Below are 126,798 nucleotides of genomic sequence, written 5' to 3'. Positions count from 1 at the left end.
GTGATGTAAGTAAAGTAAACGGAAACAGTAAAACCATTTAAGCATAGAAGGATCTGGCAAAGAGGTGAAAAGACTGACTGGCTTTTAAATACAGGGAAGGTGGTTAACAACCAGGAGAAAGCAGTGTAGCTGCATAAGAAAGAAAACAAAGGAATAAACTGAATTAGCTATTTCTTGCTTGAAAGTTAGTTGTAAGTTAGTTTTGTCTTATTTCAAGTTTACTGCAATATTTGCTCTCCAAACTAGACAAAACACTTGGTAAGATTTTGTGCTTTTTACAGACTTGTGGAAGTTTTTTTAGTATTTGAGGCTGAAATAAAAACAAAATAGAGCTTTGTGAGGGACCAGACTCAAACGAGGACAAAAAAGTGTTCAAAGTAGAAAAAGTTCAATTCAATTCTTCCAAAAATAGTGAACAAAGCAAAGATTTAATGCAAGAATAAGTCAAAGGATAAATAACAAATTTGGGCCCAATTCAACTGAACTCTAACTGAACACAAAGTGGAGTAACCTAACGCTACCACAAGAGGGAGACACAACATAACAAAAGAACAAATAAATACAAAATTAACTAAACCATCCTATGAAACAAATAAAGCAAAACTAACTTTTACTTAGCAGAAACAATAATAAGTGAATATTTAAGTGACAAAATTAACTAATTAAGATCAACTTGAAGCAAGTCTCCCCCCTTCAGTCTTTCAGAAAAACTATTTTTTGTTCCAGGTTTCCTCCTCCAGCTGGTTTGTAATTGCAGCACCTCAAACAAAAGAACACGTGTAAGTAAACCATTCAGACTGACATTAACTAAAGTGTGCACCCATTAGAAAATATATGTCTAAATGAATAATTAACTTAAACAGACTATAAGCTATAACTAATATAAAAACAAAATAAATACATCTATAAGCTTGTGGCATCCACCAGTAGGAACATAAACCTTACAAAGCTGCATTAGCAAACAGCCATTAGCTCAACAGTCTCAATAAATATTTAGTTTTCTGAATTTACGATGTCATAATCCAAAACTTGTCTGCAGAAGGTTGCAGTAAAAGGACGTTCACTTGTCTAAATCAAACATCTAATCTGTTTGAGTCTTTGAAGATTCATTGGGGAACAGAAAGTCAAGTGGTTACAGGTGCCTTCTTGGCACGTGAAGCAGATTCTGTGAAATCTTAGTGTTTCTTCAAATACCATGTCTGGAAATTTTCATTCTGGTTCACATCTGACAGGGCAAATGAAAAAAAACCCACCTGGTTTTGGTTTTCCATATGTTAGTATTTTCCCACCGTTTAGCCTTTTTTTCCTGCTTTGCATGATCTGTAGCACATATCTAAAGTTAAAAACATGCACACAAACAACAGGAGACGGAAAAACTCCCAGCGGTTTTCCAGCTAACGTTATTTACAACATAAATGTTGTATATTTAATAATTTGGCAACTTTTCACAAACTAAATAAAATGTAAAAAACCAAATGGATTTGGATCATCCAAGTTTTATCAAGTTTTGAAACTGAAAAACCAAATACTTATAATGTCTATTTTGCATATTTGAGGAGAAATCTCCAGAATCTTTTTAGGCTTTAACTTAACTTGGCATTAATGGAAAATAAAAATTTCAGAAAAATCAAGAATGCTTTTCATGACAATACATTTGATCAAAAAATAAATAAAATGTGTAATATATTACCTTTAGAAGGGCATTTTTGTGCCTTATGCAATCAAAAGGGACCTGAAATTCAGGGACCCACAAATATTTATAAGAATAAATAAATAAAATGAAGAGATAAAACATTGAAATAAATTCCAAATGCATATCCAGGGATTAAGTAACAAGAAACCAAATAAAATATGCATGGTTTGAATTAAAAGTTAATGTTTCAGTTCTTATTTAAGTGAAAACTCAGCACAGAAGCTGCTCAGCAGAGAGAAAACACTTTCAGTCAGAGGGCGGATATTTTTAGGACGTTTCAAGTGTTGACAGAGGGCATCTGTGAAGCAACAGTTTAATGATACGCCTCCTATTTCTGTGTTTTTTTTTGGAGCTAGAAGGATTTAGTGTTGTTAGTTTTATGGTGGCTGTTTCCTCTTCATTAATCACATTACATCTTGAATGAGTTCTTCCCTCTGATCCTGTTCATCATCCCCCCACAGACTCACAATCACTCAGGCTTTACAGCAGACCTGTCTGCCTGGCTGCTACAAACTGAGTTTAAGTCGGGTGAAACCGCACATCTTATGTAAAACATTAGTTAATCATGAGGTTTTTGACATGTTTTGATGTTTTAAAGTATTGCACTCACCGTCGAGTTGAACCAAGTTGTTTTTATTTATTTTGCTTTTGCCAACATAGATTTTTACCTCTGTTTTGATACTGCTTCTGCTTTTTGTGCTTTTCTCTGTTTTTACTTTAGCTACAGATTTGGTCAAAGGTTTACATTCACTCATCAGAGGCACGAACGTCAAACTAACTTGATCTTCCTTTTTCCAGAACTAAATGATGAAAGAGAGAGAAAATTTTTTAAACAAACAAAAAAAAAAAACTGTGTGCTTCAGTTTGAATTTATTGTAGATTTTCTCTAAACCAATCAGGGTCAGAATTATACATACAGGCTCAAATAAACACACATTTTTGTCTAGCAGTTGGGGGTTGTAAAGTGTTTTTAAAATCTTTTTTAACTATTTGTTTTTAGCATAACATACCAAAATATTCCCCATAACACTACAGACTTTGCCTCAATTATTCTGTTCCTCTCCTGCTTTATCATACTGTCACTTGTTGACCAAACCTAAAGATACTTTGGATCATGGGAGTCAAACTCATTTTTATTTTGGGCCATATCAATAATCTGGACGTTCTTAAAGGGGCAGTTGTACCAAAATGTATTGATAAAACCCATTAAAATGTTAAAAATATTAATAAATAGCTGTTTGTTTTATCATTCAATAAGTGTTTCTTAAAATTAAATAAAATTGAACATCTTTTCACAGATCCAGGAGGGATCAGTCCTTCCTGGATTTTGATTGTTTTTGTGTAGTTTTGCATTTAGAATCACAGATTTTGTGGTGCTGATTTAGAAATTTAATTTAGAAATTAAATTGCAAGGAATTTTTTACGATATTTGTGTTAATGTATGATGTTAAATGTGACTTTTTAATCACCTGCCGTATCAATCACAGACTATAATTTAACATCAAGTAAGGCTGAGGCAGCAGTGATTTAAATCCAATGTTTCTAACCAATTTTGAGAAAAATTTGCAGTAAAATCAGAAAAAATGTGGGGCTCTTTTTATTTTGTGTGAAATTTGCGTGAATTTTGCAAATTGGTGAAAAACTCGAGGGGCTTATTGATGTAATTTGGCCACATAAGAAGCTACGGTGGGCCAGATTTGTCCCCCGGGCCTCGAGTTTGACACATGTGGTTTAGATCCTCTGTTTCAGGGAGAAAATAATAAACTTTTTGTTTTTACCACAGTTTTTCATTGCATAATCACTCCTCTCTGAAAATAGAAGGCTTGTTGAAAACGTTTTATGCTGATAATGACTAACCTCTGATTATGTTACAGTTACCTCTTGTGATTTTGAGTCGTTGTGCTACTGGACTTTCACATACAACAACACTCACAGTGACTGGTCAGTGGTTTCACCTCAGCAGCTCAAAGGCACTAGGGCCAGGACGACGCCTGAAATTGATCACTCTCTGGGTCGATCTGATGGTGAGACTCACTGATGGATTATCGATTTGCATTTCACTCATTTTAGTTTGATCAAATGCGAGATCTAAGATATTTTAAAGGTGGCCTATGTTAGGATAGGACTAACATGTTTATTACATTTGTGTACATAATTATTCTTAGATAATTATATTTTAGTCTCAATTTGAGCTCATTTCATAATGAGCTGTTTTAGGGCCTCTTGTCACTTTAAATCTTGGGTTGCTAGGTAACAGGGCAGAGTTCCGCTGTGGTTGCTAGGTAATGGGCTGGGCCTGCTGATTTGTGCCATTATATTTGGAAGGTTTTTGAAGCATTTTCCAGATGTCAAAAAAGCATGAAATTAATGCCAAAAAACCAGCTGTGTGCGTTTATTTAAGCTGTTTTAAGTAGCACACAAGTGTTCAATTTCAAGCCATTCAGTAAAACCAGAAAAGACTGAGAAAACATGCAGCAGAAGGTTCAGCCTCCATAACACAGCCATTGAAATGTAAAATTTTATTTCTATTGATTAAAACACAAAATATTACTGTTAGGTAAATTGTATTAGTAATTATCAAATATTTGTTGTATCATGTAGCCTTGTAGTTACATTTAGATAATGTTTCTGTGTGTTAAATAACTTTGATTCTATCCTGAGACTTCCTTGGGAAATAGGGGTGACAGCTACTCTCAGCAGATGTTGCCCTGCAGGACTTCCTACAAGACAGAGGTGTTAATTGCTCCCAGCAGAGTTTTACATGCCTGACAATAAACTCTGCTCTGTGCTTTTTTGTGATACAAAGCCGTTGCTTTGAAGCTATGCAAACGGGTCTTATTCAACGCTGTGCCTGGAGAAAGAAAGATTTAGAGTATAGATAACATGTGTCTAGATTAGTGAATGTTATTTAGCGCTGCAACCATGTTTTGACTCCACCCTTTTAGAGTTGCAGCGCCCCGTGTGGCAGGGTTTCCTAAAGATCAATAAAAGAGAGGAACAGACAGATGTGTGGCAGAGCGGTCGGCGGTTTGTAACTGTAAACACATCTCTGTCTGCTCTCCTCGCGAGAAACAAAGAATCTAACTCTCTTGTCTTTCCTGTATTTGTTTAAATTGTCTCTAATAGGTATTTAGACCTGACAATTACCAAATAGTTTTGGCCTAGTTTCTAGAGCAAATATCTTAGTACATTTGAAATAAGACAAAACTAACTTATAAATAAATTTTCAGCAAGACATAGGGTCTTATTTTAAGTAAACAATTCCTTAGCATTGATGAAAAAGTGCTAGTTCCATTGCCAGATTATTTATGTTATAGGAAAAATGTCTTGTTATAAGTGAAATAATAATAAGCTAAAACTTTTTCATCAATATTAAAGAATTAGCTCCTTTAACTTGCTGAATAGTTAAGTTCAGTCTTATTTCAAGTATGCTAAATATTTGAACTAATCAAGACCAAAATTACTTGGTAAGATTTTATGTTTTTTCAGTGTAGTTACTCTAAATTAGCTGATACTCAAACATCAAAATTAAAATCTCTTTTTTTACTTTGAGTGTTTCATAAATATTAAGGAATTATTTATCTAAAACAAGCTTCCATATCTTGCTGAGAAGTTTTGTAGTTTTGTCTTATTTCAAGAGCACTAGAAACTAGACCATAATGCTTGGTAAAAGTTTGTATTTTTGCAACGTAGAAATCCAAATGGAAGTACAAATACATGCAAAGTTTTTCATAATAGTGCTTCTTCTTTGTTTTGTCCCTTCAGGGCATTTTCTTCTTCTGAGTCCATCTGATGCAGAGAAATGTGAGCACCAAATAATAAGTCCGGTCTTGCCTGGGAGCAACAGACAATGCATTCTGCAGGTTGCTCTCTATGAATCCGGTCCGACTTTGGGCAACCTGACAGTCTCGATCAAACCTCTTCTGTCAGATTTGATCGTTCACTCTGAGGTTCTCAACCAGAGGAGACCAGACACCCACAGGTAGCCATGAACAAGTCTGTCTTTGTCTCAGTAATGTTGTTCTGAGCTCATTAGTTTGTTTTGTGCTTCTCTAGTAAAATAAAAGTAAACAACGCCCAGATTCAGACAATGAAAGGTGACATTCCTCCAGAGAGAGCAAGGTCAACAGATGCTAGCAGAGCTAAGAAAATGAAGATTTAATTTGAGGCAGAACTGCGTATTGTGGAACAACAGACAGACCCTTGAGTATTGTTTGGAAACCATGGGCAGGTATTTCCTATTGATGTGATGCTGTAGTGCAGCCATTTTTAGACCAGCTAAAAGCATTTATGTCTCTGGATGTGGGCCGGAGATTTATTTAGATGTAATTGGTGAGGACAGAAGAGAGGATGGATGGGCATGTACAGTAAGTCGGTACGCTGGCTTTATTAATATCTCTGCGGTAATGGACTTTGCAATTTCATTATGAAGCACACACACACACCCCCACACACAGCGTTTCCATTTATTCAGCTCGTCATTCATGTCGTACAGAAGTGAGCAGACGTCGCTTACTGAAACTTTTTAAACGTATGTTATTTCACAGAATTTGAGGTAAATGGAAAAATGTAAGGAAATCAGGCAAAATCTCAATTTCCAGAAACCTGAAGGTGCCTCTTTCATTTGCTCAAATAGGTCAATATTTCCAGACATCATATTGTTCATGAATGAAATGAACAAAATAAAAAGACACTGACATGGGCTGAAATGGCACTCAAAGAGGAAGAAGCTGTCACTCAAAAAGCAACATTAAAAACCAGTTTACAATTTAAAAATGCACTCAGGGTCAAAAATCTTGAAGTTTTTGCTCATGGTAATCAGTGTTGCATTTGGTGGAAAAAGCTTCACACAAGGTACAGTGGTGACAGCATCATGTTGTGGATGTTTTGATCTTGTTGATTTAATCTTTTCCTTGTATTAGACCATTTGTAATTATCATTTTTTGAGTTTTAAAATTATTTCCTTTGAGTAACTTTTCTTTTTTTCCTGTTTGTTAGTTTCAGGGTTTTCCTTTTGTTTATATTTCCTCCGTTCCTCAGCGCAGCTGCTGCTCATCTCCTAATTTCCCTCTGCCAGCTCTCTTCCCCAGGTGCCTCCACTCACCTGTGATTAGCTCTTCTGGTTCCCATGTCATTCTCCACTTCTTCCATTCTCTAACTGTTAAAACACAATTTTACCAAATTTTTCTGGTCTAGTTTTTGTGCAAATACACTTGAAATAAGAGAAAACTAACTTACAAGTAACTTTTCAACAAGACACAAGCTTGTTTTAAGTCAATAACTCTTTAATATTTATGAAAAAGTACTGGTTATATTGGCAGATTATTTCAATTGTAACATGGGAAAATTGTCTTGTTATAAGTGAAAACAATCTGCCAGTTCAAGAAGAACATTTTTATAAATATTAAAGATTTATTTAAGCTCCTATATCTTGCTGAGAAGTAACTTGTAAGTTGATTTTGTCTTATTGAAAGTTTCTTAAGATATTTGCACTAGAAACTAGACAATACTTGGTAATATTTTGTTTTTTTGCAGTGTAGCTTCCTTTTTGCATTGTTCTCTACGGGTTTTTTTTTTAGCATTATTCTGACAGTTTCCCAGTTCTTGCTCCATGTCTGTTTATTAAAGACTCCAGCAAACTATTGAGAAAACCTCTAAGAAAGGTTACTCTTCTGTCATTTGTCTGTCATTATTCTGTCACGTAATAAATGTGACAGAATTATTTATTATAATAATTTCATTTATTATAAATTACAAACATTTATAATAAATGTTCGTAATCCAAACTGATTGAAAACAGGACAATAAAAAAATCTTAGGTGTATTTTTATGTTTTCAACTTTAAGTACAGAAGTTTCCAGAAATGAATGACTAAAAAGCTTTCATTGTTATCCTTTGACCAGGAATGAATGGCAGGTTTATAAAGCTGTGATTGGTCAGATGGATGAACCGATTCAAGTGACCCTGCTCTACACTTCCTGTTTGGGTGAAGGTGAAGTCACTGTGGCTTTGGACTCTCTGGATTTCATCGACTGTGGCTCAGGTGAGTTGTGCTTATTCTGCAGCTCAGTTTTTTTTGTTGTTTTTTTTGTTCAAAATGTTTAATAATTTCATTATAGTTTTCTTTTTCCAGCTTATTTAAACCCCCAGTTTAGATCTGGCAAAATACTTGCCACATTCTCTAAAAACAGTTATAGCAGCTTAATTTAATGGTTCAAACTGCAAATATACATTATTATGCATCAATTAATTATTTATTTATTATTATATATCAATTATTTTCACTGTTTAAAGGCCGGGAAATGTACATCTATAGAAGAAAAAACGAAGAGCCCACTGCCCCCATTGAAAACCTCATAGTTATTCCACCAAATATTGATTTCTGAACTCTTCCTGAGTTAAAACATTTGTATTGTTGTTTCTAAATGAATATAAACTTGTTTTCTTTGCACTGATGTCTGAAAGCACTGCATCTTTTTTGTTATTTTGACCATTTCTCATTTTCTGCAAATAAATACTAAATTTTTGCTTTGAATTTCGGAGACATTTTGTCAGTAGTTCATAGAATAAAAGAACAATGTTCATTTCACTCAAACATAAGCCGATAAAAAGTAAAATCAGAGAAACTGATCATTTTAAGTGGTCTCTTAATTTTTTCCAGACCTGTAACTGGAAATATTGGTTATTGGCTCAAATTTTCAAATAATTGTGTCCCTACAAACAAGATTTCTGAAATTTCTTCTTCAACATAAATTTTTGCTAAATCTTTTTGCTTTTTTTGTCTCTCTACACTGCAAAAACAGAATCTTACCAACTGCTTTTGGTCTAGTTTCTATTGCAAATATGTTTGCAATAGAAACTACAGCCGTAAATGCTAATGCATAGCATTTAAGTTGTTTTTCCACTGTTAGCACATTGAGCATGATACAGGAAGGTGATTAACAGCACTAAGTCCCGCCTCCTGGCTCTGATTGGTTGTTTTTGACTGGAAGTTGTGCATTTTTGCAGACCGCAATATTAGCACTGGGATTATTTGCCTCATACCATACTGTCACAACATGGTGACAGTCTTAATAAATATATATAAAAAACATTTTTAAATAAAAGTTACATGATGTAGCTTTAAGTCTATTCATCTAGTGTGAAGAACTAACACCTCATGCAACCCTTTGACCTATGCAAACACTCATCGGCTCTTTTCCAGCTTAAAATTTAATAAAATATGGTCAAATATAATCTTAGTGGTGAGTTTTAGCGCTTGTATTTTAGATCACATTTACCGACTGAAAGTTTTCCTTGTTTGTCCTGAAAGTTGAGTAATCATGGAGTTGTTGTGTGACTGCAGGTGATGAGGCCATGGACCAGAATCTCATGTGTGGAAAATCTTTCCACTGCGTAAACTCGGACGTTTGCATCAATCAGAGCCAAGTGTGTAACTTCCACACCGACTGTCCACTAGGAGAAGACGAGGGGTTGATCTGTGGTGAGCGCCACTTTCTGACTCTCTATGCCTCAACAGCTTTTGCAAGACTTATCCTGAGAGTTTCCAAACAAAACAAAGATTTTCATTTAAATCAGGGGTGTCCAAACTGCGGGCCGGGGGCCATATGTGGCCCCTGAACTGATTCTTTTGTTGCCGCCAACTACAATTCAAAGATTACAGAGATTCAGCCTGCCAAGCAAAGCTGTTTGACACCAATTAATTGTTTTTATTAGTGTAAAATTATTGCAAACAAATTCAAATCTTGTTTTTTTTTTTTTTTGTAACCCCTCCAGGGGGTCTTTTTGTGGGCTCTAGTGTCCCTTTTCATGAAGTAGGCTGACAGGAAAGGGGGAGGGAGAAGGGGGAAGACATGCGGTAAATGTCGCCGGGTCCGGGAGTCGAACCCGCGACAGCCGCGTCGAGGACTTGAGGCCTCCAAATGTGGGTCGCGCTAACCCCTACGCCACCACGGCACGCCCTCAAATCTTGTTTTGTTAGAAAAATTTTGTTGAAATACAAAGTATTTATATTTTAATAACCTTTCCCTATAAATTCATTGCAAGTAGTAACTAATTTATTTAGTGACTATTACTCAAAAGCAAACTTTGGTCCACCCAAATCTGCTTTTAATTAATTAAATCTGACTAAATACACCAAACATAATCCAAAAAGTGACCCAAATCCTGCTCTTATGGCTGAATTTCTTTTTCTTTTTGTTTTCTTCCCCCAGATTTTGTTGGCATCCAACAAAATCTGCAAATTGGTTGCCTATGTTTTAATAAGACAAACATGTAAAATCCTTTTTTAAAATTTTGGCTATACACAATAATATGACAGATGTACACACTTCATTCTTTAAAAAACATCTACCGTATTTTCCGCACTATAAGGCGCACCTAAAAACCTTCAATTTTCTCAAAAGCCGACAGTGCGCCTTATAATCCGGTGCGCCTTATATATGGACCAATATTGAGCCACAACAGGTCTCGCAACTACGGTAAGCAGACGCCGACTTCATTTTCCCCGTAGAAGAAGAAACGGGGGAAAAGCAGATGCCGACTTCATTTCCCCCGTAGAAGAAGAAGCGCGCGGTGCACGCTGGGTTTTCTGTAAAGACCCCAAAATGGCTCCTTATTAAGAGACACGCTTACGACGCAGAGTTTAAGCTCAAGGCGATCAGTCACGCAGTAGAACACGGGAATAGAGCAGCAGCCAGAGAATTTAACATGAACGAATCAATGGTGCGGAAGTGGATATATATTGTGATTGCACTAACGTTTGATTTACCGTAACATTATCAGACCTTGCTGTTGTTAAAAGATAAACTGTGTCACGAAAATACCACGTCACTGACTTTACCTCGGGGAAAATAATAAAACAGCTGTTTATTCATTTTGGGAATGAACGGAGACCGGGGTTCAATTCCCCGACGGGGAGTGAAGTTTGTTTCAGGTCCCTCTTGAAAATTAGATCTAGATCTCAACGGGGTTTACCTGATTAAATAAAGGAATGTTGCTGAAATGTGCTACACAGATCAATTTGATTGATTGGTACATAAGTTATTTGTGATTTTCAATTGTTTTAGAAATTAGATTTCCACCATGTGACAGGAAGTTTGAACACCAGATTTAAACGGATCCTAAGTCTTGAAATACTGCATACAGCTTCTTTCTTACAAAATCACAAAAAGTATTTTATGTGTAGTTCTAGTGCATATACCTTGGTAGACTAGAAATAAGAGAAAACTAACTTATAGTCAACAAAAAATAGGAGCTCATTTTATGTCAATAATTCCTTAATATTGGTGAAAAATACTATTAAGGAGATTATTTTATTTAAAGGACATTTTTCCCTTGTCAGTGAAATAATCTGCCAATGGAACAAGTACTTTTTCATCAATTTTAAAAAATGTACTTTAAACAACCTGCTGCATCTTGCTGAAAAGCTACTTGTAAGTTAACTTTACCTTATTTCAATTATACTAAGATATTTGCACTAGAAACTAGGCTAAAACACTCAACACATAAATTTTTCTCTATACATATTTATATTTATATTTATACACAATATCTATATCTCTTTGCTATAACCCCTTATAGTCCATACATACATAGTCTTGTACATCTGTAAATAAATATTTATATCTCGTAGAGCACTTCTGGATAGATGCAAACTACATCTCATTGCTTGTACTTGTGACAGTGCAATGACAATAAAGTTGAATTCTATTCTAAATGTCTTCTTAAGTTAAAGTCCTTGTTTGTGCATACAATCTTGGCAAATAAAGCTAATTATGATTAGTTAGCATTCCCTAATATTAAGATATTGAACTCCTAGTAAATAAAGGAAGAGTTTCAAAACAACTTTCCTAAAGATTCATTGCTACTTTTTACGTCCTGCTCAGAAATATACCAAGTCTTAAATCTGAAAACATCAATCATGACGTGCAAAGAAACCTCTTTACCCTGCTGCGACTCAAAAGACAGCAATGAAGTCAAAGCACTCAGAGCTACTTGAGTTGTTTGTCCCAGAGGGAAGGAGCTGGGTCACAGTGCTGTGGCAAGCCTTTCACAGGGCCCACAAATTTATTTTACTTCCTGCTTTTCATTACTGACTCTATGCCACCTTTTCCAGGTGAAATGGGAAGTAAAGGGTTTGTTTTGTTGATTTTATTTTAAGGTAAATCAAAAGAGAATATTTTTTCCTCATAGTAAGAAAAGTAAATCCTCAAGATTCAGCAGGCAACAGAAAGATAAGATGTTGAGTAGCTAATTTCGTACCAAATATTTTTCTATTTTTTTCTATTATTTAACATTGATATGTTTTCTGTTTAAAATATTTGCTAATTTGATTATTTCTATAGCCGAGGGTTGCACCAATTTATCAGTTCCGATTTCCTTAATTTGGGTAGATCGGTGATTGGCCGATGTTTACATGTGAAGCTGATCTTACCCACCAATTTTATCTACCTTGACAAAGCTCTAAAAATCAACCACTGTCTTCTTTTGCTCTCCTGTCAAAAAGGTTTGACTGATAGACCGGCCAACCAGGTTAATTATAATATATATATATATATATATATTTATTTTTTTTTTTTATTATTATTTCTTGTTATATTGAGCAACATTTCAAACAGAAAAAAAAATCGGTATTGGCCAAAATCTGAATCAGCAGGTCAGGCTTTTTAAAAGATCTGTAATCAGCTGGAAAACTGCAATCGATGCACCCCTACTATACCCTAAGCTTGTTGAATATCCCATCTATACCCACACCTGCAGAGGTCAAAGGGTACGCAAGAATAAATTAGAAATAACCTTTATTATTCCTCAAGGAGAAATTCAAGTGTGTCAGCAGCAAAGTGAAGGAAATGCCAAAGCATGTGGATTCACACAAATGTAAAAATATAAAAATACTCTGTGAAAAGACAGTAAAGGCAAATTAACAGCATAAAAATGACATTGTGATGTTCATAAAAATATCATACTGAGATTCAAGAAAATGTCCAGCCGAGAAGAGAATACATTAGAACAATTGACAGCGTGAGCATGAATATTAAGAGTATAAAAACTTGATTTAAAATTTTAAGTGAGTTAATTACAGGGTTTGTAATTCTTAATCAAAATTAATTGCATTAACTGAAAACCATTTCTTGACAAAATAAGCATTTATAATTTAAAACCCCTTTTTGCTTCTGAAATACTGAATAGACACATGAGCTGAGCAACAAATATAATTGTTTTTAACCTGTTTAAGTTAATAAAATTTTAACAGAACACCATATATTTGAATCAAAAAAGCTTTTTACTGCAAAATTATTGAATGAATAGACATGTGAGCTCAACAACAAATATAGTTTCAGATTGGTGCAAAGTTTTCAGTTTTTGAATGTTGACAATCCATTTTAACTTCATTTAAAATTATTTATTTAGAAATGTGGATTAATGTGTGAACACTGTTGTCATTAGCGCTGGACGTTTGCGCTGCTACAACATGGTTAGCATTGGGATGCTATTTTAGGCTTAAATAGCTTCGCTAATATGCTAGCTCCTTTTAGCAAAACATGAACACAACAATAGTCTTTTCCAGCGTCCCTTCAGATTGTTTTTGAAGCAATAATTAACCCGAGTGGCCCAAAAAAAGGCTTTTTCATCCACGGCTTTGCGGACGTAGCTTGTCCGTCAGATTTACTGGCGTACCAGAAACACGCAACAAAGGTTCCAGCTTTGGAAAAGACAACAATTAACTACTTCTAAAATTGAAATCTATGTAATTAATCTGCTGATATTAATCCCACCCATATTTACAAGATTACTGGACTCACTTCTCTGTTTTGATTGTGGACCAAACGCCCCTGATGTTTCTGATGAGCAAAGATCAGCATTACTCCTTTAGGTTGTGCACCGATAATAATATAATGATCCCAGATGGCTGATGCAAATGCTTTGGTCTCCATTTAAAATGGAAACTCCCTCTACTTCCTTATCTCTCCCAGAGTTATACCCATACATGTCTCACATAAAACTTTATTTTAAGTGACCATAATTTGGGAAAAGTACAGATTGTGCCTGTGAATTCATTTCAGGTGAAATTTCAAGCAACAGGGTTCCTTTCAAACAAGATTCAGGGCAAATTAAATTTAATTTTTATAAAATGGAAAGTGTTATTTGTTTGTTTAAAATGGACTATGCTGTTTAAGATGAGCGCTTCAGTCTGTTTTACTAAATTCAGCTGCAGCTCTTGACAAGTTGCTGCTGAAAAACAAGATTAAAACATGAATCACATGATTGTTAAGTTACAAAACCCTGAAAAATAATGCAATGTCATGTACCCCTTATGTGAATTTAAGTTCTTTCTTTGTATGTGTTTGTTTTTTTAGATTGAATGCTTATTTTATTACAGTTACCCTTTGTTTTAGCCTGCACCATCTGGCAAACAAACAATGGCAGCCAGCCTTGTCTGTAATTGTGTCATTCAAATCGTTCATCAATGCAGTGTCGTTTTTCTGCAAAAAACAATAAATGAAATAATGACAAAACATGCAAGACAGAAAATTAAAAACACATGGTGAATATGCAGCAGTTGCTAATCTACATGTAATCACTGGTTTCATTATTTATCAATAATCGTTTTATTAATTTAGCTGCCTGTTACATTTAATTACTGTATGTGAGGTCTGGCAGTTTCCTATATTTAATTTTTTTTTCATGACTTGCAAGTTGAAAATAAAGCCAAAAACTTGTAAATATTTCACCTGCCCAACAGCAAACTAAGTTTACCATATTTCAATTAAACAAAAATAGTCAAACTGTTTTGTAGGAAAGGGTTTTTTTAACTCATCATAGAGCCAAAACTTAAAAAATGTATTTTTTTTTTTTTTTATTGAAAGAAAGGCCTTTGGCTTGATAAAAACTGTTTTGCCTTGTTACAAAAATAAAGTTTGTTTTCAGCACTAATTACAAGATTTAGGTTACTCTTTCTTCAGAAATTCTGGCTGTGATTAACCAAGTTTCATTAATCAAGTGCACAAAATTTGTAGGATTCTTTAATTGCTGTCAGGAGCCTCAAAACTCAATAAAGGAGCTGAAAACAGCCATGTGGCTGTACTTTGGACAGCCCTGTAATGAAATACTAAATGTGTTTTTTGCTTATTAATAAGACAACAAAAATTTAACAATTTTTTCTCTAGAGCTGACTTGAGTGCATCCATCCATTTAAAAAAACACCTTTCCATTCTGTTCTTGTTGACAAAAAAATGTGATACATAACATTTCAGAAAATTTTACAATAAAATAAAAGTTTGTCAATATTCTACTAACGTCAAAACATTTCACAATTGTGGTGTTTCCATTAAATAAAAAATGCAATTAAATTCAAGCGTGGATCAGTTTATTCGCCCGATAAGTCATTAAAAACCAGACGACTTCCTGTCATCATCTTCTTCGTGGGTTTTGCCAGTGGCAACATCCGGTTGTTGATCATGTGACTCGTGTGATGTGAATAAAGTATTTCTGTTGCAGTTTTGCAAAATAAACCAATTTCGAAACCATTATCCGAGCCCTAAAACGTTTTGCCCTGTTTTCATTAAGCAAATGTATTTTCAAAATGTTAAATTGTGCAAATATAAGGAATTATATGGTCAATGGAAATGCAACTACAGCTCTGGAAAAAACTAAGAGACCACTTAAAATTATCAGTTTCTCTGATTTTGCTCTTTATAGGTTTATGTTTTAGTAAAATGAACATTATTTTTTTATTCTATGAACTACTGACAGCATGTCTCTGAAATTCAAAACAGAAATTTAGTATTTATTTGCAGAAAATGAAAAATGGTCAAAATAACAAAAAATATGCAGTGTTTACAGACCTCAAATAATGCAAAGAAAACAAGTTAATATTCATTTAGAAACAACAATACTAATGTTTTAACCCAGGCAGAGTTCAGAAATCAATATTTCATGGAATAACCAGGAGGGTTCAGTGCAGTGGGCTCTTAGTTTTTTCCAGAGATGTGTTGTTTATTTTCTTTAATAAGGCAAACATTCAAGATTTTTTTATATCTTGGATTTGCAGCTATTAATAAATGACTCTTCTACAGAAAAATATTCCATGGTTTATTGTCAAGCAGGTAAAAATAAGAATATTATCCAATTAAAATGTTTTCGTGTTTAATTAGTTGCTGCAATACTTCATCTTGATTATTTAGTTTTGCCTGTCTGGCAAAAAGTCCTACTTAGATTTAGTTGCTTTAGTATAACTGTATCTTGTGCTGTAGATGTTCTGTGCAGATGTGTTCAGCGTCTCGGTGAAATATAATAACCTGCTTCCCTGGCAGACGCTCTTCCCTTTGGCTCGTACTGCTCGTTTGAGTCGGATTCATGCGGTTGGTCCGGGTCCAGTCAGCACTCGGGATGGAGGAGAGTCGCTGGAGATGAACTTCTGCAGAAACAAGACATGCAGGGCGTCACTCTCCAGCGCACACCAGGTGTGTGTGTGTGTGTGTGTGTGTTCTGCGTATGTGATATACAGCCTGATTTTAGGAGTACTCCTCTGGTGCCTCTGCTATTAAAATGAATCATTGCACTGAGGAAATCAGTCAAAAATGACCCAATTTTCTCTGCACCGTTCATTCCTCTTTTTGTCAGAAGACAATACATTTCTTTGACAAGTTTTAACTATTTTTAAGGATTTATCTAACGCTTAACTCAAGCTGCAAGGTACAGGTTTACTAAAAGAGGACAAACTTTTTTTTTTGCATTTCATATTCATGTCTATTTAGAAGCATTAATATACCTGTTAAAAATAATAACAGCAATAATTAAATAAGTAATTCATTCTGGGTAACCCTTGACTCTTACTTTTTTTGGTGATTGTTTATTGTCAACACTGCAAAAGCACAAAATCTTAACCAAGTATTTTTTTGGTCTAATTTCTAGTGCAAATATCTTAATACACTTGAAATAAGACAAACTAACTTAAAAGTAACTTTTCAGCAAGATATAGAGGCTTGTCTTAAGTAAATAATTCCTTATTATTGAAGAAAAAGTGCTTGTTCCACTGGCAGACAAGTTAACTTATAACATGGGAAGTTGTAAGTGATATAATCTGCCAATAGAACAAGTACATTTTCATCAAAAATAAGGAATTATTTTCTTAAAACAAGCCTCTATATCTTGCTTAAAACTACTTTTAAGTTAGTTTGTCTTATTTCAAGATATTTGCACTATAAATTAGTCCAAAAATACTTGGCAAGATGTTGTGTTTTTGCAGTGTTTGTATTTTCTGATTGAACTGTGCAGCACTTTCGTTGCCTTTTGCTTTTAAATAATTTAAGCAAATGAATGAATAAATGGTAACAATTCCACATTGTGACATTTTGTTGTATGTCTGCAGGACACTTCTTGTACCTGCAGGTTAGAGAGAGTAGTTCCTTTAAAGAAGCGTCCTTTCAGAGCTCCTTCTTCCCTCCGCCGATCTCTACTTCTGCATGCCAGGTCAGCACATCCAAACACTTGTAAAGTCATCCATTTACAGACATTTATTTTCTGTTTCTTTTGTTATTGTAAGTCATTTCTGAAACACCTTCTGGTTGTGGTTGTGCAGATGCGTTTCTCTCTCTACTTGTACGGATCGTTTAACGGCTCGTTGCAAGTTGCCAATGAGGAAAACGGGACCGGTTATACGCCTCTTATCTGGGAGAGACAAGGCCAGTCAACGGATGACTGGGAAGCAGTTGCACTGGAAGTGACTGACCTCAATCATGGGTATGTAGAAAAATAACAAAGTATTTAGTCACTCACCAAATCATTAAATTCAGGTGTTCAAGTCCCGCCATCCGTCTTGATGCTAAATTTAAATTCTTTTTTGCTAAAATCCAATTATGATTTTTTTTGTGTTCTATGTCTGAAATAACCTGCATTTTCAGCAGGTTAACAGTGCACTGTTTATGGAAGTAATGATGGATGGAGACATTTATGTATCCAGGGTTTCCCACAGAAAACTTGCTAAGCCCGGTACTTGGGACATTAGGACAGTTATCCAGCCGGCTGCCATGTTTTTGAGTTAAAAATGTTTAAAGTTGACAGAAAATGTTAAAATATTACTTGGTAGTTATGCATTTTTGGAAGATTAATACCTAAGAACCAACTATAAAGTCTTTAAAAAAGACAATAATTTAATAAAACCTAAGATAAATGAACAATGCCAAGCCTGGCTTATAATACACTGAAGAAGACCCTGGTATTAATAATTAATATTTATTCAGTCGATTGAGAGCCTACTGTATCGCCGCCACAAGATCATAACAAGAAGAAGAAAGCTAATAGAAATAAATCACATCTAATAGAAATGTTGGATTTTTTTTGTGGATTATTGACTGAAATTCTGTCTGGAATTCTGTTTTGTTCTGTTTTCAGAGCATCAAAGGGACATATTATGCCAAATTCACATTTTATATGTTTTTATACTTTCATTTGGGTCTCGACTGCTTCTAAAAACGGTTCTAAAAAAGTGTTTAAAAACACCCAACCAGATGTTTGTTTTTTTTTACTTTTTGATAAGCCGTTTCATAAACCTCCCAATTATTAAGTCATATTCGATGGACACTGCCCGTTACCCAGCAAATCTAGCTGAGCCCAGAACCGTTACCTAGCAACCCAAGCCAACCTCCAATATGTTTGGTCAGCTGGTTTACAGCTGTATGTGCTGTACAATGGCTGCTGGAAAAAAAGTGTTTTGTTGTTGACCTACCATTCAGAAACTACTTTCTTCATTCTCGTCTGTTGTGCAGGAGGCTCCACTTGTGCTTTTCAAAGATGTGAGGTTGTATGACCTCACATCTTTGTGAGGTCATACAAAGACCTCACAAGGGCTGCTGGGCCCTTTTCTTGTGCCCAGCAGCTTATTTGTATAAGTAAAGTGACATGAGGCCCTAAAACAACTGTGAAGTACTAAAGTCTCATTATCTAAGAATAATTTTGTGTAAAAAATGTAAAGAAAATGTTTTGTATCGCCCATAGACTTATCCTAACCTGTTCAAGGAAGCATTAAAGGTCAACTTTAAGCTTTTTTGCATAAAAAACAGAGAAAAACTTTAATCTTTTGATGCTCAAAGCTTGTAGAGACAACGTCTCTGGTAGTTGTTTTTTTTTCAACCTGTATAAAAAGAACCACAGACAACGTTACTTAGTTTTCAACCAAACTCTTGCAAGAGGGAAGGCACAGAGAATCAACTCCTACGAGCCGATCACCGTACGTTCTGCCATCCTGCTGCAGGAGCTTGTCTTTTATTAGCAGGGAAGGGAGTGAATGGAATGTGGGAGAGGGATCTTAACAGGGGGAGGAATATCCTGATAACAAGGAGGGGGGAACACAGAAACTAAATTCTACACAGACAGTTTTACAAGTAAGGAGTATCTCAGGAAGATCTCCTAAAGAAGATTAAGACACCACCTGCAAAAACATGCTCGAAGTTAAAGGAAAGGTTAGTTATGTCTTACACACAGTTTATCAAGTTCCTTTTCTCTAGGGTTAGAACACTAAACCTTTCAATTAAAAACAGCCTAGTAATATAAACTACTAATGTAAGAATGATAACACAATATAATCATTCTAACAGTCTCATTTTCCCACCACTTGTCAGCCGCAGACACTGTTCTGAACTGTCACACAATCATAATAAAACAAAGCAAAGTACTAGGGATCTGACAAATGTCATCTGTTTCTGTTTTCTGGTCTGTCATTGCTCATGTTACAATTATTCCTTTGTAAGAGCTTCTATTGTTTTCTGATTTCTGCTTTCCTTCAGGTTCCACATCCACATCAAAGCCGCGTGGGGACGAAACTCCAACGCTGACCTCGCGTTTGATAACATCGCCATCGGCGCGGCCTGCTTCAAAACAGGTAGGCGTAAACACGCCGCCGTTGTCATGACAGGGTTGTGCAAAGCATAAACTTTCAGAAATGATAAATGTGCTTCATAAAGTCAATGTGATGTGTTAAGTCTCCAGTTTGACGCCTTGTTTTAATGATTGACTGTGACACCAGCGCTAAAATGATTTTCTACGAATCGTTCACCACATTATGACAACAGTGTGTGCTAGCATTCCTCGCTCTGAGTTTTTGCACTCTGGGTTTAAATTCCCACACTTACAAAACCTTTTTATGCTCAGCTGTGAAGGGGCTGCTGTTGCTTATGCATAATTTAAGAGAACTGCAGATAAAAACCTTTAAAAAGGGACAACTGTATATATGACACCAGAAAATAAAAGTCATTATTTTCCTCAGTAAGCATTTGCAGAGTTGGGTAATAACATTAACTTAGTTACATTTACTTGAGTAATTTTTTAGGGGAAAAATTACTATTTTTACTACACTGTACTTTTTATTTTACTTGAGTAATTTTATTTTTGAAGTTTTGCTACTCTCCCCTGAGTAAAATTTCTGCATTATCTGTTAAAGTTTAATAAGTTTCACATTGAAAGAAACTCATTTGGAAAGATTTGTTAATTCGTAACTGTTATTTATATGAATTACTTTCTCTAAAATGACTAAATTTACACTTAACTTTATATTTTGGTCTTTCTGATGTAATTTTTAAATATTAAATGATTGTTTTGATCAGTTATTCAGTACTTGAGTAGACTTTTTACTTTTACTTGAGTAAAAATATGTTGAAGTAGTGCTACTCTTACTCAAATTCAGATTTTGGGAACTCTACCACCTCTGAGTAAATCTGAATATTGCTAAATTGAACATTTTTGCTGCTCTGTGCTTGACAACACTGTGTTTTTGTATCTGAAGCCCTTGTTTTCCTAATCGAATTTAAAAACACACAAACATTCCCACTACTAAGTGGGCAGATTTCTAAGCCGGCATGCAAAAGCAGACCGGAGGACAATTAAACACCCATCCATGTTGTTTTCCTGCTCAGAAAGACTCAGAAAATATCTCTTCTTCATCTTTCATCAGATCTCAACTCGCTGCAGCAAATTGACTTTGATTTCCTGAGTCCGCTTCCTGAGCCGTCGGTCACAGGTATGTACAGGAAAGACCTGGGTCAGGTGTGTCGTACTCATTTTCGTTTTGGGCCAAATCAAGAACATGAATGCTCTTAAAGGGCCGGTGATGCCAGAATGTGGTGATAAAACCTGTTCACAAACTGTTAATATGTCAGTGAATTCTTAAAATTAAATAATATTATTGAACATCTTTTCAGTCCCTCCAGGATTTTGTGGTACTAATAATAAATGCTACTTTTTATTTACTCGCATATAAATCATGGATTATAACCTGACATCAATTAAAGCTGAGGCAGCTTTTTAGTACAAGTAAGAAAGTTTTTCACAATTTCTGTGAAAAGTCTGCAATAAACTCCCAATAATGTATTAGCACAAAAAAATGCAGGCATTTGGGTGATTTTGCGTGGATTTCCACAATAATTCTCAAGAAACTGGAGGGATTGATTGATATAATTTGGCAGTAAACAGATAAAAACTGCATTGATTTGAATGATAACATGATATTTAATCACACTTGGTGTTTAGTCTAGACTCTAAAGGGCCACATTAAAAGCTAGGATGAACCGGATTTGGCCCCCGGGCCTTAAGTTTGACACATGTGACCTGGAGAATTCACAAAATCTAACATTTTAGCTTGAATATTGAATAACACATACAGAACTCACATTTCAGATAATACGACTTAAAGCTGCATTATGTAACTTTTATTAAAAATATGTTTTCTACATGTTTGTTAAAAGAGTACAAGACAAATGAAAAGATCGATTTCTTCCTCCTCCTCCCTTACATGCTGTGAAATGCATCGCTCCCAAACAAAAACAACCAATCATATCCAGGAGGAGGTTGATTAATGCTGTCAATCAACCTCATAAAAGTGTTGCTAAATGTGCTGTGATGGAGAAACAACATAATATTACAAGAAAACTATTTATCTGCCGTCATTTTTCGCCAAGCTGAATAGCCTGAGCATTCATGTCAGGCTCTGCTATCTGGAAGAAGCTGCAGCGTAGCAGAGAGAAAAGGAGGGAATGAGCAGCGCCACATTCCCGCCTGATTGACAACGCGAAGACCGGCCTCCTGGCTCTGATTGGTTGTTTCTAGATAGCACGGAGCAAAGGCAATCAGCTGAATTATTTTCATAGATTATCTGCCTCAAGCTATACTGTCATGACATTTTGGACAAATTTGTAAAAAAAAATCTATATTTTTTATGAAAGTTACATGCTGCAACTTTAATTTTTTTTTATTTTTTAAAGATTTTTGGTCAACATTTAAACTTCTTAGGGTTGGCCAGTCTAGACTCAGGGTGGTTCAGAATAAATAATTAGTATTTTTATTTTCGAGTGGTTGCCATGTCCCCCTCTGTTCCCCCTTTTGGGGGCGCCACTGCGTTCTCTCTGAAGACCTTACCGAAGTCTCCCACAGTTTTTTTCACATTATGTCCTTAATATTCCAGCTGATTCCAGCTGTTCATTTTCTCCATATTGACAGAAGTCTCTCTGATGACGTGGTGGTTTAACTCATGCGGTGCCAGCGGCCCCCACGGCCCGACCCAAGCCCAGTGCGACAGCACCTACAGGAACAAAAACGTCAGCGTCACTGTGGGGAAGGAGGGCCCCCTGAAAGGAGTCCAAATGTGGAAGGTTCCTGCTACCAACCGATACCAGTGAGTGAAAATGAAGAACAAACATTTATCTTTTTATTAGACACAAAAACACTTTGTTCCTATTATTGGAAACACATCACATACTTTATTTAAATCTGAGGTCCAACAGCAAACCCATTTACCTTTTTTAGAATAATGTACATAACAAAATTAGCCTAAATTAAGGCTAAGAGTTAATTTGTGGCAAAGTTTGAGTCACTTTGGGTTTATTTCAGGTGATGCCAGGAAAGAAAAAATCCAAAGACGTGACATAATTATGTTTTTTTTTTTTTACATGTTTTTGTGCTTTTAGAAAGATAAAAGAAAGAAAAAACATCACCGGTTTCATGTTGTGTAGATATATGAGAGTGTGAAGGATTTTCCACTTTTCTCCAACTGGATGCTCTCAAATCCTGAAATTCAATCTCGAAAATATAAATTAAAGAGATTATGAATACTCTTTTTTTTCGTTCAATCAGTCAAAAAAATAGAAAAAAATACTTTAATAAGAATCAGTGCTGCAACTAAATCCCTATTAATTATGTGTATATTTTATAACCCATTTTACCCATGATTTTTTTATTTTTTCATGAGATTTTCAAACAAATAATTGGTAGTATTAATAAGTGAATATATATATGTCAGGCCTAACTATACTACACATTTTACCCCCAGATTTACTGCTATTAGTTACCAAAAAGTTCACAAACTTCTGTTCTCCATTTATATGGAAGACTGATGTTAGTAAAAGTATGATTTCTACTCTGTTGTTACCATTTATATTTGTTTTTAATGACCTAAAGGTAAAAAACTGTGATCCTATTAGTCATACTCAAAATAATTAGCTAGTTTTCCACTAAATCTAATTTGTCATTAAAGACTTATCTTCATGAGAGAAAGCATGAGGTAAGAACAAAAATTAAAGGAGAACAGAAAAGGTTTGTAGGTTAAATTACACAATCCCCATGCTCTGTATTTGTAGGTAAAAAGGTTAAGACAATCTTCAGGGTAAAATATTCTTTATTTTGTGTCTGTGACAGAAATCGTCTGCACAGCTGTTTGCTAGGTTTGAGCCAAAGTGTAATTTCTTTCTGAGTTTAATCCCTTTGTGTCTGCGATCTCCCTCAGTATCTCAGCGTACGGCGCTGCAGGCGGAAAAGGAGCCAAAAACCACAACAAACGCAACCACGGGGTGTTTATCTCCGCCATATTTCCCCTGGAAAAAGGAGAAATACTTCACATTTTGGTGGGACACCAGGGAGAGGACGCCTGCCCCGGGGTGAGTGGAAAAGCTGACATGCGTCCGTTCAGAGGACAGACTGCAGGCTGACCCAGATACAGCGCCTTCTCCTTCTCCTTAAGTCTAATTCTCATCTTCCTACGGCAGAGAAATCCACTTACACAGAAAATATGTCTGGGAGAGTCGTCTGTGATCGAAGACAACCGCAGATCTGAGACCAGCACGGAGCGTGCAGGTGGAGGCGGCGGCGGTGGAGGAGCCACCTACATCTTCAAGGTGGCACAAATCATTTTACTCTCTCATGTTGTGATTGTTTGTATGTGGTGGACTTCTAAATTACTTTCTGCGTCAAAGTATTATTTTGTAAATAATGACACTTTAATGCAAAGTTGGCACTTTTAATGGACTTTTAATGCAAATTTTAGAGCAACTTTGCATTAAAAGTGTCATTATGTACTGAATGACACTTCATGTCACCAGTCATAAATATTCATAAAGACTCGTTCATGTTCATGACAGTGTCATGTCAGTCTTATGCCCACCCGTCAAATAAAGTGTTACCAATCAACCTAACAGGTTCCACTTTTAAAAACAAATAATATAAAACTTTCACACATTTTATGTTGATCATGCAGGCAAATAAATGGAAGTCCGTTACATTGATTTGACTTTTGTGTTTTATTAAGGCAAATGTCTATTTTAATGTCCTGTTCTCACTAAATGTTTTTGAGCAGAATTCACTGTGATGTTTAATAAAATTCGTGAAATTTTGTTAATGGAATTTGAAACATAAGTTTTAATTATTTTAAAGTAAAATAAGTCATTATCTTTACTTGATTTTATGAGTGAAAACAATGGAGAAATGTGTGCTCTTTAAATAGATGAGATTTTTTCCTGTATATTATGAAATAATTATTTGGTCTAAGTTAAAACTCACAAATCAAGATTAATGAACTCAAAAAACAATTTTTAGACAAGTTGTTTCTTCTTGTTGTTAAATCAACTTCATGAACTTCCATTTCTGAGTTAAAACCAAAACAGTTTTCTTGTTGACTTAAAACTTTATTTTACAGGCAGTAGGTGGAATTTAATTTTCAAGTTAAACCACCTTGAAATGTTTTGCAGTGCAGAATAGATGTAGACTTACTGGTTTGTTGTTCCAGATGGAGGGTGGTGAGCTGGTTCCTTTGCTGATTGCAGCTGGTGGGGGAGGAAACGCCTACCTGGAGGACCCGGAGTCCAGTCTGGACCAGATGCCTCCAGAGCAGTTTGAGAACAGCACCGCAGCCCGCGGTACCAACGGTCAGACTGGAGCAGCAGGTAGACCGCCAATTAATCTGAATTTTATACCTTTAAAAATATTTAACGTTATGAAAAATGAAAAAAGGGAAAAGCCACAGTCATAACAAACCTGGGTCAGTGCATTGGGTCAAAATCAACCATTTACTGCATTTATTCTGAGTGTTTTTGATGATCCACACCTGAACTGTAAACAACCAAGATCTTATATTGAGCAAAGAAGAGAGCAACCACTTCCTTCCTACATTTCTTTTCAGCACAACATAAAAATGTTTTATTACAATCTCTGAACTTTATCAATTCATCTTCATGTTGTGTGTTTTTCTCAAGTCTGTGCAGCTGTTTGGTCTCATTATCCTGGGCTATCATTGCATCATGCATGACTGAATGCTCCTACATAAATTATTAAATATTGCTCCTGCTGAGGTATACTGACACACAGCGCTGAGCCATGCATGGGAAATACTAAAGCAACTGAAGAGCAAACAGAGTTGGGCTGAAAAGGCCTCTCCTGTTTGCATCAGCCTTGCTCTATTGTCCTATGCAGTAAAAGTAAAAACGAGTAAAAGAGCAGACGGGTCCCACATGCACCCATCTCTGCTCACATTCTCTCAGAATCTGCTGATTTTTGACATATTTCACTGATCTCAAGTTTCCTGCTGTTTTATCTTTTGATTCCAATCTTCCTTTCTAGGGTTTTATCAAACCAAACAAACAGTTTTAATCCACTTCAGTAGTTTAAACAACTTGTTTTCTTGATGTAAACTGGTAGTTAGCAGAAAACACAAAGGGGAAACAATTTTTTTTTGCCTAACCTAGTGGATATTTCTTAAAACTGCTGCAGCTCCAGTAAGTTTTTACAATTTATTAAAAAGGCTACAGTTAAACACTTTTTCTTTAAGTATATCGGCTAAATAAAGTTTTTGGTTTCTTGTTAGAAAATAGTGACTGATGCTTTTTTGTCATCACACCGACAAACAAACAAAAAAAGAAAAAAATTAAAGCTCCGGCTCTGTAACTTGTGGTCACATCTTGCTGAAATATATTCAAAAAAGATGATTGCTTCTTTTATATCAATATAAAATGTAATTTTCTCTTATGACACATTTATTCAACCAAAGCACAAAGAAGCTGATTCCTCAGTGAAAGAAAAACTCTCACTCTCTGATTGCCTCCATTGCTGATTTGGTAAACATTCACTAACCAGGAGTAGAAACAGACAAAGAGGCGAATTTTGCAAACCTTCAGAGTTGGGTAGGAACTAGTTACATTTACTCAGTTACTTCTACTTGAGTATTTATTTTTTTTGAAAAACTGTAATTTTTTTTTTTTTTTTTACCTTGCTGTATTTTTTACTCTTACTTGAGTAAAGTTTCTGGATTCTCTACTTCACTGTGAGTAACTTCACTGAATGAACAACAATATTTTTTATTTGTTTTTTATTGTTGTTTTGCAGATTTTTTAAAGTATTAGATATTTAAAAATCTAATTTTTGAATATTGAGTTTTTGTTGATCAACAACAAAAATATTACTGTTGTATAAAAAGAAAAAGTATTAGCAATTTTTTTACTCGAGTAATTTTACCATGATTTATCGCTACACTTACTTGAGTTCAATTACTGTGAGTAACTTCACTGAATGAATAAATCTGATATTTTAAACAAAAATTCACCAGACAGACACCTGTAGTTTTTGTTAAAGTTTCCTACATTGAAAGAAACTGATTTGGAAAATTTATTTCATAGCTGTTATTTATGTAAATAATTTTTCTAAAATACCAAAATTTTCACATTTTGCTTTGTTTGATGTAATCCTTTACCATTAATTGACATGTTTTGATTAGTTATTTAATACCTGATTTGCCTTTTTACTAAATTATTTTTTACTCTTGGCAATTTTTTACTTTTGTTTACTTGAGTAAAAATATATTGAAGTACTGTTACTCTTACTTGAGTAAATGTTTTGGGTGTACTCGTTGAGTCATGAAGGGTTTTTGTTTCCTGAAAGGTGGAGGAGGTGGTTGGAAGGACATCCTCAGTCTTCATCAGAGCGCCGGCAGATCACTGGTGGAAGGAGCAGTGGGCGGGACTTCCTGTCCGCTGGCTCTGTCAAAGCTCAGCTGGTCAACGTATGGCGGGTTTGGAGGAGGAGGAGGAGCCTGCACAGCAGGAGGTGGTGGCGGCGGATACAGAGGTGAGCAGAGCCTCTATTTGAGTATTTTTTTTGTTTTGTGCGTTTTTCATCCGGATGAATAAAAACATCTCAAATCCCTAGCTATTGACTGGCAGTCGATGGCTTTTGGTGTCTGATAAATGAGTCATTCCAAAAACCTCCCAGTTGTTGTCGTTGCCTAGCAACCTAAGCAGAGTAGCAACCCAACCTGAGCACCAGGACTTTTAGTCAGCTGGTTTCTCTATACGCTGTACAATGGCTGCTGGAAAAGAGAAGTGTTTTGTTGTTAACTTACCATCCAGAAACCACTTGCTGCGTTTTTGTTGGTTGTGCAGGGGGCTCTACTAATGCTTTTCAAAGATGTACAGTTGTATAATAGCGCATCTGTTTGCAGCTATTTTCATGTAAAAGTGTAAACATTGATTTTGGGGGGGCGTGGTCAGCTGCATCTTATTTGGATTTAAAGCAACAATATGCGCTAAAACAGCTCAAAATGCAGAACGAAGCAGATAAAAATTTTATCTAAGAATGATTTTGAGCAAAAAAATGCAATGAACATGTTTTGCATAGGCCATAGACCACAGAAGCATAATAGATCACCTTTAAACTGTCCTTCCATGTCACAATTAAACATTAAAGTTACTGATTGCATCATCATAAAACTTGGAAAAGTTTAAGGAGTGCAAAAAAAATTCAGCAAAGGAATAAAACAGATGGAAGCGGAGAACTGAGAATTATTAATCTGAATGATTAATGTACCAAGAGGTCAGAGGTGGAAAATGTTTGCGGTTGTAAGAAAATGAGACGGGCAGGGGGACAATTAAAAAAACAAAAGCTGGTTGTGAAATGGAAACTGGACGTTTAATTATTACGACAGCTTCTGTACTGAAGCTTACATTTTAAATCTAATAGTCTCACACCATCTGAACTTTCTTCTTCACAGGAGGCGACGCTGCACTGACAGATGACATCACCGCCGACGGCCAGAACGGCGTTTCCTTCATTCATCCGTTGGGAGAGATTTTCTTACAACCTTTGGCAGGTGAGACACAAACTGACATCCTGCAACTTTCTAAGAATAATAATAATAATAATTAGTATTCATTTTTATTTATTTCTTTATTATGTTCTTTTTGTCTGTCCTAAAATGAAACTGAAGAGTCAGAATCATAAAAAGCGATAAAGTCAATGCATATCTAAATATTAACAACGAAACCTTGCAGAGATAAGTTGATATTGAGTGCATTTATTCACCAGAGTTTCCTGGAAACACTTAAATTGCAAATATTAGTAAGTGGAAACAGAGGCAAAGCTGGCATAAAAGGCAGCAGGTTAAAGAATGTCACAAAGCTGGGAAATAAACTAAAAATTGTGTGGCACTGCGGGCGACCGTAGGTCCCCGTCTTCTGTGATTACAGCTGTAATTATGCCAACGTTCCCTGATAAGTGCAGAGCTACAGATAAGTTCAGTCCGAAATGCTGGGAGATAATAAAAAAGTGGTCATAACTGTACAGAGAGATAGAAGAACGTATTTTAAGTCAATAATTCTTGAATATTAAATAATAATTCCACTAGTTCTACTGGCAGATTTTTTCATTTAAACAAGAAAAATGTCTTGTTAAAATCTGCCGATGGAACTAGTGCAATTTTGATTTAATATTCAAGAATTATTGACTTAAAACACGTTTTTCTATCTCTCAGAAAAGTTACTTTTGCCTTATATCAAGTGTATTAAGAACGAGTAAAAAAAAAGATAATATTTAGTGTTTTTGCAGTGTAGCGACTACAGAAATTGAGCGGGTAAAACTGGAAGTTTTTACAAAAATATTTACGTATATTTTTTCACATTTTTTCTTTAAAAAAATAAATCACAGTTGTATATCCTCTCCTGGAAAACCACCAATCTGAGTGCATATTTCAGAGAAACCCAAATAAATTCCATTCATACTGACGGTTTGTAAATAAAAACTCTTTGTAGAATATGGAAAGACTATTCCAGCATATATTTTAAAGAACTTTCTTGTTAAATTAGGATTAAAAACCAGTCCTGTGAACCATTGGGAATTCTTTTACACTAAAACATTTGAAGGTGGTTTAAATTGAAAATAAAATTTAAGTCAACAAGAAATTGTTTTGGTTTTAACTCAGAAATTAAAGTTCATGAAGTTGATTTAACAAGAAGAAACAAGTTGTCTAAACATTGTTTTTTAAGTTCGTTAATCTTGAATTGTGAGTTTAAACTTAAACCAAATAATTATTTCACAATATGCGAGAAAACAACTGCCTTCACCAAGTTAGAGCACAAATTTCTCTATTATTTTTACTCACAATATGAAGTTAAGATAACGACTCATTTTACTTTAGAATAATTTAAATTCTTGTTTCAAATTGCATAAACAAAATTTCTGATCTGACAATGAATTTTCTGAAACGTCACAATGAATTCTGCTCAAAAACATTTTGAGTGAGCAGGACATTAAAATAAACATTTGCCTTAATAACAAGCAAGAGTCAGATCAATGTAATGGACTTCCCTCTCAGGATACAGTAAATATGCCGCTAAGCATTCTGGGAAATAGTTCCCACTCCTGTCTTTTTCTTCTGTCAGTTTTTTAAGTGCTAACCTAAAATCTAATTTATTGAAACTAAAATTAATAAAAAGTTCACACTACTTACTGCTGTAAGTTTATCTTTCACAAACTCACACATTCAGATTAAAAATCTAAAACTTGTTGAATTTATTTGACTTAAAAGAGTAGAAGATAGTAGACGCAACTAAATGCGGCTCACATGTTTTACAGTGTAGACAAATGTTTTGGTTAGATTTTGTGTTTTTGCAGTGTGCAGCTTAAACTTGATGTTTGAGGGGTAAAATAAAAAAATATTATGTAAACTGAATAAAGTTTAATTTTTATTAACAGTTTATTGGTTAATAAGAAGTCCAAGGCATTTTAGAGCCTAGAATAAGGAGTTATAGCACTTTAAGTTTCTCTATAAGGGGTAAGACTAGAAAAAGGAAGACAAATTTAATTAACTGAGCCAACTTTGATCCCTTCTGTAACATCAGAACCTAAAAGTACTTTTTGCAGTGTATGTGTGCCTGTTCGTCTGTGTTCATTTAGGTTCAAAATCTAAAACTCGCTAAATTTATTTGACTTGGAGTGAATGATTGACTTGGAGAAGATGGCAGACACAACTAAATGCGGCTCAAATGCTTTACACTGTATGTCCCAATATGTGAAAATAAACTTTGTATATGAAGTTTATCCTTGCAGAAGATTTTCCTGTGAAAGTAAACTCATTTTATCAGTAAAATCTGAAGCACGCAGCAGCGTGAATGTATGTCGAATGTTTTTATGTTGAGAACGGTGGCCATCTGATTCTCATTAAGTCCGGCTGAGGAACAGGAAAGCGGTCGGCTAATTCGCGGCCTCGTGCAGCCGGTTGCCCCCGGCGCCGGCAGACGGACGTCCTTCCTCCCCTGAAAGACGTTGTTGTTCTGCTGAGCGCTGCAACCAAACACAACGACTGGATCAGCAACATAAAACGCCTCATATGAAAAAAAGCGGGTCGTTATCATGATAATTCAATTTGAAAACCAATATGTTTATCTGTCATGTGGTCCAGTTGTCCTCTTGTCTGTAATTTAGGGTGAAGTTTATAATACGACACAAGACACAAGCTTATTTCCCCCTCTGTTGGTGGAGAAACAATGAAGCTCTGTTTTGTTGTAATTTTAGATTTAAAACGTCTATGAATGCATGTCACTGGGGATGAATGGCAAATAAAGGCAACACAAACAATTAGTAGTTTAACCTTCAGAGGAAATTTATTTTTAAAGAAATGACTAGTTATAAAATGCAGCAAGAGGTGAAATATATTCAGAAACGCTTTAAATATTTATATAACATATATTCATTTTATGCGTCCATTTATTTCGTAAAGTAAATGGACACATGGGTATTTGATTTCAATTATAATAGACTTTTAGAAATTATTATAATTATTAATTCACAGATTAGCGCATACAAAAAACATTACTAACAAACAGAAGTATGTAAAATTAGAGAAAAGAACAAAAACATTTAAATAAAATAATAACAGTACATAATAAGTTTTATTTGTAGCCACCTTTCTCGACACTCAACGTCACTTTACATAATTTAACATAAAAACAAACATAAAATTAAAATACATAGTAAGATTAGGTACAAAATAAGATTTAAAAAGACAATGCAATTGCAATCAAAGGGTGTCGGCTATTTGAAACAGATAAAAACAAATGAAATTTAAACATTTTAAGACAGATTTTTTGACATTTTTTGTAAATTAGGACACATCCACATTTATTCACATTAGAATTGTAAAAAAATCTTACAGTTTTCCATCTGGAGAATAAGAGAGCTGATTGGAGCCTTCAGAAAGGAGATTGCAGCAGTTTACAACTGTGCAGAAAATAGTCTAGAAGTAAAAAATATTTTTTTTACATCTCAAACATGACCCTGAAGACAAATTTACCCCAACAGCAGACCGAAAGATGCTAAATGAACGCTCCAAAAACCCTGAAATAAGTAAGAACACGGTTTAAAAATGTTTTTTTTAAAGTTTCTTATCTACGCTAAAATACCTGCGTCTGTGATTGCCAGAATTTGATCATATCTATACGGATTTTACCGTATATGCCCATATTTTACAGTAAATTAGAGGGTTTTTTTTACAGTGTATAGCTTACATGAAAAGAAATTCACTGATAAGTTCAGTTAAATATCTAAAAGATAAAAATTAATTCATTCTAACTTAAGCAAAATAATTTTTGTTGGCAGAGGTAAAAAATATTAACCATTAATATGCAACCATTTGTTTATAAAATATAATAAGATCTGTGCTTTTATATGACAACACAACTATATTATTATATATAAACCAGTCAGTAAAATAAAATAACAAATCATTTCCACTTAAATAACTTTAATCCCACATTAAGCAGTAAGATTTCAATATGTTCTTCAAATTAAAGTATAATTTTTTTTTATGTGCACAGAATTATATTTAAAGTAAGTCAAAAATGATTTTCTCAAGAATTTTGTAAATATGTACTAAGAATTTATTTAAAAAAAACAAACCCCAAAGGTAACAGCAAAGTTATGAATGCTACAATTTACACATTAAAAGGGTCAAAGTAAATTTTTAATGAATTAGAAAACAAAATAAATTGTTATCTAAGCTGTTTGATATCCTTGTATATAATAACTATTAATCCCCACTTGAAGCAGGCTGTCATGGTGGATTTCAAATATTCTGCAACCTGATCGCTGCAGCTCCCACAAACCATGTTCACCACTCATTTATTTATCTTTTTTACTATTTTTCTTTGGACTGTTTTCATTTTTTGAGCTAGCTGTGGAGTGGAAAAACCTCATACAGGAACTCCAAACCACTGGACCTCAGAGCATCTGTCGTCATGTTTAGGAAACAATCGGAGAAACGGGCAACATCTCAGATAAAAATGTAAAACCAGAAGAGAAACAATGAAAACAACATGCAGCTGAAACCACCAAGCATATTCTGGAGAAAGAGACACATAAACACAGTTTCTCTCTGTCCGTCATTAAATCAGACTTCAGATTCCAAGGATAGTTAAGATTAACAAATTAACATCCATCTTTATCCCTAATTTCTACTCACTTTACACCCAGTTTAGCTCATAATAACGTCACAGCTTGTTAATACACAGCAGACTTTCTCCAAGCTGCTTTTGCTTTGGTACAGGTCTGGTGTTTATGACGGACTATTAGGGGCAGGCTAAGAAAAAAAGATTTAAAAAATAAAATAATGTTTTAAAATTATGAAAATAAAGTTGTAATAATATGAGAACAAAGTCAATATTTCAAGAATAAAGTCATAATATTTTCAGAATAAAGTTGTAGAAGTAATACAAGAATAAAGTCAAAATAATATGAGAATAAAGTTGTAATAGTATGATAACAAAGTCATATTACAAGAATAATAATGTAATATTTCCAGAAAAAGGTTGTATGAGAATAAAGCCAAACTAAGTCTAGTATAAAGTCATAACAATAGGATAAATAAATTATAATATTTTCAGAATAATCGTAATATTAGCAGAATAAAGTTGTAGAAGTAATACAAGAATAAAGTCAAAATAATAGGAGAGCAAGGTCATAATATTACAGGAATAATAATATAATATTACCAGAATAAAGTTGTAGTAAACACATCAGTAAATACTTAAATCTGTTGTGTTTGCAGATTATGTATTTACTTATCTGTAAAACAAATACGATAGTTTAACTTCATAAGAGGCTCAACATTCTTCATTTTACTGGAATTGTTCGATATGCCAGAGTTCTCAAAATATTACAACTTTATTCTGGTAATATCATGACTTTATTCTCATATTTTCATTTTATTTTTCTTATCCCGGCCTTAATACTCCGTTGTAGGCTCTGGACTGTTTCAGGTTGTTTTATTCAGCGCTCTGGACACAAGCAGGTATTTAATCTGTGCCGTTTTTTCTCAGGTATTTAATCTGTGCTGTTTTTTCTCAGGTATTTAATCTGTGCTGTTTTTTCTCAGGTATTTAATCTGTGTTGTTTTTTCTCAGGTATTTAATCTGTGTTGTTTTTGCTCAGGTATTTAATCTGTGCCGTTTTTGCTGCTTCCAGCCATGGAGGGTCACGGTGAGTGTGAGATCAAGGTGGAGCTGAACTGCAGCCACTGTCGGACGCAGAGCTGCAAACGGGAAGAAGACACTCATCTCGTCCTCTGCCTCTGTGACGACGATGAATTCCTGGCCAATGACAACGTAACGTGTGTCAGTGCTGCGGGTGAGATTTTACGGCACAAGCACACAAAAAAAATTCTACTGCAAACATCTTAGTACACTTAAAATAAAAAAAACTAACAGACAAGTAAGTTTCCAGCAAGATATAAGAGCAAGATTTAGCGCAGCTCCATCTAATGCAGGGGTCTCAAACTCCAGTCCTCGAGGGCCGCAGTCCTGCAACTTTTTTTTTTTTTTTTTCGCCCCGCAAGGGGTCTTTTTGTGGGCTCTAGTGTCCCTTTTTCAAAGTAGGCTGACAGGAAAGGGGGAAGAAGAGGGGAGAGACATGCGGTAAACGTCGTCGGGTCCAGGAGTCGATCCCGCGACAGCCGCGTCGAGGCCACGTTGCCTCTGAATGTGGGTCGCGCTAACCCCTCCGCCACCACGGCACGCCCCAGTCCTGCAACTTTTAGATGTGCCTCTGCTGCACCACACTTGAATAGAATAATTAGGTCATTAAGGCTCTGGAGAACTGATCTACACAAGGAGGAGGTAATTAAGCCATTTCATTCCAGTGTTTTGTACCTGTGGCACATCTAAAAACTGTAGGTCTGCGGCCCTCGAGGACTGGAGTTTGAGACCCCTGATCTAATGGATGCATAACGTAACCCCAGCTTCTACTGTAGCGTCTATTCTATGCGCCTTATAATGCGGTGCGCCTTATATATGAAAAAAGTTTTAAAATATGTCATTCATTGAAGATGCGCCTTATAATGTGGTGCGCCTTATAGTGCGGAAAATACGGTATTATTTGTTTGTTACTTTTTATTGTATTTGGCTCAAAATAAACCTATAAACTAACAAGCAAAACCTTTTTATTTCAGTTTCTCCAGCCCCGCCAAGCCCTGTTCCTCCAGGCCAGCTGTCCACGTCGCTGATCCTGGCTGTCGTCGCCTCCATCATCGTCAGCGGCGTTGCTCTGGTCTGCGCCGGCGTCATCCTCAGTAAGAGACTCCTGCAGCTCTGCGCTCAGGCGGTTCCCTCCTCCTTCCACCGGCTGTGAGCGCGTGAGCTTTCAGACGTTACTAACAACTGGAAGGGCTGAGAAACTTTGAAAACAACCCTTTCAGTGGCCAGAAGATTAAAGGAGCGGAAAGCTTTTGCTCTGAGTTAAAGGATGCCAACAGTCTGAACCTTTTTATTACAGCATGTCAATCTGCTGATGCTCTCTTTTATGTTGACTCAATGTAAATACAATCCAAAGAGAATTGAGGAGTAAACAGCAGATTAAAGGGTGATGATTAAAAACCAAAGTCTTTAGTGCCTGTAGTTTAGCGATTGTTCTGATGAAAGCATGACATGCTATAAATGTCTTTAAAGCAGAAAGCTTTGACATTTAACTGCGAAGAGTTTCCTGGTTACGTACAACCTGAAAATAAACAGCAGTAAATGTCATATGTGGAAAAAATAATCATGATTATCAGGACGTAAAGATTAGAACCAAAGAGTAAAGGCTGACTTCTCACTTGTTTTGGAACAAGGAAAATGAAACTGAAACCTGAAAATGTGTTACAGAATAGCACTAATTGCACATTGTGATGTAGTGTTTAGGAGAGGGAGTGGCAGAATATTAAAAATATATATTTTTATGTTGGGGGTTATATCTGGTCAGGTTAGACAGTATATTATATTAAAAAATTGCATAAAATTGTTTTTACCATAACAGGAATCTGACTTTCAGCAAATATTTTCTTGTATTTTGAACTTTTTCATATAACTAGAAATTTGTTAGATTTTGGGGGGATTTTATGTGATTAAGCCAACAAATGGAAGTACATAAAATCCAAAAAATATGACATGGATCTATATCCAGCATCATACACTGCAAAAACACAAAATATTACAAAGTAATTCTGTTTAGCACACTTCAAATAAGACAAAACTAGCTCACAAGTTACATTGAATTTCGTTTTACATTTGTTGTTCTTGTACTTTTAAAAACTTTTTTACACAATTTTCTGTTCTACAGTAAAATAAGATTCATCCTGTTTTAGCTAAGTATTCAGTTTGTCTTTATTTTAAGTCCTAAAAGCACAAAAAGTGATAGATCTTTAAAAATAACACATTTCCTATAGTAGATATATCTTAAAAACTGTAAGTTGTCTGTTTTATTTATTTATTTTTTTAAGTTTTGACCTTTGCGGCTCAAAACGAGTTTTATTTGGCCGACCTGGGAGTAAAAATGATTATTTAGAGTGTAGAAATTGCGGACTCCTGTTCTAACAGGACAACAACCTGAAACATGGATCAACATATGTCCTAGTCAAAGCCTTGAAATAAAAAGTTCATAAACATTCTCCATCCAATCTGAGCATTTCCAAAGAAAAATTAGAAAATCATGTGGATGAAAAAGCAAAACCTGTCAAAGCTGAAGCGAAAGGTGGTTCTTAAATACTGAAATGCATGACATGCGTTCCAGATTTTTATTTATAAAAGATTGTTTTTTCTTTCGCCTTATAATTAAACATTACTTTGTGTTGGTCTATCACACAAAATCCATTCAAAATATAATTCTTTTTACAGCTGGAATGTAGCAAAATGTGCCAAAGCTCAAAGGATATGAATACATTTGCATCGCACTGTAAATATTCGTCATGACACGGACTTATAAAACTCTGATTTCACAAGCTGCTACGCAGTAGAGACTTTTATGAAGTGCAGATTCAGCTGTGCACAGAACTCCATGTGCAGTAAAATAGGACAGTGGGGGATTATTGGGAAAATAAGACCAACTTTCTGACAGCTGCAACATGAAACTGGGAAGGGAGAGCCTGAAGTTTGACTCGTCTGATTCTCAGAGGAGTGATTTTCAGGTTGCATGAAAAGCAGGCTCTCTCTCTTGTCCTACTAACAACCTGGGTGAATTTTAAGCAGCTCTGCTGGGGGAACGTCTTTCTGTCTGTTTTACTTAAACTTACAGCCTACACTGCAAAAACACACAAAGTATTTCTGACCTAGTTTTTAGTGCAAATACATTCACATAAAATATTATAAGAAAAGTTACATTTAAAACAAATAAAGACAACAGATTAAATACTTATAGACGTCTCGAAGCAAAACTGTGAAATTTAATCCAGATTATGTATATTTTTAATGGAGTTTAACCTAACAACTTGCAGCTGTTAATGGATTAAAATTGGCTTGAGGGGGAAAATCACATCACACTTTTCTGTTTTTATTTTGCAAAAAAACCCATCATGCACAACTACATTTTCTGTAAAACACACAGAGGTTTGCGTTTGTAACACGGCAAACTGAGAAGTACCAGACCAAGGTTGTTGTTTTTTTAATTAGTCTAATATGTTTATAAAAATCATTTTATGAATAAAAAGAAACTCATCCTTCATTTTGTTCAGCTAAAACTGGAACAATTGGAAATTAAAATTAAAAATGGGTTGAAGAGGGCTTCAGGAAGAGGTGTTTGATTGAAAACTGAGTGTTTGAGTGATGTTTTTAACCAGCTGCATTGTGGGTAAATCTGTGCGCCTGTAAGTAAATAAAGCAGGGAGTAAATGACAGATATTTCTTTAAAGTTTTGAGCCGTTTTATGAATCAGTAGCTGTTAAAAGCAGCAGGAAATCCTCACGTTCCCTTAAGCTTTATGGTGTCTCTCCACCTGAGCTCTCCCCCATGCAGGGAGGTAGTCTGTGCCCTGGGTGCTCCTCCTCCTCCTCCTCCTCCTCTTCCTCTTCCTCCCGTCCTGCCTTTTCCTCCTCATTTCACCTCCTTCCCGTCCTTACCTCCACCCCTCCTCCCGAGTCCCCAGCATCTGCACCGGGCGATGGCTCGACGGCTCCTCCTTCCCCGCACGCCACTCCCCCTCCCTGGCAGACTACCAACCTGCATCGGGGACGTGGGCTGCCCCTCCACGGCGGGTGAGTCCAACCTCACAGGGACAAAGGCGAGTAGGAGCGCTAACCGAGGAGAAACCATTCCACATCAGCAGCTCTAATGCTCTATACACTGAGAAAACACAAAATATTACCAAAATATTTGGTTTATTCTAGAGGAAATATCTAAACCATGTGGCCCTACAGATTCTAGACTAAACACTAAGTGTACTTAAATCTTAGTTTTTATGTGTTTACTGCCAAATTATATCAATCAGTTCCTCCAGCTTCTTGCGAATTATCATGGAACTGCATCACCAAATCCCTGCACTTTTTAGCGCTAATACATAATTGGGAGTTTATTGCAGATTTTTCTCAAAGGTGCCTCATCCTCAGATTATAGGCGCCTATTCAGCGAGTGATAAAAAGTCACATTTACTGTCATAAATAAGCACAAATATTTCCAAATTAGTACCACAAACACTTTGATTTTTATTACAAAAAATCATGAAATCCTGGAGGGACTGAAAAGATGTTTAATAATAATATTGCATTTTAAGAATTCATTGATATTTTTAACAGTTTGTGAACAGGTTTTATCAACACATCCTGGCACAACCGGCCGTTTAAGAGCCTTCATGATCTGGATTTGACCCAAAACGAAAATGAATTTGACACCCCTAATCTAAACTAACTTAAAAAGCTCCTATCTCTTGCTGAAAAGTTACTTGTAAGTTAGTTTTGCTTTTATTTCAAGTGTAATGAGGTATTTGGACTAAAATCTAACCAAAACAACTTGGTAGCATTTTGTGTTTTTGCAGTGTATTTGATGTTAAATTGGCTTGATACCCTCCTGTGTCTCTACGACGCGGCTTGATTTCTCCTTGCGTTAACGCTCCTACCCGGGCAGATCAGAGGCTGCCTCTGCAGCTCTGGGCTCCCAGAGAAAGTCCGGGCTTGGACTTTTCTAAAAGCTCCGAAGTAAAAGTAACAACGTTTATCGTCTGGTTCTGCTTCTGTCTGCAGTGTGGCACCGCAGGAAGAACGACCTGCATGCTGTAAGGCGGCGTCTGCAGAGCCCAGAGTACAAGCTGAGTAAGATCCGCTCCTCCACCATCATGACCGATTACAACCCCAACTACTGCTTCGCAGGCAAGGCCGCGTCGCTCAGCGACCTGAAGGAGGTTCCACGCAAGAACATCACCCTGCTCAGGTTCTGATCCACACACCAACATTTTGGGGGACAGGTGCTCAAGTGGGAAATTTTTGATTGCTACTTTTGGACAATTGTCTTAATCTCACACACTCACAAGAAAATACATTCTTTTTGCTTTGAAGTTAGCTTAAATTATGCAAAATTCACATGTTCATGTGTTTCTGTAGATCTCTGCTGCTTCTAAAAACAACTGATTATTTTTAGTTTCAGTTTCTTATAAAAGTTTTTGTTTTGTTCTCTCAGGGCTCTCGGTCATGGCGCTTTCGGTGAAGTCTACGAGGGACAAATTCTTGGAATGAGCGCCGATGGCAGCCCCATGCAGGTGGCAATAAAGGTCAGCTAAAACCGAAGGTTTATCTTTGATAAATCCACATGGACATGCTCCAAAAAACAACAAGTTTTTAGGAAGAATTTTGTAAAACAAAATCCCAGTTGTGCACCAACTGAGTGAATATTTGTCAAGATATCCACTCAGGTCCAGAGCAATGAAAGGGGGAAGTTGGTCTCTGCAGGATGTTGCCAGCCTTTCTGCGCTCTGCTGATTAGGTTCTGTTATCCGGACTCCTTTGACAATAGCAGTAATGCTGCTCTGATTCTGTCGGCTGCAGACGCTTCCAGAGATTTGCTCCGAGCAGGACGAAATGGACTTCCTGATGGAGGCTCTGATTATGAGGTGAGCCTGGCAGAACATTTACCCACTGAGGTGAAAGCTTTATCACTCACTTCACGCTGCGCCGCTACATTTTAATGTTGTTGTTTTGTTTTTTTTTTACAGTGCACTGATTCAGTATTATTACTATTATGGCCAGAAATAATCAACTAACTATAACTCTAATACAAAGTGTAGTCATCCTTGTAAAATATAATCAAGACAATGATAATTTGTTGGTTTCTGACCAATAACTATCAACATTTTATTAAATTCAGCTAATTGAAATAATATGAAAGCACCTTTCTGTTTTATTAAGGGATTCTGTTCTTTTCCGACTCATTGACATTATTTACTTTTCCAGAGTTACCGATTTTCTTTTAATTAAGACAAAACCTTAAATATTAAGACAAAGCCGTAAATATTTCAATATTTACAAATATTGAAATTTGTAAATATTTCAATATTTACAAATTGAAATATTATTGCAGCAAAAAATGTTTTTGCGTTCTCTTTCCTCCCTTGAATATGTAAAACAAAAGTTTGAGATTATGCTTCATGCTGTAATTTTTGTACATAAAAATAAATCAATTTCATAGTAAGTATAACCACATCTACCCAATGACTTTTACTCAAATTAACAAAAGTCTTCTTTTATTTACTTTAATAGACTTTGACTAAACACAAGAAGTGTTTTCTATGGCAGGGCCATTGTAGATAGAAAAAAGGAAGAAATTTCCACCAAAAACCTCAGAAATGTTTTTGATTAATCTCAGAAATTTTCAAGAAAAAAAATGTGGACATTTCTGAGCTCCAAAAGTCAAAAGAAAGTTTGCGAGAAAGAAACTCAGAAATGTTTGACTTTTGAACCTTCCCACATTTCCAACATTTCCACGTTATTTCTAGAAAAATTCTGAGATTAATCTCAAAATGTATAGTTTTTATTTTTTGGCAAACTCCGCTCCCCCGTAAACAGGCCTCATAGTTTTCAAGTGACCAACATTTTGTCTTTGTTGATAAGAATCAACAAAATAATCAACAACCTGGTTTCCTGGGGTTTTTTTCCCAATCAAGCAAGTAAGAACTATCAAACCAGACCTTTTTTAAGTTCAATTAACAACTTTGAAAAACTTTGTTCAACGTTTGAACAACTTTGGTCCAAACTCCTGTGAAACGGAGCGGTGCCGCTTGAATGTGGTGATTTATTTTGATCTCACCACAATTAGCCCAATGTGTTCATCCAAACTTTAGAATTTTATTTTTTCCCCTTTATAGATTTAAAAAAGGTTGTAAAGGTTACATGTTAAACACATTTTTCATTTTAGTCTAATTTTTTTTACACCAGAAATGTATATTTTATATCCATTTCATGCTTTGATTTCAGGAATTGAGCAAAATCATTTATATAGTCCTTAATAAAGCTTCTGCTCGCACTTACCTCTTCTCAACCAAACGCCTTTTTTTTCTCCACCTTTTGTCCTCACAGTAAGTTCAGCCACCTGAACATCGTGCGCTGCGTCGGCGTCAGTCTAAACATCCTGCCTCGCTTCATTCTGCTGGAACTGATGACCGGCGGAGACATGAAAAGCTTCCTGAGGCAGAACAGGCCGCGAGCGGTACAGCAGCTCTGCATGGTTTTTATCTGTACGTTTGGCCCATGCTGATCGGAGCTGTGCCGTTTTCAGGGGCAGACCTTTTCTCTCACCATGCGGGATCTGCTGCAGATGGCCAGAGACATCGCCTGCGGGTGTCGATACCTGGAGGAGAACCAGTTCATCCACAGGTCCAGACTCATGATCAGTTAGAGTAAAACTCAAACCAAAAAAAAATATTATTTTCTGTCATATTTTGATAAAACAGACGGGTAAGGAAGGTTGCAGAGGAGTAATGAGTCTTGTCAGAAGTTTCTATCCACTCCTAAATATTTGGTTAATTTTTATCGATTCATCTGAATCGCTCTTTTTATAAGCAATTTCACAAAAAAAGTAGTTTTGGTCTAGTTTTTAGTGCAAATATCTTACTTCTTCTTTTACATTTTTCTTTTTTTACAAGAAAAATGTCAGAGAATATTGCCTACTAGCATAAGCTAATGCTAATGTTAGCCACAAAGTGTAAAGAAAGTAAAACTCACCTTCGTATATGTGAATGTATAACAAGGCGAACATCTTAAAACCTTTCTCCAGATTACTTGTTGGGGCTTCGGATCGATGTACATCATTAATTGTTACCTTGGACAAACACCCAGTGTAAAGTGGCATTTTCAATAGACCGGAAACAAATGTGGAAGCTGACGTGCAAAGAGCCCATTGCTTTGCTACATTGTATTTTTATTTTTAAACTTCTGACTGCATTTGTTGTTTTCTCAGAGACATTGCTGCCAGGAATTGCCTGCTTACCTGCGCCGGGCCAGACAGAGTGGCTAAGATCGGAGACTTTGGCATGGCCCGAGACATTTACAGGTTTGAATCTGCGAGATCCACTCTGATTATGCAGCAAAGCACCATCATGTGTTTCCGGGGAGCAAAAATTATCCTGATGGGGGCCTTGTTGGAATAATTGGAAACTAAATCTAATTTTCCCCACAATTGGGCCAAATGTGGAGTACATGACCTTGTGCTTCAAACTGATGCTAAACAGAGAAAACTGTTTTTCTCAGGGCGAGTTACTACAGGAAAGGTGGCCGGGCCATGCTGCCAGTCAAATGGATGCCACCAGAGGCCTTCATGGAGGGAATCTTCACCTGCAAGACCGACACCTGGTATGCAGGAATGCACTGAGCAACACACCTTTATGTCAGGTTGATTTAAAAAAAAGGTTACGCAAAGCTGAAAACTAATTATGTGAATTATTTTAAACCGAGTTGCATTGTGTTACTGGAGTTTGTAAACATATATTATTGATCTAACAGGATTATTTAAATACATTTAATTCCTTGAAGCTGCAGTATGTAACTTTTATTTAAAAATATGTTTTTTTGATTATTTAAATGACACCAGTCAAGACAAAATGAAACGGATAATCTGTGAAAAGATCAAGCTCTTCCACTTGCTCGCAAAAACAACCAATCAGAGCCAGGAGGAGGGTCTTAGCGCTGTCAATCAACCGTGTGGAGACACTGCTAAATGTACTAACAACGGAGAAACAACTTACCAGTTCAGGAAAACGGTTTATCTGCCATGCTAACTAAGATTAGCATTCATGGTAGGCTCTGCTAACAAGAAGAATCAGTAGCATAGCAGACAGCAGAGAGGAGGTGGGTAAGGCACGGGGAGCAACATGTAAACAAGCATGATTGACAGCGACTAGACCTTCCTCCTGACTCTGATTGGTTGTTTTTAGTTAGCAGAGGAGCTTAATTTTTTTTTACCATACTGTCAGACACAGTAAAAGTTTTAACAAATATTCTTTTTAAAAAATAAATAAATTAAAGTTACATACTGCAGCTTTAAGCTTTGAAAATTATTTTTATTTGCCATCATGAGTGCTGGCTGCACTTCTAAATTTAGGAAGTGGCTTAGATTAATTGGTTTAATCCCTTTAAAGATTCTCATTATATTTCCTGATTGAACCTTTTATTCTGGCATAAGAAGTGACAACTTTTATAAGCTACTCAAACTTACTTCTGATTTCTTTAATGCCTAAATGAGGAGTGAAGCTGGAAAAGTTTCTGAAATCAAAACAATCCTCCCATTGATGATCTGTGTCTCCCCCTGCAGGTCATTCGGAGTACTGCTCTGGGAAATCCTGTCTCTGGGCTACATGCCTTACCCCTGTAAAACCAACCAGGAGGTTCTGGAGTTTGTCACCAGCGGAGGCAGAATGGATCCGCCAAAGGGCTGTCCAGGCCCTGTGTACGTTTAAGATCTTTCCAAATGATTATTAAATCTCTTGGTTCCAATTTTAGTTCATTTTTCCTCTGAAAAAGCCTCAAGTTCAACAACGTTTGACGGTTTTTGTTTTAATTTAACCTTAGTTCATAAGAAATGTCAAATTTTATTAGGTCTAAATAAATAAAAAAGTGTGAAGTAGAATCTAATTTACTCTTAATACAGCGGTGTCCAAAGTGTGGCCCGGGGGCCATTTTCTGGTCCTTGAAACGATTTTGGTCGGCCCCCCAATCACAAGTCAAGAAAGGTACAAATTTGATAACCCCAAAAACTTTGGAAATAGTCTGTTTTTCTTTTAATAATGCAACCGTTTTTTTTTATGTTTTGGATCATTAAGGATTTATTGTTTTCATAAATATGTTATTATCAATTTATTGAATTTTGTGGCACGCCAGTAGTTTAAATTTCCCAGTTTTGGCCACAGGGGCAAATAAAATCCTGAGAGTTGAATATTATTAAAAAAGTGTTTGTTTCATGGTCAAGGCTTGTACTTAAATCAGAATTACATGCTGTGCTTGAAAATCCTCCAACATGGCTGAGTAAAAAACATTCCTTTAAAGAAGAGCTGGCCAAAATTCCTCCACTTTAATGTAAAACACTCATAGCCAACTGGAGCATTACTTAGTGGCAGATTATGGTGGAGAAACAGTTATTAGGTTTAGGGGCAATTATATTTTCACACAGGACCAGTTTGGTTGGGATAGATAGAAGCATTTAAATGTGAAAAAAGGTAAAAACAGAAGAAATACTTTACTTTTCAAAAGCACTGTATATTCTGAAGATTTCAGTATGAGGAACAAGAAGTTTAAAATCATAAAATGATAAGAACGAAACATTTTGAGTTTAGTTGATCAGTTGGCGTCTTTTGTTTTTTAGCTACCGGCTTATGACCCAGTGTTGGCAGCATTGTCCTGATCACCGGCCCAATTTCGCCACAATCCTGGAGAGAATTAAATACTGCACTCAGGTACATCTCTTCCCCTAAGCATATTACTTGTTAGTTTCTTTTCCTCTGAGGTCGTAAGGCAAAGCCGCTCAGACATTTTAATGTAACTTCCAAAGTTGTGCATTTTAAATGATGAATATATTTTTAGCAATCTATTGATTGTTCTATGAGTCTCCACCATCCATCAATAACTTTACATAGCTAGCTAGATAGCGTGATGTAGCTGAAATACGATAGATAGATAGATAGATAGATAGATAGATAGATAGATAGATAGATAGATAGATAGATAGATAGATAGATAGATAGATAGATAGATAGATAGATAGATAGATAGAGTGGTGTAGCTACATAGCTAATTAGATAGCTATGTAGCTTTCTATTAATCTAGCTAGAGTGATGTAGCTGAAATATGTCACTCTAGCTAGTTAGATAGCTATGTAATTACATAGCTATCTAGCTATCTACAAAGCTAGCTATTTAGCTATGCAGCTGTCTATCTAGCCAGCTAGCTAGAGTGACGTCGATAAAGAGGGCAGGTACCTATCTTCAACTATCACTGTTGGTTCCAGTAGAACATGCATAAATATGCATTTGAAGATCTGCTTCATCTATCAAGGTAGCCAGCTATCTGGCTAGCTAGACTCATTACTAGATGGATGGATGGATATTTAGATGAAATAATTAGATCTGCATGTATCATTTTCCTCTCAGGACCCTGATGTGATAAATACCCCTCTGCCTGTTGAATATGGCCCCAACACAGACGATGATGGCGGAACGGTGATGCGTCCCTCTGCCCCCAACTCCACCAGTCTCACTCCTTTACTGGTGTCCCGCCCTGTTTGCAAGGACTCACCCTCCCAGCTCGGTTTCTCCCCCAAGGGCTTCAGTCCCCCAGTCCCTCCACCGCAGCCCACCAAACCTCGCCTTCTGCTACAGAGAACCCAACCGGTCCACCAGGAAGTGACTTCCTGCTGTGAAATGCTGGAGCCATCCTGGGCTGAAACTGTTCCTGCTCCTGGTTTGTCATCCGTAGCAAACTCTCTGCATCCGGAACCTCCTCATCACCGTCCCTGCTCCAGAAACAGCTCTTCCTCGGGGAGCCAGAGGCTGAAAAACAAGACCAAGAACCTTTGGAACCCAACATACGGCTCCTGGGTCCTCGAAAGCTTTCGGGCGAAGAAAACGCTGGCTCAAACTCAGTCTATGCCGCTCTCTTGCAATTCGACTGAGGAGAACAACAAAGCTGTTTGCGACGGAACCAGCAGCACCTACCTCAGCCCAGCTTGTCAAGTCCAAGCTGCCCCAACCATCTTGACAGGAGGCAGCTCTAAAACCAGGTTGGACCTGGCTAAACTCCACAGCTTCCCCTGTGGGAACGTCAACTTTGCCTATGATGAGCAGAGCTACGAGGCAGAGAGCCTGCTGCTGGCGAAGCCCAAAGCCTCAGAAGCCATCACATGCAGCATCAGTCCACCGAGCGTCTCACCGGGAACCAGCCTGGGTCTGGCGCTGGGATTCAGCACCGCCTCAGCCTGTATGCCCAAACTTCTGCTGAAACGCCACGCCAGCTACGGACACGAGGACGTCAGGAGGCACGCTAAAACAGAGAAGCTCAGCCGCGACCGGGACTCTGGCTTTTCTCTGTCTGAGGACCTGAGTGTCGCTCACATCTAGAAATCAGCATGTGGCAACAGACTTTGAATCTGATGAAATACGTCAGCTGGACGATGAGCTCTGCAAAGATTAAATGACTGCAGCTCCTGATATGCTGGAAACCCAATGAAATGCTGACATTCACACAAACACATCTCTGTACCTTAAAGGTGACCTATTATACTTCCTTGAACAGGTTATGATTGGTCTATGGCCCATACAAAACTTGTCCATTACATTTTTTGCACCAAATCATTCTTAGATTCTTAGAATGATATGGAAAAGGCTGCAAGCAGAGGCACAATTACACCACCGTACATGTTTGAAAAGCAGAAGTGGAGCCTCCTGCACAACCAATAAGAATGTAGCAAGTGGTTTCTGGATGGTAAGTCAACGACAAAACACTTGTCTTTTCCAGCAGCCATTGTACAGCCCATACAGTTGCTAGGTAACCGCACAGTGCCTGTCGATTGCGACTCGACATTCGGGAGGTTTTTGAAACAACTCACTTCCCAGACACCAAAAAATAACTATTTATTTCCAAAAAATGGCTCTGTGGATTTTTTAAGTGCTTCGAAGCAAACAGAAGTGTAAAAACATGCAAAAAATAAAGTTAGCATAACAGGTCGCCTTTCATACAGAGTCCGTTGTGTGCTTAGCGCCCCCTTTTGGGCTTCTGGTGCAGAGGTAGCCAAACACTGATGCTGAGATATTTTCACTGCTACCTTGTTATCTTTTTATCCTGCTGTAGTTTCATGAATGCTTTGACAGAAGTGTGTTCATATTAATATCTGTTTAACCTCAAGCGAAGGACTTTTTAAAGAAGATTTGTTTTAGGAAATACCGACATCTAGTGGCCAAAAAGGAGATTGCTGCAATCTAGCCCCAACTTTGACTGATTGATTTTAATCTCAACACAAATAAAAATACCCTAAAAAAAACTAGCAGCATCATGGAAAAAGTTAATAATTTTTTTTTATAGAATAGATTAAAAAAATAGATTCCAAACAAAGTGCAACTTTTCTTTCTTTCCTTTTTCTTTCTTTTTTCTATTGCTTCATTTTGCTACCTTAAGTTACTTATTGAGAAAATTTATTTTTTATGTTTAATTTTAATCAACATAAACACAAACTTAATTTCTTCTTATTTTTACGTTATATAAATTACAAGCTTCCTTCTCGCCTCCTTTCCCTTACATAATGTGAACTTTTGAGAACTGCAGTCACATCTTTTTACTCTTTCCCTAAAGATTTTTTTTGTCATTTTTTGATCCATTAATGTTTCAGATAATGTTATAATCAGAAAGAATAAAGTTTATGAAAGCAACGCTACTTAGATCTGCACCTGGGTTCATATTTCGGTGCTTTTCCTCCTGTTAAAACCCTTTTTCACCTCCAGTCAGACGTTTACATCCACTTGTTATCATCAGGGATGTCCACCTAATTCTGAGCTTTTAATTTCTCACATGAAACTGTGATTATTTAAAAAAAATTAAAAAGTTAAAGTTGATATTTAAAAGCTTAGTACACCCTAAAAATGATCAAGCATGGTAGTGGTAGTATTATTCTGTGGGACTGTGTCACTGCTGGTTTTACTGGTGCCTTGAAAGAATGTCAAGTCAACTTTATAATTACTCAAACAATTTAAACATTGTTTTTAAAACTTCACATTAGAATGTTGGCTTTGACCGGAAATAACAAATTTATTCAACCATTAATGAAATATATTTAATGAGCTCCTCCTTCTTGGCTCACTGTTCTGTAATTTACAAATTAATGGCTGGACTTTGACTAGGACTTTGCAGCTGTGAACGTTTTAATTCCTGCCGTTAGAAATGTGGAGGGTGTAACACCTGCGATCATCCAGCAGGGGGCGGCAGGTGTTCATATTTTAACATGACGTCAGTATTTTTATTTTTATTGTCTGTTTATCTTTTTTGTACCACATTTTAACTGTAAACTGCTGTAGTTTTTGTTGACTATTTTTATTATAAGATATTCAAAACTGTTTCAATTGTCTCATTGTAATTTTTAATTATTATTAACAAAAACCCTCAAAACAAATTAATGCTGCAACTGAGCAGAGATTAATTTACTTATAATAAAAATATTTTTAATGTTTTTTTTTTCCTAGTCTTGGCCAGTAGGCGTCTCTTGTTAGCTTAATGCAGCTGTGAAAATCTTTATTTTTATACTCACCTCTGTACACTGGACTAACCCTTTACATTTCGTACGTCGTTTTATTGTTAATGTTGACACTGTAGTGAATCACTGCCATTTACCTTTTGAATTTTTTGTTTTATGTGGCAAATTAATTAGTTTTATCATTTATAGCCTCAACTGTTTCTCTCATGTATGTTATAATTTGTTGAATTTTGTATAAATTGTGCTCAGGCTTGCTAATATTAGTGTCTTAATTTACAGCTGCTGACTCATAAATAAAGTATATAAGAATCTGTAAACGTGCCGGTAAATCCCTTTCTACATCCCTTTCTTCTTTTAAAAAACTGTTAAATAGATATTTAACTATTTAAAACATGATCTTAAATGTAGGTGTGATCCTAATAATATCAAATATAAAGTGAATTCAACCTGCTGGTTTTATTTTCAAGAAAACAAACCAAAAGTCAATTTTTATTTTTAATATATATACTGATTTATTTTATTTCCACAACAGTTATAAACTTTTTTTTATTATTAATTTGTTAAATGAACCATGTGCTGCAACATGTGATGTATCCAGTGATGGAGTCTTATTACAAAATTGAATTAAATGCAAAAAGAGTTTGAAAAGACAACTCATGAGCTACTCAGTGCCTCCCTGTGCTGTAATGCTGTAGTAACTGTGAGGTCTGTCAGTAGTTCGTGTTACACGTAAGGCTTTTTGCGGTGGCAAACGTTTTCCTCCGGTTCTCGTCTGGATTTTCTCCCTTTCATCCCGTTGAAATGAAAGCAGGAACTCCGCGCTTTCACTTCACAGGATGATGAATTAGTGTCAGTGCATTGGAGCAATAATTAACTTATTGTAAGAATATTTCTGCTTCCCTCTGTTCTGCGTCCATTGTGCCCGTTTCTGTCAGTGTCGGTACTTAGCGAGTTCTGCTGCGGTCGGAGCCCATCCGTTACATGACCGTTTGCAACTGCGTAACTAAATTATTCGAGCCGCCATGATGGTCGTCGGAAGTGAGAGTTTTTTAAGTGAGAGATGGAAGTATTGAACAGAGCGACTGGAATTGTTTTCCCAGGTTGTTTTTTTGCCAGTTTATTCATGGCTTCTACTTGTTCGAGTAAGGCTAATTTGTCTTCCTTTTTTTTTTTATGGCGAGCAACTTTGTCTGTTTGGCGTGTCCGCTTACGTAACGAGGCGTAACCAAACGTAACGCCTGCTTACGTAACGCCAAACTAATAGCTAGCTTAGAAACCGATTTATACCTCCTTCCTTTGACGTGTTGATCAAATTCAAGTCGACTTTGCCTGACGTCACACGACATGATTTATGTTACTACGTCATGAACGGCGTTTCCCTTTACGCCGAAGAAACCTGAAAACCGGACAAGACGAGATGCTAACCAGTTTTTTCCCCCATACATGCTAGGCTACATTACGGCGCGGCACTGTTAACATGGTTACCAATGTTTAGACCAGTACCTTCTCCATAATGCGACATTGTATATCATCTTTCTAATCATACTTACTTATAAAGTATATGATGGTAACGCTAGGCGACTACACCGAGTCATTATGATTAACGGCTGCTATCCATCGCCGCCGTGACCTCCCTCATTAAAAGTTATAAATAAAATGACAAGTTAGGTTTTCACGCGTGTCTGTACAGCCGACAGCGACCATTTTAAAGTTTAATCAACTAGATAAAAGCGATATTAGACCACAGATGTCTGTTTACTGGAGCGTATTGGTCGTTTTGACGTTCATCATGGCGGAGCGGGCGGATTTCTGAAGACCGTGACGTCACGTGCAAAAGAACAATATAAGCAAATCAAGGTACGCAACCCCCACCCGAAGAGTCGTTTTGAGGAGTCCATTTAAAATAACCGAAGTTCCCTCCACCTTTAAAAGTCCCTGTCTGTAGTTAGGCTGTTGTTTTCGGTCTCTTCTCCGCTCCCTTCGTTGCCAGCAGCCTCCAGCGTGAGGATGAGGTTTTCCAAACCCCACAGGTATCCGTCCTCTCGGTTGCCTTCCTGCCAGGGAACGTCGTGCCGTAAAGTCTGACCTTCAGGCAGAGCTGAAGTCTTCCCAAAGTCAATCATCCAGACATTGGCACGGCCGCAGACATGGATGAAGAGGAGAGAGCTGCCAATGACCTGGTGGGGAAAACAACAGAGAAGTTAAAATGAGGCTTTATTTTTCTCTTCTTCACTGCAAAAATACAGAGTCTTCCCAAGTATTTTAGTGCAAATATCTTAGTACACTTGAAATAAGACAAAACTGACTTACAATGAACTTTTCAGCAAGATATAAGAGCTTATTTTAAGTCAATCATTCTTTAATTTTGATGAAGTACTATTTAATAGTAGTAATATTTGTAGTAGAAACTAGACTAAAATACTTGATATTTTGTGTTTTTGCAGTTTAGAAAGGATCATTTGGATCCTGTATTGCAAAAACACAAAGTCTTACCAAGTATTTTGGGCTCGTTTCGACTGTAAATATCCTAGCATACTTGAAATAAGACAAAACTAACTTACAAATAACTTTTCAGTAAGATAAATGGATTTGGTTTAAATAAATTATACCTTGATACTGAGGATAACATACCAGTCATAAGAGAAATAATCTGCTAGTGAAACTATACTTTTTAAAAATCAATACTACTGACTTATTGACTTAAAACAAGCTGCTTTTATCTTGCTGAAAACGTATTTGTAAGTTACTTTAGGTTAAGTAAAGTTGAATTAAATGAAATATAAAGTTAAAGACGACAATATTTGTAATATGAAGCTTTACAAAGTGCATTGCATTGTGTGCAAACATTTTAGGATCGTTTGTGTGCAAACAATCACAAATAACACTTTTTAAAAAAAATTATTATTATTTGTATAGCACATTTCAGCAACCTGGTAGTTTAAACAGACTTTGGTTAATTTTTTATGTAGGACTTTTTCTGTTTCCATCGAACTGTGTCTGATTTCTAGAGTGAAAATCAGTCGTCACCTCGTGTTTCTTGAAGAAGACGGATATTTTCAGCGCGTCCCGGATCGCCCTCAGCCTCTCCAGGTAAGACTTCTGCATTTCAACGAGAAAACAGCAGGAAACAATGTTTGAATTTATCACTTAAACAGCTACTGTACACCGAGGCGGGGCAGAAACCGTTTCTGAACCAAAACTCAAACAGATTCGCAGTGTGAATATTTACATTCTCTTCTTGCAATTTAAACACCTTCAATGTGTTTTTCTTTTCAATTTTATCCTTAAGCTCGTCCGAAATGTGAGCACAGAAACAACAAAGTGATTCTTTCCAGCACTGTTCAAACTCTGAACACGGATGTAAACGCTTGCACAGCTTGTGTGCTTTGCGTGGGTGAAGACGGACATTAAGGTGACGCCTACTGCGGCATTTGCAGTGTTTATTTGGATATGCACAGAACTGTAAAGAAGGTTAGCTCGAGTCCTCGCATGACTGAATTCACAGCAGCAGGAAGTTAATTGACTGCCACGTACAATGATGCTGACGTCCTCTTCGACAAATTCCTTGAACAGTTTGATGATGTCCTGCTTCGATCTGGTTTTCTTGAAGTCGGTTCGACACGTGCCGTCGTATTTCTGCAGAGGGCAGAGAAGCAGAAGGATGATATTACCGAGCGGTCGGATTAAATCAGTGTTAGTCTGAACATCCTGCATACATGTGCTGCGTTTAAGGCCTCAACAACATTAGTTACACTGCAAAAACACAAAATCGTACCAAGTATTTTTGGTGCACTTGAAATGAGGCAAAACTAACTTATATTTTTCAACAAAGAACTTTTTTAAGTAAACAATTCCTTAATATTGATGGTGATCCACTGGCAGAGTATTTGTCTTATAACATGGGAAATCTAACCTGCCAGTGTAACATGTAATTTTTGATCAATATTAAGAAAACATTGACTTAAAAAAAGCTTTTATATCTTGGTGAAAAGTTAATTGGGGCCTGCCATGCAAAGCAATGGCAGGAACCTATTGCTATTGTCGGAGAAAGTGTTTCTTTATTCTTTATTTTTCTTCCGTAACCGTTAATGCGGCTCATACCGCTGGGTGCACACCTACAAATGAGGTATCAAAACGTGCAGAAAATTCACGCCATTCCAGCTATTACTTCTGGTGGGATTTGGGCTTAACGTGGCGACATAATTCGCAAAAAACTACGAAAAAAACCCCATTATAAGTCAATGGGAAAAATCCTAGAAATACCCTATTTTTGAGGATTTTCTGTGTCGTCACAAATTCACCTAGAAATGCCATTCAAATTTCATTTTGTAGATACGTCTGTGATCTCTTCGAAAGTGAAGACGGCTCGTCGATACCAGTTACGGTTTGTCCACAATTTGCCTCTAAGCGACCCAAAGTTTCTCATTTTTCCTAAAGTTAGAGTGCGTCTCTGGCTGCTTAGAGTGAGAGATGAAGACAACTTTTTCAACCCAAATCATTTTTGAAATCGCCATCACGCCCACAAATATCGCACGATTAGTATCAAAATCGGTCCTCACATTGATACGCCTGTCTGCTCCGGTAAAATGTTTTCCAAATTTATCTAGACCGTACGGTTTTCTGTCACGGTGCTTCAGAGCAAAGTCATGCGACAGGATTTTCTGAGGCTCTCAGGCTGTTTCACTAACACTTCACACCTTGGTGTGAAACTTATTTAACATAGCAACGGATCTCAAGAGGCTATTGGCTGCTGATTTGGACTACAAATACGCATCATTGTAGTTCTATCTATCCTCAGTTGAAACAGATCAGGACTGAGAACTGGCCTTTACAACTACTTGCTGCTATGGGCTGTATATAACTGATTTAACTCAGTAACTGTTACACATGGGATTAGTTTGGAACTTTAAAATTAAGCATATTGAAAATTTCAAAATAAAAGCCGAAATGAAGCATACTGAAAATTTCAAAATAAAAGCCTTGAATATTTTTACATCATGTAATTGCTGTTTTTGGCTTTGTATGACTTTTTCATCCAAAGCACTGTTACACATGGGATTAGTTTTGAACTTTAAAATGAAGCTTAACAAAAATTTCACAATAAAAGCCTTGAATATTTTTACATCATGTAATTGCTCTTTTTGGCTTTATTTGACTTTTTCATCCAAAGCACTGTTACACATGGTATTAGTTTGGCCCTTTGAAATGAAGCTTAACAAAAATTTCAAAATAAAAGCCTTGAATATTTTTACATCAGAAAATTGCTCTTTTGAGCTTTATATAACTGATTTAACCCAGCAATTGTTACACATGGGATTAGTGTGGCAATTTAAAATTAAGCTTGATGAAAATTTCAAAATAAAAGCCTTGAATATTTTTACATCATGTAATTGCTCTTTTTGGCTTTATTTGACTTTTTCATCCAAAGCACTGTTACACATGGTATTAGTTTGGCCCTTTGAAATGAAGCATACTGAAAATTTCAAAATAAAAGCCTTGAATATTTTTACATCAACTACTTGCGTTTTCAGCATTATATAACTGATTTAACCCAATGACTCTTACACATAGTATTAGTTTGGCCCTTTGAAATGAAGTTTAACAAAAATTCCAAAATAAAAGCCTTTAATATTTTTACATCAACTACTTGCGTTTTCAGCATTATATAACTGATTTAACCCAATGACTCTTACACATGGGATTAGTTTGGCCCTTCGAAATGAAGCATACTGAAAATTTCAAAATAAAAGCCTTGAATATTTTTACATCATGTAATTGCTCTTTTTGGCTTTATATGACTTTTTCATCCAAAGCACTGTTACACATTGGATTAGTTCGGACCTTTAAAATGGAGCATAATAATAATTTCAAAATAAAAGCCTTGAATATTTTTACATCAGGTAATTGCTGTTTTTGGCTTTGTATGACTTTTTCATCCAAAGCACTGTTACACATGGTATTAGTCTGGCCCTTTGAAATGAAGCATACTGAAAATTTCAAAATAAAAGCCTTGAATATTTTTACATCATGTAATTGCTCTTTTTGGCTTTATATGACTTTTTCATCCAAAGCACTGTTACACATTGGATTAGTTCGGACCTTTAAAATGGAGCATAATAATAATTTCAAAATAAAAGCCTTGAATATTTTTACATCAGGTAATTGCTGTTTTTGGCTTTGTATGACTTTTTCATCCAAAGCACTGTTACACATGGGATTAGTTCGGAACTTTACAATGAAGCATACTGAAAATTTCAAAATAAAAGCCTTGAATATTTTTACATCATGTAATTGCTCTTTTTGGCTTTATTTGACTTTTTCATCCAAAGCACTGTTACACATGGTATTAGTTTGGCCCTTTGAAATGAAGCTTAACAAAAATTTCAAAATAAAAGCCTTGCATATTTTTACATCATGTAATTGCTCTTTTTGGCTTTATATGACTTTTTCATCCAAAGCACTGTTACACATTGGATTAGTTCGGACCTTTAAAATGGAGCATAATAATAATTTCAAAATAAAAGCCTTGAATATTTTTACATCAGGTAATTGCTGTTTTTGGCTTTGTATGACTTTTTCATCCAAAGCACTGTTACACGTGGTATTAGTTTGGCCCTTTGAAATGAAGCTTAACAAAAATTTCAAAATAAAAGCCTTGAATATTTTTACATCAACTACTTGCGTTTTCAGCATTATATAACTGATTTAACCCAATGACTCTTACACATAGTATTAGTTTGGCCCTTTGAAATGAAGTTTAACAAAAATTCCAAAATAAAAGCCTTTAATATTTTTACATCAACTACTTGCGTTTTCAGCATTATATAACTGATTTAACCCAATGACTCTTACACATGGGATTAGTTTGGCCCTTTGAAATGAAGTTTAACAAAAATTTCAAAATAAAAGCCTTGAATATTTTTACATCATGTAATTGCTCTTTTTGGCTTTATTTCACCTTTTCATCCAAAGCACTGTAACACATGGGATTAGTTTGGAACTTTAAAATTAAGCATACTGAAAATTTCAAAATAAAAGCCTTGAATATTTTTACATGACGTAATTGCTCTTTTTGGCTTTATTTGACTTTTTCATCCAAAGCACTGTTACACATGGTATTAGTTTGGCCCTTTGAAATGAAGCATACTGAAAATTTCAAAATAAAAGCCTTGAGAATTTTTACATGACATTATTGCTGTTTTGAGCATTATATAAATGATTTTATCCAATGACTGTTATTCATGGGATTAGGTTGGCCCTTTGAAATGAAGCTTAACAAAAATTTCAAAATAAAAGCCTTGCATATTTTTACATCATGTAATTGCTCTTTTTGGCTTTATATGACTTTTTCATCCAAAGCACTGTTACACATTGGATTAGTTCGGACCTTTAAAATGGAGCATAATAATAATTTCAAAATAAAAGCCTTGACAAAATTTTAAATCATACTGAATGGTGCACGTCCGCCTCGCTTAACGTTCTTGCGGTTCTCCGCGTGCCACTGATTACGTTGCGGCGTTCTTTAGCGTCGACGCCGATTTGTGGCGTGACGACGCCGGGCCCAAGCCCGACGGGCGCGCCTTGGCAGGCCCCGGCTAAATTTCTTCCGAAATTTTCTAGTTGTTAGTTTAATCTTATTTCAAGTGTCTGAAGATAATTGCACTAGAAACTAGATAAAAATTACTTAGTAAGTTTTTGTTTTTGCAAAGTAAACGTAGGGCTGTGTGATTAAATAAACTTTTTTGCTTTTTGAAGATAAAATATTTGGAAAATCTGGATTTGGCCCCCGGCCGTTGACTTTGACTCATCTCTAATGTCCGTCCTGTTAATCCTGTTTAATTAATCCAGCCATGCTAGTTGCCTGGTTTTCCTGTCTGTTGCAGTAAAGACGTGAATGACGTGTCACCTTGATGCCTTCTATCCTGAAGCCCAGAGTGTTGGTGGAGCTCATGCTGTCCCTCCACTGCATGTAGCAAGGTTTGGTGATGCCACGTTGGAAATGCTCCTGAGGAGTTGGACCTTCCCTGTCCACCTCCATCATCTTCTTGTACAGGTCCTCCCGAAGCTTGGGCCGGTCTCTCGCCCGGACGAGCTCCTCCTCCAGGTATGTCCTTCGACACAAGGTGAAAAGGTCTCAAAATAAAAGTTTATTCAGCCGTCTTTCCGCATTTAGTTGCTTGAAATCATCACAAAAATGAATTATGGACCAAAATAACCTGCAAATTTTCCAAATGGTAAATTGGAGGTTAAAACTATACAAACCAGTCTGCCCAGTTGTGAAAAGGCAACATTCCTTTAAACCAGTTGTACTTGCCTTACAGGCAACAACACCCAGCCACAGAGTTTCTGCAGGCTTCAGCAAGTAAAGCTTAAGACTTTCTTAATGCCACCTTGAATTAAATTTAAGACCTAAAAACAATAGATATAGGAAATGGGTGGAAGATGATACTGGATGTCAAGCAGAGCAAAGAAAATGTGAAATGTTTGCTGTTTATGCTTCTCATCTGAATGTCAATAAATCATTCAACCTGTTTAGCACATTTCAGTATTTTAGATCGTTACATAGTCAGCACTTGTGAGAACCAATAACAGACAAGTATTTTCAAAAGGTTCAAAATGCTAACTAGCTAGCTAGTGGCTAGCTAGATGTCTTCAAGATTTTGCCTGTTAGAAAACCACACATACCAGAAAATAAGCTAAAATGTAAGTATTTGAGGCCATCTTACATTTCTTGTAATGAATTGAAAACGTTTTAGTTTTAGTTTAATTTAAGACTTTTTCTGGATTCACAGACAAACTGCATCTAACATTGTCATAAACAGAAATCAGTGTCTTATACCTTAGTTGAAGAATTTTGGCCTACTCATTTGTTTAGATGTCTTTGGGGCTTCAGTGACAAATATCCTGTCTAAAGTCATGCCACAGTATCTCAGAATTAAGTCCATTCCAAACCTTTATTTGTTTTGTTTAAAACTTATGTAACACAAGAACGTTTGAGCTGAAGGTGCCAAACCGATGCTTGAACATCCTCCTTCAGGATATGTTGCTAAAGAGGACATCAAAATGTCCCCTAATTTGGACCTGGTCACCTTTTAATGACTCAAGTTATCTTTTTTCTGATTTTAAAATTTGTCTGTTGATGTGAAACTTTTGAGTGTGACATAAATTCAGAAGGTCAACCAAAACTGCGCTTCCTGTATTTCTACAGAGACATTTAATGAACTCATTTCTACATTTGCTGCACAAAAGACAAAAGGTTTTTGCAGTTGATGCTACTTTACGCAGGACAGAAAACTACAGCGTATAAAATGATCTTCAATGTTTGGAGTCACACTGTCGATGACTTGCCGTCTTTATATTCACAGCAAATAGTTCTGAGCAAACAGATGTGAATTTCAGTTTCAGTTTGCTAGCTCCACTTCCTCTGTGCTAAAGAGGGAAGCTACGAGGAGACTCCTGTGTGCAGTACTTCGCTATGTGAAAGCCTGGGTGTGTGTTCGTGCAAGTTGGTGGTTTTGCAACTTTGTGGTTGAGAGCGTTTTTGACAAAGGGAGTCTCCAGGGACACCCTGAGCGTGCAAACGTGTGTGTATAAACATCTCAGATGTACAAACTCTCACAGAGGTAGATAAGTAAAACAAATAGTTCATGCATGTGGTAATGTGCATTTGTAACGCTGTTGCACGTACTTGGTCTCTCGCCTGCCTATAGCTTTGCTGCAGGTTTGTGCATAAGCGTTCACCTGTCTGGTCAGACGCTGCACATGCATCTGCATGTCCGTGCATGCAAAAAATACATGCATGTATGAATTAATGCATGCATTCAAGCGTATATGAATGTGTAGAGTTGTGCAGACTAACAGTGAGGCCCTCCACCCGCTGTGGCAGGAAGCCAAGCATACAGCCTGCAGTTACAACAGGTGTTCCCTTAAAGAGGCAAGCCGAGACAGGCAGCTTGTGCTGTCGCCGATCTCTGCTTTTGTTGTTCATCTACACCTCAAAATGACGAATAATTAATGATTAAAAACTGAAAAGCCAGTGTTTGCAGATTGAAAGGCCTGGTTTCTTACCTCACTCCCATTTTGCAGTCCATCACATTTGGATGGTTGAGGCCAGCCAGCAGGTCGGTCATCTGCACGAAGAACTCTCCGTCGTTTTCCACAATTCCTTGGTAGCGCGGCACAAAATGGACCAGCGCGTCGTTTTGCAGATCCTCAAAACACTTCTTCTCGTTCTCTGATAGCTTTTTCAGAATGGTACCCTCTTCTGCAGCTTTGAAGTTTCCTGAGATAAGATAAAGACAGTTTCTCATTCTTCATGTTAGACAAAGAACATACCTGCATAGGGAAGGAGAAAAGTGCAATAGCTGAATAGAGCTGAATGTGAATTCCTGAAACATGTTGCAAGGCTGAGACAAGTAGACCATGAAGCAAAGCAACTGGCTTACTTTCTGTCACCCATAACAGATGACTCCATTTTCACCAAAGGTTTTTTATTGCTTTCAGTAGCTCAGCTTCCTTATAAACACCAAGTTCATTCTGAGGAATGTGAACAAAGTGTTGCTTCCATGCTCAAGGTTTTTCATTAGAGAAACATCTTTCAGGTTGTTTTGACTTGTGAAGAATAGAAAAGAGAAATGCTTGGTTAATGTTGCTCTTGTTCTTGGCAGATATTCAAAGTAAATAAAGGTGGAATCCTGGAAATGTTCCTTAGCGTGACAGAGGAGGATTTCCATTAGAAATGCATGAAATGGATCTTTTCTCTGCTCTTTTTTCACCTTATTATAGCTGCCAAATTTTGTTCAATGGAATGTTAAAAATTATTTTTAATAAATTATAATCACCCTTATGGCCAGCTAGCTGGACCCAGTTTACTTTCTTCTTTTGGGAAGCTTGCAAGGGCCAGCGGATGTACGTCTTCAGTTTCTTCCAAGCTTTACTCTGTTGAAAACATAGAAAACAAAATTTAAAATGTTGTAAAGATAAATTGTTATTTCTTCAACATCAAGCAAAACACTGCAAACACACAAAACCTTGCCAAGTATATTTGCTCTAGTTTCTTGTCCAAATATCTCAGTACACTTGAAATAAGACAAAACTAACTTAAAAGTGACTTTTCTGTTTTATGTAAATAATTCCTTAAGATAAATAGATATTAAAAGTGAAATAATCTACCAATGAAGTTAGTACTTATTTCATCAATATTTAGGAATTATTTATATAAAACAAGCTCTTATAACTTGCAGAAAAGTTACTTATAAGTTAGTTCTGTCTTATTTCAAGTGTAATAAAATATTTGCACTAAATACTAGATCAAAAATACTTGGTAAAATTTTGTGGTTTTGCAGTGTAACGTACAAGTAAGATATAGGAGTTTGTTTTAAGACAATAATTCCTTTATATTTATTAAAAAGAACAAACTAGTTCTTCTGTCAGATTATTTCACTCGTAGCATCAAAAAAATGTCTTCTTTTAAGAGAAATTATCTGCCAGTGGAATTGGAACTGGGTTGCTAGGCGACGGCCTTGGCTTGGCTGGTGTTGCTTGGTAACGGCACACTGGAATATTCTACCAGTGAAACTAAAACTTTTTCATCAATATTTAGGAATTATTTGCATAAAACCAGCTCTTATAACTTGCTGAAAAGTTACTTGTAAGTTAGTTTTGTCCTATTTCACATGTAGTAGGATATCTGCACTAGAAAACTATATATAACAAATAAACTTTGTGTTTTTGCAGGCAGTGTACGATAGTTGGAAACAGCTTCAGGCCCTTTTTGCAGCATCTGAATGGAAATCTGATCACATCGGCAGGTCAGGCCAGCCAATCTGATGCCAGGCTTTCTGTTTTCCCCGATGTGAAGCTTCCAATCTGGGTCAGCTAAATGCCATTTCTGTGGAAACTCCTATCTGTGCTCGACATCTCCAGTGTGGCCTGCTGGGCTCGTCCTTTTTTATTATCACAAACACCGAGTTCTCCGCTTTTAGCAAAGGTAGCATGAAGGTTATTTGTATAGTATATTTTAGCAACAAAGACAGTTCAAAGTGCTTCACATCATAAAAACATCATACAGTCACCAACTGTGAAACAAGCGATTAAAAATTACATTTTATTAGATATTATCAAAATCATCAAGCAATATATAGGCCTGTCATAATAACAAATGTTTCTGGATGATAAATTATCCCAGATAAATGATAATATTGTTCTTTGGAGACAATTATAAAGTAATATAGTGGTAATAATAATGCAAGAACACATTCTCAAAGATCAATAAACTCTAATTAATTTCTTATTAACATTTAACACTGGAACTGGAAAACTGTAAATATCTACAATAAATAAACAAAACAACAAATAAAATTAATTATGGAGTCTCTGCAAATAAAATTGTCCTTCAACAAAAGGAGATAGTTGAGACCAAAGCACCAAATGGAAACAATAAATCAGGGAAAAAGAATGAAAATTATTGGCTTTGTTTTATTTAACATGTGATTTACTGATTATTGCGATAGGCCTAGCAATATACATAATACTGTATATGTTGGTCATTATTCCAGTTATTATGAATCAAAGCAGGTTGGTTTTTAGCCTCAATATTTCAGCAGTTTGGTAGTTTTCTGGAAGTTTATTCCAGATTTCTGGATATAAAAATAACAAATCCTTTAAAGTAGATCTGTTTAGCTAAGTATGAGCATATTTTATTCACCGACATGTTTTCCTCTTATCATGCAGCCCTGTTAACAGCCAAACTGTTTGGTAATAGTTTTTGTGGCTCATCTGCCTGTGGAGGGTAAAAGTGACTGTTTGCCGAGTCAGCGATCCTCCGCATGGTGGTGTAAGCGATTACATCACAGTAACACGGCGAAGCACATCATGTCTCTAGTCAAGACTGTTTTAATATTAGTCAGTATGGATTTAATTTATTTACTGGTTTTCTGTTTTACCGAGATGGACCAATAAAGCGCAAACACCGAAGAGCAGGCACACATACACTGCAAAAACTCAAAATCTTACCAAGTATTTTTGGTCCAATTTGGTTCTGATGTTACAAAAGGGATCAAAGTCGGCCCAGAGAATTAAATTTGTCTTCCTTTTTACAGTCTTACCCCTTTTAGACAAACTTTGAATGCTATAACTCCTAATTCTAGGATCTAAAACACTTTGGACTTTTTATTAACCAATGAACTGTTGATAAAATTTAACATCATTATTGTACAATAATACTATTGTACAACAATACAATACTATTATTGTACTGTTTTAGTTGTGCACTGCAAAAATACAAAATCTTACCAAAACATTTTGCCTAGTTTCTTGCGCAAATATTTTAGCACATTTGAAATAAGACAAAACAAACTTACAAGTAACTTTTCAGACAGATATAGGAGCTTATTTTAAGTCAACAATTCCTTAATATTCATGAAAAAGTTCTTGTTTTGCCCGATTGTTTCATTTATAAAAAGACATTTTTCCATGTTATAAATTAAATAATCTGCCAGTGGAATTAGTACTTGTACTTTTGACTTACTTCAAGTGTCCGAAGATATTTGCACTAGAAACTAGACCAAAATTATTTGGTAAAGTTTTGTGTTTACGCTAAAGAAAAAAAAGCTCATCAGCCATAAAGCCGATGATCTGGAAACTAGATTGTGTGTCATGGGAGAGTGTTTCCTCTGTCCTCCCCCGTGGGCTTTAGAGCGGTCATTTTCTGTGAGTAAAACAGGAAATGAAACGGGGACTGTGATGGCGGTGAGGCAAGACTTCATCACTCTTCATGGCCATCAGTAAGAGCAGAACGGGTTTCTCCTAAATGTCAGATGATTCGCTTCACTTGCTTGTTTACTGACGGCATCGCTCTGCCAAAGGCGGCAGACTTTCACAAATGTTTTCACGCTACAGACTTTCACATTTACTGAGCTGCTGCTGCTGTTTCTGTCTGGTGCAGCTTTAATGTTGATAAATAACTTTAGTTATTGACTAGTCTAGATTTTTATACAATATTATAAATACATTAAAAGATGCATTTGTAGCACAAAAAATACTTTTAACATCAACATGTGAAAAGCTGAACCCTTTCAGTACAGTAATATATAATCTGTTTAGTTGTTTTTTTATTTGATTAACCAATTAATAACTGTATAGTAAAAGGTGCTTTATCACAGAATTTGAACCAGGTGAAGCTAAACCTGCAATTTGATAGAAGAAATAACAAAAAAATGCCTTTTTTAAATGCAAAATATATATGTTCTTGTTGAATTTTAGCATTATTACTGCTCTGAATATGTTGCGTTTTCACCAAATTCTCTATTTTTGAGTCCAGTTAATGATTAATCGATTACCAAATTAGTTGATGATTATTTCAACTCATCATAATTGATCCGATTAATCGTTTCAGCCCTAAAGGGAATTTTTATTGAAATGATCTTAAGTGCTAATATGAATAAGAGGAACTAGCAAACATGATCAGGACACATCTATTGAGCTAATATTTAAATATTAGTCTTGAAATTACTGGTTTTAAAAGTGTTCACACCTCTTAACTTTTCCATATCTCGTCCCATGGAAGCCAAATCTGTGAAACTTAAACTCAGGCACTGTGTTGATCTTTAGTCGCATTGATTACTGCAACAGTGTCTTCACACAAATGTTTAAAAAGTCAGTCAGACTTCTGATCGACTTTTTAATCAGAAACGCAGACTTCAGTTTTTATTCTCCTCTAATCTGCTGCAAACTTCCAGAAAACTGCAAAACTGCTGAAACACTGAGATCCTTGAAACCAAAAGTGAAAAACTGACCTATTTAGAGCTGCCTTTGATTAATAATAACTGGACCATTGATTAATTCTAGATTCTAACTTTTATTACTTCTTTTCTTTTTTCTTTCATTGTTGGTGAAATATCCTATATTCAAATAAACTTGTATTGCAGTAATATACACTGACATTTGTGATTGTAACACGGGATGAAACGATTAATCACATCAGTTGTGATTAATCGATTATTGAACTAATTTAATAAACAATTAATCGTTACCTGGAGTAACAAAAAAAGGGATTTTAAAAAAAATGACAACACATTCAGAGCAGTAATTAAGCCAAATCTGAACAAAAATATATAAATTTTGATAAAAGATAAAAATGTTTGCAAAAATGTTCTACCTAAAAATTCTCAAGTGTCAATTTTAGCTTCACTTGGTTCAAATTCTGCAGCTATTAGGCAGCTTTTACTGTCCAATTATTAATCAGTAAATAAAAGTAAATAAATAAGAGCTGAGCTGTTCTCATGTTGATGTTTTTATTTAGCTGCAGATGCATCCTTTGCTCCAACTGATCAGGCGTTCTCTAATGGAATGCTATGTTGTTGCATTCTAGGAAATAAAACTTTTATTTTCTTATTTTAGAAAGGAATGAAGTTGTTTATTTGCACCTTTTAATGTATTTAATGTAAATTAGCAGAATGTGCCAATTTTCTAACCCGATTAATCGATACTAAAATAAACGTTAGAAGCCTCAAAGAAACGAATCATTGACTTAATAAAATTTTCTTATTTCAACAGATTCCACATGATTGTATTTTGTTAATTGAAAGGAAAAATAATATAGTAATCTGACGTTATAACCTTATTTTTAACTAAGATAAAGATTAATGAGTTAACTAAAAACTACTTCAAATCACTTTGGATCGATAAAAGAGAAGTCAGTTGAACTAACTAAATTTTTTGTGTTAGTCTGACCAAGCAAACACTCAGTGAACTTATTTTGCATTTATTCACCAACGATAAACAAATTATGTTACTTTAACCTAATATTGTGAGCGAAACAATAGAAAAATGTGGCTCTTTAACTGGGTGAAGGCAGTTTTTTCTTGCATAATGTGAAATAATTATTTGGTTTAAGTTTAAAGTCAAATCAAGATTAACTAACTTACAAAACAATGTTTAGACAACTTGTTTCTTGTTAAATCAACTTTATGAACTTTAATTTCTGAGTTAAAACCAAAACAATTTTCTTGTTGACTTAAAATGCATTTTCCAGGCAGCAGGTGAACTTTCATTTTCAAGTTAAACCAGCTTCAAATGTTTTACAGTGCAGAACACAATGTCTCCTGACAGGCGCGGCGTTTAGCAGACGCTACCCAGGCCGATCTTTCAGCGGTTTTTACTCTCATTGAACCAATTCCAAGTTGGAAAGGAAACAAGACGATCATGTCAACATGCGCACCTTGATGCTCTGACGGAAAACAAGCAAACAAAAAAACAAAAACCCACACAGAGCTCAGCACATGCTCACATGTTCTTGTGTAATCATGTTTTCTTTTGCGGTCGGTTTCCAGTTTTAGTCTTGGCCTTTGACATTTAACAAAGAACTGCTTCAGGAAGTCAGACACTTGACAGGCTCCGCTTTAGCCTTCTTCTCATTGACGCTTCGGCTGTGTCGAACAGTCAAGTCAAAGACGTTTTCAGAGAAACACAGACAGAGAAGCATGCAGAAAACAGGTCGGCATCAGGAAAGACTTTCTAGCATATTAATTATCGCCGTCAGCCTGAAAATTTGGCTTCAGCCTGCGTGCGGTTGCTACGGTAACTGCTCAGATCAGCACGTCTCGTGCTTTAAAATAAAGCAGCGTCAAAATCCGCAAATCAGCAGAGGGCACAAAGCCGTCTGATGAAGTCAAAGTTCGCACAAGCAGATTTAACAGATGATTTACTCTCACACTGATTTGATTTGCTACAGTTTGTTACAGAGGGATTTTATGAGCACAATCCGTAACCAAAGGTTGAATGTGACAAAGAAACAATTTATGTCCTCGTTAAAACAAGGTCTACTATTTATTAGTTTCAAATTATGTTCTCTGAAAATATAATGCTTAAAAATTCTCACCCTTTAAACCGTTTATCATGTTATAACTATAAAAATGATTTGAATTTAAAAACATATGAGCAAATTTTAGTTGTTAAAATAACTACTTATTTTACTTTAGAATAATTTCAATTCTTGTTTCAGATTACATTAACAAAATTTCTGATCTGATAATGAATTTTATTAAACGTCGCAATGAATTCAGCTCAGAAACTTTTAGTGTGAACAGGACATAAAAATAAACACGAGTCAGATCAATGTAGCGCACTTCCATCTGAGGATACAAAAACATGCCGCTAAGCATTCTGGGAAATAGTTCCCACTCCTGTCTTTTTCTTCTTTCAGTTTTTTAAGTGCTGACCTAAAAACTCTAGTTTATTCAACTCTTGGAAGTTTGATTAAATTAACAAAAAGTGAGCACAACTTACTGCTGTAAGTTTATCTTACACAAACTCACATTTAGGCTCTAAATCTAAAACTGGCTAAATTTACTTGACTTAAAGAGTAAAAAATGATAGACACAACTAAATGCATCTCAGATGTTTTACAGTGTGCCTGTTGAGACAGTTTAAACGGCGCTGGCTCCAGGCATGGAGAAGTGGTGGCCCTTGTGGCAGAATCGGTCAGATGGTGCAGACGGAGGCAGAAACCTGCAGGTGACTCACTGTGATTACGCTCAACTTCCCTACAGCTTTCGCAGAACGAGGCTCAACACCGTCAGCTCCTTAAATCTTTCTTCTGCTTTTGCTTTCTTGTCACAATTAAATGTTTCAGCTCTTCCAAAAACTGACTGGTTGGGCTTTCAAAGGGTCTGCGGAGGAGTTTTGACCCACTCTTCTTGGCAGAATTGTCTTAATTCACCCACACTGGAGGGTTTTAGAGCATGAATAATTAGTTCGGAGGTCACGCCACCACGGCATTTCAGTTGAGTTTAAGTTCTTGCTTTCACTAAGCCACGCAGAATTTTATTTTGTTTTTTTAAAGTTGAAAAAGTTAGGTTAGGTCTCTGGTCTATACAAAACATGTTAATTACATTTTTTGCACAAAATCATTCTTGGATAATAAGATTCCAGTCTGCTCAGTTCTGCCTATTGAGCTGTTTAAGGGCCTCCTGTCACTTTAAATCCAAAAGAGCTTCAGCTGGCCACGCCCCCAACTCAACATTTACACTCACACTTGAAAATGGCTGCAAACAGATGCGCAATTATACAACTGTACATCTTTGGAAAGCATTAGTAGAGCCTCCTGCACAACCAACAAGAAAACAGAAAGTGGTTTCTGGATGGTGAGTCAACAACAAAACACTTGTCTTTCCCAGCAGCCATTGTACAGCGAATACAGTTGCTCGGTAACAGCGCAGTGCCTGTTGTTTGTGACTCAACATTCGGGAGGTTTTTGAAGTGACTCACTTTTCAGACAGCAAAAACATCAACCTATTGCCAAAAAATGGCTCAGTGGTCTTATCCAGCAGCCATTGTACAACGCATACAGCGGTAAAACTAACCAATCAAATGTGCTGGAGCTCTGCTTGCGTTGCTAGGTAACGGGACTGGGCTCAGTTGGGGTTGCTAGGTAGCGCCGCATTGCCCCTTAACAATCAGGAGGTGTTTGAAACGGCTCATTTTCCAGACACCAAAAAACATCAACTTATTGCAAAAACACAGATGGATGTTTTTTGTTGTTGTTTTGGGGGGTTTAAGCGATTGAGTTGGTTTTAGAAGCAGTTGAGAATAAAAACAAGTGAAATGTTACAATGAAATGTTTTTGCAATTACACTGCAAAAACACAAAAAGTATTTTTTGCATATTTTATAGTGCAAATACCTCAATGCACTTGAAATAACACAAAACTAACTCACAAGTAAATTTTCAGCAACAGTTATGAGCTTCTTTTAAGCCAATAATTCCTTAATACTTATGAAAAAGTACCACTTCCACTGGATTATTTCTCTTATAATATGGGAAAAATGTCAACATTACCTACAAAAGAAGTAATAAATACGTCATGTCTGTCTATTGTTATCACAACTGTAGAACAAAATATCATGATAAAACTCTGAGTGCGTACTATTCACCCTTAGCAGAAACTTCTAGATCAGCAGATGGTTTTGTTATCCGTTATCAAATTTATTCTGATTGCAGCAGGTTTAACCCATCAGCATATTTCATGTTGGTGTGGATTGCTGGTTTGTTAATAAATAAAAAATATTTGAAGGAGTTTCATGTACTTAGAAGGGATAAGGGGGAAAATACTTTTCTGCCACACCTTCATGCCTCTCCTGCAGAGCTGAGCTTCATCAGACAGAAAGTTATCAGCAGCAATGACAGAAAATAAACGCAAGTTTGTAAGTAATGTAATGAAAAGTAATGTTTTTAATGTGAACTCATCTCACACCGGAGGATAAGTCAAGAAAAGCATCAGAAATATGAGGCAAAATATCCTCAAGTTAAATAACAAATGATTTAACTTGAGTTAAATCATTTGTTATTTAACTTGACAAATGATTGTCACATTTGACACATTTAACTCGAGTTAAATGACACATGATTACGTAACCCGTTATTTTCCATTAACAGCGATTTCATTTCATGCAGACGTGTGTCATGGTTCAAACAGGCGGCGATGATGTTGCTACTTTCTGTTAGTCAGACAAAATCGATTAAAATGCAGTAAAGTTTGTGATTATAACGTTTAACACTTTTAATTTTACTCATGAACTTAGAACCAATAAAGATTTAAAGTGTCATAAAGATGATGTTAAAAAACTTAATATTATTTCAGGGAGGGGAATCAGATGTTCTGGGTATCATCCTTCCTCTGACAAGCTTTATAAAACAGGTTTTCCTTTTTCTTTCTTTTTATTTGAGAAATAGCTTTGAAAGTGAGAGAAAAACCCAACACTTGTGTGACGGGAACATAATCTCATGTGAAATCTTCCAGAGCCCATCTCATTCAAAAGCTCCCAAAATAACTCCTGAGCTGCCAAAATAACTCATCCCCCTGAGAAATGCTTGCTGTGAGCTGAACTTATCAGTTAATGCCACTGAAAGATAAACTGAACGGTTTAAAGGAAATCTGTTATTGCTGTGTAGTTGCGTCTTGTCTGCAGTAATTCTCCAGTAATTCCCAGAGGTCTTCAGTCAGGAAACGCGTCGCTGGCTGATGTTTAAGAGCTGCTTCTGCTCTAAAAACCAGCTCCTTCCTGTGACGGAAAGCTCCAAATATCTGCAATTTTAAACGACCTTTATTGTCCATCGTCTAAACAACCTGGTGGTTACCAAAAGACTAGCTTATCAGTAACATTTCATTAATGTAAGGAATGAATTTACGCCATCCCAGGAAGTTTTTAAAGTGACATGTTATGCTTCCTTAAACAGGTTAGGATAGATCTATGTTCATTTCATTTTTCACACAAAATCACTCTTGGATGTATTTTCCAGCAGCTGCTGTACATTCAGTGGTAAAACAACTGACCAAAAGTGTTAGAGCTCTTCTTGTGTTGCTAGGTAACGGGCTGGGCTGGCTGGGGTTGCTAGGTAACGGCACATTCCGGAGTTTTCTGAAACGCCTCATATTCCACAAATCAAAAAACATGAATTTATTGCCAAAAAACAGCTGGGTGTGTTTCTTTAAGCGCTTGGGCTGATTTTTAGAAACTGTAAAAACCCAAATGGAAGTACAAAAACTTACAAAATATGAAGTTTGCACAATATGTCTCCTTTAACAGTTTCTTTTCGTTTTTAGCTTTAAAGAAAGATTAGAAAATCACCTTCAATAATAATCTATTGAAAACTGGTTATTAGCAACCTAAATAAATTCAGACTTGCTTCTTTGTCTCAGCTGTACATAATTTATTGGAGATAAAAACTAACAATCTCTTATTTTGAGAATTAAGTTGATTAAAAACATAAAAATCATTCAGGGTTTCTGCTAGTTCAATCAACTAAAATTTAAGACTTTGAGACAGAAATGTACAAAAGAAAATTGCATATTTTATGTAGTAGTGGTGAGCTTTTTGTACAAAATCCACGTAACATGGCATGGTGAGCCAGTGGTGAATATAATGCCAACTGGCTTTGTATTTACTTCAAAAGTCGGAGATTTGCTAGAAAAAAACTCAGAAATGTTGAGATTAATCTCAGAAACTTCTGAGTCACAAAAATTAAAAAACTTCAGATTTTGAAACTCAGAATTGTCCAAGTTTTTTAAAGACAATGTCTGAGTTTTTTGGTGGAAATTGAATCCTCCTTTTTTCCCCCTCAATGGTCATAATACGCCAAAGTGTGAAAGCTTTCACAACAAAAACACTCTTACCAAGTGTTTTGGTCTAGTTTCTGGTGCAAATGTCTTAGTACAGTTGAAACAAAGACAAAACTAACTTGCCAGTAAGATGTAGGAGCTTAATTTAAGTAAAAAAAATGTCCTTAGTATTGGTGAAAAGGTACATGTTCCATTATCAACAACACATTTTTCACATTATAAGTGAAATAATTGGTGGAACTAGAAATATTTCAGCAATATTAGTGAAATACTTACTTAAAACAAGCTCCTATACTATGCTGAAAAGTTACTTTTAAGTTAGTAGTGTATTATTTCATGTGTACTATGATCAAACTTGGTAAGGTTTTGTGTTTTTGCAGTGTTCTGAGTTCAGTGGCTGTGGTTAACGTATCAATAAAGAGATCACAAAGAGAGAAACTGTGTCTTATTATTCAGCCAGTATTTTAAAATTATTCTAAGATAATCCAGTTAACAGAGTTCTTCCTCTGATGGTGAAAAAATTCACAAACTTGATTTGTGAAGTTATTTCATCCTAACTAAAACCAGATAAGAAACACAAGATTCAGGAAATGAGACCTCCACCTTGTTTGACCTCATATGAGAAAGTCCTAATCAGTTACATCAAGGTTTCATATCTACAATAATAAAACATTTTCAAAGTCAGGAAATTATGCTTTTTATCTTACAAGATTAGATCATTGTTGGCTAAACTAAGTTTAATACAGTTCAGCTAAAGAAAGGAAAGCCAAGCTCTAGATCAAGGGCGTCAAACTCATTTTCGTTTTGGGCCAAATCAAGTTCATGAAGGCTCTTAAAGGGCCGGTTGTGCCAGAATGTGTTGATAAAACCTGTTCACAAACTTAAAATATCAGTGAATTTTTAAAATTAAATAATATTAGTGAACATCTTTTCAGTTCCTCTGGGATTTTGTGATACTTTTTGGAATAAAAATCAAAGTGTTTGTGGTACTAATTTGGAAATATTTGCAATATTACTTATTTACGACGGTAAATGTGACTTTTTATTACTCGCTGTATAGATCATGGACTATAATCTGACATCAGTTTAGGCTGAGCTTGTTTTAATCAAAAATTCAGACATTTTATTTGTTTTAAATTGAAAGAAACTGATTTGGAAAACTGCTTGTGCTAATTATGTTATTTTAAACACCAACGTTTCCACACAACGTTATATTTTGGTCCGTCTGATGATGCAGTTCTTAAATGTGAGACTATTTACTTGCGTAGCCTTAATATCAAATACTTTTTCACTCTTGCTTGAGTAATTTGGCAACTTTTTACTTTTACTTTAATAAAAATATGTCGAAGTACTGCTACACTGCAAACATACAAAATCTTATCAACTATTTTTGTTTAGTTTCTAGTGCAAATATCTTAATTTTGTCTTATTTCAAATGTACTAAGATATTTGCACTAGAAACTAAACTAAAAATACTTGGCAAGATGTTGTGTTTTTGCAGTGAACAGAAGCAGAAGAAAGTAAATGTAATAATTTTGAGATTAAAAATGAAGCAGAAACCTTCTGCTCTGTTTTCACGCTCAAGTTAACATTTGGTTCATTGGTTTAAAAACCAAACACTCTGATCCTGATCTGGGTACAAAGATATTTAACGCTTACTCTGCTCATTGAAAACTGGCAGATTATTTCACTTTGAACAAAACATTTTTCCAATACTGCAAGTGAAATAATCTGCCAACAGATCCAACACTTTTTCATCAATATTAAGTAATTACTGCCTTAAAACGAGCTCATACTTGCTGAAAAGTTACTTGCTGTAAGTTAGTTTTGTCATGTTTCAAGTCTACCAAGATATTTGAACTAGAAACTGGACCAAAAACTAGGTAAGATTTTGTATTTTTGCGGTGCTACTCTTACTTGAGTACAGTTTTTGGAGTACCCTTACGCCTCTGAAGATAACTGCGGGGTAAAAACCAAAGAAACTTCTCACCTCGCTCACCTCTGCGCACACCAGGTGCTCCAGAGTGACGAGGCCTTTGCTCTGAGTCTCGGTGTCGCTCAGCAGATCATCCTCAGACTCCACCGCGGAGGATCCGGTGGAGGAGATGGACGAGTTGGACAGCTTCCTGCGCAGGGTTCCGTCCACAGCCCCGTCCAGGTCTTCCTCCTGGATCTCCCTGGAGGTGCCGCCCGCATCCGAAGTGATGGTGACCTGCGGCACCAAGGGCGCATCCATGAGCGCCGGCGCGGCGGGCGGCGCGGCGACGATCGCGGCTTTCTGGATGTGCTCCGTGCAGATCTGTGGAGATCTCCCGGCCGTCCTTCTCTCTACACGGCCTCCATCGCTTATCCCAGTCCCAGAAAACCCGAAGTCCTTGGAGGACTTTCTCCGGCACTCTTTAGGCATTTGAGATCTGGCCGTAGAGGCGCAACGACGAGAAGCGAAACTCCGCTTCGGCTCAGCCTTCAAATCTGGTCATTTCACTGTGAGAGAGTTCCCACGGAGTCTCCCCGGTACTCTGGGAGTCCTGCCGATCCTCCCCGGGTCCCCCGCTGGTTACTCTGAGCTGGGAAACGCCTCTGGCCGCCTGTGCGCTCTTTGGCTGTCGGTAAGGGGAACCCCTCTTTCGTGGCGTAGCTCGCCCTTCTGCGCGGTTTTACACTCCCTCACACACGCTCACACACCCCGCCGCTGTTTATTATCTTCCGCATTGCCGCTCTCGCTTCCTGACTGAACAGTTTAGAGCTGCTGACATAGTTTCAGGCTCTCTGCCGCCTCACTTCAGCTAAAAACTCCACTCCTTCAGCTGCTTGTCTGCTACATTTTGCACTGGATCTCAGACGTCAAATTGTCAAGTTTCTAATCACTTTAAAACATTTTCCAGCCAAAATAACCCAAGAAACATTTATTCTGCATGCATAATCTGAGCATAGTCGACCTACATTGTTTTGGGGAAGTTGGCTCCAGCTTTAACATTTAGTCCTCTTGTTTGCACATCAAACTGATGAAACAGAGAGTTCAGCTTACATACAATTTGCATATATGCATCATTTATCTAAAGCCATAGTTTGCAGAGAAGATATAAAGGGTTTAAAACATCAGTGATATTAAATAAATTGGGTGTTTCTCTAAAAATGGAGAAAATACCAAGAGATGGTGGTGGCAGTTTCAAAAAGTTTTGGAACAGCAGCGAATATTTGTGATGTTTTGATCAGCTGTACTTGAGTCGCCTTTTTACCAAATACTTTTCTACTTTTACTTGAGTAAAAACACGTTGAAGTAGTGCTACTCTGCAAACACACAAACTCTTACCAAGTAATTTTAGTCTAGTTTTTAGTATAAATATCTTAGTACACTTGTAATAAGACAAAATTAACTTACAAGTAACTTTTCAGACAAGTCCCATCCTCATAATCTAAGATGGATGCCTACCAAGGACGACTGAATGATTAAAAATATATTAAAAAATTCATATTTAAAGAAATGGACATCTTTGTATCCATGGTATAACAGTTTTATATAGAAAACAATTTTTGGTTGCTGTTTTACAGTTAACATATGGTTAAGTTAAGTCAAGGTGGAAATTTTGTAATCTATTTTCTTCCATGTCAATAAAACCTGGAGTTGAACTGGGAAACACATTGTACTCCACTAAAACAATTTTTTAAACACCATATTTCCTTATTAATCCTCAACAGCTGAATAATCAAATGACTTCTGAAACAAATAGGAGCTAAAAAGAAATGTAAATTGTATTTAATAAAACAAGCTATTATAAAACACCAAAAGCTCACTGATCTGATTTAAGCAAATAACCAGATATAATTAAATGCTTCAAATGTCTTGTTTGCTCCAAGAGGTTCAGCAGTGCAGAAAATATTCCAATAAAAAAAATGCAGCCACACACAATATAACGCTATAATACTATATAGAAACACATTTTAAGCTTCAGCTGAACTATATGTGAATTTAGCGTTGAAATTTGAATAAATAATGTATTTTAATGTTTTGAAAAGCGTTGCCTTAACAACTTTCACCAACAGATGGCGCTAACAACCAACTTACCAAAGAAGAATAGAGGTTTCACTGACGAAAATTCATAGAAGAAAAAGAGTACACGTCAAAACACGTGGTCTAAGTTGTACGTCAATATCACCGCCATGTTGTTAGTGGCATATGACATGTCATATTTGTATTATGAACTGTAGCATTTTCATAGGTTTTACAGCAAATTAAGCACTTCTTATGGACAATAACTAGATTTTAGTATGTTACAAATTGTATATTGATTATTCTGATTATGCTATGTCTACACATTTTTGAGTGTTTTTTAAAAAAAAATCTCATAGCATACTATAATGCTAACTACAAGCATAGTTAGCATATCAATGTTAATACCAATGATTAACATTGATATATTAATCAGGGTCCTGTTATTAAACTCAAAATAATACTTTAATTCGACACAATTTCCAATTTTTTATCTCATGTGTTTTATCATTTTTAAATGCATTATCTAAAAAACTTTCAGTCATTTTGAATACTAAAATTAATATATCTCATTCATGCAAAAGAAAATTGATTAATATTAGTTGATCGTAAACTTTCTTTCATTGAAAAATAAAGCTTCCAAGCAAATTTGTTGGTTTCACTGGGAGCTTGCCACACACAAAATGGTGGATGCTTCGACGCTAACGGTACTGTGGAATTCTGTCAGAGTGAGACCTCGTCTTTCCGCCGAATTAATATCGGAGTGAGACCTCTTCTTTGTCCTGGGATAAAAGGACAGTCCCACCAACACATCTGAAGCCCAGCTTTTTGTTTTCTCCCGCCAGCAGCGTCATGTTTGCGGTCAGAAACGCTCTCCGCCTCGGCTCCAGGTTATCCGTCCCCACTGCGGCGCGGAGGGGATGTTCCGGTGCTGCTATCCAGGTGGATGACGTGGTGAACGGACTCACGGAGGAGCAGATACAGGTTAGCTAGCTGCTGCTAGGGTCACAGGTTAACTCGGGGTGCAGACAGGAGCAACAACCGTTAAAAAGAAAAAAATCAACAATAATCATGTGGGAACTGACTGCATTGCGCACCAAACTTGAGAGATGTTTTCCACTCAGAAGATGTCGGTGAAAGGTCGTAACTGACATGGCGTCATGACATAACATTAGCTAACTGGCAGGGAATACATAAATATTAATGTTTATTGATTCCGGTAAGTTATGTCTAAACACTTCCGTAAACATAAAAACACAAAATTCCTGCAACAATCAGTTTTCTATGGCTAAACGTTTTGATTTAAAGCTGATTTACTGCGACAGTAAAGGTTTGTAAACTATCAGATTCATAAATTATTAGTATGTTACTGTTCAGCTTTCTGCAGCAGTTTCACTGATATTTTATATAAGAACCGACAAATAGAAGAGGAGGCGGGTCTCATGGAGGCTATTTGATTGGATAAAAGGTTCTTCCTCGTAATTTAGTACCAGCATAACATTATGACCACCTGGTTGTTAGTGGGTTAATTTCCTCTTTGCTGACTCTATTGGGTCCATTGGATCCTGTTAGGTACTAGAAGTTATAATATGGATCTGACGTGTTTTTCAGAACATGCTTCTTGTATAAAAAACAATGTATTGTGTCCTGTTGCCTCTCCACCACATCATCTGTTGCATTGGGCTGCATCCACCAGATGAAACCACCCATGAGCCTTTCTCCAGTTCATCCCAGTTCCTTCTTCGGGTCACTTTTAATCGATTATTGTCCTCTGGAATGCAGACGCATTTTGTCTTTAATCAGGAAGCTTAAACCATCAGGTTTGGTGTCCTTGAAGTTATGACGGAATCTGTCATGTTGTTGTTTGGAGAACATTTTCAAGTAATATGTTGATAATGGAATAATAATGCAAGTTCATTCTCTCAAATACCAATAATCTTGAATTTTGTAAAGAACACTCAAACTTAAAACTGTTACCCAGCAGGTTGTTGGGTTGAATTCAGAGAATTTATTGAATTTTCTATCAGATATAACTATTCATATTGATCACGTGTTATGTGATGCATATTATTGATTTATTGTCCATATCTGTACATATATACATTTAAATACATACACAAAAATAATGTTTTACAACACGAGAACCAATCATTTTAGCTACAGTACCCTTTCGAAAAGGAGTGAGAAGTTTAGACTTTTCAGAACATTTTTATTATAATGGTCTACCAAAAATTTTGTCCAAGTAGATATTATGTTGACGATATTAATATTATGCATCTCTGATTTTTATTTTGTTGTTGTTTTTTTTCCCACAGCTTAGGCACACAGTTCGTAAATTCTGTGCAGAGAAACTTGCACCTTATGCTGATGAGATTGACAAGAAAAATGAGTTCCCAGGAATGCGGGTGAGTTGAATGATTTCCTTATATATTACTCATGCATTAGTGTTTAATTAAACATGGTTAATACCAAACCATTTGTATGTTTATTGAGGATACATCCAGTAAAAATTAACTCTGGGTAATGAGAGGAATGTTGTTGTTTTTAAACCAGGATTACTGGAAAGCAATGGGGGAGATGGGACTGCTGGGCATTACTGCTCCAGGTATAACTATGAAACAAAAGTGTTATTTGTTTGTTTTTTACAGTTACATTTTCTTGCTTGAACCATGCAGTGCTGTGTAAGTATTTTCATTTCAATGGAGAAAACATGGAACAGTGATGAAACTTTTCAGATTTGGCCAACCTACCAACATTACTCCAATATACAGAATAATCCAGACCAACATCTAAAGCTCCGAAGGCCTCCCTTGTCTTATTTAAGGTCAAAGTTCATGATTAAATTAAGGAAAAGATGGCCTCTATGCTAGATTTAAAAGATCACAACCACAAAAAAACACAAAGACTGTCTCACATCTAGTGGAACTTTTTTATTAGCTCTTGTTCCAGTGTTGAACAGCATAAAATATACACTTCAAAAACACAAAATCTTACCTGTCATATTTTTGGTCTAATTTCTTGTGCAAATACCTCAGTAAACTTGAAATAAGTCAAACCTAACTCTGTTTGGACCGTTCTGGCACATCCCCGCCATGTTTGTTTCTGTATCAACTCTGCTTAGGAATGGCAAGTGGCGCCCTCTGCTGGATGGCAGCCAAACTAAACACTAAAAGAGTAATTGGACTTTTTTAATCAATTGGTACTACATTTAATCTAATAAACCATTATTTGCAAATTAATTCCTCAATCTGAAACATTTAAGTGTGACTGAATAAATCTGTCAGGGAGCAAATCAATCAATCAATCAATCAAATTTTATTTGTATAGCACATTTCAGCAGCAATTCATTTCAAAGTGCTTTACATCATATCAAACACAGAAACACAATGCAACATAGAATCAACAATACGTTCCCCATCACCGTGTGTTAGTTTTAATCTTTATCTTGACCTCTCTTACCTTCGCCCTGCGTTTTCTCCGGCCAGTGGAAGACGGGGGAACGGGACTGGGCTACCTGGACCACGTCATCGTCATGGAGGAAATGTCTCGGGTGTCGGCAGCCATCGCTCTCAGTTATGGCGCCCACTCCAATCTCTGTGTCAACCAGATGGTGCGTCACGCCAACCCGAAGCAGAAGGAGAAGTACATGCCAAAGGTCAGGACTGCACTGTGTGAAATAGGAAAATTAGCATTTTAAAGCATGAAGTAGATTTTTTTTTTCTATCTTATTTTGTTTTTGGTAGTTGCTGACAGGTGAACACGTTGGAGCGCTGGCCATGAGCGAACCTAACGCTGGATCCGACGTCGTCTCCATGAAACTCAAAGCTGTTAAGAAAGGTAGTATAAAGTAGTTATAAATGCAAAAGTTAGAAATGAAATTTATGTGAAAGCATAACAAAGTTAAACTAATTGACATCTTCTTGGCAAGTATGGAGAACACTGTTATTTTTTAATTGTTTTTTTCATTGTCTTCACTTTCCTTTCCAATTTTCTACAGAAACGGTTCTCAGAAAACTCTTGTATGGCTTCTATTTGTTCTTTTAGTTTTAAAGATGCGCATCTGCACATCTTTAAAAAGTATTAAATTCATTCAGATTTTTTTTCTTGTCTGAATTTTGAATTTTTTTCCCCCTCCAAATTCTCACTTTTATTTCACAATTCTGTTCTTTTCTCAGAGTTCTGACTTTTATCTTCTGAGATCAAAAGTCAGAATTTTTTTGTTTTTATCACTGGCCCTATTTTTTCCAGAATTTTTTTCCGTATGTTTCAGAAGTCTAGTTGTTTTAAACATGATTTTAATCTCTGTGTCGCATCATATTTAAACCCCTGGGAAACTGGAAGTCAGGGATTATTAACAAAGTTCCCGCTGGTGTCAAGGTTTTAAAAATAACTTAGAAAAAGTTTCCAGCTACATTTATAGAGTTGTAAATCTGAGCAGGAGGCATTTTAAAAACCAAACTGTGGCGTCTGTTTTTACGTCGATGCGATTTCATCATGTCACTGATGAGCTCTGATAAGGAAACGAGCTTTCAGGAGAAAGAAGCCAAGTTGTGAACACAGTTAGTCATTTGTCCTCTGACAAATTTCTTACATTTGAACCTTTTTGTTCAAAATAATCTCTCAGATCTTCTTGTTAAATTTCCTTTTTGAATTATTTGGTCCACACTGTTCTAGAATCAACATGTCTGCTTTCCTCTGGTTATTTGTACAGGTTTTGCTATTTTGTCTTCTACAAAGACAGAAAATGTGAGAAAAAAAATAATGAACAGAAAAACTAAAAGTTTAGAACAATTCACTTTTTTCCATTTTCCAGGTCCCGGTATTAATGACGAAAGTTAATTTTTCTACCATTTTCTTTTAAAAAAGTGTCTATTAATTTTTAGTTGTTTTTTTTTTTTACTTTAAACTAACTCTCTATCACAATACCGTGTTAATTTAACATGTAAATTTTACAAGTTTATCTATCACTATTTTGGTTTTTTACAGACACTCATCAATATAATGGCACTTTTATTACTGTTTAAACTTGAAATTGATTTTAAACGAAAATTAATTTGAAATGCATTTAAGTGCTCTGAATTATTACTTTGTTTGGTATTTTATGTTTCATAGAAATTAAAAAAGCTGCATTTGTTGTAAGATTCTTATTTTAAAAACTGTTGGAAAAGATCTAGTATTAGATTAAAGTTTGTTTATTTTTTAATTATCTGCTTTTTATCCACCTACTTATTGCTGGGCTTTTTTGTGTGCTATGATTTATTTTTGGTGTTTGTTTTGTAATTTATTATTTTTTTAATTTATTCTTCAAATGTCTATATACGGTGCTAAAATCAGAAATATATCATAAAAAGGCCAAACTTACCATTTAAAAAAGGAATCTGTTCATGAAAGCCGATGGAAAAGAATAATGAGTTTATAGATCAATATGAAGCATTGAGCAGAGGACAGTAATATAATCGGTTCTCTTTGTGTTTGTCAGAAATCAAAGCAGAAACTTTAAATGTTTTGGTTTTCACAGAAGTGTAAAAAAAAACTCAGAGCTGCTTTTATTTCTTCTTTTCTGTGCAGTTTTAAACAAAACATCGGCGGTATCGGTTCTGTTTTTGATCCTCTGCGTTTCCTGCTTTCTGCATTTTGTTTTTCTCCAGGTGACTATTACGTTCTAAACGGCAACAAGTTCTGGATCACCAACGGGCCGGATGCCGATGTCGTCATCGTGTACGCCAAGACCGACCCGGAGGCGCATCAGAAGGGAATCACGGCTTTTATTGTGGAAAAGGTGAATCCGACTCTTCTTTTCCTGTCTGTGGGTCAGCTCTGCTGATGGAAGATAGCCTGAAAATATCAGTAAATGTTTTTATTTTCCCCTCCTAAAGGGAATGCCAGGATTTTCCACTGCGCAGAAACTCGACAAACTGGGAATGAGGGGATCCAGCACCTGCGAACTGATCTTTGAAGATTGTAAAATCCCAGGTATGAAAAGTTTTGAAAGATTTTATTTCACCTTTAAATCACTGTAAGGCTGAACCATTGATAACATATTACAAAAAAAGTCATTTTGAACTGAATTTATGGTATTTTTCTCCAAAAGGCTGAATTTGTTTCTGTGTTTAGCTTGAATCTAAGTTAAAACAATCAAATTTGTTTGTTTATGCTGCAAAAATACAAAATCTTACCAAGTATTTTTCTCTAGTTTATAGTACAAGTTGAGCAAAAACTACTAATTTACAAGTAATTTTTAGCAAGGCAATTTTTGAATATTGATGAAAAAGTTGTAGTTCCACTGGCTGATTATTTAACCTATAATGTGGGGAAAATGTGGATATAAGTGAAATAATCTCAGTACTTTTTCATTAATATTAAGGAATAATCTCTGTTATGTTGCTAAAGAGCTACTTGTAAGATACTTTTGTCTTATTTTAAGTCTTCGCACTATAAACTAGACCTAAACAACTTTAATATTTTATGTTTTGGCAGTGTTGGTACTCAGACTGATTGTTTTTCTGTGAATTTGTCCTGTTTGGCAGAGAAGAACATTCTGGGTTCGCTGAATAAAGGAGTTTATGTGATGATGAGCGGCTTAGACATGGAGAGGCTGGTGTTGGCTGCTGGACCTGTTGGGTAAGGTTCTTAAATAACAGATTTTATTCTTCAAGCTAACAATAGCTACATTAAAAGTCAGGAGATATTTAAAGAACAATGTGAAGGGAAGAAGTTAGCAAAAAGAAAGCTAGCATGATATGCTTGTGTATTAATCTTGGTCTCATTTTAAGGATTTGAGATTAAAATTAAATGTGATTGTTAGAGATTCTGTTAAATCTTGTTGAAACTCTGCTGTGAAGTTGTAAAAACAAACATAAAGGGAGCTACATGTTGGTGCTAAATCTTGTTTTTCAGCATAATGCAGTCCGTTCTGGATGCTGCGATCCCCTACTTACATGTGAGAGAAGCATTTGGGCAGAAGATTGGACACTTTCAGGTCTGACTGCTGATTTTCACTTGAACAAAGCTCTCGCCAGTTAACAGATCTTAATCTGGTAAAATTGAAACTTTTTCCACAGCTGATGCAGGGCAAGATGGCCGACATGTACACCAGACTGAGCTCCTGTCGGCAGTACCTCTACAACGTCGCCAGAGCTTGTGACAAAGGGCATTTCAGTGCAAAGGTCGGAAATTTAGCATTCTTTAATCCGTTTTCTTGTTTAAAAAATCTTTTTGACTGTCTACATATACTTAAAACATATGCTTACAAGGAACCTGTTCAGCATTCAAGTCAGATTTTTGTTTATTTCTCGTGTTAAAGACCTGAATATTTTTATTTTCTCCTTGTTAACCAACCTGTAATCCATTCTGTGATGCTGAGTTTGTGGTTTTTACATAATTTAATCTGTAACATGTGGTAAAAATGTGGTTTGTGTCTTTTTTTCCAGGATTGTGCTGGAGTGATTCTGTACTGCGCCGAGAATGCCACTCAGGTTGCCTTGGATGGCATTCAGTGTTTAGGTGAGTGAAAAAGTTCTAGTTTCATTGGCAGGACATTTTTCTACTGTTATAAGCTACTTTTTCATCAATATTAAGGAATTATTTACTTAAATTAAGCTCCTATATTTTGCTAAAAAGTTACTTGTAAGTTAATTTTGTCTTATTTCAAGGGTAATAAGGAATTTGCACTAAAAACTAGACCAAAAATACGTGGTAAGATTTTGTTTTTGGAGTGTTGATGCACATATTTTGCATTGTCACCTGGGTTTTCCCCCATATTTTAAAGGCAGAGTAATCTTAGTGTCTAACAAGTATTTTTTCATCAATATTAAGGAATTATTTAATTAAATTAAGCACCTATATCTTGCTGAAAAGTTATTTTTAAGTTGGTACACTTTAAATTAGATAAAACAAAGACATTTTCACTAAAATCTACTTGGTAAGTTTGTGTTTTTGCAGTGTTTTGTGTTTTTTCTGAATAAGTTGTCTGGTTTGGTTCCCTCAGGCGGGAACGGCTACATCAATGACTATCCGATGGGGAGATTCCTGCGAGACGCGAAGCTGTACGAAATCGGGGCGGGAACCAGCGAAGTCCGCCGGATCATCATCGGCCGAGCCTTCAACTCCATGTTCAGATAGACGCAGCAGTCGCTCGGTTTGTTGTTTGCATCGTTTCTCACGCCCAGGACCTTACTGGATGAGTTGTTGTTGTTTCCATTCAGACGATAAGCTGATAAATGAACAAATTACATATTGATCCTCGCCGAGCGGCCTTGAAGTTTTGCTATGCTAGCTGCCTGTTAGCTGGAGGGAGATGATAATAATGTAATGAACAGATTCCCACATTTCAAGCTTAAACTCTTTCTCAAAACAATTTGGATAAAATCATCTTCAATAGATTATCGAAGGTTTTCCCTAAGCTGATTCTGTTATTGAATATTTTTCTGTAAACAAAACACTGTTAAACATATTTAACTTTTTTTTCTGTGAAGATTTTGTCTCTTCTTGATTGTAGGTGTCATCATTATGTAGAAGTGTATGAACTATACCAGGTTTGCAATAAATCAATAAGTTTCTAACATTTGTCTGTGTAACGCTGCAAAACAGATTCAAATTAAGATGATGAATGTCTGTGCCTGAAAATATTGATTCATTTACAAACTGTTAAAATATTAACAAATAGCTGTCAATAAGCATCTCTTAAAATTAAATAATATTGATCAGTCCCTTCAGGATATTATGAACAATCAAAATTATTGATTTTGTAAGGAAAGATATTTGCGCTTAAATATGACGCTAAGAGTGAAATTTTGACATTAAGTCTGAGGCAGCAGAGTAGCAGAAGTAAGACATACTGCCACCTGCAGGTGGGAGGTAGCATTGCATAAACACAATGTTTGTCACTATTGTGGGAAATTTGCAATAAACTCTCAATTATGCATTAGCACCAAAAACTGCAGGGACTGATAGATGTAGCACCATATGGTTAAAATCTTCAATCTGATGGATAAACTACTATTTAACCAAACCACTGTTTTATTAGTGAGTAGAATAATCTCTAATTGAGGAGTTTTGAGTTTGTACTGAGACATTTGCACCAGAAAATACTTGGTAAGAGTTTGTTTTTGCAAAGTAATAGTTTTTAAAATGAAATTTGAAAGGAAAGAATCATAAGCTATAAAAAAATCTGTTACCATTTTCTTCCCATTTGGATGTTATTTAGATTATTTCACTTACAATTTAGGGAAAATGTCTTGTTATAAGTGAAATAATCAGCCAGTGGAACTAATAGAAAATATGCATGTAAAACAAACTTGTATATCTTACTGATAATATACTTTTAATTTAGTTTTATCTTGTTTCAAGTGTACTAAGTACTAGACAAAAATACTCGGTAAGATTTAGTGTTTTTGCAGTGTAAAATGCAGTTACCAAGTTTTATTTGATTCCAAATACGTTTTGACCTGAGTGTTGATACTGGATTGTTTTATGGGCTAAAGCCTAAATTACACGCACATAAAAGTCAATCATAACTGCTAAGTGAATGTGGTGGAGTGGAACGGGAAAATATATTTGTTCTTGAGATTCACCCGATAATGGTAATAATAATAAAACACATTAAAAGACGCTGTAGTTTTAAACAAGCATTAAAGTGGTTTCTATCCATCAGCTGTTTTTTGGCACCGCTCAGTTTTCTGTGACGGAAACTGAAAGTTTAACCCCGCCTTCATCTTTAATTCTAACCCCAGAAATGAAAGAGTGAAGTTTTGGTTCTGATTAAAGGAAAGGCTGACTCTGAAACGCAGAAGCCTCTCTGCATTGGAAACAAAAACTAATAAAAATGTGCTCATGACGCCTCAGTGAGTGCTGAACACTCAGCCTCTTGTTTGCAGACAAGAGAGGAGACAGCAGTCCAGACAATGGTGGAACCATCCCAGCACATTTGAATAATACATGGAAACTCAGTTTCAGGCTGGAAACCCAACAAATGAGGTTCAGATGGTAAAATCACTGAAAAGTTGCAGCTGGCAGAGCGAGTTAAAATGATTGATGGTTTTTCTGCTGTGTTTTCATGCAGCTTAAAACGATTCCAAGCTGCAAACGGTAACATCAGCAGCTTTAACATGGAGACACGACATAATGGGCTGCGTTTATACTGCAGCCTGAAGTGACCCAATTCCGATTTTTTATTTTTTTTAAAATTTTTTGTCAAATTGGGATTTTTTTTGCCGCGGTAGTTCACACTTACAACTATATGCGACCTCTATGTGAACTGCAAATGACATGAGAACGTCTCTCATGCGCAGTAGAGGGCGCAATAACGTCACACATAGAGAGCCTGGTCACTGTTTCGCCAACTGCCATCAGAAAAGAAGCGCTTTGAGTTTGCGAAAGTAAACATGGATGCTAACGGTGGAGCATAGCTTATGATTTCGAAGTTGATGTCCGACCGCAGCCGTTGTTGTTTTCCTTCCCGCTTGCGCGTATCGGGACGCAGAATAGTGACGTTTGTCGAGTATCGATGACGTTCAGGACCTGACCGTTAGGATTCAGGTCCCATTAGAAACGATCGGATACATATCGGATATCCAAGTGGCCTGGGTCGCATTCGGAAGAATGTCTTGTTCAGACCTTCATGAAAAGAAGGTCAGATAAAGGTCGCATTAAGACAAAAAAATCTGGACTGGGTCACTTTCGGTGCGAATGCAGCCTTAGACTTCCTGCCTGTCATGAATTTCTTGTTCAGGACTTCTGTAGTATAAACTACGGCTGAAACAATTAATCAGATTAATTGATTTTTTAAAAATAATCGTCAATTAATTTAATTAACTGGAGCATAGAGATTCTTGAAAAACCTATTTTCTGAAACGTCACATTCAGAGCAGTAATTAAGCAAAAAATGTAAACATTTACATTTCAGATGAAAAGAAAAATGTCTGTAAATCTGTTAACTCCTCAAGTTGCAGTTTTAGCTTCACCTGATTCAAATTATGTTTAAAAAAAACTTTTATTAAGAATCTTTTGCTATCAAATTATTGATCTGTTAATCAAAAATAATCAGAAAGAGCTGAGATTTTCACATATTGATGTTAGAAGTGTTTTTAAGCTGCAGATGCAAACTTTGATACAAATGATCACTAAAGGAATACTTTGTTACTGCTGTTAGTTAGTTTTTCTTATTTCAAATGAAATAAGATGTTTACATTAAAGCTAGACCCAAAAACAAATATTGATTTATTGATTTAAGGGTCTTTTCACCAGGGGTTTCAATAAGTGTGGAGGGGGTTGTGTTGCAGCTGAGCCCTCTAAAAAATCTATAAAATCATCAAACTCTCCTAAATTGTCATGTTTTCTTCTCATGACAAGGATGCAGCTTCTTGTGTTTCAAAATCATCCGTTCACGTATTTTAAAATATATTTCTGTATAGAAAAAGAAGTTGATTTTGTTCATTTTGGCTTTGGTTTTATTTCTGCATCATTTACTTTGTCATTTTCAACCACTGATCCTCTCATATTGTCAAAGTGTTGCTTTAAATGTTGCACTTTGTAGGAACGGTTGTCTCTGACTAAACAGGTATTTAAATGGTTTTAAGTTCTGATGTCACTTCCTGTTTCCTCTCTGCTTGATAAACATCTACAGATCACAATGCAACCTGTTATCGCAATGAAGAGACTAAAAAAAGAATAAAAAACTATTTACATAATACAAACTTTTTAAAACATATGTTCTAGGTCATAAGAAAACAGCATTATTATTGTTTGGGGCATAAAAGTTACGAGAAAATATTGAGAAATCATCCAATATTTGTGTTATTTAATATTCAGACTTTCTGAAAAATAGAGTTTCTGGATTTCCATTTTTCATTGTATCTTGACTATTTATCATTTATCTTGATAAATTCCACATGATAAGATTTTAAATCATTGTTCACACAATAAATGTGTCAACAATTTATTGAAGGCTGTTAAAAAAACAACCTAAAACTGTCCACTGTTTGTTGTTGTTGTTGTTTTGGCCATATTGAAATTGGTTTATTTCAAAACTGCAATGTAAACACTTTATATGCTTCAGAGGAGTCACGTGATCAACAACCGGGCCACTGGCGTAAACCACGAAGAAGACGAAACAGGAAGTGGTAGGAGGATGACGGCAAAGAAGCATATTTTTTAATAACTTGATTAAAAAATGAAACACCTGTTTAATTTTAATTGTGTTTCTTTGTTAATGGAAATATTGCAATTGCAAAATTATTATTCTTTTTTACATTAGTGGAATACGTATTTATTTGTTTCAGGGATAACCTCTTGAGAAAAAAATAAGTAACACCAATACAAATTGCAATAAGTAAATCTAAAATATAATACATACAGTATATCCACAAATAAGTTGTTGAAACATAATTACTGCAACCATACAGCTACGTAAATAATAATAGTTTGTATTCCTACTTTTACCATAAAATGTTGTGATAAATCTCGCTCTAAGGTTATGAAAAACTGGATTATGGATTTTCATTTTCCAATAAATGTGACATTTTGAGATAAATTACTGAAATAAATAAACTTTTTAATGACCAGATGAGTCAAAGTTTAGTTTTCTGAAGCCCTCCCGGGCGCTCCAGAGGTTCCTGCTGCCTCTGCTGTCACACTTACCTCCAGTGTCAGAATAAAAGGCTCTTAAAGACGTAATAATGTGTGCAGGAGCCATCTGTCAGCCCAGCGGGGCCGCTGCTGCTGCTGCTGGGGGACGGGGGCCGTGTGCCTCTGCGCTGCGGCGTGGCCCTTTAAGGAGCTCCATGTTGTCGCTTCGTGATGCGTCAACATAAAAAGCGGATGATGCTGTTATGTAAAACATGCCAAAGTCAGCCGGAGTTTGCGGGATCTGCGTTCAGGGCCTCGGCTGCTTTCTAAACTCATCTGCTGCAGCTTGAAGCGTCACGGGTGGATTTATTGGTATTTTTTCCCCCATTCCTCGCAGCGTGGAGTTTGGAGCGGGTGAAGGGAATAAAACAGCCTGCTTCAGCTCAGCTCAGCTCAACATGAGTCGCCCTCGGCTCGGTTTTCCTCCTTCGTTTGTGGGGAGCTCTTACACCTGACGCATCTCCGTCCCCCCTTCCCCTGGAACCGATCGTGGGTTTATTGTTAAAGGATCAATCCGCTCTTTTCCTGCGTGTTCCGGGGCTGCGAAGCGGTAAGTCAACAACAACAACAACAACAACAACAACTCTTTATCAGTAAAACTGAAAGTGTCGAGCAGGACAGGAGCGACCATCGAGCGTCCAGACAGCTGGAATAATAAGAATTGTTATAAACAACGACAATCCGTCAGTATTTGTCAGTTCGGGTCCAACTTTCGGACAGGTCCGGAGGGTTTCCTCCGCAGTGGGCAGAGCCTCGGCTGATCCTCCGGCTCATGATCGCTGAAAATGTCACTCCACTCCAGCAAGTTCACTCCGAGAGCTTCTGTCTGTCTAAACCAAGAATATTAATGATCCAAATGTACATTTGGTTCGTTTTAATTCGGATCGGACGCAAGTTGAATCACCTCACTGCAAAAACACAAAATCTTACAAAGTATTTTTGGTGCAAATACTTTAGTAGCTACGCTTGAAATAAAAGAAAACTATCTTACAAGTAAGACATGGGAGCTTATTGTAAGCCAATAATTCCTTAATGTTTATGGAAAAGTCCTAGTTTTATTGGCAGATTATTTTACTTATGAGTTTTATCTTATTTTAAGTGTGCTAAGAAATTTACAGTAGAAACTAGACCAAAATACTGGGTAAGATTTTGTGTTTTTAATATTTAGTGGTTTATATCCATGGATCTCCTGCAGTTTTGGTTAATTTCTAAACTATTTCCCTCCTAAATGGCACTTTTCAGTTTCAGATTGTGACTTTGGTTTCTAAATTAAAGGATACCAGTGTGTGCATGTATTTTTAGTTATAAAGAAAAAACAAAAGGTAGATTTTTGTTGTTGTTTTAATTTAGTTTTCCAGTTAAGTATCAGATTATGCAGGTAATGTTCATCGTGTTGATCAGAGAGACAACCTGGGGGAAGAAACTGTCTCTGTAACTGCTGGTTTTCACTCTGTAGCTCCAACACAAAGGTAAAAATCTGAACAGTTTGTGTCCAGGGTGTGTGTGGTCTGCAGAGATGTTAGCTATTTCTCCAAGGAACAAAAGAAAACATGCAATGTGGAAACATTTTGGCATTTGACCATTAACACTTAATGGAGAATCTGTTCATAAAATCTATGAGTAGACATATTGTTGTTCTAATTTTTAGTTTGTTCTTTTTCTAATTCAAATAAGACCATACAACATAAGTTTTCTATTGTTATTTTTATTATTGTACACCTATATGGAATATATTACTCATCAAAACACAAAAATAAAACTTAAAATGTCTAAAATCCTCTCATTTTTTATGAAAACAAGCAGCTTTTTGTGATTCCTTTGCGGAACTACAGCAGAGTCATAGTGGAAAAGCTGAAATAGATCTCGATTTAGAGTCTGACTCTGAATCTTCACCACAAAACAGCAAAGTTTAAACATGCTGTATGACTTGGAGTTTTTGTCCTGCTGTTCTTTGGCTCCTATCGTTCCAGTTTTTGTGGGTCGGTCAGCAGGCTAGCCTCCACCTTTCTCATGCGGTTAGCTTGACGTGGTAAAATTAGCAGAGATGCTAAACTGTACATGTGTTGTTTTTGTGAGTTTTATGCTTTGTGGCCATATAATTGCTTAGGATTTGAATTGTGTTTTGTTTGGGTGGCAATGCTTGATGGAACCTTTTTGACCAGAAATATTGTTGGAAAGCTAAACAGTATTGGTGTTTTTTATTGTCTTTATTTGAAGGAGTCAACACTTTCTGAACATCTCAGGTTTCAGCACTGAAAAGCATAGAAACTAAGTTTTGTTAATGATCAATGTTTGGTTAAAACTCTCAAATGTGAAATATCTACAGTATATCATCCGTTATATATTTTTGATAAAACAAGAAGCCAGTGCAGCGATTTAATGGGTGTTTGTGACCTGATCTGACCCACTAGTGTTGGTCAGGACTCTGGCAGCAGCATTAGGGATGAGCCCGAGTTATTCTTTGTGTCCTGTTTCAAAAGGAAACCATTTATTCCTTTAGATCTGAGTTTATAACCACAGCATTGTTTCTTGCATACTCTTATTTTTAGCTTTATTGAGGCTAATTGAGCGCTCTACAACCTTTATTTTTGGAGCAAAACCAATTACTTTTGTCTTTTCAGCGTAATGGTGGATGACATTTTTATGCAGCCTCCTTTTAGTTCATACAGCAGCCAAATGAGACCAAAATCTGTTTTCTCCTCTTTTTAAATCCATATCTAACTTTTTCATTTCAGTCTGAATGGCCTGATTCCAAGCTTTCCAACTGCTAAAAAAATCAGATTTTTGGTACTTCCATATCTCCATACTTAATCTGAGATTTCATATCATCTGCAGTCTGAATGGTAATGCTGCATTTTATCATAATTGGATCATAATTCTGCACCAGAAGAAGCCAGATATGATAAATCTGAACGTAAACAATGGCTGAAAATTATTAAATTAAGTAAAAAATCTGCGTCACTACAGCGCCTCACATCACGGTCTCTCCACTTCAGTTTCCGTCTACACATCCAAACAGACTTCTCTACAGAAGGTTGTTGCTGTTAGTTGTGCTTTATTTTTATTAGTTTATGATCTTGTGACAATATTGTTGGTTCCTATTGCTGAATAACTTTAAAATCGATCCATAAACGGCTCCTTTCATTATTACTTCTGCAAATAATGCGCTGCTGTTTGACGTCACTGTTCTTCTTCTGCACTTCCGAGTCGCTTTAGTGTTGTAAACCAGAAGTTTTATTGTGATTGAGTCATTTAGTAACATGAATGACCACACACACACACACACACCCACACACACAAAAATCAGTGTGTACTGATATAATTGCACTTTAAACTAGTCTAAAAATACGTGGTAAGATTTTGTATTTTTGCAGTTAAGAGAAGCAGAAGAAAGTAAATATAATAATTTCGAAGCAGAAACCCTTTCTGTCACACCCAAGTCAACATTTGGTTAATTGTGGTGTTAAAGCAAACACTCTGATCCTGAGTACAAAGATATTTAATGCTTACTGTGGTTTTTGAAAATGTACATTTTCGATTTAGTACATGTTCTTCTTGTGACAGAGGGAATGACGTCCAGCAACAAACAACTAAAATTAGTTTAAAATAAAAAAGCTGAAGTTCATTAAGTTAAATTTATCAACAAACTTCCTTTACCTTTAACATCCCATCTACATTTTTGACGTCTTTCAGTTTTTCTGTTGCGGTTTTGGCTTTGGCTACCTTCATGTTGAAACTGATTTTTAAAGTGCTTTTATATTTATTAGATCTGCTAGTAATATAAACAAAAAGTAAGAATATGAACTCTTTAGTTTAACTTTTAGCTGTCTTTTACTAATCAAGATTGTTTATTCCATAACTTACCATTATGTTAAGTTGTTTTGTGTCTAGTTTTATAGCAGTTTTAAATAACAAATATTGCAGTACGATAAATTACCCAAGAAATTATTGTGATAAATGATAATATTACTGTTTTGATACCATTTTTAAGTAATATATTCATATTGATAATGCAAGTTTGCTCTCTCAATTTCACAGTGAAAGTGGAAGATATTTTAAATATCCAAAATAAAACCCAGCAACCAAAAACAATAAATAACTGAAACCATAAGTAAAATGGTTTGTGATGTCTGTAAACAAAATTACCCTTCAAAAAAATATTAATCATCAGAATAGAAAATGACCTAAAAAGGGTAAAAGTAGTATATTATTTTTAATATATTTGTAAATATTATCTTGTTGTTCTTGCAGAATGTGTCGAAAGTGGTCAGTTTTTAAACTGCTTCATGACATTCAGTGGGAACCCTGACCCCAAGCCCTCACTTAAGATTTAAAATGTATAAATAAAAGACTCGAGTTGACCTTTTCGCTCATAATGACAATGAATCCATCAGTTCCTCGCAGCAGCAGACCGAATGCGGCTTGCTGAACAGAGACGCACCGGTTCACACATGAGAAAAAACAGGTTATCAATCCTGGACATAATCCCATTAGTTCCTGATGAACTGCTCTCCTCTGTGGCCACACACATTCAGAGAGAAAAGGAGACACACAATGACCTCCCAGCTGTCCCCAGAGGAAGGGACGGCACAGCGAGATGTCCAGTTTTCAGGAAAAATCTGGGAGATATTCTTTAACTCACCGTTTGCAACGACGTCACTAAATCATTCGAGGCGCCAAGATGGACGTCGGAAGTGAGGATCGGGAGTATTGAAAAGAGCGACTGAAATTTTTTCCCAAAGTTGTTCTTGTCAGTTTATTCGTGGCTTCTACTTTTTCTAGTCAGGCTATTTTGTCTTTGAGTCTAACTCACTTGGTTGGGGCTCACAGACGACGGTATTTACAGAAGCTTGATATAGCCGGGGTTTTTTTATGCTAGGCTACATGACGGTGTGGCACTGTTTCCATGGTTACTGACGGGTACATTTGCCATAATACGACATTTTACATGTTTCTAATAATACTTATAAAGTATATGAACGTTAATCTTCTTACCTTGTAAATAGTGTTCGCTGCAAATCCGCGGCTACACCGAGGGATGACAGTCATTATGATTAACGCTGCTGCCGCCGTATCTTTCCTCATTAAAAGTTATACAATAAAGTGACATGTTTGGTTTGTATCCTTGTCTGTTTGTGCAGCCGACCGCGCAGCACCCTGTGACCATTTTTACTGCGAAATAAACTTACTAAAAGCGACATAAAGCCACCACATGTGCGATTTTTGACAGATTTTACAGGAGCCAAAGGTTGTTTTGACGTCCGTCATGGCGGAGCGGGCCGAGTTTCAAAGATAATGACGTCACGTGCAAAGTGTCAGTAGAGGAATAATATAAAAAACTTACACTATGTAGCCACCTACACACTGGAAACACTGACAGGTTCAGTTTTTCCAAAATCACTTAGTCGTTATAATCAGAGGTGGGTAGAGTAACTATAAATTTACTCAAGTAAGAGTAAAAAGTAGCCGTCCAAGAAATTACTTGAGTAATAAATTATTTGATAAAAAGTCTACTCAAGTATTAATCAAATTATCAATCATTTAATATTTAAAAATTACATCATCAGATGGACCGAAATATTAAGTTATGTGGAAATTTTAGTATTTTAAGGATATAAATGACAATCATTCATAAAGGTAACGAAAAAATAACAAAATCAAGTAAAATAAGTTTTTGTCCAAATCAGTTTCTTTCAATAATAATAATAATAAAAACATATGAAACTTTAACAAAACTGCAGGTGTGTGTCTGTCTGGTGAATTTTTGTTTATTCTTAATTCAGTGGGTAGAAAATCTAGAAATTTTACTCAAGTAAGAGTAGAGATACTTCATAATAAAATTACTAAAGTAGAAGTAAAAAGTACAACATAGCAAAAAAAAAAATTTTTTTTTTTTAAATGTTACTCAAGTAAATGTAATTGAGTAAATATAACTAGGTTATAAAACAATAGCAGCCACCTCCCTGTCAGAAAAGGGAGTTTAAATATTCCCCAACAGAAACTAACAACTCATCATGACTGTTTTCTGTTATTCTTACTGTCTGGTTATTTTTTAATAACAATTTGTTTTATCAGGCCGCATGTTGATGCAGCAGCTCCGGTTTAACTCCCCAGGCTGGATTTGCATGCCTCTTTGTGTCTGTGATGCTCAGAGCCAAATACATTCATTCATAATAAAAGAGCGAGTAACTCTTAGTGGCTACACTTCATAATTTAGCAATTTTGTGGCTTTAACAAAGTGGTTGTTGATGACTGGAGTTCTGAGTTACCTGCTAGTCATTTCAGATTCACTCCCGCAGGCTGCAGGTGTTTGATACAGATGGAGACAGTTCATATTTTAACTGATTTTCGTTTTTTATATCTTTGAAACATTAAGAATGTTTTTTTCCCCTCCTTATTTTGCATTCTTTTATAGTGAAATTTGCTAAAATTATGCCTGGATTCACACCAGCCCTGAATATTCGGAGAAATGACTCATGATCTTTAATGAAAGACAAAACAAAAATTCGACAACCGCTAAAATCTGATGCTACTCATTTTTTAAAACCGTTTTGTGAAGCAGGAAGTTGCGGTCATGTCTTCTTCAGTGTTGTTAGTGTAGCGCCCCCGCAGGCGAGGAGGGGAACATGTTTTTCAATCGTTTGGTTTGTTTGATTCAGTGTGGTGTGAAAACTATGGAAGCCCGTTTCCACCACTCTGTTAAAAACAAATTATAATAAATTATCTCATTATAATGAGATAGTAACTCAAAATAATGAATAATAGTATCTCATTATTTTGCGTTACTAGTATCTCATTATAATGAGATAATTTATTATTTTTTTAACAGAGTGGCGGGAACGGGCTTCCATAGAAAACGAACCATAACAGCTGAAAATGAAACAAATGTAGCAATTGTGGTGGAGTCTATGGACTATCAGGTGTGAAAATGTAAAGACTAAAACATCCAAACAAACATTTTACTCTCAGCTTTTGTGATACCGGAGAAAGTTTTCCCAACATTTGGTGGGACTGGGAGGCAGGCGGTGTGGATCGGGGCAGGAAAAGCTGCGCTGTGTTTCCGACGCAGCTGTGGAAATGTGCAGGTCTGGTTCGTGGAATCACAGGAGAAGAAAGGAGGCAGGGCTTGTTCTGCAGGAGAGACAAGGAGACCCACAGACTGGCGTCAGCTGTCCGCCGCTCCACAGCTGCAGCAGCGCGTTCAGAGCCGGGGTCTTTCTCACTTCACACACACACACACACACACACCCACCCCCACACACACACCCACCCCCACACACACACACACACACACATGTCTGCACAGCTATATTTGCGGGGACTTTCCATTGACTTCCATTTATTTCTACAGCCTAAACCTTAACCTAACCTTAACCATTACATACCTAACCCTAACCCTAACCAAAACCCAATTCACACCTCAGTCCTAAATCTGACCCTTGACCCAAAAACAGCGTTTCCCCTTGTGGGGACCAGGCTTCGGTTCCCACAAGGAGCAGCGGGTCCCCACAACGTAGTATATGTCAGGAAAATGGTCCCCACAAGGTATTAGAAACAAACGCACGCCCACACACACGGGCTCTTCATATCTGCTGCAAGAGAGAGCGAGTGTGTGTGTGTGTGTGTGTGTTTTATGTGTTGTTCCTGGCTGTGACTGAACTGAACAGAAGCTTTCAGTGTGACGGAGAAACATCCTTCACCAGGTGTCCTCCAGTTCAGCAGAAGCTAAATCTTCTATCTTTTCCTCCGCTGTGTTGCTGTTTCTCACAAATCCTTCTTGTTTTTCTGATTCGCGCTCTGAAGTAATGAAGGAAAAACAGGAGGCTGGATGTGGAAAAGGAAATCTCTCTTAGATTTTCCTGAATTCAGATGCTTTCAGACATCACCTGTAGATGCTTTTCTCCTCTTACCTCTTCTGTTGTTGTTGTTGTTGTTATTAAGGCTGTCTGGCATCAGGAAGAGTAAGCAGATAATTAGACCTCCTGTCTCTAGTGTTGATCATCACCAGAAAATATTAGTTAGGTAAGGGAATTTTATTTATAAAGCACATTTTCAGCAACAAGGCAATACAGAGTGCGTTACAGGAATTAAAAGGAAATACAAACAAAATAACAAACCAAAGGAAAGAGCAAAAGAAGAAAAAGCTAATAATGTTGATCCAAAGTAAATAAACTAGATATTACGGTGTGTTACAGCCATTATAGAGAAATAAGGAGTGAATTACAACCAAAAACCTCAGAAATTTTTAGATTAGTGTCAGAAATTATCCACAAAATCTGGAACATTTCTGAGATTCAAAAGTCAAAACCTGATTGAAAAAAACCCTGAAATTTTTAGATTAATGTCAGAATTTTTTTTTTAAAAATAAAAAAAGAAAATTTGAGAGTAAAAATAAATTCAACTTTTGGGACTCAGAAATTTCCTAGTTTTTTATTTTTATTTTTTAGAACATTTCTCAGTTCATTTCCCACAAATGCAACTTTTCAAATTCAAAAATTTTTATCTAGAAAATTTCTGAGATTAATCTCAGAATTTGAGTTTTTTTTCCAGAAGATGTTGAACTTTTCAGACTTAAACATTTCCATGTTTTTTCTTATTTTTTGAGCAAACTTGCAACTTTTCAAACTCAAATATTTTCACGGTTATATCTAGAAAATTTTAGAAATTTTCTGATTTGTTTTTCTAACAAAAGTTAAATTGTTCAAACTAGATTAAATTTGTATTAATTTGTTAAGCTATTTATAATTTTTTTGTTAATTTTTAATTAATTTTCTAGAACATTCCTGAGATTTTTGCCATAAATGTACTCCTCCTTTTTCTTTTTTCCCCTAATTTGCCGTTGTATTGGCATGTGTTGATTCAATAATGGTGCAGTAAATGTGATTTGTTTCTTTTTTAAATGCTACTTGTCGTTTAAACAAACACAATATAATTATCCTGCAAACAGTATACAGGAGCAAACTGTGTGAAGACCAATAGAGATGTATTTACACCTGACATTAACATCCATACAGGTAATTAAACCAGAAATGAACTGATAGAGGTGGATGTTGGATCAAAAGCTGATTGTGACGTTTCTCAGCAAAAATGTGCTGCAACAGACCATCTGTTAAGAGAACAGACCAGCTGCTAAAATCAATCAACTTCACTTCAGATTTAGTTAACGTTGTAGCAGATACGCCTCTGACGACGTCACTTTACACAGAAAAATATAAATAAAATTAAGTTATTAATGTTTCTGAATTTAGAAAATATGTAGAAATATTATCTGAATATTTAAGTTGTCAGTTTATTTATGAGTGCAACTCCAAAGGAAAGAGAACCATTTGTTCAAAATGTAATAGACACCGTAAATCCACATTTCCTAATGACTTGATTTTAATACCTGCAGTTTTCATTTGAGTCGTCTCCTTTAAATTTTATTCATTTAGATATTAAATGAATAATAAACTATAAAATGTCTAAACCATAAAATGTATGCATGTTCAGCGTTTTGGTGCTGAAAATTAGCAGCGATGCTAAGCATGGTTAGCTAAAATGTAATCAGTAGCATGTGGGCTATCACTAGCATGTTGCGTAACATTGACTTACTCCATTCAGGATGGTAAACCTATAATCATTTCAAATATTAGCTGAAATACTCATTTTAGCTACAAGACTAATGCTAGCATGTTGTGTCAAAAACTAGCATGTTGACACTACCAGTAGGATGTGGGTTTCCACTAGCATCATTGACTTCACTCAGTATATAAACATTAGTATATAAGCTAAAATTAGCTAAAATGTGAAGGTTAGCTGAAATGCTGCTAGTAGCATGTTTGGTATCACTAGCTAGTTGATGCACATTGATTTACTCCATTCAGTATGCTAAAAGTTGCTTATATATACATATAAAAATTAGCTAAATCCTTATTTTAATTGTGAGGCTAACGTTAGCATGAGGGCAATCACTAGTATGTACAGCAGGGGTGTCCAAACTTTTTGCAAATAGGGCCAGATTTGATAAAGTGAAGATGCCCGGGGCCAATAGTTTGTTCGGACATTTTTTAACTACAAAAGTTTCATGCAAATACACACTGTTATAAAACAATTTTCATTGTCACAATTATCTTTATTTTTCAAATGACAAAATAACCAAATATAAGCCACTCAGGCAGATGAGAACAACTTTAAAAACCCAAATTCTGCCTTTCATTCATATCTGGAGAGTCAGATAACATTAAACAAACTGTATGAAATACCTTAAATTTACATGAGTTTAAAAATATCTTTGCCTCAAGAACATTTTAAACAGGAGTTATAAGTAATGCAAAGTTGTCTGTTATTAAATCTTAAAACAAGTGAATTTTGCTCTTGTCATTTACAATATCTTTGAGAAAGTAATAGTTTGTGTCACATCTACAGGTTCAAAACATCAACAGTAATAACCAAATCTTACTCAAGAGTTTAATAAAAATAAGTGCCATAAATCCAAGTGCATAAATGTTCGATTGTCTCTTCACTGTTGATAGTGACAGATGTTATCGTTCAAAATACTCAATTTCATGTCCTCAACTCTCCGTGCCACACTGTTACGTGCCAGGCAAACATTCGCAAATTCTTGCTTCTTCTCAGGGCAAAATGTTCTCCACCATTTTCATAACACAGTCTTTGATAAATGTATCTTCAGTAAAAGGTTTGCCATGTTTAGCTATTAACATGGCCACTTTGTAGCTTGCTTTGGTGGTATTTTCTTTTGACTCAGGCCTGAGTGAAGAATCGCTGTTGGGTTGCCAGTGCAGGTTGGAGCTGCTTCACCTTTTCAGCACGGTCACTCCCTGTTAGCTTGTTGTATGTGTTAGCATGTTTAGTCTGGTAGTGTCTCTTTACGTTGAAATCCTTAAAACAAGGCAACCGTCTCATTACAAATTAGATAAGCACAATTGGCTTGATTTTCAGTGAAGAAGTATTGTAATTCCCATCTCTCTTGAAAGCGGCGGCCCTCACTGTCAACTTGTTTTCTTTGCAGTGGCAGAAATGAGTGGAGAGGGGTTCGCTGCACGAAGGCAGACTGATAGCATTAAAGTGGTGCTGCCACCATTTGGTGAAAGGAGGAATTACAGTTTCAAGTTTTATGATTTATTTATTCTGTTTGACAGTGCAGGCGGGCTATAAATAATACATTATAAGACCGAAGCTGCGGGCCGTATGAAATCTGACCGCGGGCCGTGATTGGCCCTCGGGCCGGACTTTGGACATGCCTGATGTACAGCAACTAACATATTGACACTACCAGTATGATGTGGGTTATCACAAGCATGCTGATGTACATTGACTTACTCCATTCAGCATGCTAAATGTTGCTAATATACAAAAGTTAACAAAAATGCTTATTTTAGCTGTAAGACTAAGGTTAGCATGATGGCTATTATAAGCACGTTGAGTGACTAGCATGTTGACACTACCAGTAGGATGTGGGTTATCACAACATTGACTTACTCCATTTAACATGCTACATGAAGCTAATACACAACAAATAAACTAAAATACTTATTTTAGTTGTAAGGCTAACATTAGCATGAGGGCTATCACTAGCATGTAGAGCAACTAGCATGTTGATACTACCAGTAGGATGTGGGATTTCACAAGCATGTTGACCTACTCCATTCAGTATGCTAAATGTTTCTAATATATAAAAAATTACCTAAATTATTTTAACTCTAAGGCTAATGTTAGCATGAGGGCTGTCACTTTGAGCGACTAGCATGTTTTCTATGCTTTGCTATGGCGAGCCCCAATTAAAATGGATTGAATTAATTTTATTAGGTCGGCAGCACAAAGTTAATGGAGTGTCTAAGTAATCCCGTAAACATTTATGTAGCTGATATATCTTCAAAAATCTCATTTATCAGCTTTAAAAATACTCAAACTGGGGCTTTGTGTTTTCTACCAGCTCATCATTAACCCACGGCTGTTTTCTCTTTGGTGCTGTGGTTCAGAAAAACCTCACAGCTTTTAAATCTGCGTTTATAACTTGAAATACTTTGGAGCGCCTTTGGGATATGTTAAAAACTTTTATAAACAGTCTAATTTCCTCAATCTGATGCTTGAATGTTTAATTGGTGCGATCCTAATAAAACATATAGTCCCTCTTCAAATATAAAAGCACTCATAATGTTTTGTTGTTGTTTTTTTTTTTGGCTTTATGATTCCATGTTTTCCCTCTACTTAAGTAAAAAGCGTAAAGGGTGATGATCCAGTTTTCGCTGGGTAATGATATCTCATCATGAGTGGTCACTTGAGACGTATGTGAAGACGCATCTTCACTGCAGCTTCATGACATGCAGCTGAAGGCGATAAAGACTCGCACAGCGATTTCCTGGGATTAAGTTGTTTACTGCTGCATGATTCATCAACCTAAAAACACGCTGCTTTTATGACTTAAAATGAGTTCATGGCCTTTTGTTGAAACCCCTCTGGCTTCTGTCTGAAGATTAGTTTTATACTGCAGCAAGCAGAACAGCCACAGAATAAAAACGGTTTGATTTTTAAATCCTCACAAAGTCTTAATGGTGCTGTTCGGTTTGTTTTAATCAAACTCTAGTTTGTCTTCCTAGACAGTACTGTTTGTTTGGGGAGGTGTGAATGTGAAATTAAACTCTGGTTCATCTAAAAACCTTGGTTAAGACCCCTCCAAAACCAGGAAGTGGACTACAGCGCAGGGCATTCTGGGTAAAAACAACCCGAACAAACGTGCCAGTCAATCGCTAGCAAGAGAAATGGCTCATGGTCTTTTACCAAAGACAAAAGAAAAACCTAGAAATTGTAAAATCTGATGTTTACATCTCGTGAAGAAGGAAGTTGCGCTTAATGTTGTCTTCTGGTGTTTTTGTGTCATTTCCTTAAGTGGTTCTTAGTGCAGCGCCACCACAGGTGAGGAGGGGAAAGAGCATATTAGTGTCATTGTAGATAGAAAAAAAATAAGTACATTTCCACCAAAAAACTCAGATAATGTTTAGAGAAAAAAAATAAGGACATTTCCACCAAAAAACTCAGGTAATGTTTAGAGAAAAAAAATAAGGACATTTCTGAGTTTGAAAAGTTTAAATTTTGCTAGAACATGAAATTTTCATGATTTTCTAGAAAATTTCTGAGATGAATCTAAAGATTTCTGAGTGTTTTGGTGGCAGTTTATTCTTCCTTTTATTCTTTTTTTATCTATAATGGTCATAAAAACCGTGGTAGAAATGCTTGTTGTCTTTTACCAAAGACAAATCAGAAATCCTACCACTGCAAACATTTGACTCCACTCTATTTTTGTTAACATTTTGTGTAGAAGGAAGTTGATCTCATGTCTTCTTCAGAGGTTTTAGTGTTATTTCCTTCAGTCATTCTTGATGCAGCGCCACCACAGGCCAGGGGGGAAACAGGTTTATAAATGTACGACTAAGTATTGGGACCGTTATACATGTAGAAAAAAATGGCAAAATTTCTGCCAAAAAACTCTCAGAAATACTCTAGAAAAAACAAGAACATTTCTTAGTTTGAGAAGTCAGTATTTTACTTGAAAGTACAAGGAGAACAAGTTTTTCATTTAAAATCTGATCAAATTTACCAAAAAAGTCTGAATTTTTATTCATATCTCCAATCAACTATTATTTTCTAATAAAGCATTGACACCTCACATTTAAAACTGTCTATTCAGCTAAAAAAAGTCCCAAAATCTGCATTTATTTACTTGTCTTTTTATTCTTTCCCTGGTTTTGATCAGTCGAGACCTGAAGTTGTTTGGACTGAACGAACCGAAGCGCTGACTTTTCAGGCAGCGACGAGCCGAGAGAAAGATCAATAAAATAACCCGGCGTTATTTCTCTCTGCCTGATGTTATCTCTCCACCTCCGAAATGAAAAATTCATCATCGTCAGTAAACATCTCCTCACATCAGAGTTTCTGTGGGAAAGGACATGTCAGATACAAACAGAAGATAAATGTAGGACATTCTGGAGATATCTGATGTCAGTTTTTACAAAACGCAGTGAGCAAATTCATCTGTGTTTTCTTTTAGGTGAAGAGTCTGTGTGGAGTTTAGCTCATAATCAGAGGAAATTCATCTGAACATGAGTCAGAGCCTTGAAAACAAATAGACAACGCTCAAAAGGAAAATGTTATTTCCAGAAATAAAGGTCAGATCTGGGATCAGTTTTTCTTTATTTGCTCTTTTTATTTCTGAGTCTTTCCTCTGAAATAAGAGCTGCTAGAAAACTATCTGGTCTCTTTAATGGGAACATTGGAAACCAGTAAAGTTTTGTAGGCGTTTCCACATTTCCAGCCCTTTGCAGCATTTCATGATCTATTTATACATCTGTTCTTCCATCTGTTCTTCTATCACTCCTCTTTTTATCCATCTTCTTTTAAACCATCAGCCCATTGAAGATGTTAAACTCTCTCCGGTAAAGTCAGTTTTCTATTGATCTTTCTGATCCTAAGGAGATTATTTGCATCATTATTGTGAGCTTCAGCCAGCAGGTAGACCTGTAGCTTCTTCTTGTTTTCTAAAGCTTTCTGCAGATTTCTACATCTTTTACAGCTTTCTGCAGCTTCATGCAGTTTTCAACAGCTTCCTGTAGTTTTTTTAGAATCTCTCAGCAGCTTCCTGCAGCTTCTTACAACTTTCTGCAGCTTTATACAGCTTCCCGTTGCTTTCCGCAGTTTTCAACTGCTTTCTATATCTTTTTACAACTTCCTGTTGCTTTTTGCAGCTTTCTACAGCTACCTGTTGCTTTCTATAAGCTTCCTGCAGATTTGTGTATAGTTCTACAGCTTTATAGAGCTTTCTGCAGCTTTCAGGAGCGTGTGGCCTTGTGTTTGTTGCAGCACAGGTCAGCCTTCGGCTGCCTGTCCTTTCCTCTCGCTCCCCCAGCATTCACGCCTCATTAACTCAACACACTCGGCTCCTTTACTGCTGTTAATTACACATCGTAAAGCTCATATTGATAAGGGCAATCAGCGTTTACACCAATTAAGCTAAATTCTGACGGCACGCCAACATGGCGCCACTGACTACATCAATGTGTTTTAAATGGAAAAAAATGACCTTTAAGTGGTGAAACTATTTAAACAGCTTGAGTGAGTCGATGAGCTGAGAGTTTTATCAACGCAATGTTGCACATTAGCACTGGGTTTATGTTTTGTGGAAAAATATCAGAAAATAAAAGACTAATTGCTCATAATTGGACTAAATGCATCATTAGGAGCAGAGGATGCAGTAAATGAGCCTAATCCAAAGGGACACATCTCTCCATGTTCTGCTGTCAGTGACATGAGATTATTAGTGATTGTCTACATATATTTATCTCACTAGTAGTGAAATAGACAGAGATGAGGTTGTTGGCAGGAATGAAGGAAACACAAAGCTGCTAATTAGTAATGCTCGTTAGGAGCAAATAAACAGCTGCTAATTAACCGGGGAAGCTTCAGGAGCAGCACCTATAATCAGCCGAGGAGCAGCTGCACAAGCGGTTTGAACTTTACAAGCTCCTTACTTCCTAAGTTTAGGCAGGAAAACGTTCATTGAAGAGCTCCGTTTGTTGCCTCGTGTGTGCAGAGTTGGCACTTTCTGCGTTGCTAAGTCGGTTTTTGCAACATCTGTTGTTTCTCCAGCTAAAGTGAGGGAAATGGCAGGATGCTGCTAGTGCCAGGCCTGGGTGTAGATGTCTTATGGCTGTTAGCAAAATATCGTTTTCGACAAGCTGAATGCAAAATCCCCACTCAAATAAAAGTGTTTTCTTTAAGTTTTCAACTGTTTTTCATCCCTGAAATTGACAAGCTGCTAAAGAAGACAGAAACTAGTTCAACACATCTCAGTTTTCAGCTTTTTTATATTTTATAAATACAAGCTACAGTATAACTAAGATGTTAGGCTCGTTAACTTGTGTATTGTAAATTCAGTGTTTGTCTTCCTTTTCAATAGTTACAATAATATGGCACTTAAACGCCACTCTGCATTTTAAAATCCAAATAATTTTAGTTTAAAATCTATATCCACAATAACAAAGATAAAATGTATGCTAATTACAAATGATGCTAATGAAAGTAGCAATGATGAAGCAAATGGTGTTGACTTGTTGGCATGGAGGAGCCCAAATAAAAATCTGCTTTGGGTCCAGAAAAGCCTTGGGCCGGGACATGAACTATATAATATTTAATGGAATCTAAGAACTGTTTCTGCTGTTTTACGTGTTTTTTCCCCATACATTTTATTGTTGCTTTAGGGACAAATGCAAACATTTTCCATTACAAATGTGTGCAAATTTTTAAATCTTTATATTCTGCAAATGTAGAAAAAAAAAAACATTTTGCAACTGCAGCGTTTCAGCTAAATAAGAAATGAAATGAAATTACATGTGAATAAAGTTGTTCATAGATAAATCATTAGCAATGGTGCTAGCGCTCATCATCTAGCCGCCATCAGTTGGCATTTTATTCAGGCGTGCCAACAAAACACTTATACTTGGGAAATTGTAGTCAGAAATTCCCCAAATTTATAAAAAGTTTGTTTATCGAACTTTTTATAAACTGTTCGAAAAACAAAAACATAAAAAAAGTTTTCCTCTTACTACTTCCTGTTGTCTTCTTTTGCGTTTGCGCCAGTAGTAACATCTGGCTTTTGATCACGTGACTCCTATGACGCTGAAAGTGTTTCGAAATAAAACTGCAATGGAAGCTCAAAACACTTTAGAGTTTTTGTGCCTCAATTTAACAAATTTATTTTCGTAATTTCCATTTTGGCAATTTTATGTTTACTGGAAGCGCAGCTATTGACTTCTTGTTTCTCATGTGATCACTTTCTAGCGGAAAGTTTGCTGACTGCTGGCTTAAAATAGACCATTCCAGTAGATCAGCAAAATCACACACTGAAAATGTGCTGCTGAGAGTGAAATCCGTGGGTGACGGCTCGGTCCAGAGGGACCAGTACGCGGGGTTCGGAGGGATGTCCCGGCGCACGCATGCGAACGCAGACAGCGCATGAATACTATCTCCAGCATGCCGCTTCGGAAGTAGGTCACCGCTCCGCCGATCCGTGCACCATGTCTGCAGCTGCTGCCGGCTGCTCGCTCCGTGGATCGCCGTCCGCCTCGCTCCGGGTCCGAGCCGAGGTTCGGAACTAAAGACGGGCTGGGTCACCCGGCGGGACGCAGGAGGTAATCGGCTTGAATTCGGTCCCAGCTGGAGATGACCGCGGTCTGCTGCAACAACTCTGCTGTAATCCGAGCTGCTGCTGTTCCGCTAGTACCGAGCGGTTTACTCCCTCAAGTCCGTCGGAACCGAGATGTTTCGGGTGTTTTACCCCCCTTTCTGCTTTTCTGATACTTCTCACGTAACATCCTGCATGCTGTCGGATTGACAACTACGCGCTCTTCCGAGGCGAGTCTCTTTATTTCTTTATGGTCTGAGGCTTGTGATTTAAACGTTTTGCTCGGTGTGACTCGGATTCTTGCGTGGATGTGGGTGTGTTTGTGACTGGCTGGAGCGTGGAGGATGGCGGATGGCGGTTGGTGTTGCTGAACTGCTGATCCGCTCCAGAAAAGTGGAGATATCGGCTCGGATTCCTGCAGGAGAGCTGCAGCCTCGGGGCTTCCTGCTCTCATGGTGACAGCTCTACACCATGTCCTTCCTTCCTTCCTCTTCCTCCTGGAGATGAAGCTACAGCCAGTTTAATACGCCATCAGAGAGAGAGAGAGAGAGAGCTAATTCATCTGTCATTGGGGCTTTATTTACTTACAGTTGCTCTCAGCTTGAGGGTTAATCACCCAAAGAAGAGCTCAATCATGAGCATTTAGGGGTTTTACTTTACTTTCCATCCCTAATAAGAGAATGCTTTTGTTACAAATGACTGAAATGTGAAGCTAAATTTTTAAAAAATCCATGTAAATATAATTTTTTAAATCACAGAAGCTTTGTGCTGACAAAGGTGTATTAGGACCATTAGATGAGAAAAGAAAGGAGGACTACGTTTTGATTAACATAAATTTTCTGGAAAAATCAAAGAATTTTCTCAGCTTGAAAGGAGGAAAATTTGCAAGAAAACATTCAGAAATTTTTAGATTAATCTCAGAAATTTTCTAGAAAAGCAAAGAAATGTCTGAGTTTGAAAAGTTGAAAAATGTCTAGAAAAAAACTTGAAACATTGAATAGAAGAACGGAGGAATTTGAGAATCCGAAAAAAATGAAAAACTTCAGAATTTCTGAAGTGAAATTTCTTCGACTTTTCAAACTGAAAAAACTCCCAAGTTTTTTTTTCTGGAAAATTTCAGATTTTTGTTTTTCTAGTAAATTTTTTAGTTTTCAGACTCAGAAATATACTTTTTTTTTTTTAGAACATTTCTGAGATTAATATCAACATTTTTTTAGCTTTTCTAGCTAATTTTCCCAATTTTCAAACTTCTAAATTTCAAGGGTTTTTTTAAAAGAAAATTTCAGAGATGAATTTTACTCCTTCTTTTTATTAATTTTTTTTCTATTTACAATTGCCCTCATATGCCGGTGTGTGATCGTTCCTCTTTAGGTCTAGTTTCTGTTCAGCTGGATTCATTTGTTGTCAATTGCTGGCTATATTAATAAGTAGATTTAAATTATATTCCTTAAACAAATATGCACCAATAAAACAGAACTTCACTAGAAAGTACAGCTAGAAATTATTTATAAGTTCTGAAATCTGGATGTAATGATGGACCTTAACATTAAGAGCCACATAAAGACAGTTACAAAGTCGGCCTTCTCTCACCTGAAGAACATTTTCAGGATTAATAAAGTTCAAACTTTAATGAACATTTAACACTGGTACTGAAAGACATTGTAAATATACTAAGTAAACAAAATGACAATAAAGGCAAATAAAATTACCGCACCTACAATAAAAAAAACCCCCAAAAAACATTTATAAGCCGTCGGTATCTCCGCCGCTCTCGGTTTTCCACAGCAGAGGGCTGAGTCCTTAATAAGTCCAGCAGATTTAAATTGGTTGGATTTATTAAAGGCGCAGCCCTCCGTCTCCAACGCCGAACCATGGATTCGTTCACGCCGAGCTGACGTGCAGCGGCTCCATTTCCCTGCTGTACAACTTAAAAGCTGCATCACATGAGTTTGAAAGCTTTTCTCCGTCGTGCCTGCTGCTAGCATGCGCTTGTTCTAAATGAAATTCATCCCTTTCTTATTTGATTTCCAATTTTGACTTCCAATGATTCACTTCCTGCTAAAGAGCCCCCTGGTGTTTGAAGAAACATCCACAGAAAAGTCGCACCGGGCAACAAGCCCCGTGGTTCAATGTGTGGGGAAAAAGTAGCGGCTTATAGTCCGAAAAATACGGTAATTACTAAGTCTCCAGTTTGTGGTAGAAAGATAAAGGAAAGAGAAAAACAATCAATCATGAAAATGGACATTCTTCAGCTCTTTTTAATTTATCATGCAAATAATTGACTTATTGCTAATTTTGACAGGCTAATTAATTAACCACACCACTAATGGTTAATGTTATGAAGTGTGGTTGAGTGCAAAAAGCTGCAGGTTTTACTGTTGTGCAATATATTGTCTTTTATACGAATAAAACAAAAGCAAATATCCCAACATGTGAATGTGGAATTTGTAAAAATTAAAAATCTGTAGTTGCTGTTTCTGCTTAGTCTCTCCCTGAGCTCCTGTCCTTCAGCTGCACGCTTGTCCTATTCAAATGGAGCAACTTGATTTGATATCCTCAGACAGAAACTCAATGCGAGGCTCCTTCTGTGTGCTTATTATGTGGAAATTAAATTTCGCCCTCATAGATTGTGTTTCATGGTTCACCGAGTTATTCGGCAGTCAGGGCTGAAGACGGGCCAGTGAGATTGTTTGGAAATGTCCACCACAGGCAGTTAAAACGGGTTTGCGTTCGTTTACATGCGTGCCTCTGTGTGATCGGGAATAATGTTTATTGAAACAGGCCGTTGCTTTCAAGCGTCTTGAGAAAGTCTGAGCCGTTTCCACTGTGATGGAGAGAAAATATCTGCTGTCTGTCCTGTAATCTTAAAAACACTCAGGGCAAAGCCAACGCTCATTTTTGGTTTTCAAACCCTTCATTTAGTGTCGCCCGACTGCGAGCTGTCATCATAAAAATACAGCAATTTGCTGCTCAGTTGGTCAGTAAATGAAGTGGTATGACACTTCAATCCGCTCTTCGGCTGTCAGATGTGTTTTTATGCGTCACAGCAACAGGTTTTCAGCAATAACCTGACATTATCCATTTTTATGGGGCGTGCTCGGCTGCAAATACGGAAAGGCTTAAGTGCTGAAGGTAAATGTTGAAGTGATAAAGCAGAAAAAGTCAACGACGACAACAGAAACTTATACAAAGTTAACTTTTTGCACGTTTTTGTACTTCTGTTTGGGTCCAACTGCTTAAAAGCAACATCTAGACGTTTTTCAGCAATAAGTTAATGTTTTTTGGTGTCTGGAAAATGAGCTGTATCAAAAATCTCCACACTGCTAAGTCACATTCCATGGGCATTCAACTGTTACCTAGCAACCTCAGCTGAGCTCAACCCCGTTACCTAGCAACCCAAGCAGAACTCCAGCAAGTTTGGTCAGCTGGTTTTACCGCTGTATGCACTGCTGGAAAAGATAGGTGTTTTGTTGTTGACTTGCCACCCGGAAACAAACCGCTGCATTCTTGTTGGTTGTGCAGAAATCTCCACCTCTGCTTTTCTAAGATGTACGTTTTTATGTGCAAAGCAGCCTATTTGGATTTAAAGTGACAAGAGACCCTAAAACAGGGGTCTCAAACTCCAGTCCTCGAGGGCCGCAGTCCTGCAACTTTTAGATGTGCCTCTGCTGCACCACACATGAACAGAATAATTAGGTCATTAGCAAGGCTGGGAGAACTGATCTACACAAGGAGGAGGTAATTAAGCCATTTCATTCCAGCGTTTTCTACCTGTAGCACATCTAAAAACTGCAGGACTGCGGCCCTCGAGGACTGGAGTTTGAGACCCCTGCCCTAAAACAACTGATGCTGAATGAGATTGGATTAATGAAAGAGGATTAGGAAAAACAGCTTTTTTCCCTTAGAATTCTTTCTAAGAGTTTAGACTTTTTCTAAAATTCTTACGTTATTCTAAGAATTATTTTTGTCTCCGAATTTTTACTTATTTTCTCAGAATTTTCATTTTCTTTCTCAGAATTTTGACTTTTTCTTCTAAGAATTATGTTTTTGTCAGAATTCTTACTTTAAGGATTTTGACTTTTTTCTCAGAACTCTTTTTTTTTCCGAATTTTGACTTTTTTTTTTTACAAATTCCTTTTTCACAGAATTTAGACTTTTTTTTATCAGAAATTGTTTTTATCAGAATTCTGACTATAAGAATTCTGACTTTTAATAATTATCTTTTTTCTGATTTATTTTTTTTCTCTAAAAAAAAATCCAAATTCCTTTTTACCAGTGGCAGTAATCATCTTCTGTACAACTACGGGCATAATGAAGTGCCTATAGCTTTGAGAACTGAAGTTGTGTTTCTCCCATAGACCGATCATAACCTGTTCAAGGAACCACAACAGATCACCTTTAAGGTTTCTCCATCTTGAATCAAAGCATTATTGTGAAATCTCGGTGCTTTCCCAGCTAAAGAGCCTCTTCATATTAAAAGAAAAGCTTGTTGCCTGACTTCTTGGAGGTCAAGCAGGATAATTGTGTTGCTCCACGGCAGGAAGAGCGATCCGTCTCCTCCTGCTGCTGCCACACATAAAGGTCAGCATCAGCTGAAACATCAGGAGCTGCGAAGGCCTTCGGGTCGGTGCGTTGGGTTCCTTTGTGATCTCAGATAGATGAGTGAATTGCATCAAGAGCTTGGTGGAGCTCTGGAGTTGCCAGAGACGGTTTGATGTGCCACAGCAGCTTGTTGACATGGAAACCGAGGAGGCCGCTGCGCTGACGAGCGTTTCTGCCACCAGTTTTTGTAGAAATGAGCTTCTGGCTTGTTTTTGCTTCCAATGGTGCAGATTTGCTGCTCAAGTTCCAACATGGCAGAGAATTATCTAAAAATCTGCTGAATTCAAGATAAAAGATCCACAAATCTGTGATGAAGAGAATCTGATTGAATATGTTCATGTGTGAATATTAAACCCTGTGCTTTTCATTAAACACTGAGAGGCTGAATATTTTTAATTTGAACTGCAGGAACATCAGGATGATTCAGATTAACAATCATTTCATTTTCTGGAAAAATCTGGAATTTGATTTAAGATTTTTTCTGCAGATGAATAAGGATAGAAAAAAAAACATGGAAACTATTTGTTTTTCCAGATTTTATCTCCAATCCCACTTTCTGAAACATCCATCCATCCATTTGTCCTCTTTTGGGTAATCATTTATCCATCCATTTATTCGTCCATTATCCCTCCGTCCTCTTTTTTAAATCATTTATCCTTTATTTATCATCATCTGATTTGTCCCATTTTTTCATCTAACCATCCATCCATTCTTTTTTATTAATCAATCCATCCATCCATTTGTCCTCTTTTTTTAGTCCATCCATTCAATATGAAGTGTAAAACTAAACTCTGTCCTCAGATTTTCCCACCTGAGCGGTGCCTCTCTGTAGCTCCTCCACAGTTAACATCTCTGCTTTTTCCTCTGGGGTTTTCACATGACCGCTGCATTTATCCTGAGACTAACTAATACACACAACTGACTCCTGGAAGAAGCCAGTTGTGCTAACTTTTCTATTTTACATGTTTTTATAATTCTGGTGATATTTTGGTAATTTAATGTTCTACTCTAACTGGAAAAGCTCACTGCATGTGACTGATTGCTCTCGGTTAAACGTGTGCTGTGTCTCTCCACAGATTAATGCCGACCTGACGCCATCTGCTGCACAACCTTTGGATGACGAGATTTCGGCACATCTGCTCACTGATGCTGAGACCATGGTGAAAGCGCAACAGAGCCAGCCGTTGCAGCGCGGGAAACTGCAGAAGAAGAATGCTTGCAAGAAGAAAGGGGAACTCAAACAGAAGGGAAATGTGGGAAAGAATGAGATTATTAAAAAACGAAAGAAGGACCCAAGAGGTTTTTATCGCGGGAAGCCGACTGGAGGATTCGGTAAAGGAAAGTCCTTCTCCTGTTGCGTTCTGCTGACCCGTCTGGATGAGAAACGAGTCAACAAAGAAAAGAATGCAAAATATAATCTGCAAAAGAGCGTCAAAGACAAAAAGAAAGAGCTCTCTGTTTCAAGATCGACCAAATCTGGACTTATGTCAGCTTCCACCGCCAATCAGCAAACTCCAGAACCAAAAACCAACCAAGAGGACGCCTTACTCATGCTAGCTTCCCCGGTTGTCGAGCCTCGCAGGCGCAGAATGGCCTCCCTGAACGCCGAGGCCGTCAACAGTTTGCTGCTCTACAGAGACGGCTCGATGATGGCCGACCTCACAAAGAAATCACAGCCTTCAGGCGAAGACGCAGACGGGGATCCAAAAGCCAAAAATATTTCTGCAGGAGGGAAAAGAGCCAAAAAACAGAAGGATCAGGCGGAGAGCATCGACTGGTTGACTTTGCTAGCACCGACGCCGCGACGTCAGGCAGGCCTCACCGCCGCCACGCTGCTCAAACTCACCGGTTCCCAGTACAAAACCAAACGACAGAAGAAGACAGAGTCCAATCAGGGCGGCTCAAACGTTGACCCTGTCTGTGGAGGACCAACGCAGACCAAAACAAGAAAACCGCACTCCAAATCAAATGAGCTGCTGAAGCACAGAAAATCGGATGCAGAGTTCCCGGCTCAGTCCAAAATGAGCTACTGCTGTGGTCAGTGTCAGCCGGGCACCACAGCGGGGCACGGCTTCCAGCGCGGCTCGTCGCTAGGATTCCCCTTAAAAACAATCAAAGAGGAGCAGATGGAGGCAGAAGTCACTTCCTGCTTTTGCTGCTCCCAAGAGAGATGCGTGGAGTACTGTCACAGACTGGCCCTCTTCCTGGAGGACAAGACCTTTAAGGAGCCGGAGGACGGCTCAATGTCCGACGTGTTCCACCACCACCACCACCACCATCACCATCATCACCACCACCACCACCACCTCCAGTCGCCCCATTCTGTCGCCCACCCCGCCGCCATTACCATCAGCCCGCACACGTACACTTGCTTCCCGGGCTACTACGTCCACTTCACCCATCCGGACAGCCCGCCATCGCCAATGCCGCCCCTGGCTTTGAGCCCAAGGAGCAGCAAGAGGCCAAAACTGCACCCCAGCGCCGGTCCACAACCCTCAGGGATCAGACACCCGGTTTACTGCTGCACTTCAGTGGAGGCGTGTTACGGAGAGCCCTGCAGAATCAATGGCTACTCCTATCCCAGTGTGATTCCTGCCATCACCAGAGGGGGGTGCCCTTACACCCCCAAAGACTGCGCCAAATGCAACCAAGGCATCAAAAGAGGTAGGCAGACGTCAGAATGTCAATAATGCGTTATCAAAATCGATAACATTTTATTTGTACAGCACATTTCAGCAACAAGGCAGTTCAAGGTGCTTTACATCATAAAAACACAAAAATACAAAGTCATAGAAACAGTTAAAAATGTAAACATTACATTTTGCCGTTTCATTGATTATGTTTCAAAAGCAACTCTGAACAGGAGGGTTTTTGGTCTTGATTTAAAGGAACTCAATGTTTTGCAGTTTTCTGGAAGTTTGTTCCAGATAGAAGCTGAATGCTGCTTCTCCATGTTTGGTTCTGGTTCTGGGGATGCAGAGCAGAACCAGAACCAGAAGACCTGAGAGGTGTGGAAGGTTGCTATGACAAAAGCAGATCTTTAAGCCATTCAGTGATTTATAAACTAACAAAAGTATTTTAAAGTCTATTTTCTGAGCTCCAGGGAGCCAGAGTAGGGACTGGGGTGATGTTTTCTGTCTTCCTGGTTTTAGTCAGAACACCAGCAGCAGCTTTCTGGATCGGCTGCAGCTGCCTGACATTTTAGGCAGACCTGTGAAGACACTGTTGCATTAATCAAAGCGACTGAAGATAAACCCATGGATGAGTTTCTCTAGATCTTTCTGAGTCATTAGTCCTCTAATCCTGGAAATGTTCTTCAGGTGATAGAAGGCCGACTTTGTAACTGTCTTTATGTGGCTCTGAAGGTTCAGGTCAGAGTCCATCACTACTCCCAGGTTTCGGGCCTGATAGTTAGGTTTTAGTTGTAATAACTGAAGCTGTGCATTGACTCTAGATCGTTCCTCTTTAGGTCCAAAGATAATAACTTCAGTTTTGTTTCTGTTCAGCTGGAGAAAGTTTTGGTAGAAATGGTAGAAAAACTATTTACAATTACAAGAAAACCATTTATCCATCTACACCTACTAAAAAGATACACTTTTACTTTACAGTATTATTTACAGTATTTCTTATGATTCATTTTCATGTATTTTATGTTTATAACTAAATTGAGAAGTCTTCCACATTTTAAAAAAATTAATTAGTTATAATTTGATTCCTTTTCCGCACATTCCTCATGTTTTATTGTTTTACACTTGCAGAAAAAGATTTTTCTAATAATTTGCATTTAAGACAAATTATGTTTACCACAGATTGTTAGAAGTGGATAAACTAATTACATTTTTACAAATACAAATGAAACTCCTTACTCTCTTATCTGCCTCTGAAATATTCTTTTAACAATGTTTTTTAAGCACCTTGGTTGTGGTTGGACATTATGACTCATGGTGGCAAATGCAAATTTGTGAAACTGAACTCATCTCTGAGGTAGAAAGGTGCTGCCGCTCATGTCATGATGTTTTTGTGGGTATTTATCTCTTTAATTCGGTGCAGTTATTCCACATTTGACAACTTAAATCTCACTGGTTATTTATAATTGATAAAAAATCAGGCGATACAGTCAGTGTAAGTGCTTTAAAAGCTCTTAAAAGCAAGCAGTAGTCATTTAGAAAACATTCCCATCGCAGTTGGATTGTGTTTTTATGTTGCATGTTTTAATTGCAAGGTTACTTTGAATGCATTTCCTGTTTGGGTAGCCAAAGCGGTGCAGTGCGCTAAGAATAGCAGCTTTATCTGACCCATTATAGGATGTCAGTCAACTGGGAAGTTGGTGAGAGAGAGAGAAAAAACAAAAACATAAAAAATCAGAAACAGGGCAGGACCTCTTTTGTCTCGGATTGAATACATGCGGCTGCAGACTGAACCGAAACCGACTGAATGAGCTCAAGTCGAGAAATTAGTCAGAACAGAAACGGTGGATGTATAGGTGAACGTTTGTGTGTTTTTAAAGCACCTGAACGTGAAATCCATTTAAAAAAAGCAACAACAAAAAAAAACAGGCTTATTTCCTCTGAACTCTGAAGTCGTTTGTCACTTTGTGCGGCTCGGTGTGTGAACGCTCGCGCTGTCGTCTACCGCAGGGCCCGGCTTTAATCTCAGTGGAAATCTCTGGCCCTGTTCTCATGAGACGCTTAGACACTGGAAAGAACAGGTGTGAGCAATAATAAAGGTAATGATGCCTGAGTTTTACGCAGCAGATTTTCACGCTGTCGAGTCTGTTGGCTTATTGTCACACTGGGGCACAGAAATAGAAAAGGAGATATTATTTAAATGTCATTAGTAATTCCTTTTCTTTTCATATTCTGACATGTCTGCTGTGGAAATAGCTGGAGGTCCACCCACGCTGCGGTGTCACTTTACCGCCTCTTATTCTAACTTTTCTGGAAGATGTTTCTTTAACTTTCCTGTCAGTTTAGTGGCACCTCTGGACTCTTTACATGAATAAAAAGCTTTTTGTTTTAATTCCTTGTATGAATGCAAAGGTTGAAAATTTTATTCTGAAAAACCAACTCTTCTTCTGGGTAGAACATAATTATTTGTCTATAAATAAATGCAAAATGTAAGGATTTGTACAGTTTTGGCTAAATTACCGTGTTGTTTTACAGCAAATGGCCCTTTTTTGAGTCTATATATTCCAGTTAACGATTAATCGATTACTAAATTAGTTGAAGATTATTAAAAAAATTCATTCATCATGATTAATTAGGGCTGGGCAATAAAATAATAATGATATATAAAGCGATACAGACGTGATCAATATCAATCAATAATATGTCTGCTAGAATGTCCAATAATTTTACTGAACCTCGATCCAGAACCGCACGGCATTCTGGGGGATGTAGGAAAAGAATTAGCCTCTCACCACTAGCTAAGCAAAGTTGGTGGAATCGGCCAACTCACTCTTTCTTTGGTTACCTAGCAACTCACTCATTCTATGGTTACCTAGCAACGACATGTTGAGTAACTTGCGCAGCTGGAGTTTCAGAGTTCCACCATTGTGTCTCATAGCTGGTTAAAAATAATATTAATAATAATGATTAAAAAAAACAACCGGTGTGGAGTGAAAACTGTGGCTCAAACAGGGAAGGTCACAACACCAGTCTGGCAGTATTTCAGATATTTAAACACCTAATCAATAATTATCAATATCGACTGATCTGAAACGGAGTAGCAGTAACTACATTTACTTGAATAACTTTTTGGAAAAAATACACTTTTATGAGTATGTTTACTATGCTGTGCTTTTGTCTTTTACTACAGTCATTTTATTATGAAGTATTTCTATTCATACTTGAGTAAAATTTCTGGATTCTCGACCCACTGAATGAAAAACAAACAAAAAATCACCAGACACAATTCAATTCACTGATTCTTTTGCCTGATTTTGTTGTTTTATAATTATTGATATGAATTATTTTCAATTTGATCTTTAAAATACCAAAATTTCCACATAACTTTACAATGATAATGTAATTTTTAAATATTAAATGATTGTTTTGATCAGTTACACAGTACTTGAGTAGACTTTTTACCAAACACTTTGTCACTTTTACTTGAGAAATTTCTTGAACAGCTCATTTTTTGGAAAAAATTACTTTTATGAGTATTTTTACTATGCTGTACTTTTTACTTTTACTTGAGCAATTTTATAATAAAGTATTTCTACTCGTACTTGAGTAAAATTTCTGAATTTTTCTATCCACTGAATGAAAAATAAACATATCTTTACCAGAAATTCACCAGACACAGACCTGCAGTTTTTGTTAAATTTCATAAGTTTAATATTGAAAGAAACTAATTTGGAAACATTTTCTTTTACCTGATTTTGTTCTTTTCATTTGAATTATTGTCATTTTCGCCCTTAAAAAAAATTCAACTTAACTTTATATTTTGGTTAATCCGATTATGAAATGTTTAAATATGAGTACTTGAATAGACTTTTTACCAAATACTTTTTTACTCAAGTAATTTCTTGGATGGCTACATTTTACTTTTGAGTAAAAATATGTTGAAGTAGTGCTACTGTTAGTTGAGTACCATTTTTGGGTATTCTGCCAACGATTAATCGTTTCACCTTTCCTGCTCCTCCCTGCAGAAGAATACTCGCCGAGTCTCGGTGATCACCACGGCCCGTCCTTCATCCCCATGTGTCCCAGCCCCAGAGTTCTGACTGGCTGCCCCGTTCCCACTGTGCCTCCAGCCGGCCAATCCGTGGCCCACGTCCAGACGCCACCCTCCAACCCCAGCCGACCACAGCCGCCGCTGCAGGTGGCGAAGGAGTGTCCGCAGAGTGCCAGGCCGCCCAGCAGCGGTTCGAGGTCCGGAGCCCGCGGCGGCCTGGCCGTCCCGCCTCTGAACCGGGACAAGAACCAGAGGCTCAGCGCCGCCTCGGTTGGAGGGCAAACGGTTCCCAAGCAGCCGAAGAACAGCCGGCAAAAATCCACCAACGGCTGGAGGTCGCTGGGCCAGCCCTTTGAGAAGGAGGTTTTTGTTGTTGTAAGTAGAGACGGTCATGCCAAAAGTCTTTTAGCATCTTTCAAACATTCTCTATTAGATTCAAATTCGCTTTCTTTCTTCGAATTGGAGAAAAAATGTTGGTAAAATAAGTCTGATCAGTTTTGTGTCCACTCACAAATTAGCCTGAACACTGCAAAAACACAAAATCTTACCAAGTATTTTTGGTTTAGTTTCTCTTGCAAATATCTTAGGATGCTTGAAATAAGACAGAATTGACTTATAAGTAACTTTTCAGCCAGATTTACAAGCTTGTGTTAAGTAAATACTTTTTTAATATTATGAAAAAGTTCTAGTTCTTTCTGATTAGAGGGCTGATTTTAAAGAAGGAATGAGGAGATTATTTTATTTTTGTCTGGGTATTTTCAATCAAAATATTTGTCATGATTGTTTTAAAGGTTACCTTTTACACTTCCTTGAACAATATAGGATAAGTTTACATGCTATACAAACATGTTCATTACATTTTTTTATTTGGATTAATTATTCTTAGATAGTGAGAGTTTAGTCAATTCTGCCTGTTTTGAGCTTATTTAGGGTCTCTGTCACTTTAAATCAAAACAAGCTTCAGCTGACCCCGCCCCGAAACTCAACGTTGTGAAAACGACTGCAAACAGATGCACAATTATACAACTGCACGTCTTTGAAAAGCAGAAGTGGAACCTGCTGCTTAACCAGCAAGAATGAATCAAGTGGTTTAAGGATAGTAAGTGTTAGGTAAATTGTATTAGTAATTATCAAATATTTGATGTATCATGTAGCCTTGTAGTTACATTTAGATAATGTTTCTGTGTGTTAAATAACTTTGATTCTATCCTGAGACTTCCTTGGGAAATAGGGGTGACAGCTACTCTCAGCAGATGTTGCCCTGCAGGACTTCCTACAAGACGGAGGTGTTAATTGCTCCCAGCAGAGTTTTACATACCTGACAATAAACTCTGCTCTGTGCTTTTTTGTGATACAAAGCCGTTGCTTTGAAGCTATGCAAACGGGTCTTATTCAACGCTGTGCCTGGAGAAAGAAAGATTTAGAGTATAGATAACATGTGTCTAGATTAGTGAATGTTATTTAGCGCTGCAACCATGTTTTGACTCCACCCTTTTAGAGTTGCAGCGCCCCGTGTGGCAGGGTTTCCTAAAGATCAATAAAAGAGAGGAACAGACAGATGTGTGGCAGAGCGGTCGGCGGTTTGTAACTGTAAACACATCTCTGTCTGCTCTCCTCGCGAGAAACAAAGAATCTAACTCTCTTGTCTTTCCTGTATTTGTTTAAATTGTCTCTAATAGGTATTTAGACCTGACATTATTTGGTCCTTCGCAGCCGGATGCCAATATACCGGAAGGATTCCAGCGGGCATGGTGGACCCCAGTAAAAGACCGTGCGCACGGCAAGTTTCCTAGTGGAAGCTTATCAGAACCTGTTCAAGGGCTGGCGCTCTGCCTGCCTGCTGGGATCTTACGGTTGACGGCTCTGAGGGGAAGACAGGAGAGGGTGAGTAGATTCTTGTTTAAATGTGTGGCGAATGACTGAGGGTCATTGCGCGAATAAGAAAACCCTGGACATTCTAGACTCTAACAGGTAAAAATAAAACATAATATCCGTGGAGGGCGTCCGAAGTCCTTGGCCAAAATTTCGTGGAAAAACAGCAGGCGCACGGAGCCTAGTATAAACCTGCAGTAAAATTTAATAAATTGGAAGATAAAAAAAAAAAAAAAAAAATAATAATAATAAAATTTAATCAATTAGCCGATAAAAATAAAAATAATGAAATTTCCTCAATTCGATATATAATAATAAAATTTAATCAATAATAAAAATATTTAAATCAGGCATTAAAATTGTAATTGGAACGGATGGCGGAGTCCGGCGAAGCAGGCGCTTAAGTTCCGCAACAAACGTATGATTGTGAGTGTGATTGGAGATATAAATACCGCTTGGTGTTTTATCTCATATAAAAACAGTAGGGTTGTAACCAGCAAACCTGTCTTGGATGCAGAGGTAAGAACCCCCCACTCGAAAGAGTTGAAGCGGGGGTTACCACTACAGGTATTTTTAATTGCTGGCCTACTGAAAAGATCTCCAGTTTATAGGATTCCCTATGAGTCGGACAAACTGGGCAAAATTGTATAAAAACAAAAAAAAAAAAAATGGGGAAGAGTCTAAGTAAAATTAAGCCGACAGCCAGTTTAAAATCAAATGACTGGAAATATGTTGAAAATCAGGATCCGCATAAAATAAAACATTTAGATAAATGGATAACAAACTATAACTTTGACGGCCGTCTAAACTCACAGAAACTAACAGTACTACAGGATGAAATAATGCAAAAAACAAAGTCAAACCCAAAGAAAATGCGCAAAGAAGGGTATGAGGATGTAAAATTTTGGTTGGAATTAGCACAAAAAAGAGAAGAGGAGGAAGAATCGTTTGATGAATACAGCCTGAGAATACATCAACATTACATAGGATTGAAAACTGGGATTTTAGATGGATGCATTAACCACGCTATACACGTAGAAAAGGTCTCAAAAGAACAGACAAAGGTTTCAGGAGCCTTTTTCCCAGATGAGGAGCAAATATTATATCATGACAGGAGAGGAAGAGGAAGATTTAGGGGCAGAGGTCAGAACCCCAGAGGACTGAGAGGGAGAATGGGAAGAGGGAACTACAGACAAAATAATTACAGACAAAATAATTTCAAACAAAATGATTTAGGATGTTGGTGTTGTGGGAAGGAAGGACACATAGCCAGACATTGCCCAGAAAAAATACATAGATCAGTCAGCATGACTAGAATCAGAAAGTTTAGAGAGTGAAGAAGTCCAATTTAAATCTACAGGATTTATTATCTATGGACAGTGTAAGACCAGAAATAACACTTTTCATGCAGGGATGGCCTTATGTAGCTAGGATTAGTTTTGATTCCAACCACTGATGGGCACATAGCGGTTAACAGGCAGTCGAGCAGCAGGAGGGGGAGGGGAAGTAGCTGAAATTACCAAATACCAACATAACAAAACAGAAGGGGAGGAAAAAATAGTACAAAATGCAAAACTATACCCCGACTTGCCCGCACCCCCACACTATGAGGAGAAAGGTAGTGAGGGGTCTAACACTAGATCACAAAAAAGCAAACTTTAAGTGGTCTAAGAACTGGGGAGAAACTTTTCTCCCTCCCCCATGTTGCCCTTTTAGAAGAGCCAAATAGTCAGCCACACACGACTGATCTTTATCCTATGATACAGTTAGCAAATCCAAATGTAGGGGAAGATGGAGCAGCGTCCACGATTCTGGTATATAGAACGTGGACCTCCCCGCATGTAACTCTGTTTAAATAAACTAAAAATAAAAACTAAAAACATAAAAAAAAAAAAAAAAAAAAAAAAAAAATTTAAAAATGTCTTCCTCTTTGGAATGGACAGAGGCAGCAGAGACAGCACTAAGTGAAATAAAGCAGGCCCTAGTGTCAAGTGCTGCGCTCGCCTTACCAGACTATAAAAAACATTTTTTCCAGATGGTGGGTTGCAAAGGTCAGTATATGACCTCGGTGCTAGTTCAGTAACATGGTGATAAAATGAGACCAATAGCATATTTTTCTTCCAAACTTGATAGTGTGGCATGCGCCCAACCTCCCTGTGTGAGAGCAGTGATTGCTGCTTCAATGGCAGTAGAAGTTAGTGCTCCTATTGTACTGTTTCATCTGTTAACATTAAAAGTACCACATGCAGTTTCAGCACTATTATTACGAACAAATATGATTTTTTTATCGCCTGCGAGGCATCTCTCCTGTATGAGCACATTATTATCGCAACCTCGTCTGACTATTGAAAGATGCACGATTTTAAAATCCTGCAACTTTGTTACCTCTTCCAGATGATGGTACAAAGCATGATTGTCAGGAAATGGCAGAACAAAACGCAAAGAGTAGAACTGATTTAAAAGATCTACCATTAGATCACGGTGAAATACTTTTTGTTGATGGTTCCTCAAAGAAAAATGTACAAGGGACAACTCAAACTGGTTATGCAGTAGTGACTGAAAAACTAGTGTTAAAAGCTGAAAAACTTCCCTCGCATTATTCAGCTCAGGCTGCAGCATTGATAGCGCTAACCACCGCTTGTAAACTAATGAAAGATAAAGCAGTGACGATTTACACCGATAGTCAATATGCGTTTGCAACAGTACACACGTTTGCACAGTACTGGCAAAATAGGGGTATGATAACTTCTACAGGAAAACCAGTAACTCGTGCAGACCTATTAAAAGATTTACTACAAGCTGTACAGCTACCAAAACAACCAGCAATCTGTAAATATGCCGCACACACTACAGGGAAAGATAAAGTGTCTCTAGGAAACGCCTTCGCTGATGAGATGAAAAAAAAAAAAAAAAAAAAAACAGCGGAGGGACAAATAACGATTTTATATATGGAAAAAAATAAAAAAAAAAAATAAAAAAAATCAAACATATGACAAAAGATCCTACAAGACATGCAGCAATTAAGTCCTGAAAAAGAAAAGGATCTTTGGCTTAAAAATGGAACGGGAGAAAATGGAAGATCAAATTTATAAGTGACCTGCAAATAGGCCTATCTTGCCAACAGAAAAACTTTGTAAAATGGGTTGTAATATTGAGCCATGGCGTTTTCGCATGTCTCAACTGGGGGGATGGTAAGACAGATACATTAACATTACTCTATTTATGGATTTATTTCTTTTTTAAGAACTTTTAATGCATTACAAAAGGTCATTTCATTTTCAAAAAATGCCTACAGAAAGAAGAGAGGGCTGCAAATGAAATAAGGAAATATGATTATTTTTAATGCTTAATACAGTTAATCTTAAAAGGTATATGGAACACTCTTATTTTGAACAGGTTTGTGTTAAGCATTTAAAACTAAACCAGAGGGGTAAGCATTCAGAGACACAGGAACCAAATGCAGATTACGGGAGATCACTCAATGGGACCCCCACTGTGAGGCCAGGCCACAGGCGAAGCCATAAAATTTGCATTTTCCTTGGGAGACAGAGACTTTAGATTTCTCAGGTATCTGTGAGGTCTTATCTCAGGTCGTTCTGTACTCAGAATGGCCGTGGGAGCCACGGGGGGTCAGGGCCAGCTATCCGCTCTTTTGTTTCGGTAGAAGGCAGATGGCCCTTTGATCTTTGCGTAGATCAGGGGGAGTTTCCAGTTGGCCAACAAGGGGAATGCCTAGAATGCATAAATTATATAGAGAAACAGGCTCTAACTGTAAGAGGCATTGCTCAGATAACAACAAACTGCAGTATGCAACCGATTCTAGATAGTTTCACAATCAGTCTTTTTAAACTGACCAAAACTTTAGGATAGATAAAATATTATTAAATCTACAGGACAGAATAAAATAGAAGTAACTCACTTGTTGACTAAGAAATTGATTGAATATAGAAAAAGTTTGCTACACTGTACAAATTTGTTGTTAAAGGATAATATTAAGTTTGAAATACCTTATGGGTTAATGGTAAAGATCATATGGAACTTTTGTAGAGATCAGGGGACTTGCAGCCCCCCTTGCAGCCGCTCCAGGAGGGCCACAGAGCTGGGCTGTAACTGCTACCCCACAAGATTCAACTAATTAACATGTGAAGCCTTTTTGCATACCATTATTTTTTAAGTGTGAAGTAACCCCCACTTGCAGTAGCTTCGCAAGACAGAACGAGAGGGTGTGATGTAAATCACTTTCGCTCCCAACATCTAAAAGTACCTCCTGGCAAAATATCAGTAGTGGTACGACGAAAGGGTTTTTTTTTAAGTTCAAATTTTACAATTAGAGACTAAAACATATCTGATGCTTTACGTGCCAAAGCCTACTAAAGTATTTAAAGAATTGGGAGTTCTTCCTGACATCCTTATCGGCTCTCTTTCCTGCCATATAAGTCAGTTCCTCCGAGAGGTGAAAGGGGGTTTTATGGTGGGCTTCAGAATTTGTTTTATGGTCTGACAATAGAGATTGCTCAGACTAGTGTAGTGACTTTAAAATATAACTTGTGAAATATAAGCATATACGGATTTCATAAATTTTAGAGAGTCTTTATCATTACATAAGGCAGGTTTGTGCTTAGATTTAGTGAAACATTTTCTCTTTAGTGTAAATAGTTTAAGCAAGTAAATACTTAGTGAGCAAGGAATAGTGTGGAAAATGTTAAATATAAGTTTTTTGCATCCAAACACTGATTTGCTGTTTTCCTTTAATATTACTTTATATATCGATTAGTGAGTAGTTTGGATTTTTTATTTTTGAATTTTGTTTTCGTTGGTCTGACTTTTTGTTTAGCTATTTGCTGTGTATTCATTTAGTTAACTTTAAGTGTCTGTTCTTTATATTTTGTTAAATATAACAAATTAATTTCTTTCTTTTGAGTTACCAGTTTCCTCTGGACCTGTTGCTCATCATACAGATGAGCTCCAGCTGATTGGTGTCCATATATGGGTGTCAAACTTCCCTAGCGGGCCATTCCATTTGTTCACCTAGGGAGGGGGAAATTTGATTTTTAGTTTAATTTCTTTCATTTGTAGATTTGGTAATATTCTGGCCAGTATTTGTTAGGGTTTTGTGTGTTTAATTACCCCTTAGTGTGTGTTAATGGTCTGATCAGCCACTATTTAAGTTCCCCTCATGTCTTGTTTGTTAGGTCAGTTTGTGCTTGAGTTTGTTCTGTTACCAACTGAATTGTTCTTTGTTATGTTGATTATAGTTTGGGCCCAATTTATCATTTTTGATTTTTTGTTGACTATATTTTGAATTTTCTTCGACGTCTCTCTGGCTGGTTAATGCAAACACCTTCACAGAGTCTTAATTGGTGAACACGCCTTGTCAAACACTAGTGAAAATTTTTGAGGGGTTTGTAAAATAAAATATCTGACAATCGTAAGAGTAAAATGAGATAAGGAGCTTTAAAACTGTAACGTTTTGGGAAAATAGTAATCTTGAAGATAAAGCATGCTAACATAAATTGTTTTGTTTGTTTTGACGGATTTTGCCTTTTGGGAAAACGGCAGCATTGAATTTGGTAGAATTTCTCGGGGAACATCATGAACCTGTTTTATCAACATCGTTATTTAAAAGTAGTGGACATGTGATGCGTTAGCAGATAATGCATCAACAGGGGGGAGAATGCTATAGGGTTATCTTTTATATTACTTGAATATTACTTGAATAATATTTTTTATTTTTGAAGAACATGTTTGATCCGTGTTACACATAAAAAGTGAAAGGAAAGATATGGTCTGGTGAAATATATGTTTCTTTTAAATGGATTTGAGTCGTTCTCCATTGAAACATGTTCTGATAATGGGCTAAAGGATTTTGAAACAATAGATAACAAATTTATAGCGATTACTGAAGCATATTTTGGTAAATTAACTTAGGAAAACAATTATAGAAATTAAAAATATTATTGTGTTAGCCATTTTCAGAGCATTAATTTAATGGAGCAAGAATGTTTAAAGAAATGTTTTGAAGAATCTGTTCTTGATTAAAGTTATCCCTAATCAGTAAAAGTACTCAGGTGGGATTATAATGATTTTTCTAAACTTGATTTTTGTTTTGATTTACATCCATTTAAAACGATTTTGAATAAAACTTTAAATTCAACGACAAGTAAAAGACCTAGGTAAAATTGGTATATTCTGAAAATGTCTAGATTTGTTAAATTATACATTGACATTATAATTTCTCCAAGTTTAACTCTTTTGAATTTTGTTTAAGGAACGTATGTAAAATGATTTAGACAAAACAACCAGTAAGATCTAGTTTGTTCTATAAAAGTAATTTAAACTGGACTGTTTAATTCACATCGTTATTCATTTTGGTGGTAAATGTAAGCTTTACAACTACATTTTTAAGTTTTTGTGTTTGTTTTGTTTCGTTTGTTTAATCCTATTTTTACAAGATTGGTTTAAGAAAAGATCTGCATTTGTTTGATATTCTGGCAAAACGTTACTTTGGAAACATGTCTTTTGAAGCAAATGATTACAGGGTTTTGTTGTTTTCCATCGGTTAGGAGCTATAGTATATAATAATAGCAACGTACATTGAAGGGATCACATCCACCATTTGATGAGCAGAATTGGACAAACTAGGAGATAAGGTTTCACGTGATGTGTTGCTCATGGTTTTACACACAGACTGCCCTGGAGCTCGGAGCTCCAGGACTCTGGACTCTGTCATACAAGCTGTGTCATGCGAGGCGGGGGTGGGGCTGCTTGGAGAAGCGGCTTCACACTTATTTCGAAGATAACAGCCACAGAGCCACGAGCAGTGGATTCACTCAGACACGGAGTGACTTGAAGATGTTTGTGTTGAATACACAAAATGAATGATGCTTTTGGAAAATCTGAACTCTGCTTTCTCGTTCCAGTTGACAGCTGTTGTTCCGGTGCTGTCTGGATGTGATCTCATTCAAAGTCTGCGTTCTTTGATAAAAGATTAGAGTAATTACCCTGATGGACAATAACAAAGCAAAATTTATTTTTGAATTAAACCATTGTTTGATTATGCTGACACTGATGAAGATGACACTAGAGAATGTTGTACTTATATTTCTGATGCTAATGAAACTCATTTTGATGACAATGTCTGTTTTGAAAAATCTGCAACAGGCCATGTCACAGGATGCAGTTCCCTCATATGGAGAAGTTTTTTTTTTTGGCTCATATCTGGACTATGGTGGAATCTGCTGTTGAAATTAATGATGCCTCTTCTTATTCTTTTCTTGTTTTGTTCTGTGCCTGCGTTCTTTGTTTAACCGTCTCATTACCACAGCGATTTCACCCATGGCGGACCAGATGGCACAGATGTATCCTTTATTAGAGAAAAAATCTAATGTTGACAAAGAATACTCTGATGATGACTCTTCTGACAGGTATCCAGATCCTAATTTTTGGACTGGGTATAACCCCTGAGTGTAAAATGTTTGCTTTCCAAAAAATCATCTCCCAGTTGAAAATCATTTGAAGTGACTGGTTTTGAAGGGATATGAGAAGTACACCAAATATCTGATAAACAGGGCGGAAATGTTAGGTAAATTGTATTAGTAATTATCAAATATTTGATGTATCATGTAGCCTTGTAGTTACATTTAGATAATGTTTCTGTGTGTTAAATAACTTTGATTCTATCCTGAGACTTCCTTGGGAAATAGGGGTGACAGCTACTCTCAGCAGATGTTGCCCTGCAGGACTTCCTACAAGACGGAGGTGTTAATTGCTCCCAGCAGAGTTTTACATACCTGACAATAAACTCTGCTCTGTGCTTTTTTGTGATACAAAGCCGTTGCTTTGAAGCTATGCAAACGGGTCTTATTCAACGCTGTGCCTGGAGAAAGAAAGATTTAGAGTATAGATAACATGTGTCCTAGATTAGTGAATGTTATTTAGCGCTGCAACCATGTTTTGACTCCACCCTTTTAGAGTTGCAGCGCCCCGTGTGGCAGGGTTTCCTAAAGATCAATAAAAGAGAGGAACAGACAGATGTGTGGCAGAGCGGTCGGCGGTTTGTAACTGTAAACACATCTCTGTCTGCTCTCCTCGCGAGAAACAAAGAATCTAACTCTCTTGTCTTTCCTGTATTTGTTTAAATTGTCTCTAATAGGTATTTAGACCCGACATTTATTAAGCAAGCTTAAGCAGGGATATGCGACATACAAATCAATAATCAATCGTATATAGATCAAAAACAGTGTAATAAAATTTACATGTACAATCATACTACCCTGTCTCCTTTCCCTAAGAGTTAAGTCGCACGTTCTGAAATGGAATTTCAATGAGCAGATTCAACTCATACCCAGACGATGGTGGATCTTTTGGCAACAGGAATTTCTAGCATCCTTGGTTGAGGTCTTTGCCTTGTGTGGAAAAATCCTCCTTAGAAGGGAAACAAAGCAGAACGGGTCTGAATCCTTTTGCAAAACCTCGTTCCTCATCCCTGAGGGACCTTTGTCCTTCCTCCAAGTCTTGTTGCAGAGTTTGAAATTGTTGGGTTGAGACGAGACCAACGGTCGAATAAAGAACCAGAGATGGGGCGATGGGACCCAGTCCTTTCTTAGCGGTGTGTGAAGTCCGAGCTTCCCCGTGGCTCTGAAGTGTGGTCCGTAGCTCAATCTGCTTCTGCATGTTGTCTCTCTCCTTCTGCGCCGCCGGACTGGGAAACAACTGGTTCCTCCTTTTCAGCCCCTTTTTATGCATCTCTCCACCATGTGTGTGTATGTGGAGGTTTGGTCTACGTGACTTGCTTCACAATCTGCTGTCCTCTCATGAAAAAAGTCCCCACATTGCCCAACCTGTTTTTGCTGACCGTAGTGGAAGTTCCCGTACTTCCCCATTCCCCGTTGCCTCAAGCCAAAACTCACCGCACCATCCATCCTGTGCGCCCTGGCCATCTGTTCAGAACTGCTTGCGCATTTCCTGTTTCAGGGCTGTACTGCATATTCGTCTTTTCTATCTATTACAACTCAGTACACACATTCAACCTGTTTGAATTGATTTCAAATGATTACAAACTTCATATGCATTGACAATAAATCACATCTTTTCCTTATGTTAATCATTAACATAATCATTTCATAGGTAAATCATTACAGATCATTAATCAAAAAATTCTTTGCAGAAAGTTATTGAGTGATTACTTATACTCATATTATTCAGACTTATTCAACTTAATTAACTTTTAATCAAACTACAAGATTACTTTATTTCTTCCAAGCCATTATGCACCTTTTTCTGCGTGTGGCCTGGAAAGATCTCATACCCTTATGCCAGTTTTTCTTGACAACTGTTGTCATGAAGTGTCATTCGGTAATAACGACACTTTTAATGCAAAGTTGCTTTAAAAGTTGGATTAAAAGTCCATGAAAAGTGCCAACTTTGCATTAAAGTGTCATTATTTACAAAACAATGTAAAGTTGGCACTTTTCATGGACTTCTAATCCAACCTTTTAAAGCAACTTCTCATTAAAAGTGTCATTATTTACCGAAAGACACTTTATGACACCTGTTGGTATGTTTCCTAACAAGTGTCATATTTATGAGAGTATCATGCCAGCCTTATGTCAAATAAAGTGTTACCCACATTTTTTTTCAAGAGTACATTGCCAATATACTATCACAGAATTGTACAAATTGTCAATATGTTAAAAGTTTATAGACAACATGCTTATAAAAAATTAGCACAATTAAAACAACAGGTACACTTTAGAGGAAATGTGAAGAATATTTCATCAAGGACAGAGTATTGTTTTAATACTGTGTATCGCGGCCTTCTATGTTCTAAAGACCAAAATTTCCAACAAAAGCCGTGGGTGGCAACAGGTGGTTTTTGGATTTCTACCCACTTCCGACTTGATTTATTTATTGTAAAAGTAGAGACAAAATAACTACTAAAAATGTCCTGCAACTTAGTCGAAAACAAAAAACAATCTCAATTTAATGTTTGAAGCTCTAAAAAAGTGGTCAAAAAAATCATTTACCAAACCTCCCGTCCACACCAGACATTTACCAAACAATAGATCTCCACCAAGCACCCGGTTATTACTCAAATTAATGGGAGGGTCTAACAATTAATGTAATCTAAACAACTCCTAATATAAAAATTAATTACAAATTTTGGTTATAAACTAACTTAAATATATTCTAAACACCCAAAGAAGAAAGCTAAATTGGTAGAAATTACAATCCACAAAAATTTAGCATAAATGGCCATAACACTATGTTACAGTATTCCTATATTACTCCAGACAAAGTGACATTTCTCCTTCCTAAGAACAGTGAGAATCAATGACTATTCACTACACCACCGCACTTTACTTAAAACCTACAAAAAAGAACAGCAGATCAATTAAACAGAGAAAGCACTTGTATTTTAAAGAGTACAGAAAATGGCAAAGAAAAAAGTATGACTTACAATTTTTAAGACGTTGTGGATTCGATATGTACGATGATGACTGAGACCGGATTGCC

At 36.7% G+C, this 126,798-nt stretch overlaps 4 protein-coding genes across 6 annotated transcripts; 3 read left to right on the top strand and 1 right to left on the bottom strand.

The window, feature by feature from the left end:
- Positions 1 to 5,568: 5,568 nt before the first annotated feature.
- On the top strand, positions 5,569 to 48,542 carry LOC116709588 (leukocyte tyrosine kinase receptor-like). The gene is made up of 25 exons (XM_032548224.1): positions 5,569 to 5,675; positions 7,597 to 7,736; positions 16,009 to 16,158; positions 17,067 to 17,167; positions 17,277 to 17,437; positions 19,480 to 19,574; positions 20,643 to 20,708; positions 22,184 to 22,358; positions 23,466 to 23,616; positions 23,725 to 23,853; positions 24,741 to 24,897; positions 26,885 to 27,070; positions 27,993 to 28,091; positions 33,737 to 33,898; positions 34,719 to 34,838; positions 38,751 to 38,937; positions 39,184 to 39,274; positions 39,549 to 39,613; positions 41,076 to 41,205; positions 41,275 to 41,372; positions 41,956 to 42,048; positions 42,246 to 42,347; positions 43,306 to 43,440; positions 44,353 to 44,443; positions 45,137 to 48,542. The coding sequence occupies exons 2-25, from the start codon at positions 7,634 to 7,636 to the stop codon at positions 46,100 to 46,102; spliced, it is 3,813 nt and encodes a 1,270-aa protein (XP_032404115.1). The 5' UTR covers positions 5,569 to 5,675; positions 7,597 to 7,633; the 3' UTR covers positions 46,103 to 48,542.
- Positions 48,543 to 49,120: 578 nt separating this feature from the next.
- Positions 49,121 to 72,062, bottom strand: LOC116709603 (inositol-trisphosphate 3-kinase A-like). 2 transcript variants are annotated; one of them, XM_032548245.1, is made up of 7 exons: positions 71,334 to 72,062; positions 59,067 to 59,163; positions 58,294 to 58,507; positions 56,132 to 56,336; positions 51,760 to 51,861; positions 51,253 to 51,324; positions 49,121 to 50,402 (listed from the first exon to the last, which is right to left on the bottom strand). In XM_032548245.1, the coding sequence occupies exons 1-7, from the start codon at positions 71,748 to 71,750 to the stop codon at positions 50,151 to 50,153; spliced, it is 1,359 nt and encodes a 452-aa protein (XP_032404136.1). In that variant the 5' UTR covers positions 71,751 to 72,062; the 3' UTR covers positions 49,121 to 50,150. The 2 variants fall into 2 exon arrangements, with proteins under 2 accessions (XP_032404136.1, XP_032404137.1); XM_032548246.1 differs by having other exon boundaries at positions 71,343 to 72,062.
- A 1,944-nt stretch (positions 72,063 to 74,006) lies between these two features.
- Positions 74,007 to 81,899, top strand: LOC116709605 (isovaleryl-CoA dehydrogenase, mitochondrial-like). The gene is made up of 12 exons (XM_032548249.1): positions 74,007 to 74,318; positions 75,650 to 75,739; positions 75,888 to 75,939; positions 76,820 to 76,989; positions 77,078 to 77,171; positions 78,983 to 79,113; positions 79,211 to 79,307; positions 79,862 to 79,955; positions 80,232 to 80,313; positions 80,396 to 80,500; positions 80,765 to 80,837; positions 81,322 to 81,899. The coding sequence occupies exons 1-12, from the start codon at positions 74,187 to 74,189 to the stop codon at positions 81,453 to 81,455; spliced, it is 1,254 nt and encodes a 417-aa protein (XP_032404140.1). The 5' UTR covers positions 74,007 to 74,186; the 3' UTR covers positions 81,456 to 81,899.
- A 4,094-nt stretch (positions 81,900 to 85,993) lies between these two features.
- On the top strand, positions 85,994 to 114,932 carry LOC116709594 (bromo adjacent homology domain-containing 1 protein-like). 2 transcript variants are annotated; one of them, XM_032548233.1, is made up of 3 exons: positions 85,994 to 86,508; positions 108,810 to 110,397; positions 114,386 to 114,932. In XM_032548233.1, exons 2-3 carry the CDS (start codon positions 108,891 to 108,893, stop codon positions 114,889 to 114,891), a joined length of 2,013 nt encoding a protein of 670 aa, XP_032404124.1. In that variant the 5' UTR covers positions 85,994 to 86,508; positions 108,810 to 108,890; the 3' UTR covers positions 114,892 to 114,932. The 2 variants fall into 2 exon arrangements, with proteins under 2 accessions (XP_032404124.1, XP_032404125.1); XM_032548234.1 differs by lacking the exon at positions 85,994 to 86,508 and adding an exon at positions 102,552 to 103,138.
- The last annotated feature ends 11,866 nt before the right edge of the window (positions 114,933 to 126,798 follow it).

Source organism: Xiphophorus hellerii, chromosome 19 (assembly GCF_003331165.1).
Source record: "Xiphophorus hellerii strain 12219 chromosome 19, Xiphophorus_hellerii-4.1, whole genome shotgun sequence".
NCBI classification, from domain to species: domain Eukaryota; kingdom Metazoa; phylum Chordata; class Actinopteri; order Cyprinodontiformes; family Poeciliidae; genus Xiphophorus; species Xiphophorus hellerii.
The sequence above is the reverse complement of the archived record's forward strand: the minus strand, read 5'-3'. Positions and strand labels throughout refer to the sequence as shown.

Bases quoted from the DNA above. Each gene is read 5' to 3' on its own strand.
- LOC116709588 (XM_032548224.1), top strand. From the start codon at position 7,634: ATGGATGAACCGATTCAAGTGACCCTGCTCTACACTTCCTGTTTGGGT. The intron at 20,709-22,183 runs GTATGTACAGGA...CCATATTGACAG, and splicing joins TCCTGAGCCGTCGGTCACAG to AAGTCTCTCTGATGACGTGG. The intron at 23,854-24,740 runs GTGGCACAAATC...TTGTTGTTCCAG, and splicing joins GAGCCACCTACATCTTCAAG to ATGGAGGGTGGTGAGCTGGT.
- LOC116709603 (XM_032548245.1), bottom strand. From the start codon at position 71,750: ATGCCTAAAGAGTGCCGGAGAAAGTCCTCCAAGGACTTCGGGTTTTCT. The intron at 56,337-58,293 runs GTAAGAAACCAG...CTTGTGTCGAAG, and splicing joins GACTGCAAAATGGGAGTGAG to GACATACCTGGAGGAGGAGC. The intron at 50,403-51,252 runs GTGACGACTGAT...TTTCCCCACCAG, and splicing joins TCTTCTTCAAGAAACACGAG to GTCATTGGCAGCTCTCTCCT.
- LOC116709605 (XM_032548249.1), top strand. From the start codon at position 74,187: ATGTTTGCGGTCAGAAACGCTCTCCGCCTCGGCTCCAGGTTATCCGTC. The intron at 79,956-80,231 runs GTAAGGTTCTTA...CTTGTTTTTCAG, and splicing joins TTGGCTGCTGGACCTGTTGG to CATAATGCAGTCCGTTCTGG. The intron at 80,838-81,321 runs GTGAGTGAAAAA...TGGTTCCCTCAG, and splicing joins GGATGGCATTCAGTGTTTAG to GCGGGAACGGCTACATCAAT.
- LOC116709594 (XM_032548233.1), top strand. From the start codon at position 108,891: ATGGTGAAAGCGCAACAGAGCCAGCCGTTGCAGCGCGGGAAACTGCAG. The intron at 110,398-114,385 runs GTAGGCAGACGT...TCCTCCCTGCAG, and splicing joins CAACCAAGGCATCAAAAGAG to AAGAATACTCGCCGAGTCTC.